The 126419-nt window shown below is 47.2% G+C and overlaps 1 protein-coding gene across 15 annotated transcripts; it reads right to left on the bottom strand.

The window, feature by feature from the left end:
* Nucleotides 1-10205: 10205 nt before the first annotated feature.
* On the bottom strand, nt 10206-121304 carry CAMK2G (calcium/calmodulin dependent protein kinase II gamma). Of its 15 annotated transcripts, none has more exons than XM_088526426.1 (23): nt 121162-121304; nt 119571-119665; nt 71920-71979; nt 60764-60818; nt 60135-60200; nt 57493-57565; nt 54520-54622; nt 53583-53666; nt 52637-52731; nt 49924-50046; nt 47520-47603; nt 46832-46874; nt 37443-37483; nt 29474-29506; nt 25602-25670; nt 24034-24078; nt 23339-23387; nt 21181-21294; nt 19422-19547; nt 17345-17420; nt 16748-16842; nt 15455-15700; nt 10206-13000 (listed from the first exon to the last, which is right to left on the bottom strand). In XM_088526426.1, exons 1-22 carry the CDS (start codon nt 121224-121226, stop codon nt 15468-15470), a joined length of 1827 nt encoding a protein of 608 aa, XP_088382552.1. In that variant the 5' UTR covers nt 121227-121304; the 3' UTR covers nt 10206-13000; nt 15455-15467. The 15 variants fall into 15 exon arrangements, with proteins under 15 accessions (XP_088382552.1, XP_088382567.1, XP_088382557.1 ...); XM_088526441.1 differs by having other exon boundaries at nt 15472-15700; XM_088526431.1 differs by lacking the exon at nt 19422-19547.
* Between the last annotated feature and the right edge of the window lie 5115 nt (nt 121305-126419).

Genomic DNA, 126419 nt, shown 5'->3' with positions numbered 1-126419 from the left:
CAGACTAGTACCATGGGTCAAGACCATCAGCGGTAGGGGGCTGGAAAGAGATGCTGAGGGAAGCAAAGAACCAGCATTTTTTTTTCCTTTTAAGTTACACCAAAAATAAAACCAAGAAGCTTCCTAGAAACATAAATAGCTTGCTGCTGCAACATGTCCCGTCCTTCTGGTAAGCTCCACTGAAATGCAAAGCTAACGCAGTGCTGCTCATCAGAGAGGCTGGAAAGTGCTGGAGAACAGCTCAAAAAATCCGTGCAGCACCTGTGACCTTTGCTCTGCTCTGCAACTTGATTAAAGTGACAGCTTTCCACTTTCCCAGGATGCATCTCCTCTAGAAATGACCATTGCTATAATTTCTTCAATCCTTCCCTTCACAGTAAATGACATAAAAAAAGATATAAGATGATACAAAAATCAGTTTTAATATCAGTTGCATTATCATTGTGCAATTACAAGCAGAAAAGAACGGGAGTCCATGAAGAGATGCAGTTGCTGTATCTCAATTTGCTGGGAGCACTGCTCGTCTGTCACCACGTTGCCCATTTCTGACATCCTTTTGGAGTTTGTTAGTACCACTCTTACTTAAGCCTAACCTAGATAAATTTCACATCTAAATACTTTGCTGGGCTGATTTAAAAAAAAAGGACTTTTCTTTCAATGACATCACGTGGAACTGCACCTTTATGGTGATCATTTAGCAGGCACCTGCATGAGCAGACCTCTCCTCTCCTCAAAAGGAGCAGCCCCAGCACCCCACCGACCGCCACGGCACTCCGTGCTGAGCCCTCACTCGCGTTTGGGCCCGCATGGGGCTCTACTGATTAACTGAAAAATAATCCTCCTTTTTCCCTGCAAAATTTAACATTAGTGTAGCGGGGAAAAAAAAGAAGTTTTTTCTGTTCCCTCTATTCTAATTTTCACATCTGCTTCTGCATCCTGCCTGCTGCGTGGCTGTGTAACTGCTGAGGAGAGCCAGGATGGGATGGGGTTGTTTTTCTCAGTGGTAAACACAAGCCAAGAGAAGTACGTTCGAAGGTCATCTTCACCCGTTCTCATTTAGCAATGGGAAAAAACTGATACACAAACAGGATAACTGTAAAATAGCTGTACAAGCTGCCAAAGAAGCAACTGTAAGAACCTTAAAGAAACATTATACTGACCGTGAACTGCAACTAGGACAAGTGCTGAGCATTACCTTGCTCCTAACCTCTCCACACACACAACACAAGACCAAAAGGGACCTGCAGCTCTGTTTGCACCGCAGGCACAGTGCCATTCGGTGTGCTTGCTGAGGAATTCGTGTCCAAAAGTAATGTCGGGAAAAGCAAACATCAGTATTTTGTCTGGGGCAAAACGTGTTTTCCTGCAGAGAGCTGGGTTTGGATGTCCACACGGACGCAGGCCACGGCAGCGGCCACGTTCCACGCACCACTACATGGTACTGACCTACAGCTGCTAACGCACGGCAGCGCCTCTTCCATGGCCTTGCCCTGGGAGGGAAATGTACTCAGAGCAGGTTTTGATACAAGTGTCCAGACCTGAAATAGGGCAAAAAAAACAAAAATGCCTGAGACCCTGTAGACAAAGCCCAAGTCAGGAGACAGTGACAGATCCCTGCTCGTATGGAAGATGAGTGTGAATCAGCCTGGGTAAAGCACTCGCAGTGTGAGCTGAAGTATCACTGACTGAATCCAAAACATTTAATTAAAAGCGGATAACAACAATGAAATTAAAAGTAACGTAAATCAAAATACATGATTTGTAACTAAAGTAGAGAAAAAGAGTAAGAGCTTAATATTTCTGGGAAGAAGTCTGGACAATAAATTAGAAATGGAGATGAGCCATTTATGCCAGGCCTCAATCTGGAATCAACCCGCCTCTTTGGAGCTTCTGGACTTGGCCAAGATACCACTTCATCCCACTGAAAAGGCAGATTTGATAATGCGGCAGCTCGCAGCGCTGTCCTGGGGGGCTCGGGAAGCGGATGGGGAAGCGCGCCAGCTCCCCGGCTCCCGGCAGCGCTCCTGCCCTCCCGGCACGGCTGCACCCTCACCCCGTGTGAAACCCGGGTCTGCCGCTCCTCGCCCGGCCCCAGCGCTGCCGCTCCCGAGCCGTCCCCACGGCTGCACCGCCGCGCAGGAGGAACGCGTCCAGCACGCAGGTGACAGCAACGCCTTGAGGAGTCAGCCAAGGCGCCAGCCCTTCCTCCAAGGAAACTTCTGCCTTTAATCAGAGGGTGGCACGGATTCCCAAGTCCTGTCGTGCCCCTGGTTCAACCTGGGCCATCAAGTGTTAAGAGGTACTCAACTTGCTATGAAATTACATTATTCCTCTCAAGCAGCCATCTAGAAACAACGCGCCACTAGACTGGTCCACTTAAGCCTGAACTCGTAATTCACTGGAAGATGAAATTTCCAGCTTGTGCAGTCCAAAGCCTGTCTCTTTCCAGGAGAAAGAAAGAAAAGAGATGTGGGACATTAATGGCCTTCCCAAGCCAACTGCCACCTCGACTTATAGGACTTTGACCCCAGCGAAGATCTGTTTATGACCTGGTCTGCGTTGTCTGATAAAAGCAGATGGGGCCAAGTCACAAATGGTCCTGGTTACCAAAAAGGCACAGGGGGACCTGACCACTGAACAATTCAGCCAAACAGCTAAGGGCAAAAAGGCTATCAAAGGTTGTGGAACATGACGTAATATTCAGATTTGCAAATCTCCTGGCCCAAAGAAGGGAAAGGTAGTTATGAGCAGCTGCTTACTCCAGAAGAGATAAATTCATGCAAGTCAGTTATCACTAAAGTTATTAAAAATACTAAAATGAAAGAGGGCCTGGACTAGATACAGATAAATATCACTTTGGGAGCTATTCAACTTACCCACTGTTAGACGTCTGCCCCATTTTCTGCGTTTCCCACATGGGAAATAAACACCACTGGCTTCCTTTATATCCAACGGAAAGGCAAAAAACTACTTCAAGAATGTGATTCTCCTCCCAAACACGGACGCCTGCTTCAGGAGGAGACGACCGTGCCCTGATGCCCCCTCGACGTCCAGGAACACGGAGTGACTACGTTAGATGTGGACACTTCCGCGGCAGACCTTTATGGTCAGTCACACGAGCCCAGCTCTCAAACACGACTGATTTAAACATCTTAAACCCTTTTTCTGTCATGGATTTTCCCATGCTTTCCACAGCACTGAACAGGGCCAGAGAGCTAATGTAAAGTCATTTGAATAAAGAGCTATTAAGACAAAAATAGACATTTATAAAATGTTCTGGGGTTCTTCTAACCTTTTGAAGCAAATATAAAAAAACTCCTCTGCTTTTCTAAATTGATCTCTGTTACTTGGAGTTTATCGCAGCTAGGGCCTGCCATCCCACTGTTTCCTTTGAGGAATTTAAATGAAAGTGATTGAAAATTTAAGAGGGAAGATCCATGCAAACTCTGATTTTACTTCAGAAGTACTGCCAAGCAAATTAGCATTAATTAGGGACAAGCTGAAAGACCACCAAAATATTAGGCTAATGGAATCATCTGGAACCACAAGACCAAAATGATCAAAGAACAGCAAGATGCTCAGTCATATAATCTAATGGCCCTGCCACATAAGCCTCCCAACATCAAGCGCTCTGAAGAACGCTGTATTCTTGGAGAGCTTCTCATGCAAATTCAATGAAGAACGCAGGAGTCTGGAGCAACAGCGAGGAACGGGCTCGGAGCGAGGGCTGCCAGTCTGAGAGCAGGGGGCAAAGCAGAACTGCAAAAAACAGACATTAAGGAAGGAGGGAAAACACTGTCATTTCACTGTCCTTCTTTCCTGCTAGGCCAGCTCCCAAGGTAAGTGCTGAGAAGGGAGGGAAATTACACACCAATAAATAAAAGCAGTATTTTTATTACATATATTATCTAACAATCCTGGTGAAAACCACAGCCTGACGGTATGTCATTTAACACATAGAGATTCATGTTGTGCCCCCTTCCCCACTGTGGAAAGCCCTGCCCTCCGAGGAGCCCTTGTCTTCTCCTGTGAGTGGGAATCCCAGGACACGGAGAGGACAGGAACGCTCTCTGGTGCCTCTCCTGCACAGGGAATGGCGAGGATAACCTTTTACTTAAACGCAGGTGATTCCAAAGGAAAAAGAAACTGGAATAAAGCACTAGAGTCGTGCGAGCAAAGCAAAGCCAAGACTAGCGCAGCGTGGCTGTGCTGTGACCCCAGCAAGCACCTAGACCACGCTGCCTCCTCCCCATCGCCCCAGGAGCCCGCGGACGCAGCGCGTTCCCGCGCACGCCGCAGCGGCCCCGCCAGCGCCGCCTCAGCCGCTGCGGACACCGCACGCGCGCAAGGCGCTCGGGAGGGCCGCTGCGGGGGCGCCGGGCAGCGCCCGCCAAGCCGCGCGCCGTCATTCCGCTCCGTCCTCCCTCCTCGCCACGTCCAAACGCAGGGACGCCGACCCCACCGCCTCCCTCCTTGTTCGCAGAGCAAACACAAGCAAACAGCAACTCCCGCTTCAGCGAAAACAGCTCTTGTGACGCTACCCAGAACAAGCTGTAAATATTTTGAGAGGGTCCAGGCTACACTTTACAAATCTATCAACCACCTCACGCTCGCTGGTAAATCAGTTACCTTGCTAGAAATATTAGAGCAGGGAAGAATGTGGTGGAAGATATCTTCCTGATGTAGAAGATTAATTCATCATTCACATCTAGAGACTTCCACTGCATTTTTAATAGGGCACATATGGATTGAGTCTAGTGATCTATATAATTTCCTTTCTGAATATTGGTTTATATTGAAAAACAGTCCCCAAACAGCCATTGCCAGAGGCCTGAGAACCTCAGATACTGCGAGGCAGAAGGTGCAGCTAGGCTCTGATCTATGTGCTACGCTGAACCTCCCAGGGGTGACTGCAACCGTAACCTGCGCCGTGGCTGCGCTGGGGCAGCTAATGCCGCTCTGCACCTTAAGCAAATAAGCTCCCAAGATGGGGCGTGCGCTAATTCTGCACTGCTCAGAGCGCCCCATCACAGACAACAGCAACTTGGGTGCATTTACACTCAACCTCGGAGCCTGGAGAGGTGGCTGAAAGGGGAAAGCCTGAGCTCAGAGCGCCTGGGTGCTGGCAATAGCTGCAAGAGCAGCAGGGACGGGAGCATCCACCCCGGCTACCTGCCGGACAGGGCCCAAGCGCCGCGGACCCGGCGAGGGCCTGGGCGCCGCTGCCGCTGCCTGCTGAGCTGGAAACGCGATACACCGCAAAGGCTGCTGACAGCCAGGGGCTGCTCCCTTGCCTATAAAATATCCTGTAATAAATTACATTACAGACTGGGGAAAAGGATTCAGAAGAGAGAGGATTAAAGCACAACCTTATGAGAGCTAAATGAGACCAATTAAAAGAGATTTGCTACAAGTGCTGAGGGATTTTGACCTGAGCTGTAATCAGGGATGGATACGCATTCCTTTAAAACAGGAAAACGAGGGAGAGATCATGTGTAAACAACTCTGCCAATTAAAAAGAAACAGATTATCTTATCAGCACCTCTCTGCGCAGCGGATCGCCGTATCTTCCAGATGTGCCACGGTGAGAGCCCAGAGCGGCTTTTAAAGCTCCGAACAAACAGGGCCCTGCGCAGGACAAGGGCCTCACCTGCCTTTAAATACTCGTTGCCTGTTTCTTCACAAATAATAGGATTATAAACGTCCACACAACACTGGGCTCAGGCTATATATGTATTTATTTTTAAACCAAGCCATCTATGTGGATGCCGATGGAGACCAGACCGCAGGCTGGGCATCATGACAGCAAAACGTGCCCAGCCCGAAAGCAGGGGAGCAGGCAGCATCGTCCCTGCACCACCGGCCGACCCGGGGTCCTCCCAGCCGCCGCGCTCCGGGGGCATCTCCCCTCGCCGGAGCGCGGCGACGCTCCCGCTCCCCACGCAGCCCCTTTGCCCCAGGGCCCTTCCCAGGCAGCACCGCCACTATCCGCCCCCAGGATCTGCTTGAGGATGAGCTTGAGACCCAACACGTAGCACCAGCAAAACCCCCTTCTGCGAGTGACGTGAGAAACCCGACGCGGACAAACGCGCCGCTACTCCTGCCCTGCGCCCTCACGTCCAGTTCATTCTCGCCCCCTTGCAAGTTTCCTGCGCTTCCTTGTTTGAAATTGTGTATGAACAACAAAAAACAAACAAACAAAGTCTTACAAGGGCTGAAATTACATCAAGGAGAAAGAAAAGACACAATAGAAGATTGCATTGCAGAACACCACAAAATACTCAGGCAGGGAGCAAAAAGTAAGAAGGAGGAGGAAGGAAAAAAAGAAAGGAATCTGGGAAGAGGGAGAAGATTAGAAAAACAAGCAGCAGCAACACGCGACACCACCGCCAAGAGCCGCGTACGGGTTCGCAGCTGCCACAGCGGAAAAGTTTCGGGGCATTCCGCGCCCTGTGCCGAGCTGCAGCGCGCAGCCCCCGGCACGGCCGCGCGCCGCCGACCCGCGCCCCCGGCCCGGCCGTCTCCGTAACGGGCTCCGCAGGCGCCTCCGCGCGGGGCCGGCGGGACGCGGCGCAGCCCCGCGGCTGCCTGGGAGCTGCGGCCGCCGCGCGAGGCCTCGCGGCCGGCGCTCCCGAGGCTGCACCTGCCCCGGGCTCCCCCTCGCCACGGCGCTCCCCGCGGCCAGGAACGGCCGGGCCGCCCGGCGCGAGCGCGGCCTCCCCCGCCGCGCAGCGGAGCCCCGGCCGCGCCGCCGCCGCTCACCTGCCGCAAGGGCCGCGCCGGGCGGGCTCGGAGCGGCGCGGCGGGCGGGCGGGCACGGCTCAGGCCGGCCGGGCCCCGCCGCCTCCCGGCCGCTGGGCGCCGCTCCCGCCGCTCCGGGGGGACCCGCCGCCGCCGCGCCGCCCGGCCGCCATCTTCAGGGGAGGAGCCGCGGAGGCCCCGCCCCCCGGCCCGCCCGCGCGGGGAGGCACCGCCCCGGCCCCGGCCCTGCGGGCGGCCTGAGGCGGCGCGAGGCGACGCGGCCGTTGGGAAAGGCCAGGAGACACTACGGGGAAAGGGCGGGGTTAATGATTTTTACTGATATTGCACGTGTCTATCAAACTTGCCCTTCTATGATGGTGACCAAAATAATTTCAGCATTGATACTACTTGGGGATGAACAAGAGCTGCCTACCATTTTTAAAAAGAAGCATTTAAGAATCTAGCTCAAGGTTTGGGGCTTTTCTAAGCAAGAAAAATATGATATCTAAGAAGAGGCGCTTAAACCAATATAGGTAGAACACGTCCTTCTTGTGCAAGTAGCTTTTCCAGGTTATTTTAAACTCTTAACCACATTATAAATAAATCATGAAAAAAAAAATGCCTTTTGGTCAAGAGTAACTGTGGAGCAGCAGTTGCGCGTGGGTGACTATGGGCACAAGGTTTAGGATGTTCCAAGGCAAACGAGGCCCCCAGGGACACCGCCTCAGCGCCCGTTTTGCAGCGGACCTCCCTTACCATGAGCACTGGGCACACACACAAACTGGTTGTGACAAGATGGTAATTCATCCCATACTGGCCAAAGCACAATTCCGTCAACATACAGTGGTGAGATGGCTTTACGGAATCATTTTGTGAATAAATATCATCCTTCCCCTCTGTTCATGGCTAACAATGCCGAACGAAGTTTTATGAACTGTCACCGATGAGAGGCAGCCACCTTCTTCCTCCTTACCCAATGCCTGTGTTTTAAAATACCCCTTTAATGATATAAGGGGATTTCTGAGTTAAGGTTTTCCTGACTTTATTTTTTAATTAAAAAAATTAAAAGCCTGCAGCCAGGTTGCCTTAAACTGCAGGCATATGCATTTTTATTTCCTAAGACTTGCTAAGGAAATGGTTCACTTATTTTTTTTATGCTACACACCTGGAAGTTTCCACTCTTTATAGGCAGGCAGGCATTCCTCCTGGCAAGGAGGTCTCCAGCACTAAGAATCTCCAAAGAAACTTCATAATCCTCCACTAAAGCCACTTTAACTGCGTCCAAGGACCACCTTTCCCACCTCTAAAATGAATTTCTCCCAAACCCAAACAAACAAGCATTCCAGATGCATTAGCGTGCACTCCCCAGCCTTTCGAACTCTCAGGGAACGCGGGAGCTCACCCAGCTACTCTGCATCACTGCTCAAGCGCCCGCCTTAGCCAGGGCCTCCCACACAGCGCTCAGCTTGGGTGCATGTGCTAGGGGGACAGGACAACTTAGAAAACCATGTTCAAACGCTTCCCTTACATGGGAGGATAGCAAAACGTGCAGCTCTATACACAAAACATCTGCTGAATTGTTAGAGCTTGAAGTAAAGAGCACTGGGTTATTCCAACTTGAAGTTTTTAGAGACGCTGCCCTCACTAGAGACACTGCAGTGGCAGAACCAGGCTCCCTCAGTACAACACCCCGCCAGCAAGGAAACTTGGTAGGGCAGTGACCACATGCAACGCAAGGAGGATGAGCAAGAACATACATTGAAAACACAAGGACAGTATTTGCTGCCCAAGAGAAGGGCTGGCAGGGAACAGAGCTAAGTGTTCATGTAATTCCTTCATTCTTAACCCAGCTTACAAGCAAAGCTCACCATAGCTTGAGACTCTATCTAATACCACAAGTATGAAGCTGCGGATCAGTGCCATTGCAGATCCCTGCTGGTAGCTCACACATAAGGAAACATAGCATGGAAACTCTTTCTGCGACATGTCATATCCCACCTGCACATATTTTGGAGGGTCTAATAGACCAACTACAAGTGGTAAAGGCACACACTTAAGAGAAACACCACCACCTTTTTACTAAACAGCAGACACACACTGGAAATCGCCAAAAGGCCCGACATGTGCAGCACACAAATGCTTTCAACGTAAGCATTAGTCTGCCTATGGTGCTTTCAGTAACAGTGCTTAAATTACTCTGGTTCTTGTGAAATCTTCACTTACTTTACAGGTATATTTTTCCTAGCGCATACTGGACTATATTGAAACATTTCTTCAGAAACCAAGACACAGTGCGCTGCCTCAGCAGAGAGCTTACCGGCTCGGCGACGCGGACCTGAGCACAGTGACACTAGCTAGCAGCACCTCTCTGCGGGGTTGGAACATCTCCAGTCCTTTGTAGGAAGGGCTGTAGACTCTACCTTCTCCCTCTACAGACTAAGGACGGTCTTACACTGGCTACACAGGGCAGGTGAAGCAAATCACCTTCTTAAGCAGCAGCAACTGACACCTATTTACGAGATAATTGCTGCATTTAGAGAGGATTAAGCACCTGAAGTCTCTTTCAGAGGCGAGGCAAAGGCCACCCCTCCCCATGGCCTTGCTTCTCAGGTGCACCAGGGCTCCCTTCAGACCTGCTGGAGGAGGAGGACAGGTACTGCCTGCCTCCTCGCAGACCCGCACCGTGACCAGGGCCCAGAGCAAGGCGCATCTCGGTGCCACAGGGACCCGTGGCCGTAGGAGAGCGGTGCGGGGAGCCACGCTGCAGCTCTGTCATGCACCACTTAAAAAGACAAAACATTCAAAGGCAGGGGAGGTCCCAAGGGGAACAACATTCACTCCAGGGAGCATAACTGGAATGTTAATGAAAACAGGCAGCATGGAAACAAGAAAGGTTAAATCCAACTAACTTCAACCTGTGTTTGGAAAACTATACATGGCTAGAACAGGCAAATTTGTGCAAATCAGTGTTTAGATTAGTGCTTCTGCAAGAGAATCCAGCCTAGAACACAGAACACACCTGCCAACAAATAAAGTAGCTGTCAAGCAACCTGTATTCAACACATTTAAAACAGACAAACCCTATGGAAGGACATTTTATCCCACAAAGCAGTTGAAAACCTGGCAAGGAAAACAAAGAGCACGAAAGGAAGCAACAACATTGCCCGTTTCAGATAGCCTAGCCTTTGGCAAGAAGCCACATTTCCCTATTATTCCCCAGTCCTGTCAGGAAAACACCAGAATGTTCATTTTAGGAACTTCTACTGTCCCTGTGTTGTTATTAACATGACTGTCTTTTCCACTGAGGTTTGCTACTGCTTGTCATCTTCTTTTTACACAAGTCTTTTTTTTTTTTAATCATGTCATCTACTGACACCAAAATAACTTTGTGTAATGACTTTATCCCTGTAGCGCCAACACCACATCATCCCATGGTTTAACAGAAAGAGCGAGACACTCAAATCTTTGCACTGTTTAAATGTTATTTTATTAAATATCTTCAGTTCAAGGTTTCATCGTAACAAAGCTATGAAGGTTCTACCAACATTCAGACCAAACAAACAAACACTAGCTAACTTTGTTTTAATTATTTCTATATCATGCAAAAAATTCTGCATCAAATGCCTTCCATTTCCTGTTTAAAATGTGATATTTATAATATATATTATATAGATGCTTATATTAGCCCCATAAGAGAACATTAAGAATGCTAAAGGTGTACAGCTGTGTTTGATAATGGCCATACCAAGCTAAGGTTCTCATTAACTTAAAAGGAAACAAAACAAACAAAAAACCCAAAGAGATTTTGTCTCCAAGACTGTGCAAAACCAAAAAAAAAAAAAGTTCTTTTGTCTTTTAAATTTACTCTTGAAATATGCAGATACTTAATACAGAGGGTTTTCTTTTTAATCAGGAATAATCATCAGGTAAAGAGACAAGGAAGATCAGACCTAAAGAAGGCATGCATAATGGTTTGTATTTATCTTTTGAAAACTGCATAATTGTAATCTCCTATTTGCTCTCTCTTCGTGGCTTTTTAAAAAATGTCAGGATAAAATAGCAAGGCCGTTTACTTTTCCACTTCACTTGCTGGCTTAGTGCAGTCTTAAAAATGTTTTGAAATAATAAAATCTAGAGTTTGCCCCCTATGGACTCAATCCCCACACTCCTCCCCGGGGTGGTAGAGGGAAGCAGAGAAGTATGAGTGTTCAGACAAACCCTGGGAAGCATGGATGGTCTTTTCCTTCATCTTGGGTTGGCTGCTCTAATCCTGGTGTGGGATAGCACCTCTCTACCAAAGGCAGCAGAGGGCTACAAGGCGCGAAGTGACAGCTCCACTTTGTGCAATAGCTTTTACTTTCTGCATTCTGTTAAATAAGGATTAAAATTCCAAATTAGCTTTCCTCTCTTCCACAGCCTGTAAAAAGGTTGCCTCACACTTGATATGCTGTCAGTGCAATCACTTCAAATCCTTGGAAAGATCCCAAAATGATTACGGGTAGAAAGAAATTCAGGTAAAAGCCCAACCCAACTTCTGTAAGTAATGAGTAAGCCTGTGCCTTCCCCTTTGGTCAAGATAAATCCTGTTACTAAAAGGGTCCATCAGAAAAGCCGTTTTCTTCTTGGGGCTAGGATCCACTTTTGGTAAGGTCAACAAAACAACTCCACATTCCCCAGCTAATGAACACAGGAAGCGGACTCCCTTTCCAGCATAGGATAGAAAGGAAGATGAATTGGCCCAAAGGACAAACATCAGATCATATGTGCTAATTCTCTTTACCCTCTGCTGAATCCGTGCGGTATCCTCTAACACTCAGAGGCAACACCAGGAGGTGGCCTGGAGTCCTTCCGCTACAGTTTGTTGAGGTTCTGATCTGATAATTTTCTGTGTTACAACATCACTGTAAAAAATAGAAAAATTACCCAAATAAACACTAGGAAACATGACACTTACAAACATCAGATGGGTTAGTGGGAGGGAGAAGCACCTGGCTGGGGTTGCTGGCTCCCACTGCTACTTTAATCAGAGATCAAACAAATCAAACAGGAGGCCAGTAAACCCCTTTAGTTCTATGGGTGCATATATTTCAGTATAAAAAACACACGCTATTTATGCCTCATATAGGAGTGTATGTGCAAGTCTTCATGAAGAACGTAACACTAAGTTTCTTGTCTGCTTCCTAAGGAACACGTGTTCTGCAGCACTGTGGATCCCAACTAAGCTACTAGAAAGAAGAAAAAAAAAAAAGGAAAAAAATAAATCCCATATATGTACCCTCTGCCTCAAAATTCTCTGCTCTTAGCGCAAGGCTTTTTTTTTTTTTTTTTTTTGTTAAATTAAATAAGCTGGCTTCAAACATCCATGTCTGGCCAGGTAGTGGCTGTTTCTAAAACCAGTATCTCTGAAGAGCAAGCTTCTATTTAAGTTATATTTACTTAAATCCATTTTTTATTTATCCCTACTTTCACCTTTACTTTTAAATCAACATCTCTCTCCATATTTTTTTTTTTTTTTTTTAAACACAAAGTCTGTTTTGGGATCCAGCAGCCGAGCAAACAGCTTTCCGTAGCGTTCTTGCTGCGCAGAAGAAATTCAGGCTGAAGTCAGTCAGTCTGCTGGGCAACAGGGAGAGAAGTGTCTTTACTCCCTCGTGAACCCCAAGCTTCACAGTGGCTCCCCTGGGGTCTCCTCGCCACCTCTCGCCGATCGGGTCACGGCACAGCCCGAATGCCACGTGAGCTTGCCCCGTGGCTCTGCGGAGCACAGGTCAGCAGTCCTGCTCAAGCCGCCTCCTTCTTGCTCTCCTTCTCTCTCTTTCTCTCTCCTTCACTTTTGCCTTCCCCTTCACTTCATTTCTGCAAGATGTTCCAGCTGCTGCCATTTTCTTAGCCCTGGGAGAGGGGAGCGTGTTGAATAATCTGTCGTTTATTTAGCATTACTCCTGTTTTTGTTATTTTATACAAACAACATGTCTTTTTTTTCTTTTTTTTTTCTTTTTCTTTTTTTTTTAAGATTTAAAAACACCTTCGTACAGCAGAAACAGACACGATGGATCCATGGAAAACAACAGAAAGGCAGCGCCCGGAGCATCAGATGCATGCAGGGTTTCGTGCATTTGGCTGCTGCCTGTTTGTAATTTGTATTTATTTACTTATTTTTTTAACGTCAAAACAGACATGACCATTTGCTGTCACTCAGGCACTCCAGAGCTGCTTGCTAAGAAGATATTGCCCTCCAGCTGAGTATCTCCACAAGTTGCTGCAGTCAGGAACACGTAGCATCCACCCAGAAAGGACAGGAGAAAACGGGATGAAATACGGAAGGAAATAAAGCCACAAGTTAGCTGTACACAATTAATAAAACAAGTTTTCCTACAGACTAATTATTGGGTGATGGGATAAGCACTTCCTAATGCCAAGCAGATCAGGGCTGGTCAGGACAGCCCCAAAGACAAGAGGTGCACGCTTCCCCTTCTGTGCACTGGCTCCATGTATCAGTGAAAACAAATTACGTGCTAAAACAAATTACTTGTTTGACTGGACCAGAGTGGGGTTTACTACCCAACAGGGTATGTCTCGGGAGTTGAAGTTTCCCAAAGGGTGATTGAAGAATCTGTCCCCAAGGAAGAGTCTGTCTCCCCCAGTTGGCTTTTGCCTTGATAAGGAGTATTTTTTTTTCCCTCTTTCCTCCTCTTTCCCCCTCTCTCTCTTTTTCTCTTTTTGAACGTATAAAGTTTGCATAAGTTCTTCTCTGGAAGTTCTCAGCAGCTCCATAGATACTGTATATTCTTCAGTTTTGCAAAGCTCCAAGAACAGTTTATACCAAAGGCCTCTCCTGACTAATTGTGTCAAATAACTGGGTTTATTTTGATCAGTTTCATACTATCATCTTCCCAGGTGAAAGAATAGCCAAGATCATCTGTTTAGTTTTCTACCATTTCTTAGGTTTTCACACAACCTAATCTTTTTTCACAAACTATCTTATCAGTCCTCTCTCTTCTCAATTCCTGCCACCTCTCTACAAAGAAGTTCTGTTTATTCTCAGACAGCTTGCATTTAAGGCTAGTTTCTTTTCAAAGTGACTTAAGCAAAACCGAACTCTGGTTCTAATTTAGTATCATCATCCATTTGATTCCTTCATCCTTATCCTTCTCTGCACTTGGACTGTTGCTCCAAAATGGCTGATGTGTTCAGATGGCTGACCCCGCTGATCACTCTGCTCCCACTTGTACTTGCACATAGTTAGTTTGACTTCCTTTGGAAGACAAAAATGCACATGAGCACTTCAATTTCGTTTACAGGTGTTAAAAATATTGTTTTAACCAATATTTTGTACTTTGGAAATGGTTCCTACACTGCAGCTTGCCGGAGCTCTCCAAAACCTCCTTTTGGAGGAGGGGCAACAGTCAAACAGCCAAGCCAAGGGAAGGTGCCTTTTCTCTAGCTGCTGAGGCTCCTCATTCCTAAGCGTCCTCAGAACTCCTAGGCACAGCCACTGACTCATACTGATCTTTAGCTTATTAATTTGTTCCGTATGTTTTTTGAGACTTCACAGTAGACTAAATCCAGGAGGGAAGTCTTTTGACATCTCTTTGATGCAAACTTGTACAAATAATTTCCCTCCCGCCACTGAAAGGGCTTTATCCGCCTCGCTCCTGCCTTTGCTCCCTGGAAATACTGCTGATTGACCAGCAGTAGTCAATCACAGTAGTACACAGATCTAAGACTCAAATAGTAACTATACTTGAATCATTTACAGTGAAATGACAATAAAATAAACTCAGGTGCACATTCCCCAGGTATATCAACACTAACAACCAATAAAAACTCTAAATTGTGGAAGATTCTGTGCTTGTTACTAAATAGATGACAAACAGTAAGAATGTCTTAAGATTAGAGAACTTAGATCTGTAAAAGTACTGCAACATAACACTTTGGCATACAACAAAAGGAGGCAGAAGGACTTGGTACATCTAAGAGAAACAAGTAAGGCAATAAACAAGCTAAAGTGCCTAAATAGCATTTGTAAATGGAACCAAACTGCTGTCCTTCAAGGAGAGGAAACGATTCTTTGCTCATGTCAAATTTTATGATTAAAGCTTCCTTTCATACTAAATGATGGCAAGCCACCTGGGGATATTTTAAATCCTCTGATATTATTTCATTAGGTTTCTTTTCCTGTATGTTTTCTCAATACTGCACATTGAATAGCATTAACTAATCGCAAAGTCGGTAGTAAAGTTTGTATGAATATTTATTCTTATGGCATAGCAATGATAGCATATAGATTTTATGATATGTTTTCTAGAGTTTGACATTCCCATAAACATATCTGTACTAATGGACTGGAGTAAATCCCTGAAACCTGGGAAACAGGAAGGGGGATGCCCCCTGAGGTACTCCTTGCCCCCTGCTTTGCAGGGCAATAATCAGCCCTCTGCCCAAGCCCCGAGCTGAGCATCTGTGAGGAAGCACTGGCGGGACAGGGGCAGCTACCCTCAGGCACAGCTGGCTCAGATTGTTAGGAATGGCAGATGATCCTATGCAATCCCTAAAACAGGGATGCAGGGAAAGGAACACTAGCTGATTAGTGGGATTTTTAGCCTTGTTAGCAGGGATTTTAGCAGGAACACTGTTTTCTCACAGGCAGCTAAAATGTTTCTGAGCTGCCCCCCACAGCAGCCTCAGCTGCTCCTTCCCTGCCAGCCCATACCCGTGCTGGATCCTCACTGGAGAGGCGCTGCGGGCGCTCCAGAGCAGTGATAGTGGACGTTCAGCCACTTGCCATCGCGGCGGTGCCACACGCGGGTCTCCTCCGACTGCGTGGTGCGGGGCCGGCCCTGGCCGTCGATGTACTGCGTCAGGCGGATGTAGGCGATGCAGGCAGCGTCCTCCCCGATGACATGCACGTGGGGGTTCAGGATGGTCGTGTGTATTGGCTTGCTGTTCTTTGACAGTACTGGCAGAACACGTAAAACCATTAGCTTCATTCCACCACTAAGAAAAAACACTTTCCCTTCCCCTCCAACATATTTGTATTCTACTCACCTCCAGCTGGATTCTGGGACACAACAAAAATCGCTCCTGCAATTTTCCAGGCAAAATCCAAGCAATTCTTTCCCCTACCTCCTGTCCTCCTCTTTCTCAACTGAGCCTTTATTATTCCCTGGAATCGCCTGGCCTCTTTGCTCACGCTTCTTCTCTATACATCAGTGGTGTTGTTTTCTCAGATATAGGAAAAGACCTTTTAATTAACAGAATATTGCTGCAAGAGTCAATAATCAGGAAACCTTTTAGCTAGACCTGCATTAAACATGAGCAGGCCCCAGAAAACGGAGAAGTCACTCCAGAACAGGTACTTGAGAGACACGATCTCTCTGCACACTGAGCACTAAGAATTGCCTGGTAAGGACCTTGAACTAACCCCTCCCAAATAAAACACATTAAACAGATCAGGATTTAACTTTCCAGTTATCTCATCCTGTGGAGACATCCAGAAAGGGAGGCAACTATGGAGTATGGAGTTACCCATATCCCTATAAGTGACAGCATTTCTCTCAACTCTCCTGTCCCCAGCTGCAAGGTGACCCTTGTATCCACATAAGGGGTTCATTAGGTGTTAGAGATCTGAACCAGTCCAGGGAAAACTGAAGGCTCTACTGTCTTTATGTGTGACTATATAGCATCCCTATGTCAAACATATAGACTGTTTCCATCAGTATACGTTCATTTTTCCATTTCCATATCAGCAGAAAATCCAGTCCCTCACTTTTTAAACCCCCTTTGCACCAGGCAAATTGGAACTCGGTAGTGAAGGTAACTGGGGCTTAGAAGTGAAACTGTTGCTAAAAAAGGCTTTAGAGGGAAAGCATGCTGGCTCTTGTGAACACCTCATCATCTACACAGTCTGCAAAAGCACTGCCAGTTTTTCCTCCAAATGCCAAAGTTATGGCATAAAAGATGATGTGAGAAAACGCTTTTGGTATCACCAAATCTAACCACTCACAGTTCTCAAAGTAAAACTTGTGGAAATCCATTCCCTCAACGAGGTTTCCCAGTGCTTCAGGTTCAAATGAGGTCAAACCAGGATCACAGATTTTCCTGAAAAACAGAAAAGCAAAACAAAAAACACACCACAGCCTTAGAACCTGCCCTGAACCCAAAGGTTATTTACACATTGAAGAACCTGTAAACGCTGCATCGCAACCTGCGTGCGCTTAGCAATATCCTTACTCCGAGGGTCACATCCTTGGAGGACTGAGGCCCACTGCAGCAACACAGAGCTGGTGCTGGTTAGTCTCACATAACACAGACCTCTCCCTTTCTGTCATAGAAACTGTTTTCATTTCTTCCCTCTCTGCCCACCTCACTGCTCTCCCCTCCCTTACAAAAGGATATTTTACTCTTGCTTTTTGATACCTGGCTACTACTTGAACTTCATATAAAGGAATCAACCACATCCCAACTACAGTTGATGGAGGCTAAAAAACATGATGCTTTCTATGGTGTATGGCCAAACGGCTGCCACCAGCACATCAGCACTTGTGCACAAACGGGTAAACAACCTGCCGGAGGCATCTACGCGCCAGCCAGCTGTACTTACGTATATGCCTCAAAGTCTCCATTGTTGATGGCTTCTATCAGCTGCTCCGTTATCTTAATGATCTCTTGCTTACGCACTGCGGACAAGAAGAAAGAGCAATTTAACGGTGCATAAGCCTTGAATGGGAAGATGGGGCTAAATGGGTGATTCCTACAAGCAATTTGCAGCACACCATTAGTCTGGATCTCATAGGATGCTGCTCCCTGCATTCTGGAGATGTGCAGTAATGACAGCCATCCATACAAGGGTAGGGGAACAGCGGTATGAAAAGGGAACGGTGATCCTATAATGCAGAGAGAGGGGGAAATAAAGATATCTATTCCTATTCAACTTATTCTAGAAAGGCCTGGCTCAGTATCAGGGCTGTATCCTAAATGACAGCTCTAGGTTCTTCTAGGAGTATGACCAATGAATGTCAGTAAACCTAACGACCTGAAACGCTTGTCTGGCAGCTGTAAGATAGGGAAAACTCTCCAGCACAGCAGCCATACAAGAATGGCGACTGCACAGATCACGCTGATTGTAAAGAGTCTCCCAAAATCTTGCCTGTCACCATCACCAGTACACCAGATATTCTGAGTGCTGCAAATAAGCATTTGGGACACAGAGGAATAACTTCTGCAAGCTAGAAAGACAATCAAAGCAGGATGGATGGCCAGACCAACAGGTACATAGTCTGCAACACATACACTGTAGGAGCACACACTGTTTTTCAGGCAACTAACTCTGCCAAGCCCTATAGCAGATCTTTTTAGCTCTTTCCTACAGCACTACATTAACTCAGCCTACATTAACTCATGGGCTCTGAGATGAACGAAGACTGCCCACTTTCTGGGCAGCACTCCTCAGCTTTCTTCTCTTTCCCACAGCTGATAATCCAGCTCCCAGTGAGGCTTCAATTCAGCTGCCCTAACTTTGGTAAAATCTGAAATGTAGGTGTCTCAAACAGAATTAGTTGCCCAACCATCTCTCCTTTCATCTCTGAAAAGTAGACACCTCTGGAAATCTCATCTGAGATATTTGATGCTTTTTTTCAGGGGAATGGTATTTAAATCCAACCTACCATCTTTTAAATGACAAGTCAGGGAAGATCAATTCTACACTAGATGCCAGATGCTAGTCTGACTACTGTTCCCCTTGAGCTTCATCCAGTACCTCAACCCAACAGTGAAGTACAGCTGAAGACTAGAAAGAAGATAACCTCACTGGCTATGAAAGGTATCCACATCCATTCTGGAAATCCACTAAGAGATTTATACTGCCCAGCTAGCCATAGAGAAAAAATGGCTTATGACAGTAAAGGAGGTTTTGCTGCTAGTGCTGTAATATCATATTTCTATATGTAGAATGATGTATGCAGGGAACAGATCAAGAAGACACAGTAGGTTTTGTCTATTATGAAAAGTGTTGTGACAAGCAAGTCACTTGATGTTGTTGCCCCTTAAAGCTGCATCCACACAGGGCTCTCCCACCCCACACGGAGGGCACATGGATGTGCAGAGCTCCAGGGAAAGGCAGGCCACAGCCACCACCACTAGCTCATCTCAAGGCGGCTGGCATCCCCTCCCCAAACGTCCCTACGCAGCAGCATTCACCCTGCACGTCTGCACAAGCCCATTCCTCCAACCTGCGCCTCTCACGTTCACTGCACGTCGCAAACGAGAGCCGCCTCGCATCAGGAGACCCATTTGTGCCAAGGGTGGGGACCCGCGGGACCTTGCCCGGCAGGCGCTGGCGCCTCTCGCTCCCGGTGCCCGTCCCGGGGCTCCCAGCCGAGGTGGCGGGAGCAGACGGCGGGGCAGCAACCCGCGTGCCCAGCGCCCGCCGCTCCTGCGCGCCCTTCCCGAGCTCCCCACGGGAGGGCCCCCCAGCGGCGCCTCCAACGGGGCCTCCCCGCGCCCGGGCGGCCCCGCGGCGCCCCCTGGCGGCCCCGCCGCGCGCCGCAGCCCCGCGGAGCGCGGGAAGGATGAGGCGGCAGCGAGCGGCGCCGCGCGGCGGCGCGGGCCGTGAGGGCGAGCGCGGGACGGGACTCGTGTTAGTGGCACTACCCGCTACTGCCAGCCAGCCGCTAACTTACGCGGAGCGCTGTTAAGGGCAAAGGGAACTACTGGAGTGAGCAAAGGCTCCGACCGAGCGCGCTCTAACTCCAATGTCTGCCCTGGGCTGTCCCAGGCAAGAAGCTTCTCTTCGCAAGACTGTGTAGCTGCAAAACAAACGTAAGCGTTAAAATAAACAAACAGAAAGCAAAACAAAAACCAGCAAAGAGGTACAAACATATACAGCCCCAACCAGAAAGCCAAACAAAAACCAGCAAAGAGGTACAAACACACACAGCACAAGCCCCCAGGCACACGGAGACATCCTGGCAACTCTGCCCACTTTGCGGCCTCTGGCACATCGGCTGTGCTGGGCACTGCTGAGTGGGCCACTGTGGCACCCGGACAAGAGACCCCTCACACACAGTAGGAATCACTGATGCTGCAGGCTGGGGACGACCTAAAGGGTTGGTCAGAGTGGTTGGGCAGAGCAGCACACGGGCAAGCACAAGATACAAGTGAAGGGGAAAGAAAGCAGCGCATCCGCATCACTGCAAATCTCGACTTGGAGAGGTGCAGGGAGGGGGTATGCTGCCCCACTTGGTGAATTGGTGATTTGGCACTCCTCAGGGTATCGCGGTAGGGCCTTTCTACAAGCAAGAGGCATAGGTTAATAAGAAAGCTGTGATGGGTATTTCACAGCAAAAAGGATTTAAGAGATCATATCCCTTCCAGTCTGCCTAGGCAAAACACCTTCCCCTTGCACCTCAAACTCAAGGGTTTGACATTTGTAGCACAGCTTCAAAAACAACAGAGAGGCTCTGCCTGCTGCTCCATAGGAGATAGTAGAGCTGTGTGCAGGAAACCAGGGAAAGAAGACACGAGGAGACAGAAGAGTGCATGCCTGATCCTTCATCATCATCATGATCTCGACAAATGAATCAAACTACATCAGCTCATGTTAGAGGGCTCTTTCCCTTGCATCTTTAAACAGTCAGAAAATGAGCGAGGTAGGGGGAAGCCTGGGAACTCCACCAAAGTCTTTTCCAACTTACAGCTTCTCCTTACCTTTTCTCAGTTTCTCAACCACAGCCTCCTCTACAGAGGCAGCCAATTCAGGAAGGAACTGGCAGAAGGACAGACAGACTAACCAAGGTCCCAAATAACTGAGACAGTGAGAGACACATGTAAGGTAAGGCACAGAGAAGCCCCTCAGATCCACCATTATCTAAAGATTTTCATTTGGAGCACCTAACTAGATCTAGAAATGCCAAGGGGTCTTCCAGCAGCCACATCCTCATTCTTAGAGCAACCCCAAAACCGCCTGCAAAAACTACTTGTCCTTCGTTCTGCACTTTCCGCGTCTGGGGAACTCAAAAGTTCTCCATCAAACAGACTGAATTCAGCCTCACAAATCCCTCCAAAGCAGATCTACACCACAGTTTTCCTTTCTGTAAATGTAGACAAAGAGATGCAGCGACCTGCCTGAGGCAACCCCAAAAGACAGTATCACTGCTAAGAACTGCATACCTTACCCAGAGGAAAGCAAGGGAATGGAATTAGCTAGGATGAGGTCTTTTCTTTTTTATTTTTTTGTTTTCTCCAAAATGGGAAGGAATATTTGGAGCATTTCAGTGTGCAAGGGGGGGATCTTGGAGGAAGGGAGATGATTTCTTTTAATTCTGGAGTACTGGAAATGAAAACAAAATCAACGTTCTGGAAGGAAGGGCAGGAGAAATGGGAAAGGTGGAAGGAGGGGTTGGAAAAAGATGCCGTGAAGCACTGCACCCCTGGACTTACTGGCTGAGAAACAGAGAGAAAGCTGGGACTGCATGGACTCAGTCTGTGTTTTGCTCTCACTGTGCCTCCGTCCTTCAAGCACTGAGCTGCCGTCCCCGGTGGAGAGCGGGGGAGCTAGCATGGCAGGGAATTAAAACACAAACAAAACACGCAAGTTCAGTAAATAAAAAAAGAGAAAGGAAATAGGAGAACATTAAAGAAACCACAATGCTGGGCACAAAACATGCAGGAGTATCCTCCAGCGCAAAGCCATGTAGACAGCTCGACAGCATGGTCCTGCTGTGCAATTTGTAAGGACATCGTGGGGGGGAAGCTGCTCCCTTTAGTCCCACAGCAGTGGAAGCAACACAGCCTTGAGGTGACTGTCACTAATGTATCAAGATGTCTCATGCTCCACAGCAGAGTAGATCTGCTTAACCTGCCTCTATTGAAAATAAAGGGTGAGAAGAACTGTACAAGCACTTCCCTGCTCCCAGCGTCATGGCTATGCAGAATGCTGATAACTCCAACACACCCAGAACTTTTGGCCTATTTAATTTTGCACTGAGTGTTTGCTTAGCTTAAAACATGGAGGGGCAGGAGTTGAATGGGAGGCATTTGGCAAATGCTGCTGTACTTAGAAGTAAAGCACTAAAACTATCCATTAGAGCTGGCCATAGCACAAATCATTACTGTGCAAGCTCCTTCCTTCTCAACCACAATTCAAATGCTACCTTCTATTGAAAATCTATTCTAACAGCTCTGCCAATAAATCTCTCTTGTGATCTGAAGCAATGCAGCCCTGTACAATTCTTCACTGCACCTAGATCTGGCGAACAGCCAGCTGCCCTCCTTCCCACCTCCCTTCCAGCCCAGTCCCAGCTTTCCTCTCTTCACAGCACTCATATTCCTGACTTGAATGGGTTTCATCTCGGGAAGTCTCCTGGACAGAAACTGTCAAAGTAGACAACTCTTTGGACAAATATCTGTTTTGGACTGACATCCAGTAGAGATTAGATAAATCCATTTCATTATCATATTATGAACACCATCCAGTTCCCTTGCTTCAAAGCTTGATTCTTAAACCATGCTTCCTCTTTGGAAGAAAAAAAAAACAAAAACCAAAAAGGTGAGAGGTAGAATGCTATTCTGTAATGAGGTCAGGTCTTATATGAAACAACCTGTCTTGCAGAGTTCATTTGGCCGCTGGCATGTGCTGCTGTTCCGGATGACTCCTAAGAGGAGCCAGCAGTTTATGGTAAGGCGCAGGAAAAGCTTTGGGAAGCATCCTAAGTGACTGAGGTAACATTACTGCATCCACCACCGTGAGCATCATGGGGCAAGCTTTGATTGTTCCCAGGCACCATAACTCTCATTGAGCACAGGGAGAACCAGAGCACCTCTACCTCAAAATGCAAACGGAATTTGTTCTTCTCGGGTCTACTTTTTCAGGAGAATTTATTTCCTTTCCTCCTTCTTACAAGAGTCAGACAATGGGCAGTTGCTCTAACAACATGAGCAAATATGGAACTGGGGAATGGTCAGAGCTCCTTTATCTAAGAGAGTTTTACAAGCACAGAATGCTTATGATAAGGTCACTGAAAACTGTGAAATTTCTCACTAGCATCTCCCTCTCCCAAAATCTCAGTAAGGGACAGGGGAAATCAACTCTGTTCATAGATAAAAAGCTGAGAATGATCTTCATCATAGAAACGGGCCCAAAAAGAGAGAGAGAGAGAAAAAATAAAGTGTGTGTGCATCACTGAAGAGATTCTCCAAAAGGGGTGAGAAGAGAAACTGTGCTTCTCTGGTGTGGGAGTGATAAGAGAGGTTTCAACTTTCTAGCCTGCGGGGAAGCACAGAAAACTAGATGCCAAACCTCAAGGGACCAGTAGGGATCTTCCTAGCCTAGAAATGAACTAGAGATGAATAGAATATGATATTTCCAAGGAAAGAATTTCCATTCAGAGACAAAAACAAAGTAGCTCATGGCAAACAGAGTTCATACACCTGAAAGGCTAAGTCAACTGGTTCCTGAGAGCATGGCCCCACTGCAGCAGGAATGGCACTCTTGACAAGTTCATGACTGAATCACACAAGCAAATCTGGGAAGTAGCTCCTGATCCAGGATTTTCTCCTTGCACTTAACAGTATTAGAGCTTACAGGCAAAACACCTACCTTTGAGATCCTCATCTTCGGTAGTGGTGTTACAGCTCTCTGTGGATCCCTGCATGGCAGAACAGAATGTTACCAGACATCAGCAGTCAGAAGCATTAGTAAGGGCTTTGATTTGTTTGTGGAAGAAGATGAGGAAGGTATAAAAATACAGGCAGGTATAGCACAGACTGAATAAAATGAAGAAGATTTCGATGTAAGTGAGCCAAATATCAAGCAAAGCTTAGCAGCATCTCTTCTAAATGCCTGCACGTTCAAGCAGTTCAGGCCCTCCACACAGACCTTTCACACAAACACAAATTAAACTCTATCAAGTGAGATCACTGCTTTTATTTGAAAGAATAGCCTCAGGAAGCTAAAAAGGGGGTTCTTAGGCTTTCTCAAAGGAACAGGTCTCCATTTCAGGAAGAAATAAGTGCATGAGTGCCTATATCTTCTCATCCTCCCTACATATACAAAAGAACGGTGCTTATACACCAAACTGGCAAGAGATTATCCTTTTCAAACAGCCATCCCTACTCAAGTCTCTTCTAGAGATCTACAGCTGTAGAACACAACGTTCCCACTTCTGCCCCCAGCAGCACTCAGGAGCATGCTACAAACCAGACACCAGAAAGGCAGACACTCCAGTCAGAAATACAAAGATGAGAATGACACGAGGGAGAAGAAGTCTCTCTGACCACACTCCCATCCCTTACCTTTATGCCATCTGTAGCATTATGGACAACAGTTGTTTGAGGCTCCTAGGAAAGGATGGAAGAACCCATTAAATTCTCATTCTACGGCATTATTTTCCCATATGCTTTCACTCCCCAGCAAGTGGAGAAAAGGTGACTGACATAAAAAAAAAGTCAAACCACACACTCCAAACAGCACACGTGCGCTTGCGTGCGTGCGCACACACTTCCTGCGCAGGTTTCCTGAGGAGAGAGACTGCACTAAAAGCTACCGACACTAGGAGACAAAGCCCCCCAGATTCCCTGCAATTCCCCCAGATTCCCAATTTGCTTCTCGAGAAGCACGCTGGCCCCAACACCAGGCAGAAACAGGAGTCACTCCCCAGTGTACAGGTTGCTCATGCAGTAATTGCCCCTCAGCAGCGTCTTTTCTAGAAATTGCTTCAGAAAGGGTAGAGATGAAGGGAAGTATAATGCTGGGTTGGGGCCTTTATCTCCTAGTTTTTGTCAAGTCTGCCAGGTATTTTACCCTGACAAGGGACATTCATAATTTCCACGAGAAGAAGGTTGGTAAGTCAGAGCACCCCAACGTTCCTCACTGAAGAGCCATTATGGGAACTGGGCTGTGAGAAAAGGTGCATTTTTCTAGAACAGGTCTCTAAAATGAGATCCAATTTCAAAAAGTTGTAGTAATAATAATAATAATTAATCAGAAAGGCCCCCTCAGCATAAAAATCCTAACAAACAAAGTCAGTGAAGGGAGAGCTGAAAATTATGAAGTGTCCCCAAAACCCTTCACGCTACCCTAAACAACAAGAACACCGAATCTCTCCCCCTACCCGCCGAGGCCGCCAAACCCCATGCCCTGGTGCACACCACAACGAGCAGCTACCAGGGCTGTGAGCGCACTCGTTCCCTCCTGACAGAGGCACGACCTCAGCATCCTGCACCACTTCTTCCTGCTGACATGGCTCTGGCGGGTGGCTCAGCGAGGCACCAGTGACCGTGGCGGTGCAGTGACCAACACTCACGCGTGTCCCCAGCACCCGTTTCAGCGCTGCCCGCTCCCCCTGGCGCACAGAGAGGGCCGCACTGCGCCGTGGCATTCGACATGCTCGTGCAGGGCGCCCTGCCGACCCCGCTGCGCACAGCCCGTCAGCGAGCTGCGGGGCGGCACCCGCGCGGGCCGCCAAGGCGTTCCTCGGAAAACTCGTCGCCCGCCCTTTCTCCTGGGCTGTCCTGAAGTCCATCCTCCATTTCCCAGGTGTGGGAGGGGGATGGAGTTGCCCACTCTCCTCTTCCAAACCAGCCTCCCCCCAGCCAGCAGGCACAGTTGACCAGGACACACAGAACTAGACAGGGAGGGCACAAGGGGAAGTCCAGGCAAGCTGCGCTCCAACCACTGCTCCGTGCAGCCCCCAGCCGGTGAGGCTGTGACGAGGCCCCACAGCACAGGGACACGCACAGAACGAAGCCAAAACACAAGCGGAAACAGAGCAGCACAAGCAGCACTCGGGGTGGGGGTAGAGAGGGGACAAAATCAAAATTAAACCGAACAGGAAAAAAAAAAATAGTGGTTGGGGAGATACCATGGACGTCTGCACTGGGGATGTTTCTTTTGCAGTGCTTACTATACTGGTTTTGTTGTTGCTCTGTGGCTGAGACAGAAAAACATCATTTTAGTTCCCCGGCTGGGCAGCAGAGGCAGCAAGAAAATGACAATTTTGCTCTTAATCCCAACCAAGGCACAGACCCTCCCCTCCCGCCAAACTCCCACCAAGAGGAGGCAGGAGGAAGGAACGTGCTTCCCCAGCTGCCGGGCACCATCCTTCCCTCAGGGGTGGCAGATGTGGCAAGGGAGGTACCAAAAACCCAAATGTGGAGGGACTGCTGGAGCTATAGGGAAGGAAAACAAAAGGAAAAACAAAACAAAAAAAAAGGTAGCAGTCCAAAGGGGTGGGGGAAACCCAGAACAAGAACCAGCAAAAAAATTGGGGGAAGAAGGATAAGAAATGGCAGCAGCAGCCTCAAGAGAAAGAGGCTGCAAAAGTGAGAGGGATGCAATAGTTATGGAACAGTCTCAAACAGGGGAGAAACGGGTTGTGATGGAGTAGTCCCGAAGTGTGCAGGTGTCATCCTAGGTTTGCGATGATGAGGAGGGTCCGAGAGAATCTGCTGATGGGGAAAAAAGCTGTGGTCAGCCCTAGAAAAGGTAGAGGAAAAAGTGAGGTATGGTGGGTTGGATCCCTGTTGTGACCCGAATTAAGAGACTTCAGGACCAAACTATGGAGGGGGTGGGCAAGGGGAGGAAAGGCTGCGAAGTTCCCCAAGCAGCAAGTCCTCCGGATGGTACCCAGTAGTTCTGCATCCTGTCTTACTTCAATCTCTTCTGTAGCTGTGACAGAAGCATGAAAAACTGTTTCCTGCATTCACCCAGCACAATAGGCAATCAGCAGCTTCCTGCAAGGAAATACCCCATGGCACCACACAGCAGTGAGCCACGTCTGCTTCTGCGGGATGATAAACCAGTGTCCACTAGTATGTATTTCTAGCCCACAAATCCAATCAGTTGTTGAAGTCTTGAAGTTTCCACTCCTTGATACCTGCATACCTGGTATATAGCTCTCTGTGTGACTCAAATGCAGCACTGCAGGAGACCGCCCGCGGTTTGCACACGATGATTCCCGGCATTGCTCTCGCTGCAGTCTGACCTCATCGCAGCTGCTCTTTATCCCACCCTCCCAGACGCGCACGCAAAACCCCAGGCCCTCGTCACGCAGTAGCCTGCACCGAGAACGCAGAGGCGACTGCCGCGCTGCCAAGTGTTTCATCGTGTCGGCTAGAAACAGACCCTGCGAGGCTGAGGCTTCACACGCACCCACTAGCGCTTTAGCTTCCCTTCGCAAGCAGGATGCTTTGGCTGAGCTACCCCTTTTGGAGACAGTAAAGAGAGGGTAAAGAAAAGAGGAAAGGCAGGGAGAGGAAGTGGAAGAGAGAAGCAGGAATGAATTCTTAAAACATCCATAGAAGAAAAGAATATATGACATGCTCGTCCCGAAGCTGAGAAAGGACAAATACACTTCACAAATTGCTGCTTACTGCCCTTCCCTATACAACCTCACATTGTCCCTGAGGCTTTGGCTTTCCAAGAGCCTTGACTCCTTCATGTATTTCCAGCCTGATGGCAGAAGAGTTGAGAGCGCACTATGGATGCAAGAGGGAACAGCAGCAAACTGGAAAGAAGGAGGAGAAAAAAAAAGGCAGATCCCAAGCTATTTTGTGGTAGAAATATAACAAAATTTCTGGCAATGTTGGATCCAGCCATCCATACAGCACTGAGGTTCCTGTACCTCTTAGGAAACAGTGATCCTAAGGCAAAGAGATCTATCTTCCAAATCTCTTCCAGTGAAAAGAGTACAGCTTATTTTTCTTAGTCTACTGGGTATGAAGATAAAGTTAGTATGAAAGCAGCTATACAAAAATTCTCCTGATTTTTTTTCACTCGGTACTTTAGATTTGCTTCCTAAAGGTTTACTTTCTGGAAGGCTTTATAATCAAAATCCAATGGAAAAATCACCCAGGAAAACACTGTGTTCTGAAAACAAGTCGACAGCAGTTTGTTAAGGTGTGGGATGTCACCTTACAAAGCATAAACCCACACCTACCCCAAACACACAGCCTCCTTTCCCAGCTGCATCCATCATACTCTTCCCCATCCAGTAGGCTGGAGCAGACTGAGTACCTATGCACTGGCTTTCCAGATTCATGGAATATTTAACTCTAGGACAGAGTCCCAAATAAACAGGAGGCGAAAGGCTCAGCCCATCTCGGCATGGCAGTCAGCAGATGCCCTGATTCTCCCCACACGCCCATGTCTCAAGGCCACCTATCCCAGTGTCCTTCCCTGAGCCCAAGTGCTCGGGACACTCTTACCCCCTTCCTTCCCCTCCCATTCCCAGGCACTGGACAGGCCATGATCCTTGGCAGTTCTCAGCTCAAGCTGAAAGAAGCCAATTCACCTAAAAAGGTGCCAGGCCCTTTTTAAGATTTAACACAATTAGTTTTGTTTTTGGCACAGCAGTTGGAAGTGCTTCCCGAGCTAGACGAGAGACAGACAGACAGGTACAAACAACACAGAGGGTGCAAGAGAAAGAAAACAGACCAGTGATCATATCGTTCAGGACACACACTTGTAGTCAGTAAAAAGCAAATAAGTACCATCATACGGGCTCTCTCTGCGTCTTTAGCCACCTTCATGGCCTCACTGTTTTCCGAGACTGACGCTTAATGGTTTACGTACCCCAGCTGCTTTAAAACAACACGCAGAGGGAACCTGAGTGGTGCTGGCAGTGGGCAGAAAAGACTGGCACGAAGCACTCCTGCCCTGGACTTTGGTATAGGCAGGTCTAGGGAAAAGCCAGTCTCGCACATCAGATTTTCCAAACCATACTCTGTGCTTTTTGTGCTTACATGGGCTTAAGATGTTACTGAAGGAGGAAGCAGGGGGGACATATTTTCCGGACTGTAATGCAGAAACATTTTTTCTCAGTACCATAATATTCCTATCTACCATACGGCAGAAATGTTTTAGCTTCTTTTTCTAACAGAGACAGGAGCCACAATGCTACTAGTGCACTTGTAGTTACTGTCCAGATCTTAGTGTCAGACATAGGCATTATCTGAGGGGCTGTACATGACTCCTTACAATATGGCACTGGCCAATTTTCTCTTTGCTCCCTTAAAACTGATTTGACTACTTTTCTGACACATTCTATGAATGTCAAACATCTGGATGGATGAAAAAAAGGAAATAAATAAGACAGGGAAGGCAGTTATCAGGTATTTGGTCATGCATTTGGGAGACACAGACGAGATTGGGACAAGTTTGGGATTGTAAAGGCTCTGACAAACTTTGCTAGGACAGAATGCTAAAACAGAAGGGAGCGGCAGCCCTGAGCCGCCCGGCGGTGCTGTGCCCGCTCCTCCCGTGTGAACAGTGCAGCCCCATCAGCCTCTGCCACTTTTGGAGCAACTCCAAGTTGGTTCTACACTGCAGGGCTCTCACGGCACCAACGCCAAGCAAAGCACCTGCTCCTCTTGTTGGCACCTCTACAACAGACCGACAAAGCCCCACACCCAGGCAGGGCGCACAGGTGCTCTGCTGGGCCCTGGAGAACCTCTGCCTCTGGGTTTCGCACTCAGATCAGACACTGGGAGCAGGCAACGGCAAACTGCGTTTGCAGCCGCTGGTTTTCTGTACAAACAGGAACCGTGCGGCTGGCTGGCAGGGCAGACAGTCCCAGGGCCCTTTTCGTGAGGACGTGGACCTTTCAGTGCGCGACGGTCCCCGCCACCGCCCCCCGCACAGACATGCTATGTAGGGTGATGAGCACAAGCCGAGCGTGCATGGCATGAGAATGGCGGACGCACGAATCGCAGGCAGCTTACGGGAGGTGCTCACCATCAAATGCACACTGGAGCTCGACTTCCTTTTCTGGACACACCATTGAGAGAGGGAAAGAGAAGGGAAGAGAGGAGATGAGAAGAAAAGCACAGAAACTATTCACACAACAGTGTGCCAGCAAGGGCCCCCCTGCTAATAACACTCCCCTAGGAATAAGCAGCAGCAGAAACGTGTGGACACGCAAAAAGGAGCGGAGAAAAGTTGCTCTTAAAGAACACCACCACGCCCAGGGGAAAGGGCAGCGTCAGAGATTCCCATCCATTCAAACATCAAAGCCAGAACATAGGTGCCAAACATACAGACAGAAAGAGGGAAGAGGGAAGAATATATATGCACGAGACGTGGGATGTGCGCTCTCCTACCTCGGAGCTAGGAGCAGTTTCTCCAGCCACATGGGGAGGTAGGCACAAAACTCCTCACATTTGGAGAAAGCAAATGTGTGTGTGCACGACACCATCATGAGAGGGTAGGGAGGAGGACATAGTAGCATTCCCAGGGCCAAAGAAAGATGGGGTGATTTATTGGATAATATGGGAAGAAGAAGGGCTCCCTTGCACAGAAATTGGGGCTGGCACAGGAGAGGAAAGATGCACCCACACTCTGAAGCACAGAAAAGGCAAGGAAAGCAAGGAGGTGCTCCACAATCGGCTCACCTTATGCTCTCAGAAACAGAGAGAAAACAGAGACCAATGTGCAAATGCTACCCATTTTTCTAGGACATGTCTTCTTGCCCAAACATAGCTTCAGCCACACTCCACGCTGAACTCCACTCTCCAGTAAGGCAGGCTCAACATGCATCCCTCTGATCTTCCTCTATTCTGATCAGTGCTGTCCTGCCCAGTCCAAGCTTGGCTGGTTTTCCTCCTTACAGCACTAGCTGTTCCCCAGCTACGTCTGCCAGCTTCTTCCACCTGCTCTTCTCCTTCGCTGTCCGCTCCTCAGGGGAGAGCGCTTCCCACCCCTGCTGCCCAGGGAGTCCTGCCTGCCAGCCTCGCGGGAGAGCTCACACACACGCACAGGCTGGCGGCTCTGTGAGCAGGGAGTGCCACACTCGCCCAGCACCACGTTCCGATTTACTCTCCATCTAAACCCCAGGATAAAGCGGACTGCGCAGGAGCAGTTTTCAACTAGTGAAGCTCCTGCTTCATCTGATGTTGAACTTCAATAGGGACCAATGCTGGTGCTACTAGATCTGTTCAGCATTTTGCTCACTGAGCTTCCATTTCACAGAGGCAATATGGGACTTGACTGGTTTACAAATATATGATTCCTCACATCATCTTCTTTGGACAATTTAATTTCTCCACATTTTTTTCCTCAAGTAAGAGCTAAAATGGAAAGGACTCCCAGTATGCTAATACAATGCTCAGACCAACAGTAACTCAGAGGAGTCCTTGTTACCAGCCACAGAGCAGGACTCTTCTCCAGGAAAACTGGAAATTCACACCTGATGAAAAATGACTCCAAAACAAGGTTTTATTTTTAGACCTTTATATTTAAACCTACAAGTTTATCCTACAGAAAGACAGCACACACAGATATGTCAGGGAAGCTTTTCCTTAGAGGAGATGGTCTCATTAGAAGTGCCTACTGATTTCTCAAGAGCTACAGATACAAGGGGGTTAGAAAAAGTTATCAGACAACCAAACAGTTTTATATCAAAGGAGAGGTAACCAAACCACACAGAACACAAACACACCACCCTCTCCCCATTTCTCTTTTCAGAAATTAGAGACACAAGAAACATTGATACAAGAGGAAATTGAGCCCTCTGCAGATCAGAATTTAATTAGAGCACAATCTAACTTTAAAACACTGTTGCTCTATTAACATGGCATGATGGATTCTGGAAACCCCAGAGAGTACATCATTACTGGCCAGTATAATAATAATAAAAAACAGATAGTTAAGTAATACAACATGGAGGAGGGAGGAGGGTCTGCATTAAGATCAGAGATTAAAAGACAGATGTTGACTGACAGTGAGTGCTCAAACATCAAAGCACAGTAACACCCAAGACAAAATATTGTCAAGGAAATCACTAACAACAGATCAGTCTCCCAACTCTCTCTAACAGAGACTTAAGTTGCCTATGGCACCTAAGACCACCACATGAGCGAGCAAAACTTTTTGTGTTATGTGGCTACAGCTAGTAAAAAAAAAAAAAAAAAAAAAAAAAGTAACAGAAGTTTGGTTATGACAGACCTTCCATAATGCAGCTACATCTCTGTATGCTGCTAGTATTTCTAGGCAGTGCAAAGACAATCCAGGGAATTGGAAAAAAAAGTGTTATAGACAACCAGCCTCTGGTAAAGAACCTCAACGATCACTGCAAAGATCTCCCCACATCTGAGACGCAACAAAACATTCTCCCAAAGCAGTACAGGCATTTTCCCCTCAACCCCACGGGTGAATCTTTGTTAATGCTCTGTATTTGTGTGAAATTCAGGTGTTCAAACTGCCTACACTGAAACCTGAGGGAAGAAAGAACTCTGCTTGGGTAACACCAAACAGTAGAGTGCACAGTGAGCAGCACACACATGTGCAAGTCACTGCCTTTCAGGACAGCAACAGTACTGGGAACACCCGGTGCAAATCACTGCCATCTCCCACAGAAAATACCACGCAGGCTAGAAGACGTCGTAAGAAGTAAAGAGTGAATCCAGTCAGGGTCCCAGTTACAGTTTTGGGCAGTCATTTATGTGATGCTGAGCAAGTCATTTCATCTTTGTGAACCCCTCTCTTCTCTCGTGCTTTGCCTGCTCATCTCTAGGTGTGAGCTGGGGGGCAGGGGTTTCCTACTTAGGCATCGGTGCGGCACTAAGCACATTGGACCTTCACCTCAGACGGAGCTTCTAAGCATTACAATGATACAAGCAAAAAAAAAAAAAGGCATCAAAGGTTAGTGGAACGTGTTATTGGATGTCAGCACTCCATTCAACCAGATCTGAAGTGCTCCCCAAGTATCCCGAATAAAACATTTCAGTATAAAACTGTTGTGTTCAGGTGAACTTGGGTCCTCCTCATTTATTCTCACCGCTCAATCTTTAAACATTATGTCTGAAAGATCATTACGAGACCACTTGTAGAAACAGGAGCATTAACTCCTGCACAGGTATTCTGCATTTCAAGAGGGCCGTTTTCTAAGAATTCCCTATGGGCTCACTTTGCCAGCCTGCCTTCTCTGTCACATGCTCCTCCACAAACTGCCCTCCCGGCAGCGATGCCAGCTTGCACAGCTCCTTTCCTGCCTCTTCCCCACCTTTTTGGGGATGCTTTTCCAGCAGAGAAAACTGGTACTACCAGGAATAAAAACTGTGCACTCTGCAATGTTTCTTATGAACAGCAAGCAAATAGCATTTGGTGCCTCTCTGCAGAGGGCAGGTTTTACCACATTAACCCCATCACGCTGAAACCCTAGATTTTTACTCTTTCAGCCCAGTTCTCATTTCAGCTATCCTGTTCAGCTTTTACTGGGTAATAAAACCATGTCTGTGCAGTAGAGTGACAAGGTACAAAGTCAACAAGTTTTGCAGAGCATTTCAAATGAATGCTGTTAAAAGCCTTTCACATCCTCTAGCTTTCTATACAAGTTACTAGCTAGAGAGTTACACTGAAAAACTCAGGAGAGTTACTCCTGAAAAATAGTGGTAACATTTTGTATTTCTTAATCAAAAACCAAAAAGCTCAAAACAAGCAAAAAAGGAAAACAACAAAGAAGAGCTAAGTTTAAAATGCTTATAATTATATACTTAACTGAAAATAGCACTTTGTGCATTAACATTTTCTGATTATGAAGATGAATCTGTCAGGCCATCTTAGATCTGGCAACAAATGCATTTTCTCCCACTAGTAATAAGGGAAATTCCCCTTTAGAAAAAAGGGAACACCAGTGTTTGAAGCACTGCCCAGAGACAAAATTGGCAGGAATACTGGAGCCCTAACGATAGGGAGCTCAGTTCCTGACAAAGTCGGAGAAAGGACATTCCTCACAAAGTGTCCTTAATCTTCATTCCCTTGTCTGCTCCAGTCGGTCCTTAACCCCTCTCACCAGCGGACGGCAAATCCAGATTACAAGTGGAAAGGGAAACAAGAAAACAAATAGGTTTGATATGAAACTATGGAAAGTAGATTTAAAAAATACAGTTGCATGTTGCTTCCAAATTTAGAATCTTTAAAAAACATATATACCTGGGACCTACAGTGGTGGCCACAAGATACGTGGTATGTTACATGGCTCTGCAATTCGTCAACCAGAATCTTCTAGTCTCACTTTCTGGATTTGAAAGTAGAAAGTTATGATCCTTGGCAATAAAACCTGGGCTTTCCTTGATGCTACTCCACCAGTCTGGAAAGAAATCCTGCCTGAAGAGAGCAAGTGCAGCACTACCAGTGAAGGTTTGGTGGGCAGGGACAATCTAAGACACAAGGCACTTTAAATCATTCATTATTTAAGATAATGGAAAAGTTCTCAGGTGCCAAGTTGATGGAACATCTACCAATTAGCAAAATTAGTACTTGAAATAGAAGCAGCAGTGCACAATGAAGGCCAGGAGTGTTTGAAATGGAAGAGAAAAAATTGGCTAGAGGAGGGGGTCACCTACGTGGAAATCTAGTAAAACAATGTCACTGTAGACACACCTATAATACATTAAAAATGTTTCCTATGTGTTCCCCCACTCCTGACTTAAGCTTTTTTCTCCCTCCTTCCAAAAGGAAGTAAAACACACGCATCCCCATTACCTCAGAATGTTAGGTTTGCTTCAATAAAGGATTAAAGCTAATTCCTATAGAGAGGAAAAAATGTGTTTCTTACAGCTAATAAATACCAGATGACTGCAAATTACACCAGATGGTTTTATCACTATGTATAATATACCATTCCTCTCTCATTTATGCTAAAGCAGTAACATCATTCATCAGGTATTCACCAATATACCTAGAACACATGGCATTCTAGAGAACAACCCAAGAGAAGCGTGTGGCCTTCGCTCAAACTTACCTATTACCATGTACTACAAATTCCTACAGTATCTGGAATACTGCAGGATCCTGGTGCGACTATAATCACACTTCTGAATCCTATCAAATAAACATCAACCTGGGGTGGGAAAAATACCTTCAATGTAAATTAAGCCAAACCAATTGTGCTTTTTCTTAATGGTCTTAAAGCCACTAATTTTTACAACAGTACAATCATCAGTCAGTGGCAGGAATAATCTTTCCATTCTAATCCTCTGCATGGCTATCTATGGCACAACGCGTTTCCCAAACACTCTTGGCACAATCGCCCTGGACTGGAAAAAACATAATGAAGACACTGAAACATTTCATCTCAAATCTCTGCAGATAAGTCATTTTAGGGGGTTATAGGAGGAAGAAGTCTTCATATTGGGAGGAAATATGACAGAAAGCTGAACTGTATGGTATGCAGTCAGTAGACTAGACCTGAAAATACACTCTGCAGTGCTTGTTCTGAACCTATATCTGATATAAAATTACTTATGTAGGAAGAGAGAGTGAAGAGGATATCACAAAGCTGAAGGTGTTTGGCACTCAAGTCACGGGATCTGTGCTCTGCACTGCTGCATAGGGAAAAGGATCATAGAGTCTGCAACCAGTAACACAAGAGCAGGCATCCTTAACTGAAGCCACTTGCCAAAGCTCTCTAGAAGAGAATCAGAGTGGCTAAATTACAAGTCTCCTGCATAAGCAGCAAGACATTAAACTGCTCACGACAGTAATGCCAACAATCAGACAGCGCCAGGCACAGAGACACACTCAGAACAACTACAGGGTGGTCAAGCAAGCTAGTCCTGCTCTGGTGAGCACATGGAAGTGGCAAAAGGCTCCATTTCCATGGATGCCTAATGGGAAGAATCAGCATACATACAAACTGCAGGGATGAAGAGGGAGAGCAGCACATAGCTGCAACAAACACATGGAGGAAGCAGTGCACACACACACACACACACAGAGCACGACCTGCTCGGCAGGAGGCAGGCGACCTGTACGCTGTTATAACCAGTCTGCTCTCTCAAGCAGGCTGGTAGGGCACAGTAGGACTGCTCTCACTCTGAGGAGGATGAAAATTGGATGCAGATGCTTGACAGGTCTCTAGAGTCACACAGAAGTAGGAAGCAGTTCCCAGAGGATAACCCCACTCACCACATACAGAAAATGCTGTGCAGGAGGCCAGACTGGTCCTGTTCTCATTCTATCCTCCACTTTGTCACAACTATTAATTTATATATGAAGAACATACAAACATAAGGAAGAGTTGAAAAATCCTTCAAAACTGGGCAGAAAAGCAAAATTCAGTTCTATTCTTCTTCAGAAAGGAAGAAAGACATCATGTTCTACTGGAAATGCACAGCGCACATCTTATAGAATGGAAGCCTCTTCCAAACACACAGGTCTCCCTGACGATGTGGCCAGGAAGCTTTGTCTCCTAAGCAGTGTGCATGCAATGTGACCATTTCTGCAACATTTTGACCCGAGTTGTAACACACACTGAGCCTGCTGGAAATCAAGAATTTTAAGAAAGCCACATGTTTCCTAGGTAGACAAAAAGCTATAGATAGATAGATACAAAAAGCATAGATATATTGCTGTATGTTGCTTTTCCAGTTATTTTTCTTCCTGACATGTAGGGATTCTGAAGCATGTGTCTGCTGGTTCTCAGTTCATTGACTCAGGGACCATCCATTCCTATTACACTGGGATTTTATTGTAGTGCCGTCTGCACTGACAGATGAGAGAACTCAGAGGTGCTTGCTGCATCATTACACAGGTCTGACACACACCTGTACAGAAGACGCAGGCATGGGCAAAGGTACAAAAGCTCACTCTTGCAGGCACATTTCAAAGATGTGTATTCTAGACAAACACTAGCAGTTCCACATATTATTTTGGGCAAAGAAATCCAGGCTTGGGTCTCATTCAGGCAGGACACAGCAGAACTGCAAGAATGCAGTATTTATTACAGCAATCACCAAAATAAAGACACCTCCCCTGAAAACATCTTTCAGCAATCTGCTTGCATTCTTTCTAGAAACAAAGGCTCACTGAAACGCAAAAAGGCCAAAAGAGCAGGAAAGAGCAGTGGACTGGTGCTTCAACACGCCTGTCAAAATCCACCAGCAGGGGGAGAGCGAAGGCTTCCACAGTGCCAAACCAGAAGATGAGGTATTTCACTTACAGTTGCAAAGAAAGGCTTGTGTTCAAATGGAAGTGCAAGCAAATAAAGTGAACACTCCCTTCCCAGCTGGAAGGCAGTCATCCTTTGGAAAAGTCAAGGAGAGATAGTCCTCAAGTCCCTAGCTGTTGCTACTCTAATCCTGGATGGCCAAGAGATGATGCCTGAATACTGAACAGTCTTGACCTCCAGAACTAGAAGATGACCATGTGCACCAAGAGTGCTGGGTAAGGGGGGAAAGAATGATTTCCCTCAGCAGGGAACCAGGGAGGGTATAGACATCAGGGATGCAGACTGAACTTGAATGTGAATTAAAGATCCTTTTCTGTCTGAGCAGTAACTCAGAAGGCTCCTCATTTCCCACTTCTTTTTGTGGCTCAACTTTCAGCATACGTGAAGGGGGTGAGACAAAGGGATCTCCTGGGGGTCTGCTGGTCATCCACCATCAACAACTGTTCTGTGCATTTTCTATACTCTCGAGCATTCTGCACAGAACAGAGTCAGTCTAATCAGATGTATGCGCCACACCAGAGCTGGATTTCTAATCCACAACTTTGGTCAGGTCTCCATGCTTCAGAGAAAAGAGGGAAAAGAAACCTCGTTGGTACAATGGTGCACCTAGACAGTTGTGCAACATGTAAGAAACATTGAGATCCCACCCAGGGCTGCATTACCGTACGTGGAACAGGACAGTGGTGTGGTTTTACCCTGGGAGGGGATCCTGTTCAGGTGGGGGTGGGACAGTGAGATGGGAGAGTGAGAACTTACCTTCACTCCATCTGACTTCTTGTTCAGCAGGCTTTTGGCAGCTGTGGAGAGAAACAGGAAAAACAGGTCAGATTTGGGGTTCAAGAGTCTTCTCTCTCTGCCCACTTTCCTCAAAACTATGTGAGACTTGAGAAGGACAGTCACCCAGCTAATTCTTCTTCCACAAGGAAAGGTGGAAGACAGGCCAGGTCAATCTTCAGATGCACTCAGGTAGCAGAGGATGGCCCATCTAGTCTACTGCGCATCAGATTAGGCAGAAATGCTCTCATGCTCACTGTCTCCAAAAGACTAGGTTTGAAAGTAAACTTTTCTTTTATTTCAATCTATTTCAACTCACAGTGACCCCTTCTAAAAGTGGAAGCACTTACAGGGGAAAAACTAAAGAAATCTGACACATCTCTGCAGCAGGATAAAGATTTTCCCTTTAAGTACAGCCACTTACATAACATACTTTGTTCATAAAGGGAGCACTGATAATGCAGAGGCCTCTTAATCACTGCCACAATCCACAATTACCCAGGGCAACATCTGGGATAGCAGAAAGCAGCAGACTGAAGAAGTGCAAAAGGCAATGCCTGACAGCTGTTTTTTTTTTTTTTTTTTTTTTTTTTTTTGAGAGAGAGAGAGCGGAGAGGTGGGAAAGAGGCTGAGCTCCCAGAGCTCAAGAGGCTGCGCTGCGCTCAGCTGAGCGGCGGCTCCAGCAACGCGCGTGAGAGCGCGACAAGCACGTGCAGAGTGGCCACAACAAGCGCCTGGCGGAAGGGCCCTTGGGACTGATGACCAAGGGGCTGCATCTCGTGTAGAAAAGGGACATGCAGAAAATGACCGTCAACAGTGAGGTGCCATCTGTGACCTCCACGGATACAAAACACAGTTTACCTATCCATGAAGGCTGCACCCTTTTGCTTGAACCTCTCCTGCAAAGAGCAAGCTGGAGACTGGCTGGACTGGCACAACGATGCCTCTCCTAAGCAGCTGCTGAGAAGCATTGGGTACTTGACCCGAATTTTAGCCCCAGCAGTGGGGAGGCCTAGAGCAAGGGAAGCTGTGAGGCAGTTCTTATACCGCTGCTGAAACCCTCCCCACCTGAGGACAAGCGAGCCACCCCAGGTATGCTGCTTGCTTCCTCTCCAGGAGCACCCGTACGGGAGGCACAGAGATGGCACAACAACACACTTATATAGTGGAATCCACATTTACGTTATCCAAGCAACTGTTCAAGTCTTCTGTAAAAAGTGTCTCCCATCCCACCCTCCATGCCATAGGGCCCTCTGAATAGGTATTACATAGACACTGCGCTGGTGCAGATGACAACAGCTTCTCCTCACAGTAAGAGGTGGCACCATATTTACACCTACTATCTTCACCTCTGAACCGGTCTTCCTAATTCTACTCCCTAATGCAGACATAATCCTGGATGAGGAATTTGTTTTAATTCCTGCCCTCAGAAACCACCCAAGGACACAGAATGAATTACTTGCAGGAATCTCCTGTGTGTGATGTGCCAAAACACAACACTCCAGTGTGCACACATTAAACTGGGTGGACCAAGTGTCCCAGGCAACTCATGTGTCCTGCATCAGCTTCCCTGCTGCATGTACACTTACTTGAACAGTGCAAGAGTGAACATGCAGTTGAACTCCTGCCACCTCAGGGCCCAATGAAGGAGACTAGCTTGATTCCACATGTATGTAAGAGGGAGATCGAGGAGATCATGGGGTCCAGCACTTATGCCACACATACATCACACCAGCTTACACAACTACTGTTGTGTGACAACAGTTGCTGCTGAAAATAGAAAGAAGTCTCTAGTCTTACAATACTGAGAAGAAGCAGAGGATTCTGCTACTTAGCAAATCATATATCCTGAGGAGGACCCAGACAGCTGGGAATCAACTTTTTCTGCTCTTTTTGGAGTTTCCCTTGAAGTTGTCATTTGTCTCTGTGAAAAGAAGGCATCTAAACACACATTCTGTGGAGTTACAGCAAATTCAGCCAAGAACCCCTCGTGCAGCTCAGGACCCTGCAGTGCTGACCCAGCGTTGCTGCCGACACCGCCCCCTGCCTAGCCCACCGCACCTCTGTGCCACAGCCCTGCTAGCGTCCTCACCCTGCACGAAGAAACTCAGCGTGTGCGATACGTAACTCATGCACCACATGGTGGTTTGCAAGGACAACGGGGAGCCCACAAAATGCACTTGCTCACGAAGATGACTGCAGAGACCTCACAGAAACAGAAGGCACATCCAAATATACCCACAGGTCAACTTGTGTCTGTTGTAAGACAGAAATCAAAGGCGATGCAAGAGTTTCTACAGCAAGTAATAGGCAAGATTCCCTATGACAAGGTGTACTTCAAAGGACACACACCATAATGCAACATTCAGTTTAGCAGAAGAGAAAACTGCTCCGGAAGAGCCCAAGGACATATAAAGCAAATCCTTTACTGCTGAGGAAATACTCTTGCACCCATGCTTTGCAGATTTCCAGGCAAGAGATACTAATATTTATTTTCCTCATTCTTCCCACTTTCTGTGCATTCAAAGGATTAAATGTCCCCTTCACAACAGAGTTACAATTCCTCTAGGATGAAGTAACACATATGCACAGATAGCTAACCCTGTAACTCAAAAGCACGGTTCTATTCCTGGTTTAACAAGACACCCTTCAGTTAATCTCTGACGAGAAGCTCAGAAGACCTCCCCCTCACATACACCATATCCCCCGCCCTCCTCCACAGAAAACAGACGGGGCTCTGGCCTTGCTCCTGGCACCGGCACAAATCCCTCATGCTCAACTCAGACAACCAAGAGGAGACACGCCGGATGTACCAGAGCCAAAGGAGGCAGAGAGGGGAATTTCCACAGGGGCCTAAAATACCATCCCTAAGTGAAAGGGCAAGGTGCTTCCCGCCGCCAGGCCAGCTCCCTGCTCTGCCTTGGCCCTGCCCTAGCCCCAGCTGTCAGGTCTCCACTTTGCACCTCAGTTGAGCTTCCAGATAATATTTTGGGGGATTCTGGGATGACACTGAAGTTGCATTTGCTAAGTCTGACTGAATTGCACTAGGGTAACATAGGACACAGGACAGAAAAGACCTTTCTTGCTTTCAGATTATGCTGCTGTACCCCAAAATTAGACACACACACGGAATGAGAAAAGAGACAAACCTTGTTACAGCCTCATTCTCAGTTCAAAGAAGCCACGTTAACAATTCTCAACTTGATGCCGGTTCTGGAACTCACCATACATCCATGCATCCAGCACAGCTTCAAGAATATTTACTTTCTACTCTTTGAACAAGATGCAGTTCTTGCTACAACTCCTCACGAGCAGGAGAGCTCCTGCCTCACCCCATGCCACCTTTCCCTCCACACGCAGACTTGGGCTCACACGTGCTAGCAGCACGCGTTAGTTAAGTACTGCCTCAAAACTGGCACAGCGGCCACCTCCACTGTGTGGCATAAGAGCTTTGCTTAAAAAAGTAACTCTGTAGGAACACAGTGAGGCCAAGAGGACTTTGAAATGTAGATTCTGGGGACCTTTCGTTCTTTAATCAAAGTCATTAACCTAGAATGCTAAAACTGTCTTTTTTAAGATAGGACATTTATAAGCATATGAGAGTGCTATGCAAACTGTCAAACCCATACCTATCTGACTCACGTGTAGGACTCAAGGAAGAGATTTCAACATCATGCTAGCCCTTTTACTTACAAGGTGCTGCACTGCTGAGAAAAGGAAAGAAAAAAAGCTGCCTGACTTCTAAATATGTGAGAGAGACAAAAGAGGGGATGCAGGAAGGAAGTTTCAGCCCAGTGCTGCATATTGTCGTTCCACCTCATGTCTGCATGACAATATTTAAGTAAATGCACACACACCAACCAGCTTTCACAGGCCTTCCTGGTGCAGATGCAAACAACAGAAAGCAATAAACTGCTCCAGACCAAAGTGCCATTAAATCCCCCTGTCAAGGAGCGTGGCGTACCCATAAATAAGCTAGGAACATGGTTAAGAAAGCGTTACTACTGAAGATAGTGTCAAGCAACCAACATACATATTCAAAACCCGCTTGGATGCGGTCCTGTGCCACATGCTCTAGGTGACCCTGTGTATGCAGGGGGATTGCACTAGATGATCTCTAGAGGTCCCTTCTAACCTTAAGAATTCTTTGATTTTCTTTAACTAAATATAACGAGAAAACCTTTCAAAGAAGTCGGTGTTTCTCTCAATTGATCGTGCACTAATGGAAGAGCCCATCGCCTCTGAAGGAGAGCTCTAAACCTTCACATGCTGATGACTGCAGTCCGAAGACCAAGGACTTCCATCAGCAAAATAACCTGTTCAGCTCTCTCATGACAGCTGGTAAGGCAAAAAATACACAGTGATTTCCAAGACCAGAGTGGAGTTTTTGTCTTGCATTCAATGTCCTGGTCCAAGCATTCTGGTTTCTGTCTCAACAACCTCTTCCCTCTTCGATTCTCTGCTGGCTTGTTATAGGAACTTGTTGCACTAGCGGAGGTCCCTGGCAAATGCCCAAGTATATTAAACACTAAGTAAGACTAATATGCAGACAATCAATTTGGATAGACCAACTGCCTGGCAAAAATTAAAGCATCAGCTCTTTTGATAACTGCTTTTTTTTTTTTAATGTGTGTATGTATATATAAATAGGGAAGCAGAATTAAAAATATAGGTCCCACTCACACAACTACAGCATTACACCAAAATATCCCTGTGCACTAGGCAAGCAGCAAGCTCTGATGGGAGAGTGCAAGCTCCATTTAACATTTCCCCATCCTCTGTCAGTCTTCCCTGAGGGCTTCTATTCTTCAACAAGGCTACAATGATTCTGTTCAAGGAACTATGACAGGGTAAAGAAAGGTTCACAGAAAGCCCTTGGTTATTTCTCAACACTCCGTTAAACAGGCAGAGCGGGAAGGCTGGAACCAGGAGGGAAAGCATTACTCTCACTGGAGAGCAAAGGAGAAATTGTACGAATAAATTTCTGTTTTTGTTTTGTTCTCCCTGCCTCAGAAAACCAAAGCATTTTCCATGAAGAAGACAGACACACAGACAGACAGAAAGACAGAGAGCCTGATAGTCTGTGATATTTCACTTGAGGTTTTCATACACCTTTCTATCATGGCAGAAATTTCACAACCTGACAGTCAGCCCCTTTGCAGGTACACACACACGTGCACACGAGGAGAGCTTTTACAGTTGGGACAGTCTGAACACCCATTCTAGACCTTTGGGACTGAATGTCCCAGTATGCGCCAAATTAAAGACTCCATAAAACAGCAAGAGCACCTAATTTGTAGTATTATAAAAACCTCCATTTCCTGCCAAACCAAGAAACGAAGGGGCGAAGGGCAAACACTATGAGAAAAAGCATTCAAAGAGTTCTCATGAACTTCACAGAAAGATAAAGTTTAAATGAAGAATTATCCTCGTTTAAATCCACTGCTTCTGATGATGCACTAGACTCTCATACATAGCAATAAATGCTTAAATGCAGTGCTAAAACCCATGAGATTCTGGGAAGTAAAAGGGAGGTTTACTTACCCATCAATGAAGTACATTAGTTCAGCAAGTCCGTGCTCTAGGAGCTGTACATCATTTCCCAAAATTCCTGACTGTTTCTTAAGCCATTTAATACACAGACAAACTACTTAATTTTTCATTAATTGTAATCTCATCTTCTGCTTGGGAAATATAGTTCCCGCTGATGATCTCATATTAATTTATTCAAAACTCTTTAGAAACTTCTTGGTAAATTCTCCCCTCTATTTTCACACTTCATTTCGCATCACGAAGTTAATATTTACATGAATCAGATGCAATTTCTTATCTTCAACGAATATCTACAGAGCAACACAGCAGATATCTCAAACATATCCTTTGCACAGTTTTAACTTTGCTCTGGTTAAAAGAAAGAACCTAAATTCCATTCTGTGTGTGCGTGCGTGTGTATATATATGTTCATAGACAGACACACACACATTCCAGCAAAAAATGCAGCCTCACAGGTACTTCTGGAATGTCATTTCAGCAGGATAGTAAAGCGCTTCAGTGCCACTTTATTATTCATAGTATTTCATTCTTTTTGCTCTTTAATCAGTTCAAGATCACCATGATACAGGTTACATGAGCCAGCTTTTAAGTAGTCAGAAAGCACTTACGTCCCCGAATCTTCCCCCAATCTCTCTCAACTTCGCCTAACTGTTTAAACAACTGAAAATTCACATTTATAAAAGTCAGTAAGGATCATGAGATGAATTCCAGCTACTGGCTAGCTCTCAGAAGGGGATTCAAGAGTTTCTTGAATCAACAGATTTACTTCAAAGTACGTCTATACGCAGTAAGTGGAAAGATAGATCAAATCAGCATTTGTTCATATATGGCTCAATGTTGAAAAGACCCAACATCTCAAGCATTGTATGTGTAGGCTGTTACAACCTCAAAGACCCCATATCAGGGTTTAGAGTGTAATGTTCTCTCCCAGCTGTGTAAATAGCTACCAGAGAGTGAACAAGCTCTTTATTAGGACCAGGTCTCAAACATTTCCTAACTTATGCTGAAGGAAGAACAACTGTGCTTGCTTTTAATATATAGTCTACAGTTGACTTAAGAGTCTTAAAAAAAAAAGTCAATATTACATTGCCAAATAAATTGTAACTGTGGAAAGGAGCCAGATCACATTTATTTATCTTCAGGAACTGATCTGGGACAAAAGAAACCTATAAAGAGATGTAAAGATTACTCGCAAATAATGGAAACTTTCTCCGTCCCTCCCCTGCCCCGACAAAAAAGAGATTTTTTATTTTAAACAGAAAAGAGTACCACTGCAGACCCTGTGTTTCATACTTTCAAGCATACAGTTGTCACAGCTAAAACTACTCTGCCAGATGAAGCAACTTCGCATTACAAAATGCTTGACAGGAGATAGTGATGACAAGAGGATAAAGAGGGCTTCTCATATTGCCCGCGTGTAGTACTATCACACGTAATTAAGTGATGCCAGGGTCACACGAGCTTTTATTTTCCTCTAGGTTAAAAAAAATCTGTGAAGAAACTGTTAGGAGATCTTGTCCCTGGACAGGAAGAAACCTTTCTTCTAAGAACCATAGGTTTCTGTCCATTAGAAATGGGACTTTTAGAAATCCAAAAAAAATAGGGTCACCCAATCAGAAAAATCTTTAGGGGATGAAACAAGTGGCATTTCAGGACATTTCAAGTGATATTACGTGACCTGTCACAACAGGAGAAGACTAAACTTTAAGCAAGTTTCCCAAAGGGCCTTCCTGCTTCTTTACTGGGAGTTAGAGTGCCCTTATTCCCCAGTTCCAGCAGGTTTTTTATTTAAACTGCACCAATTTAATAAAAAAAGGAAATTTAAGAATAATGATAATAAAAACAAGCCCATACCACCCATAGTTCACCAAACAAAAAGAAACATGGCTGTCTCTCCCCTTTCAAATGTCAAGAAAATATTAGGAAGAGCCACTAGTTACAGAGGCTATCAATACCTCACATCTAAATTCACAGCAGTTCCCTCTGGACGTTTTTTTCAGAGCGTCTCATTACCTGGGATCACAGCTCATATTTTAAACAGAGTTCAACAACACCAAGAGCTGCACACTCAGTACAGATCACCTAGGATTTCCTTCTCTTGAGCTGGTAACTGATCTGCATCCGGCAGCTTCAGCCCTCGAGATACAGAGAAGGAGCAGAGCAAGCCGTTCCCTTCCCGATTCCAGCTCGGGGAGAGAACGGATGCACAGGTCACACACCATTAAGAACTCTTCTCTCAGGCATTTCATGGACTCAACATCTAGGCCACAAGAGACTTTCTTACCCAAGCACTTCTGCATCTTCATTAGAAGTGACAACATTTGTAGACTAAAAATGAATCTAGACCTATTTAAAAATATAAGAAAATACCAACTATTTCAGAATCATCAATTAAGTGAAATAAAAGTAACTCTGTGAAGAGACCAAAGACTGTTCACACCAGCAGAGAGCAGAAAGCCCAAGAGAATATTAAATGTTTCCTACAGTTCTGCTGAAGCTCTGTACATGTGCTATAGCTCTTCAAACGGTTAAATTATTTCAGAATCATTCTCAGAAAACACTGCATAATTTTCAATATAAAACATAAGGCGATACTGGGACAACCAAATGGAGAAAAAGAGTCTGTTCCTTTAAGGCCAACTATCAGAAATGAAGTAAAGAAAAACTGCTACAGCAACACTTACTTGTTGTAGAGTTATAACATACTGGCACAGGTTCACTTTAAAACAAGAATCAAGAAGAAACAATTTGGTAGCTGTTATGGGTTATCCCTCATTAAATAAAAGTAAAAAATTTGAAATCAAGGTACAAAGACCACCACTAACACTATCCGAATCTATACAAAGGAACAAAATTCCTGTCTTGATTTCCCAGAATAATGTATACATGAATGTAAATTGAAATGAAAAGGTTTCACTGAGGCTTTCCTTTAAGCTAGAAGTTTACTGCATCACCACACAGAAGGTAAGCACTGCTGCTCATTGTTAAGTATGACCAGATTAAATGAATGTACTTCCTTTTCATTCATTATTGCTTCCAGTCCATATAACCCACGCTCACCTGAAAGTAGCTGCAGTCAAGTGCAAGAAAAATCAAATATGTGGATTCAGCAATTGTTCTACCAGTGTATTTTACAGGTGAAAAAAATGTCCAAGAGGGCAAAGAAATGAACAGCACTTGCAATAGATGCTTCCCATCCAAATGGCAGGAACACAGATGAGAGTGCATCGTGTCAATATGCTGAGCCAAGACAACCATCTTCCAAAAAGCACTGATTTGCATGGTTAGACTCTGTTTTCAGTAAGCGCACTACGTAATGCAGTTGGGTGGGAGCCAGCCTGCCATTTGTCAAGCTTGAGAGGATGAAAAAACACTTCTGAGATGCCAGGAAGGAAAACCCTAATAGCTAGATGTTTCAGATCCCTTTTTGTTGAGTCTAAGTAATACAATATCCTAATAGCTCCTCTCCCCATTCTCACTAGTATTGTTACTTGCCCTGGGCCCCTTCCTCAAAATGTCCCAAACATGAGCTGACAAAAAAAACAAAACAAAACAACAACAAAAAAAACACTAGGAGACTGTGGCAGCAGACTTTACCCCTACTTTGCACCAGACTGCAGTATATGTGCTTCCACCTAAACTATTCACTCTCATTTTCACAGTGGTCAACAGCTGAGATGAAGTTACCACTATTACACCATGGATTGTGAACACAGAGATTCATGCTATCCTGCTGACCTCCAGAAGGTTAAAACATACAGTGACTCACACACATATGAAACAAAACCAGGGAAGGGATGGGAATAGTGAAAACTTACCTGAAAAATTCCGAGACACAAGCATTGTTGTGAGGATTGCGCCCTGTGGGAAGAGAGAGCAGGGATAACAGAGCTCCACTCGCTGCAGAAAGGGGCTGCGCTGAGCCAGAGACATGGGAGGCCTTCACATGCCACAACAGAGGCATCCCAATGCTACCCCGAAAAGCCCTTGGGCACCCAGATCCCCACATGGGGCTGCTGAATCTCACGTGGGACCTCTGAGACACTCTTGCCTTTCTGGAGTGACAGCTAGGGACCAGGCAGGATGGCCTGGCACATGTAAAATGGCACTAGCAGTTATGTTTAGAGACACCGTTTCTTTCTGTCTTTTAAATAGCAAATAACGTCTCCATATGGGAGCCACAGGGTTCTCCCTAGGCAGCAGCAGGTATCATCTGATACCCTGCTTCTGGGAGGTAGGGACCATCAGAATTTAGCACTAGAACTTAAGAATTAATTTCTCTGAGAAACTTACTGCTTTGGAGAAAGAAGCTACAAAGCTTCTTCTTTTTATAAACTACTTTATTACCCTGTGCTGGAAGACCACATAAGGTACTTGACCAATGATAGTGAGCTAATTTTTTTTATTTTTATTTTTTTTAAATCAAAAAACTGTTTCCAGGAAGACACTAAGCTCAAACTCAGATAACTAAAATGCAAACAAGACTCCGAACTATCATACACTCACCTTTAGCTTCCTTCTAGCATTGAACTTTCTCAAGCATTCCACAGTCTCCTGTCTGTGCATCATTGAAGCAACAGTGGATCGTTGCTGAAAGACAAGAACAAGAAAAGGTCAGCAAATTATTTAAAGGAATCAGCAAGCAAAGTTCTCTCTACCTGATACAGCATGAATTGTAAATCAACATACATGGCTGAGCCATGTATGGCTGCAATGACTTTTGCATGGCTACAGGATGCTGCAGCCAGTTTATAACTTACAAACTTACCAATATAGGAAAAAAAGTTTTGTCAGGATGGCTATTATAGCTCAGTGCCTGAGACACTGTGACTGAGGGGAGGCACTACAGATAAGCTCTAGATTGTATTAGTAACAGCTCCAAAGCTAAACAGCCAGAAAAAAAAAAAAATACTAGTGAGGGGTGCCCTTTTGGCCATGGCAACTCACTGAATCTAAGGGCTTAACTAGCAGAGGGCTCAGCATCTTTGCAACAGTTTTGCAGTAACGGATTTTCAGTATGTAGCAGGGAGGATTCTATGGCTCTAATGTATCAATGCAAAACCCTGAGCATGACCTCTAGCTAGGGATGCACATCTGTCACCCTCGGCAGCCTGGGATCCCATCAGCTGCAAGAAGAGAACTTCCCAGAAGTGTTGGCAGTCATTTCGAGCACATGAGGAAACCAGAAACTGATGCTGCCCGTCATTTACAGCACATGAGAAAATCAGGGACCGATGCCAAAGTAGTTGTTGCTCTGTGTAGAGCTGCAAGCCTGAATTCCCTTTACAAGGACAGTGGGTGAATGACTAACTCGGCAGACTACAGTTTACAAATCCTCTCTTGGTTCTCTCCTGCTTGGAAAAAAATATTTAATAGCCAAGAGAACTGTAAACCACATCCAGATTCAGCTAGTTGCACAGGAAATATCTGCTTCAATCCTGCTTTCAAAGCTGATCACCTGCTGCAGAACGCAGTAGTTAGGTGGGCAGGGAGAGGTGGCTGCAAGGCCTTCCCCAAACCACCTTGATGGTCACTGCTCACGCAGCCTCCTTAGGCGTGAAAGCGACACCCAGATGTTCCCCTTGTCTTACAAGGTTCAGGACACCCATTTCAGTAGCTTACGGATGCTACGGCAGACAATGTCTCACATAGACACTCAGGACCTGCTACTGCATTTACTTCAGAGGAAAAACCCATTTCCAGAGAGAAAATGTATGTTGCATATATGGAATTCACAGGGAAAATACAAACAGCAGGCTCCAGAATAGGCAGCTTGGGTGAGAGACAGAAACGGCTATGAAACCAACCCAAGCCAAACCCCTTTTTAGGGACGAAAAAACTCTGTTCTTGTTAGGTTGCCATGGGGAGTGAGCTATAACAATACATATGGATTTGGTTTCATGCACTGGGGAAAAAAAATGGAAACTGCTATTGATCACAAGCTTGAGGTGGAGAGAGGGGAGAAAGGAGAAGAAAAAAGAAAAAGGAGAAAGGAGAAGAAAAAAGAAAAAGGAGAAAGGAGAAGAAAAAAGAAAAAGGAGAAAGGAGAAGAAAAAAGAAAAAGGAGAAAGGAGGAAAAAGAAAAAGGAGAAAGAAGAAGAAAAAAGAAAAAAAAGAGCCCGAAATCTGAGTTAATGCAAAATTCTGACTTACAAGGAACCGCATCACATGACAGCAGAAGCCACACTACTGTTACACAGATGTTCACAAATACAAATTTAAATTGCTAATTTGCTGTTTTACAGCAGAAGGAAAAACTAACAGTTTCTCAAGAACAAACGAGCTAAGCAGCACACTTTTAAAACAACCTAAAAAAGCAAATGTATGCTACAGTATTGCAAAAGCATCTGGTTAGACTTAGGAGGAGCCATTTCATCTTGCTGAGGGTGGATGGGGGGGGGAAGGCGTTACTCTGCGAACCCCGCTGCATTCCAGGATTTCCTCACCAGCTTTGCAAAAGATGCAAAATCCAGGCCAGTGAGAGGCCTGGAAAGACAGAAACTCCATGGAATAGCAAAAAAAAAGGTAATTGCTTACAGGTTTACAGCTATTTAGCTGTCACACTATAGAAATGTTCCAAAAATTACAAAGATGCAATACAATAGGCAGTAGAGGAGATGCAGAACAAAATAATCCTAAAATATTTTGTCTGATCCCAAACTCCATCTGACATTGGAAGATGATTTGTATTGGAAGTGGAGATGAGGGGAAAAACAGAAACTACAGACATTCAAGAAATTGTTCTAAGCAGTGATTTTTTTTTGTTCCTTACAGTGACAATAAAAGCACCACAAAATTACAAAGTTATCTTGCTACAGGAACAGCCTCTCAAAATCACAATTTAAGTATTTAAATATTCTGGCCTTAAGAGTAAGCCACAAACCAACCTGCAATAGAGGAACACACTTACGCAGACCCATGGATGTTTGAGAGCCTGGTCAGCTGTGATGCGCTTTGCTGGGTTTATCGTTAGCATTTGATTGATTAAATTCTTTGCTTCAGGAGTCACAGTGTCCCACTCGGGTGACGGGAACTGAAAGAAGAAGAAGAAAGAGATGGTAACTCAAAATATCTTTCCCTGGTAGCAGAAGGGATTTTCCCTCCCACACAGCTCAACTCCCAACTTTTCCCCTTTTGGTACCAGGACCAACATATTTGAACAACAGCAACAAAGTAAAACCCTGAACTGAATGAAAATTCTACAGAAAACAACTAGTGAGCAGAACCAGACAGCAGGACGTGCCTGTAGCATTCAGCAAATACAGGCAGGAAGATTACCAGCTTTAAAAGCCTTTAGGATTCAGTCAGCCCTTTGAATTTCATTCATACTCACCAGTCAAAAAAGTACAGTCACAGATCTTTTTAACTGAGTTGTAACACAAAAAACACAAGCATTCTTTTTTTTTTTTTTTTTTTTTAACTCATTTTCCTCTTTCTCCAGCATGTTAAAAAGCTATAACAGCGTATACAATAACACAAACACTCATCTACAGCCAAACTCTGTGAAAGCAACAGCAGCTAACACCCAGCAGCCCATCAGGCATGTTTTGCCCAGCATAAAGTGTACTGTAACGGAGCAACACCAGACACTTAGATGCCAGCAAGGCACTAGAAAGCTGTTAGCAAGTTCTACCACACCAGAAATCATTGCTTGCCAAGCAAGAGAGATGCAAGGGTGGATGGGAACACAGAAACACAGAGACAAAGAACAGAACATCAAGTCATTCAGTTGCTGATCATCCATGAGGGGTAACTGTGTTCCCTTCTACAGTTCCAGTAATGATAAAGAAGGGATATTTAAGCCATCCTCCAGCTGTGTGGATGTGCTACAGATGACAGCACGTTGAGACGAATTGCAGCATGTCTCTCCCCTAGGAACCCTACAGACGAACTTGGGAGATAAATCTGCTGTTGGGTTAAAAGTTCTCTGTTTTAAAGGCAGAAGGTAGGGAGGGGCGGGAGGAGGAGGAATAAAGGAAGACTGATCTGCATTGAGAGCATTTCCTACGGGTACCACAATACTTAGAGAAAGTTCATTCCAGCTCTCTTCTGCCTGTTGTGCTTTGCTCAGTTGGGTCATGAAAATACACTCATCATACTCAATTTGCATATAATCTTTCTTCTGCATTCCCAGGCATCAGCAAAGCATTATACAATTTGTTCTGCAAACATTGCAAGGGACTATTTAAAAATCATAATATCGAGCTTTCAGTCAGGACAGTATCCACCCTTCTGCTATCTCAAATATATTTCTGGTCACACCTTGCAAAATCCCTCCTGAACAAGAATGTCTGGTTCGTGGTTACCACTTCCTTGTGGGTTGAGAGATAACAGTCCAGCACATACAGAGCCCTGCAGGCTGAGGTAGGGACCCCAGGTGCATGCATGCCAGTAGGGCTTGAGCTGTTCTCTGCCAGGCACAACAAGGGAAGAATCCACTGGAACTTGTTTGTTATGTACAGGAATGCAAAAAACAGGAAGATGAACTACGGGAGGTGTCAGGATTAGGCACTTAACTCTCCATTACTTGCAAAAAGAGTCAGAGATTTAATCCCAAAGTACATTGAAAATCCGCATCTATATAATTAATGCAAAAACACTTAAAAAGAGAACAAGCAACACAGGAAGAACAGAGAAACGAGAGGCAGGAAGGCAAGAGAAGAACAAAAGTCCATTTAAGGCTATCAAAGACATGACTTTGCTCTCACTCAGGAAGCCACCGAGGCCGGACACAGGGCCAGGGGACATTAGTTCCCACCACACACACCACCCCACTGTTCTCGGGCACAGAAGCCGGCTGCAACCTGGGTTGCAGCAGAACCCCAGCTTTCTGCGCTGGGGCTGCCTGCAAAATGAGCTCCCCAACTTCCCACAGGTGCTAAACTACAAGTTCAGGAGTTTCTTCTTCCTCCCGAGCCTTCTCACATTATGCCAAGTGTCCACATTTCTGTATCCATCCAGACCAGCTTTTACCTCATCCTTGCTTCCAGTTCTAATCTCCTTGCTGTTCCTCTCCTCCAGAGGCTTCTTACACCTCACTTTGGCCATGCTCTGAGAACTGCCCTAGGACCTGCCTGGCTTCTTACTGGAGCCTCAAACTCACTCCGCTGATCCACACCACCAAACTATCCTGCCAAGGCCCTGGCCACTCAGCCTACTCACAGGGCTACACACTTTCCACAGCTGCAGAAAATTCTGCTGTGGAGCAGAGGACAGCCAAGGCTGTAAATTAAGCTCTTCTTTTTCCTTAGAATACTTCCTCACTTTCAGCGAGGCCTTGGTAAAGGCAGACTCTTTCATTCTACTCTGCTCTGCCTGAAAGTTAGCATTGGTAACATCACTGGGACTTGGCTATGGTAAATGCAGTAGAAGACACCCAAGATCTTCATTTCAGCTCTACTGCCCTAACGAGCAGCAGCATCTTGATGCCCACTACATATCCGTTCAGTAGCCCCAGGCAGTGGCAACAGCAAGGCCTACACACACACGCCAAACATCACCACTTTGCAGCGTAACTTGGGGCCTGCTGCTGGACACCGAGTAAGACAACAGCAAGTCTTGGATGGCCCAGGGGAACGGTGCTTCTCCACCCACGCAGGTAGGCAGCAAGGAAGGGCCCTTACGTCATAGGCTCCGGCTTTGATCTGCTGATAGAGCTTGTGCTGATCTTCATCCCAAAAGGGAGGGTACCCCACTAGTAATATGTACAGAATCACTCCTGGCAGGGAGAGACACAGATACACACTGTGGTTATGCAAACATGCCAATTACTCCTTCAGCCCCTCTTCCTCCCCTCTTCGACTCTCCCCAAGGCAACAACTGCTCAGCACTTCCATTTGCCACCCCGCTTGGTCTCAAGAGGTGTTGGAGGACAGTACCAATGTCTCCTTTGCTGAACCCTGCCCTGGCACTTCACGCTCAGCTCTTATCCCCTGCTGCCAGGGCAAGACTGCGGTGCAGGACTCCTCCCTACCCTCCTCCCTGCTACGGCCATTGTAGCTGCTGAGCCACAAGGACAACCCCAGCCACATCCCTGGGGAGTGCTGGCAGCAAGGAGCAGCTTTTACAAGTTTGTTGGCTGTGCTCTTGGGACAGAGAGCCGCTGACAAGACTAAAACTCCTGGCCTGCGGAGACACATTTAGTCCATGTCAGGCAACACTGATACCACACAGCTTTAAACTTATCAGTCCCAAATACATTTACACTTTGTTGTTAATTTCCTTTAAAAAAAAAATCAGCTCCCTTCAATATTTCATCTTCTACACAGTTCGTGTAATAGAAAATGGCTACAGATCTAAATAACTGACTCTTCACAGTCACAAATAGTTCTATCTCGAGACTCCAACATGCAATAGGTGGACTGAAAAAAGGATTAGGAGCCAAAAATCAAACTAATTCAGGCTCCAGTATTATTTTTGTCTACACAAAGTGCTTATTTTCAGTATACCTTCATCTACCCACAGGTCAAGAAGGAGCACCACATTCCCTCCCAGCAATAGATTTTAAGCAATTGCTCCTATAAACAAAAAGGTGTGGTGCAAGTGCAAAACGTTTTAATGGAATCTTACCACATGCCCATATATCCACTGGTTTTCCATACGGATCTTTTCTTAAGACTTCAGGGGAGAGGTAGCCTGGAGTGCCAGCAAACCCTGCCAGGAAATGGATGACATGAAGTACTTATAGTCCCCAAGCAGAAAAGATATGCTGTGATATTACAAAATCCACTAATGGCATCCAGTAAAGCTCAAAACCCATCCCCGTGCCCCATGCGTATCTGCTAGAGATACAGGTAGCTCCAGTAGGCCAGCAGAAATGGCAAAACATGGAGCAATCTATGCGTCGCTTAACAAGCCAAAATGGAAAAGAAATCTGTCATGCAGCTGAGCACAACCCCCTGTGCCAGAACTCAACCAGTGCTACGTGTACGACCTGAAATTCAAAACTACTGGACCTAGATAGGACACAACCCAGTGCCACGTGGTGGGCAAACCAGGAAGAGCAGCCATCCATCCAGAGTCTCCACAGCACTGCAGAACCTCAGAGCAGATGTTTATAGCCTGAGAAGGTCTCATTTCTAATTCTGTTTTACCTAAAGATAAAGCCAGATCCAAATGTGCCTGAGGAAGGCCAGGTCAAACTTATTTCTGTAAAATGACCAAACAATATTCCAGATCTCAAGACTCCTGAGCAGTAGGAAAATTTGGAACAGTGTCTAAACTTAGTAGCTGCTTTCATCGCTAACACTAGCATCTACTGAACATCGAGAATAAAAATAGAGAAATTAACAGCGAAAATCTCTGCCTGTCCTTATCATATTCTTTCTTCTATCACACCTGGACTTGTGCTTAAGGACCTAGTGGTTGGGATACTCGGAGAGGAAGTATCAATGCCAAATACATGCAAGCATGGTGCAAGAGCTCAGAGTAAATACTCGGCGAGACTGAAATTCAACAAGGCTCCAGAAGGAGGTGAGCAAAAGCAGGAACACCCAAACACTCTTACCAAACCAGGCCTGCTGTTCTCCCTGCACTTCTATGGCCAGTCCGAAGTCAGCCAGTTTGACAGCAGCACCCTTACATTTACTTGCCAGTAGCAGATTCTCAGGCTGGAGAGAAGAAAGAAGAAAGCGGGTAAGAATGAAAGGCTGATAATCCTCTTTAAAGCCTCCTGCCTCAGTGCTCACATCGTTTAAGTTGACTGAATTTAGCAGGCAGATAGTAAACTGTTTGGACTAAAGGAGAGCAACAGCAACGAACAGCCGTGATCTACCCCAGCAGAAAATTCTCATTTAACACAAGTTCTCCTCTCCCCCTCCTAAAACCATCTCCAAGAGGCAGAGCCTCTTTCCCAGCACTCCGTGTGCTGACACCAGAGGGCACTGGCAGTACAGTTCCTGCAGCAGAGCATCCCAAATTAGTTTCTGCTATCTCTGCAGAAAGCAGGGAGGAGAAGGAGATGCAGCAGATACCCTGCTGCAGACACAGTGATATTCCTCCCCACAAACATTACACTGTCCCCAAGGCACCGGGAAAGTAAATATGATGTTAATAAGGGCTGCCAGAGAGCTGTAATGTGGAAAGGCATCATCTAGATAGGCAGTAGCTTTCATCCCTTGCAGAAAAAGCCTCAGTCTCAAATTAGCATAAACAGCACAGCAATAAGTGGTCTTGTAAGCGCTTTTTCCAGGCTATGAATCCTCGTTTACAGCAGTGTAAAATATGTTGCTTTGTTACTGCCTCTCACCTACACCATGGACAGCCACGTCACTTCTCTCTGAGGCTCCAGAGTCTTTGGACATGGAAGCTACTACAGATCGACAGGAACCTCAACTTATAGACAGGGACAAGCCAGGACAGAGATGTTATCCTACCCCTTTCTGAAAATGTGGGCAATACATGTGTCAGTTGGAGTTTTTAACCTAGCAAAATACAAGTCTGGAAGAAACAGACGCAGGACTTGGTCACAGTTTCAGTTTTGGTGGAGCTCTTGTTTGCAGTCTCCTCACCATTTTCACCCCGCTGAGAAGCTCCCCCACTATTCTGCCTGAGAGGAATAGAGGCTTTCCTCATTCACCTGCCTTTGGGTGGGGGTCTGCTGGGCCTGTGCCTTGATTTTGCTTTGAACGAAGAGCAAACGGCTTTGCCCGTCCCAGTCCTTGCTGCAAGCAGCACGGGCAGAGGCGGATCAGTGCGTTTTACTGCCTCTGGCTCTCCACTACCCTGGAGGTGGAGGAGGCTGCGTTAATTAAGCTACAGAGATGGAAACTCACCAGCATAAACAAGCTCCTACACTAAACCGTCCCAAATCCAAACCACGTCTGGGCTTGGCTTGACTAAGTAACAGTGAAATTTAAGTCTGATTTATGCTAGCTAAGCCCTACTTGCCTCTAAAAGACATCTGCTACCACCTCATGGTGCTTATCTATGTGCATGTTCGCCAACTCAGGGGTTGTCTTAGGTTTTACCTACTCTTGGGTACAGATATGGATACATTCATGCCCCTATGGGCAGCTCGGTGTTTGAAGTTCTTTAATGGCATGTCAGCCAAAAGACTAACTAAGAATGAGGTGCAGAAGGCAAAACTTTGTATGAAGCAAGTTCTGCAGTTATTTAACGCTGATCCTGAAGGCTAAGGTTTTGGCAAAGAGCTAGAACATTAAAGAGCACAGCAATACTTACTGCTAAAAAGAACCTCAGGCCAGGCCAGTTTCAGCCAATCAACACAAGCAATAGAGGAAACACATTAACTGTGAAGGGAGAGTCTAACACCTGATAAGTTTTGAACAAGCTCACTATTTTAACAGAACTTGAGGAGCAAAACAAGTGATGTCTTTTTTGAGTGCACCCTCTTGCACACAGGATGCAAAGAAAATTCATACCCTCCTATTGCAGAAGACACCACTCATTTCCATGAGGACCTCCCTGGCAGGGCCCATGGAGGTTACTTTCCTCAAGAGCAGTGTCAGCTCTCATCCAGATCATCCTGGTTGCTCTACAGCAGACCACCTGCATCTTTTCACAGTGCTCTGAGTCAGAAGGCCAACAAAGTGTTGCAAGAGAATTTGCCAGAAACATTAAGGGCTGACAGATGCTCACTAGATCAAAACACTGGGGAAACATGGCCCCTGAACTTGCAACATGCATTTGCCACGCTCTCTGCAAAATATTTTTATACCTTTCTGTATGTGTTCTATGACAAACCATCACTAGGAGCAGGTGTCACCCTGCATTAATTTAACTGGAACACTGGTGGCCATCACCGTTCCCACTTTAGACAGAGAAGGCTGCAGGGCAGACCTTCCTGCACAAGGCTTTTCATTCTGGAGCCTGCCCAGCTCCCAGTACAAGGAACACTGTGTGGGAAGGGAGTTTCAGTAACTTCACTGAGGAGGTTCTGGGCCTATATACGTGTTAGAACGTGGCAAATGATTGATTCAACCAGTGTTTAACTGGCCAGCACTTTTGCTTTTAGATTAAATGCTTCTACTGATGAGGACGGATACGCATAGCTATTCTAGCCCAATGGCATGTGTTTGGCAATTCAAGTGCAGAATAAAAATATACATGTTCTGTGTAGACAAACTCATCTTGGCAGATTGAACAGAGAGTGCCCCGGGTCTCTAGATATCCCTTCAACAACAGACTAAAAAAAATCCGTCATTCTAATGAATCCTACCCAAATTTCCCTGAAAGCCTATCAGTCCCAAGGATCACCACTATCCTATGCTGAAGCTGCCTCAGAGAGACTGACGGCTGGCAAGGTTCACAAAGTTCAGACTCAAAACTTCCTTGGAGACCAGCATAACCTCTGGAAAAATCCAAAAGAGCAAGTTCAGGAACCTCTGAGCCCAGTTCAAATAAAAAGAAGAAAAAAGAAAATGAAAAAAGGGGCCGTGCCAGCTGGCAACACATTATTCCCCTTGCACTGATCCCCTGTCTTCTCTCCTCAGCCTCTGTGGCCCGGAGGAAACATTACCTTCAAGTCCCTGTGCACGATATCGTGCTGGTGAATGTGATTCACACTCTCCAGTATCTGATGAATACAGTGGCTGCAAGATAAAGGGAGACACACAGGGTTACCATTGCACGTACACTTGACATCTCATCCTAGAACTGTTTCCCTAACTTTTATATTCAGGAGCCCAGGCCAATGCCCTTTGTCCTGACCACTGGATGCCACTGTCACAGCCAGCCTGCCACCCTCCATCCAGCTGTGACAGGACCTCAAGGCCTTCGTTCTGCCCCCCATCACCACCTTCCTTTCTCCCTTCACACTACTTAACCCATTTGTTTTGACGGCCAATTTCTTCACATCGGAAAACTGAGACACCTGAGCACCTGCAAACTGGCAGAGACTGCTGGTTTACCTGCAAATTCGCAGCAGCTGAGATGGGGCAGACAGGGCCAAACCACCCCAGGAAACATTCAGTTGGGCTAGTCCAGAGCAAAGAACAAACTTTTGGAAAGCAGCAGCCCCAACAAACTCCTGGGTGCCTGCCAGGTTGCAAAGCTTTCAGAGCAGCATCTCAAGCACTTGCATACACAGTGCACACACATCCGCGTGCTGGGCGCCTTTTAAGTACAGATCCCACTTAAGGGGCTAGTGATCTGAAAGGCAGACTCATTCCCCACCGAGTGGCTGTGCTACATTCCCCCAACTCATAGAAAACTGACACCTCTGCTACTCTCCTTGCAGCAACCACATGGGGAAAAGACATATTATCAACACCTGTCATATAAGGACAGCACAACGTCCCCATGGGTAAGATTTCTGGTAGAAATCATCTGCTAAAACCTTCCTCAGCTCCCAAGCTAAAGCTGATAAAGCCTAAGTACATATGTGCATTAGTGATATCCTAACAAAACACAACTCGTAACACGGAAGGGAGCAGGGATTTTGACGGCTTGCACAGCTGGGCAGTAAGCAAGCAGATGTGGGCAATGCAGTCCGTGTCCTGTGACAATTCCCACTGCAGGAGCAGTGCTGAACGTCCTGAGCCTCGAGGGGAAAACATTGTGAAACAAGTGAAATGTGTCAGGGAAAGTAAATCTGCTACTGGAAAAGATGGGATGAGGGTGAGGGGAGGAAGAGGGGAGCATGTGCAGCACAGTGTAACTGTCACCCCCTACTTCCCAAGCTTGCAGTATAATCCTCAGGGTAGCAATCCATGAATATCTCCCCGCTCCCAAAACAAAAAATGTATAATTAGAACGGAGCTGAGTCTGAGCGAGAGACATTTTCTGGCCAAAAATGGCAAAAGTGTGAGGTGTCCCAGGCGAGCCAAGCGCGGCGGATTGGCACGGACCTCGCTCCCTCGCTCTCCCAGCCTGCTCTGGAATTCAGCTCGGCACAGGGAGAGAAAGGGAGGAGTTTCACTCAGTCGCCTTGTGGGCACTGCAAGGCCTGGCCAGCTGGAAGCGAGAGGGCTGAGCGCCCTTAGGAAAGCAACCACTCTTGTTCCCCTAACTAACCTATCCCAGTTCACTGGATCAGGGTCTCTCACTGCCAGCTCCTGAGCATCCCGGAGAACAGACACAGGCCAGAGAAGCAGACGAAAGGATGGCAATAACCCCAAAAGCGCCCAGCTTCAGGGCAAAACGCGTTCAGTGACTGTGCATGTGCAAGAGATCCTGTGCCAACAGCATCCATACAGCATGACCCTGCTGCAACACCCCCAGATCTCTGTGCTGGGAGCTCCCTTGCAGACAGTGGCCCCGCAGCCTGCCCTGCTGCAGACGCCACGCAGCACCGCTCGGCCGGAGCGTCGCTCCCTCCCGCTCTGCGCTCACAGCTCTCCCCGCTCCTGCTCCCACGGGGACGAGCATGGCACAGGCAGGCAGATGCAGAACAAGCAGAGGTAAAATGTCCCCGTGAGGCCGTTCCCAGGCCCTGCCAAAGCCAAGCAGAAGCTGCCTAACCCCAAGCTTGATTCCAAATGCTCCATGTCCAAAGGATGAGTTGGAGAGGCCAGAGCGCACCTCAGGCTACCGCTGCACCAGATGCCCACCCATCTAAACAGCACAGCCCATTACAGGGAACTCACAGCCAGTGAGGGAGGACCACTCCAGAAAGGAAGGGCAGAACTTTATACCTACTTAATAGTAAAATACAAAGGTCACTCCCAGACACGGCGCCCCTTCTCACTGCACCAGTGAGCTTACAGGCACAAAGGGCTCGCAGAAACATGGCCTCCCCCCAGGAAACTCTGACCTGGGCACAGGTAAAGTAACGGGGCCTGCCCAAAAGCCAGAGCACATCCCTGCAGCCCCAGCACGAGGGTCAGAGGCCCAGTGTGCAGCTCTGCCCGTGCTTGCAGAGGGCACCCTGTCATCACCCACCGGGAAGGCCAGGCACACAAAGCCACCAGCAACAGAGGTCCCAGGAAAGAGCCTGCTGCCACAGAGGCCTCCGCGAGGGGCAGCCGCTGGAGCTGTGGGAGTCAGGGCTGACCAGGGACAAGAGTTCAGGCTAACAGCAGAGAGAAGAATGGTTTGTTTCCAGGCAGGGAGCAAGACTTCCAGCACAAAGCCATGCACAGGAACAGCAAGCAGGAAATTCATTCCACTGTGTTGGCACACACAGGGCACACACACAGACGGGTCTGGAAACAGTCTTACCTGGCATCTGCTTCACTATAGTATTCTCTGGCAACAATATCTTCAAAGAGCTCCCCACCAGTAACCCTGAAATTTGGAATAACAAGGGAGGTTACAGAGCCTCTCCGCACGTAGCTGGGTACAGCACATATGGTGCCTCCCTGATCAGCCCCTTGCTCCCCAGGATCCCTCAGCAGCCTGCACTGAACAGCTTGTGCAGAGCTACTGTAGTACAGAGGACACGAGGAACATGCCACAGCTGTGGCCCAAGCAGTGCTACATCCACAAGAGCCCCTGGACTGCCATAACACCAGCAGGATTGTGGGCACCGCTGAAGTACTGGGCACAAACAGTCCGTGTTCCTCTCACAGCTTAGCATATGATAAGCTTGGGCAGAAGACCCATCCTCTGATCCCTGCAGACTCCCTCCCTAGACCCTCACCATCTTACATCTCCTGCCATGAGCCTTCCTGGTCCACCCCCTACCACATCATAAAAGGATTTTTATCAAGCGGACTAGAATCACGTAGTGGGCTCAACAGGGAAAGAGAGAATTAAAATAACACAGGTGCTTTTTATTCCATTCTTAGTCAACAATCCACATGTCTGCATCACTGATGAAGCTTCAAAGCCAAAACAGAGACACTTACAGATCAAAGACGAGGTAATGGAAACCTTCTTCTGAAATACTGTCATGGAGCCGCACTGCAAAAAAAAACACAATCAAGAAATGGGGATTTAGGTAGCATGTAGCAAATACGTCGCCTCATGGATCAGACCTACCCACAAAACCAAGTTCTCCCTACCACAATCAGTCTCTTAATTCCCCATGCCGTTTGCTTTTTGCACTCACCTAGTGACCTGTAACTCTTTTCCTTCCGTTATCTCAAAGGAATAGATAGATGTCCTTCACACACACCCAAACCCTATCCCATGTCAAAACAAACCCTAAATACCTTGGACCATTCTCCTACTTTAGTAGTTCTCTCTCCCCATACACTTAGATTGCACAAGATAAACTCTTCTCAGAATCTCAAAAAAAAAAAGTCCACCTACATGTCAGTAACCATCTAACCAACTCCAACTCAACAAATTCAGTTCCTTCCCTTCAACTTTAACTCACTCCACTACTACTTCCACCCCAAAATCCTCAAGAAAAAAATCATGTCAGCTTCCTGCCTCATTTTTCCAGATCCATTTGTTAGTACCATCACATCTGATAACCTTCCCCTTCACCAAAGTCTCATCCTTCTTCAGTTTCCATACCTATACTCCAGTAGTTCTGCTCTCGCTCTTCAGCTTTTCCCCTTTCTTGCTTCCTTTAACCACCAAAGTTGGATGCTGTCCCTTAGTATTCTTTTGTTTTCCTTCTGTCATGTTACCAATGGGCAACATATCATCTTTATGAAGCCAACACACAGGGACACATTTCTCCTTTAGTGCTCTAAGTCAAAAAAAAAAAAAAAAAAAAAAAAAGTCCAACCCTGAGAGAGAAACTAAGCTTTTCATTTCATCTCACATCCTCCTCTCTTTACCTCTCTTCTCCTCATGGGAAAGGTTCTCTATATTGCCTGCCAAAGTCACAACCTAGCAGTGCTGTTGGACTCAATTCCTAAGCTTTGATACTAGAACAGGGATGGGTCATCTTCTTTACATGAGTCTCTAGATAAGTCTCTCTAAAGTGCTTCTCCTCTTGATTCATCCAACTAAAGCAACTAACCCAGGCTGGATCCCAGTCATTGAAACCCTTTGTTATCTAGTGTTGAACAAAGTAACATTATAGTTCTTATCCCCAGAAGACAAAGATTGTTATTCTCCTCCATCCTTTTAATGATGCTTCTGCATCTCCTCACTGTGTTTGGTTCTATTCTGAATAAAATACAGGCGACCTGTCTTGACTTTCCCCGTAATAATGAGCATCTCTTTATCGGAACCAAGAGGTCAGTGTCCCCCTCCTACTGGCTCAGGACGTTGGCTGCCTCCACCGCCTCGGGGATGTTGCAGAGCAGCACTCGGCACACGCTCCCACCCCATATGGGCGGCTTTGGTAAACGTTCCCGGCGCTCTCCTCTAACCCTCCTCCGAGCTCTCCTTTGCTAGGCCACTGTTTCCCATGCATGCTATCATATCCACACACCCCAGCATAGCACGGAGGCAGCACCGAGGCCCCTACTTAACCTAAAAGCATTTCACTGTTTCCCCATTCCCTTGCCTGTCTGTACTTCCCTGCTTTCTTCCTGCCTTAACTTACAAGATCTTGAGCTGTTCCCTGAGCACCTTCCTTTACTAAATGTGCTTTGATTGCACCTAACTGAGGGGGCCTGGGAGGGCTATCGCGCACTTGACAAGGCTGCAGGGAAGCAATTACCACTGGTGGAAGAGGAGAGCAGGCGTTTCAGGTGAAACATGCTGTTGCTAAAGCATGTGAACAGAGACCTATCACCTTTAAGAATTAAGTTCCTAGAATCACTCTGCAAAAATATCTCCTCCAAGAGCTTTAGTTGGCTTTGTAGCAGTCTCTGTATACTACCACTTTGTGTTTATACAAAAAATGTACTTCAAACTTGCCTCCTGAGTACTTGGCAGGATCCAAGAGAGGTAGCATTACAAAAATGCAACAGAGAAGGATGGTGTACCCTAGCAGAAAAGACTTTCATTCAAGACCAGAAACAAGAGGGAGAATGGTAGAAACGGATCCTTGGGTTCCCAGCACAGGGCAGGTTTTCCCTCGTAAAACTGGACAAGTACATGCAAGAAATGGACACACAAACAGCTCCTAAACACTGATGAGTAGGTCACCCTCCAACCACCAGAAGAAGGGATGAGGCCTTGCAGGCAGGATGCAGGTGGTTAACTTTTAATGGAGCCATTTCCTTGCGACGACCAGAGAGATGCAGATCAAAATCTGTCTAGGATTCCACATGCTCAACAAAGCTCAGGGAGTAGAAGAGTAAAACCAACAAAAGCTAAAAACGACAAAAAGCAAAGATGAAAGCAGGCATGACTACTCTAGAGAGGAATAACTAGCAGCAGCTCAAAATATTAGATTTAAAGGTTAGAGGGGAGTGGGGCTGAGTAGAATCAAAAATGATTAGGAGGTCTGAATACACCAAAACTTTTGTGACTTTCACTTCTAGCCCACATCTGTTTCATATGATACTGGTGGGAAGAAATAAAAGTAATGTCCTTGGGTAAAGCAGAGAGGCACTAAGTAGTATTTCACCCATAAATAACTACTGCCTACCTACTTTATCACATTGCCACAAGAGCCAGCCCACGTGACTACAGAGGATCTAGAAAGGGTACTGCAATTAGGGGACTATGAAGCTAACTGTCTCTTCCAAAAGCCCTCAGCCACCCCACAAAGCAGCACATACTCAGAAGCAGCTCTACCACCCTTAGACTGTGTTGAGGGTAAAACCATTTAAAGAGTTTCTTAGCCTCCTCTCCACTTGGGTTCATCAAGGAAATCCACAGTATCATTCACACAGTAACATTCACCACAGAGATATATCAAAATACCATCTGACACGTCCACCTTCCAGAGAGCATATAAATAAAGTCTTTTTTTTTTTTTTTTTTTTTTTAAGTCCATGCTTTAAACATGTCCTGTGAGATTGCCCTGCACATGAGTAGCAGAAGGCAGTTTCTTGAATGCCCAGTTCCAGGAGTGGCTAACAGGAACCCAGAGGAGTGAGTGGTTCTGTTTCATACATTTTTTCCAGGAAAAGGAGATCCAATCTGTTCTACAGGCTGTTGGTGCTGACAGCCCCTCTAATTATTACCACTGCCCACTCACATGCACATAAGCTGTGGACACTATATGGGAAAGAGTAAAGTCATCTATAGATGCTAGAAGGTGAAGGAGTCAAAAATGGAACAACCAGGACAAGAAAAATGGGAGAAATAAAGTATTAATCTATCTCTGCTTTTCCTAAAAAAAAATTGCAGGTCCCTTTTCTGCTCTGCATAGGGCAGCAGTGATATTTATGCCTCATACAACAAGTGGCACAAATGCACACACTGCAAAAAGAGCATCAATCCCAGATGGAAGGAATTGGGACACAATGGAAACACAAGGTCTTCCATCCAACTAACTACAAGAAAGTCTAGGACTTGCCAAAGAAACCTGTTTTCACTCCCTATATTGCACCAGAAGATGAGGCATTTCTATTAATTGCTACCATGGCCCTGAAGAAGCAATTCAAACCATACTTCCTTCCATAGGCACAGGAAGTCCATCCCTGCCAACCCCACATACACTCAAGGTCACGGGATGACTCTTCCCATGCTAAAGAGCTCACTGATGTAAGAGCACTTGCTACAAAGTTAAGCAAGACCAGCCAAGGACAGGGGAATAAAAGAGAAGAAAACAGAAGTGAGGAACCAGGCAATAAGGCACTAAAGCTGTTACAGGATATGGTGAAAGAGCTTGCCTGATGTTTCAGAGTACAAACAGAAGTCCATCCACACCAAGAACACTGCGCTTGTACGTTCATAACAACATCTAATTTCACATGACTAAAAGTCTTACAGGTAACTTCAGAACTAATAAATCAAAATGAGGGCAGTAGCGAGCAGTAGCAGAACAACTACTAACCAAAGAGAACTTGTTGCAGACTGTCAGGCAGAGAGTTTTAGGCTGAGAGAAAGTCAGCAGGCATGGGAGACTGCTACCTCAAACTGCACCTGCAGCAGAGCCAGTGCAACCTGGCAGAAACGGCAATTCCGTTTGTCTCTTGTGTCCTGGTAATTACAACGCGGCAGCTCTTTCAGACAGCCTGAGCGATGCAATCTCACCAGCGCCCCGGGAGCGTGGGGATTGCAGGCTGCGATACGCAGGTCAGCTACTCATTAGCAAGAGCCGCAGCCTCGCTGCTGCACAGCTCCCGAGCAGACAGCACACAGCGCTCGCCTCTGTCGTGAGGAAAGGGAGGAAGAGAGAGACGCCGTGAGGGCTGTATTTGAGGAAATGGTGCATGCAAGAAGCAGCTGAATAAAACTGGGGACTAAAGCCCGCCCGACACTCTCTTCCCCTGCTCCAGGAGATGCACACATGGTGCACCCAAACACACACAGCCACCAGCCTGCAGAGCGAGCACGGTCGCCTGCGGCAGCGCAAGCGGTGAGCGAACGGGCACGGAGGGCTGCCACGCGCTCGGGGACCTGCCCCGGCACCGCAGGGACGCGCCAGCCCGCACCCGCCCCGAGCTGGGTGCTCTGCTCCAACCCCAGCTGTTTCTCTCATCATATTAAACACCAGAACTCAGCTGCAGCTGCTCAGTCTGCTTCCAAAAGGACTCTCCTTTTAATTAAAAATTTGCTATAAAAAAGTATTAAATCGTGTCATGCAAATAATTCTTTAGAAATCATCTGTTCCAGCAGCTAATGCCGACTTTGCTGGCGCAGTAACCGCTAGCAGCAGGACAGTGAGCTCGGAGGACGCACCCCGCTGCCTTCCCCCTGCCCTCGCACACGCAACCCGGAGCCGCTCGGGCCGCCCGGAGAGCCCCAAGCCCGAGCGCTGCCGGCCACCTGCCACCTCAACGCTCTGCCAAACGGGAGAGGAGCGCGGTAGCACTCGCCTCCCTCCAGGCAGAACCAAACTCCTGCTTGCTCTGCACGGAAAGACAAGGAAGAGCCCTAAGAGAGTATCAAAAGCCACACAATCATTTTTTTTCCAGCATTGTCCTCAGTGAAGCACTTTTAATGGCTCTAGCCCTAAAATGAGGTCAAGATAACACTCTTCCTGCTACAGCTTTTTTGTTTTATCCACTTTAGCACCAACCAGACTGTGTGTTTTAATTGTAATTTTGCTGCAACGTCTGTACAAATGCCTGAAGTTCAACACATGATAAATAACATCCAGTATGCCCTACTTACACATTACACAAGCCAGAAGAATGCACTAGCAGGACTATCCTCTACTTTCTTGAAAATATGCAATCGCGACCATCCAGAATTGTTAATAATTTCTGATCAGCCATGCATCAGAGCAGAAAAGTACCTCAACCCCGCAGGCAGGTGCTCTGCCCCATTCCCCTTGCTGCAAAAACCTGATTTTCACACCTCCTTTCTCACACTGCCCAGGAAAGCCCACCTGAAACTTCCCCTTCAAAGAGCAAGTTGTTGCCTGCACCAGTTCCCTGCTCTGTGGCTGCCCCTCGTCCTGCTTGATGCTCAGAGGTGGTGCAGAAACATCCCCCAGCAGCAGGCTGGGCCCTTGGCTACCCCACACAGGGGTTGCTGAAACCCTTGGGATCTGCTGGGGCACAAATATCGCCAAACTGTGGAAGAAATCTCTGCGTTTCAGCCGTTCTTTGCATGCAACATCTCTCCTGTGACAATTTGCAATGGCAGTCTGGATGCCTGCAGCCAAAAAAACAAGGAAATTTGCTGCTTACAGCAAAACACAGCCCACAGTTTCTCCTTGTTCACGATGGAAGCGATTCAAATCTCTTATAAAAGTTGATAGGAAAACACTCCAAGTGGCTGGAGGGGAAAAAAAAAAAGAAAAAAAAAAGAAAAAAAAAAAAGGAGAGTCTGCTTAACAATAATAATTTCCTAAAGTGATAAGTGAACGTTAGATTGTGTATCAAACCATGCAGGCAGCAAATCCAGTGAGGGGGCTGCAGATGTGGTCCAAGCAGCCTGTTTCCCACCCAGCCTAGTGACGTGTTGAGATGCTCTAACCGCACTGTATACAGAAGCACAAAATCCTTCTGGGGCTTTGCAGCAATTCACACCTTGGTCACCTGAATCACCACTTCAATGCGCACAGACCGGAGGTTTTATTTACCCATCTATTACAGTCATTCCCAGGAGTCGGGCAAAGATACCAGAGGAAAGACCATTTGTCAAAGGAAGTAAAACTGAACGAGGCCAGAAGAAATTCATCTAATCCACAGGAGATTTTTCTACATTTTTTTCCCCATTTTAAATAAGGACATGTCCAAAATTATGGCCCATTCTGAAACAAACTAAAAGATAGAGTTAAAACTCAAAATAATTAAGTGCAGGTGTATTTGGGAGAAAGTCAGAAGCAAGAAAACCTGAAAAAGCAATAATTCTGATAGATGCTGAGAACAGCAGTTTACAACTGCTGTAAATTCTCAAAGAAATTAATTTTGAAGCAGTGCAGCACAGGATATGAAAGCAGAAATCAAAAAAAGAATTTTGTTCCATCTCTTGGGCTACTAGCAGCCTCTCTTAATATAAGTATTTGTTTTATTGCAGATCTAAACGCAAGCAGTGAAGTTGCACAATAACAGGCTAGAAGAAGGTAAGAATAACTAAGCGATCACTGAAATAAAGACAAATATATTTAAGAACTACTTTTGCACAACATATCCTCAGTAATGGGAGCATTTGTTTTCCCATTAAAACAGGATGAAAGGGAACAGATCACTGACTCATCTCCATCCAGTTTTGCTGCACTGGGTGAGCATGGCTAGTAAAAGACTTCCCTGGGCCTGACACCTAAACACTCTAGAAAGCTGCCAGGAGCATCAAAACCACGGGCTGAAAGAGGGAAGGAAGCCCTTCCTCGGCTGAAGCGAGATCTGAGGTGATCAACCCAAATCAACAAGCTAGAGATGATGCATGGGTACAGGGAGCTGTGTACTGTGAAAATCAGAATGTTGCCTCCAGCTAAATGTCTCTGTCCAGAGACTGGAAAGCTTTCTGGATTGAGAGACAGCCATCCTACATACTAAGTTCGCAGAAGGATTGCTTCACTGTGATTACCTTGACCCTGTGGATCTCCATGTGCATCTGAGGACAAGCAAGATGTCCTACTACAAAGCACGGGCCTAAACTCAGGGCTGAGATTTCATGAAGGCACGTTAGGATAACTCAGAAAGCAGTCCTACCATAAAAATGACAATAAATGAAAATACCATAAAGTTTGATAAACACGATTGGCACTAGTTTGTATCCAATTTATCTTGTTTTTAACTAGTATGAGTAGCAGCATTATGGTCAATGTGTTGCTGTCTGGAATCCCCATCCCTAGAATCAACGGTCTTAGAGCAAATGGATAAAACCCATGAATTCAGCAACAGGCTCCCTCATATCCAGTATATAGACAGGAGAGATGAGCAGTCAACCCCCAGGGTTGCAGCTTCCTCCCTCCCTGCCCTCAACTCACTCAAGGTTCGGGTCACTGCAGAACGGCAGGACACACTGCAGCTCTCTCCAGCAAAACTTCATTTCTTCATTAAAGTAAGTGCAAAATATGCAGAGTTCTGCAATATTGGTGTAGAGTAGCTACACAACCCGCAGGGAAGCAACACATGCAGAAGAGGTTAAATACAGAACTCCACCAGCAGGATGATTACTAGATACCATATACATAAGTCAAGGGGGGGAAAAAAAAAAAACACCACTACCTCAAAAACAACATGGTTTCCTTCAGTCACAGAGTAAGAAGCCCTAGCAATATGGAAGAAACAATGTATTTATCATTTGGATTTCAGCAAAGCTTCCGAGACAATCTTACATTCTATTTTTTCATAAACAAGTTAGAAAAATGCATATACAAAACTAGCTTATAACGGCATATATAGGGAAAAAAACAAGCATACGCAAAATTGCTCACTATCAAAATGGAACAGTGCATCAAGTGATATCTTCAAGTGTTTGTCCAGAGTCCAACACAGTTTAGCATTTGTATTTATTATCTACATGATGTAATACATGGCACTTATTAAAGATTACATTACTGTGAGAGGAGCTGCAAGCATATTTTAATATCAGAAATCGAAATGGTCTTTACAGATTCAGAGGGAATCCATGCAGAGTGAATTTCTTCCCATTTATTTTAATGAGGACAAACGTAGAGTGCACTACTCAAGATGGAAAAATGACTTGCTTGCCAGCAGTTCTGCAGAGTGTGGCCTGGGGCAATAACGAATCAGAAAGCAAATGCGTACCAACAGCGTACTCAAAAAGCAAGTTTAACACGTTGACAGGAGAAACAAGAGCATCTTTAGTACGACAGGTGAGGCCACAACTTCCTCCTACAGTCAGCACCCGCATGGCCTCAGTTAGAGCCTTGGCATGTCCAGCTCTGGGCATCACATTTCTAGAAAAATGTGAAGAAACTGGAGAGAGGCCAGGGAACTGGAAGAGCAGGAAAAAAAACACTAGAGGTCTAGAAACATGACGTATGAGAAAAGATTCAAAGAACTGGGTTTGTTTAGTCTAAAGAAAAAAAAGACTGAAAGGAGACATGATAACAGTCTCCAAGTATGTAAAAGCCTGCTACAAGAAAGAAAAACTACTTTCTACATATACTCTGGATAAAACTAGAAATAACAGGCTAAGGCTAAGATAGCAGCAAAATATGTTTTTCTGATGTCTAACTGATAGAAGAATTAAACATTTTAGAACTGCCACTAGAGGCTGTGGGATCATTACAGGGCTTTGAGAACAAATATGCCTGGAAAGGGGCAGCTATCAAATGTTTGCACAGGACTACTGAACCGACTGTATGACTTCCTGAGGTGTTTTTCCAAGACTGCGTTGTAGGCATAAAATTTTATTCCTTTATTGCTATTTGAGATGCCTTAGAATTTAGAATGGCTAATCTCTGTATCTTAAAATAAAAACAGTTTTGTTCTAGAAAAAACAAGCAATACTCTGCAGAAAACACAAGAACCTGTGACCAGATGTATTCCTCACAAGAGCCTTTTCCAAAACATAATACATCAGGAGACAAGTCACTCACTGCAGATAAGGAACCAACTGCAGAGCTGAGCTAGGAATGTGATATGCTTGTTTACAGTGGAATTCACCTTTAATAAATGTTTTTCCTCTTGCATACAATGCTTAATTTTGAGATGCTTGACAATAAATGTTTTAAGAATTGAGAAAAGATAGATGATGGGAGTGAGAAATTCTAGCCAAAATAAAGAATAAAGCGACATTTAAGCGATGATAGTAACAAGACTTATGGGGCAAAAGCAGCTTGGTAGCTAACTCCTAGTGTGAGCTTTAGTCACTCTGTACACTGTCAAGCAATAAGTTTACAAACCTGTATATTCATCACTGCAAATTACTGTAGAAGGGAATCACTGTTCCTCTCCTCGTATCTCTACGACTGCACTTGGCTACAAGGAACAGAAAGCTCCTTCAGCTGAGGCTGCTACTTGAGTGCTCAGCATTTTGTGGGGCCCTGAGCTGATGGAAACGGCTCCTTCATAGCATGAGGAACAGGCTACAGATACTGGTCTGCACAGTGTGCTGTAAGGCACCCCTCCTCTCCCAGGTCTTCAGTGGACAAAACCAAAACCAATAGGAATCTGAAATTCAGGAGATCAGACAGATGCTGTGGGAAACAGCTGTCTCCACTGATGAATTTTTGAGGAAAACTTTCTGTTTTTTTGAGAAAAAAGCAAACAGAAACATGAAAAACCTAAGCATATCTGGAACTTGAAAAATTCATCCAAATGAACATCTCATTTTCATTCAGCAACACAATCATATCAGTCTCTTCGTTAATGCAATCAGAGGCCTCAGCCTAGATGGAGTTTGAAAATTCAGCCAGCTCTCCGCCACAGCCAGATTAAGTCTGATAGCGCTACAGCTGCTTCGGAGGAGATCGCAGCGCCACCGCCAAAGTTTTCCATGCTTTGGGAGAAGGAACTTCTAGCTCCACAACGACCAAAACTCTAGCATTTAAATTAATTTTTATTTTAAAAAGCACTTTTGTAGAACATATCTATCTAAATGGATTATAAAAAAAATGAAAGCAATGACACTGCATTACAGTTTTCCCAGAGAGAAATTAACAGCAGCTTCATCAAAGATAGCAGTTCGGTAGTTAGTGTTACTGTTAGTGTTTTCTCCAAGATATTACCCCAACCTTAACTAGGGTTTCTAGAGCCCTATTTATGTAAACTTCACACACACACACAAAAAAAAAAAAAAAAAAAAAAAAAAAAAAAAAGATGATACACGCTCCAAATCTCTTACTCAGAGTAACTTAGAGCCAACGATGTAAAGTTTCACCAATGAAAACCTTAAGGCAAACTTCTCTAGCACTTTGGAACAAAACAGATTGCACGTGCACTCTGTCCAGCTTAGTAAATAATTTTTTTTTGGAGTTATGCCTTATTATCCCCTCCCTTTTTATTTGAAGTCAGAGTTTTTCTCTGGACTCTATGGACTTCACTTCCCTCCCCCACCACCCCCACTGACAAAGTGGGCAATTCTTCCTTTCCCATCTGTTCCACTGGGGGCAAGCACAAAACAAACAAACAAACAAAAGGAATCTTGCATGCAGGATAACCATGGAAACAGTCACACTCAGCAAAAGATTAAAAACAAAACGACAAACGTATTTCAGGAGCAGACACAAATTATTGTCTCTTTTGTCTTGCGTGACCACTGGAATGAGAAGAGACAACCTACTAGTCCACCCTCCTTTAAATACGGAATCTCACTGAAAACAGCCTTTAAGTGGATACACAGAAGAGTGCCAAGAAGAGGCAGCAGAGAGGTGAGGGGAGAGAGCCCCACGGCAGCAGGCCAGGTGAGCAGCCGGTGCGGGGCGGGCGGCCGCACGGAGGAGCCGGCGGCGCAGAGCACAGCTCACCTGGGCGCACGCGGCCCACGCGGCGCCCTGACTGGCACGCGGCTGCTCGTGGGGTTTCTCAACAGGAGAAGCTACGGTGGTTTCAACAGGCACATTTGACTAGAGTTGTTGGGGACATTGGGAATGCTCTTGCTTTCCTCCTCAGTACAAGGAGGAGCCGTTTGACTCCTGTCTTGCCTCCCCATTCCTGAGCTCAGAGAGACTTACCGATATTTGGATGCTTTAAGAGCCGGCAGATTCGAGCTTCACGTTCCAGTTTCTGGTGATCTGAAAGAGAGAAAGAAACAAGACATTAAGCTGCACACAGCCCTGAACTAGGCTCTTGTTCACATTCAGGGAAGAAAGGAAAACAGTCGCCTCGAGGGCTGTGTGACACTGGCAACTGCATGAACATCTCCCCAGGCCTTCCAGCCATAGGGGACGAAGGCTGCATGGGCACCTGGAACCAAGGACTCCTCCCATGCCCCAGAGCTGGGGCTAAAGTTGTGTTTTCTGCTTCGTTTCCAAGCAAGCAGCACCACAGCAAACACATCACTTAAGTATAAAGTCAGTTTTGGCACCTGTTCTGAGATTTACCCCATTCTCTGAGGCTGGAGAGGGGAAGAAAGACCCTATGAAGACATAAGTTGCCTGAAACAGGAAAGGGCCTGCTGCTGCTCCAGAGAAGCCCTGGGGAAGAGCAGCAGGGCAGAAGGAGAAGTTCCCAGCGGCAGCTGGGGCCCAGCCGTGGCACGGAGTAAGGAAGCTGCCAGCTGCAGCCAGCCGCGAAGGTAACCAAACCTCGGCGCCCACGGACGCGCTTGCTGGACAAGTGCTGCTGAGCAAGCATTGCGACCTGCAGGCAAGCAGCGCTGCCTACATGCTAAATGTGCTTAGTCCAGCACAAAGGCAACATCAGCTTGAGCAGGATTGTCATCTGGATTAGAGAAAAAAAGTACATACATCAAGGAGAGCAGAAACGGTTTCTCCTTGCTGAAATTTAATGCATGTGGGGGCCAGGAAAGGTGAGGACACTACAGTAAAGCTGCCCCTTTCTGTCAGGAAGCAGGGAGCCTTTCTAGTCCCTGAAGCTCATGCAGAAAGGCAATTCTTTCCACAAGAGCAGTGTCTGATCCCTGACTTGCACTACAAAGCCCCCATCCTCTGGAGTGCAGTGCTCACATCAGACAAGCAGAGCTTCACTGAAAGGATCCAAGAGGAGCAAATCGTTCAGGCAGCCCTGGCAGTTACTGAACTCTAGGCCTCTAGGGAATGCGGATGCCTAGAAAGAGGCAAGAACAAGGACAGTCCTTCCTCCCAGCTCACCCATCAAAAGGGCAAAGAAAGGGGAACTGGCACCAGTCTCTGCTCCATCACAATCTTTCCTCTCTATCAGATCTTCAGCACGCCGGCTCAAAACCCTCTCTGCATCCCCAGCAACACGCAAGTCTTTTCCACGGGAATAGGCAGGACGCTGGGCTGGCTGGGCTACTCACTCAACAGCCACCGAGAGCACTGCAGCACCCTCCGATTTACAAGAGCCCACTGGAGACCAACTTCTAGCAAACCACACTGCACTGCTAAACCTAAGAGCCTGCGCAGCCCTGCAGCCGCTGCACAGCCTTCCCTTCCCATCAACAAGCTTTGGGCAACCATTCCTGTCCCCACAAGCAGAGGTGACACCGGACATGCTTCTGCTCAGAACCCCTCTCCCCTAGACTGCAAATAGCAGCTCAGGGCACTGCAGGATTTCTGTCTTCTTTCCCACTGCTGAACTGTAGAAAATGTCCCAATTAATATTTTATATGGGCTGAGATCTGCCTATATCCTCATTTGCTACTGTTCAGGGATGGGGGAAGGTAAATTACTCCTTTCATCTCCCCTTCCTTCTCAGTCCTGGAAATTATTGTTGCTGCTACATACATTTCACTGTTCTACACCAGAACCACTCCAATAAAGTAGCAGGCAGCAAGAAGGGCTGGAGCGGTTCCACGCTCCCGCATCTTGGTGTGGTGCAAGCGCTCCCTTGTCTGCATTGCTGGGCAGCTGGGGCAGGGTGCCGTGGCTCCCCTTTCAGCAGCACCTCTCACAAAACCTCTGCAAAGCACTTGGAAGGCATAGACCGCACTGCGCCCTCTGCACTCCGGCCACATCCCCATAGCGGGACCATATGCTGCTCACATGCCCAGGTCTTGCAAATTCCCTGCTTTCCTTCCCAGCTCTACTTGGAAGTGCTGCAAAAGGGGATCCTCCAGCCCCTCCGATCATGTTGCCCTTGGGCCCCGTTACACTTGCCGAGAATCTGTTCCCAAGCACAAGGACACCGGGAAGCAGACAGCAAAACAGCTGAGCAAAGGGGGAAGGAGAGGTAAGAGCTCACCACGTGCTACTCAGCCACCGAGCCCTGACAGCCAAGACAGACAGCTGACAGGAGCACAGGCTCAACCAAAATGACATAACCATTGAAATGCCACAGGACATGTAAATCAAGAGCAATTGCTCCCCTGAAACCCTAGACCCTCTTGCAGAGGGAGGGGAGCAGGCAGGGCAGCTAGCGAGCCCGGGCAGCGGGCACACCAGAACTTGTGACAAGAGGTCAGCACCCCACACGCCAGCCCTCCAGCACCACCGAGCCTGGCTGGCGACCAGAGGAGCAGCGCAGCACCGCGGTCACAAGGTACAAGAAACTATTTCTGGTCGGGGGGAAAGCATAACACACTGTTCTGTCACCAGGGCAACAAAACAGGCCAAGTCAAGCACATCTCGGGGAGAGAAAGCACACTCGCCAGCGCAGCAGCGCCGGCCGGGACGAGCCGGAGCATGGAAAGGTCAGGCTGCGCCAGGGCGCTGCCGCCGCCCGAGCGCTCCGGGAGGAGCGTGGAGCAGTGCCGGGCGGCACCGGAGCACAGCTCTGCTTGGGGCCGGAAAGGAGCCCCCAGCCCGGGCGAGAGCCCCTTTCAGCCTCCATCTCCAGGTAGCCTTTGGCAGTGTCCACAATTGCACTCCCATTCCCAGCGTCAGCAGCTGAGGCCGTATCACACTTGTGGGAAGCAACAAAGCATCTAGGTGTATAAGGAATAAACAGAATTGCAGCTTTTCTAGTTCTCTCCCTGGTCTAATGATGGTCATTTCCAGCAGGAAACAGAAAAACAACACGATTCTGTGATGTCAAAAGAGCAGCCAAAGGTCAGGGTATAAGACAGCTCATCTCATCTTACACAGGGGCTCACAGAATCTTAAAAACCCAAACTATTCACAAATACATTAGAGGAATGATGCAAAGAAGGTATGGGCTCAGATCCCTGCCTTATCAAGAGCTTGCAAAGCAAATAACTTCTCTTCCCTCCCACGAGATCAAACTTTTGCAAACCATCTGTTGGGTGAAGGTAGGTTCTTAATGCACAGCAGATGCCCAGCTTTAGCTAGCAAAATCAGCAACACATCCTGACCAAAGTTATACGGTCTGAGGCCTAGGGCATTAGGTCTATTTCCTGCTTTTCACAAGCTAAGAAATATTAACAAACAATTCTCATAGTGGCTAACACACACAGTGTCTTTTGAAAACATAAGCACTCACACTGAAGTGATGCATAAAGCCAGATACTCACTAAAGTTTCTCCAAATGTTAATTAAACTTGCTGTTAAAATTTTGCACTGTATTTCCAAGTCTGATTTCATTTAGCTTCTGTTCTCACATTCTGGGTTTCATTAAGCTTTCTCCCTGCTAAGCTACAGAGCTGTCTACTGCTGAGCAATTGCTAATGCTTAAAACTTAAGTACAGGATATTATGAACACTCATCTAATATTCATTGAATGTTTTCCTGGCTCTCTGCCCCGCCCTCCCCCCCCCCCCCAGAAAAAAAATCACTATTTGGACAATTCCTCTATCCACAGCAATGACTATCTACATGGATAGAAAAGTCCAGTCTACACAGGTTATTTGTAGCAAAATTTAAAATTCATATGTTTTAAGAGATAGAGCTTAAGGCTGGAAGATAAAGTCTTCTCAAACTCTTGGATGTTGAGCATGCAAACTAAGTTACAAATGTCTAGTTCTCTATCAGGCCTCTACACAGATAAAATATGCATTTTGGTTCAAAACTGAGACCACACTTAAGCAATGTCACCAGCATCACTGCTACGCAAGTGCTTCTCTAAGCATAGCTCTAGCAATGTAACACAAGATGTCTTTAGAATATCCCTACCTGATACCCAAAAAATTGGCAGTTCAATTTGTCTAGAGATTTTCTTTAATAGAAAATGAGACTGACTGTATTAGCACCATTTACAAAAGCTAAGGACTTGCAAAAATGAAACTGCTTCATTTAAAACATCAAGGCAGCCCATTTACCAAAACAGAAGCACTCGTGCTCAAGCAACGGGCAGAAGTGGTTGAGCTCTGGTAATAACGGTACAGGCAGAAGCCACCGAAAACACAGGCAATGCAGCCCAAGCAAAGAATATAACAGGCTAAAGCCAGGATAATTTGGCCTAAATACATCAAACACATCTGAAAAATAAGATAATGTGATGTAAAAGACAAGTACACCAAAGTGAGAAATAAAAAGCAAGATGCAGGCAGTTTTACTTCAGGAAAAGCCAACAAACCCCAGCGGGGGGAGGACACAGCCAGGTCTATCATGCTGTGCATTTCTAACTCTTCTGCCAGGAAGTCCTTCCATCTTCTGACCGCTCAACTCTGTTACCTAAAAGATGAACAAACTAAGACTCAACTCTGGGCACCCTCTTCCCTAAGGAATTGGTTTCCAGCTTCCTACTCTGGTCACGCCACGCACTTCAGCTTCTCCTTCTCCGGAGGTTTATCCCCTGCACTTCTCTTGCTGCAAGGGTCCCAGAAGCCAGCAGGAGGACGTTGGCAGGGCTGGGGACGGGGTGCAGGACCCCTGCAGGCTGCAGCAGTCTGGAGCTGTGAGGTGGGAGCGCTTGTAAAGCAACAGAGAGAAGGTGGCGGCTGTGGTGCCCAACCAGCCGCTTGGGAAGCGCTGGGAGGAGAAGGGGCTGCGCGGAGGGGAGAGCTGCTTGTGTGGAGCTGTGACACAGCTTTGGAAGGCAGAGCCGAGCTGTGGAAAGCGGCCCTCACCTGCCGTGAGGACGAGGTGTGAGCGAGGGCTGCATGAGCGGCCAGGAGGCATGAGCGGCCGGGTGCTGAGGCGACGCCATGTGGGCCCGGCGGCCACAGGCACCACGCAAGGCCCCGCCACTCTTGCTCTCCAGGGATGCGCCACAGGTCTCGTTTCAGCCATGGGCAGCTGCGATAAACAGCCTCTCCAACCAGCCAAAGACTCTGCCCAAGCTCTGCAAAGGGCCTGGGTCCCGGGAGATTGAAAGAGATGCGCCCTTCGTCTCCTGTTCTCCATCCACCGCCTGGGGAACACGGAGATTTATTGCTATGGGAAAGTCTCCAGCACCTATCTCGGGTAGTCACTTCTCGTGGCAAACAGTAGTACAAGATGGCACCGAAAAACAAAAACGGAAACAGTGGACGAAACAGTCATCCGATTAAATAAAAGCATTTAGTTAGCAGAGGAAGTGATTAATTCACACCTGCTAGGATCAGGTGGAAAACACCAGTTCTACCACACTTGCTCCAACAAGCACTAGAAACACCACACTGTTTTGAAACAGGTTCACAGATGAAGGAGTACACCCGCGGCAACACTTGTCCTGCGCCTGGCTCTCCTTGCCAGGCTGCGGTTATCTGAGGTGGTGGGGCCCTGGCTCGCTTTTTAGTTATGGCTCCTGCCTCAAAAAGGGCTTTCCTAGAGCTGGCTAAGAGCTCAATCACCCCAACGGGAGGACAGGTTCCTTCCTAAGGGCAGTAAAAAGAAGCAGCAACAAAACTGACTTGTAGGTATGAATCAATCCGTTTGGAAAAACAACAACAACAACAAAAAAAAAAAACAGGGCAATGGGGCTAGGAAACAACAAACAAACAAAAACTTGCTCCTCCCTTTACCCAATATATAATTTTCTTGCTCTCAACTGCAGTATCAGCATGAGCTGCTCACTGATACAGTCCACTTGCCTTCACCCTGCTCTGGAACTGTACTTTATTACTGCAGTTAGAGGAAGCCTGTATCCCCACAGGACTGGTGTCTTCATCCTAGATTACTTTTCTGAGAATGGGAAGAGTCCGGAAGAGGAATCAAACCCAAGGCAATAAATTCAGTTTGATTGCTGTCATCATGCCAATTCTGGGAGACAGTCAATTGATGCCAGCTGCTGAGATATCTTTTGAGTTGCTTCAAGACTGAAATCAAATTTGCATCAAATAGATTTTGCAGCATGAGCCTAGCCTGTGCCTTCAGGTCATTCATGCATTTCTTTGCTTGTTTAAATTTAAACTTCCTCTCCAAGACATTCCCAGCAATAAAGAGCTAGTTCCCTCACTCTGGGCTTCGAACCAGACTTCCCCCTATATTCTCCTATTTCTCGGACAACGCTGTGCTACAAAATGGCAGACACACCTTTAAGCGTTCGAAATGGGTCCGCATAGGGCAATATGCCACAACACGCCACCACTTTAAACAAATACCAGCATGTCTCAGTCACCACTATTTATTTTCTGTGGAACAGCAAAATTCACGGTAGGCCTTAGGAATGATCAGAGGTCCATCTAGATTCAGTACCCTGTTTCTGAGAATCTGCTAACAGCAGATGCCTAGAGAAGAAAATAGATCCAAGTATATAGCAATACTTCCCAAATGCTCTCCCTCCAGCCACTTGCAGCACAGAGATTCCTACCTTTTCCTAGCAGTATTTCTACATTCTCTTTTCAAAGACTAACCACAATTAATAAATCTGTAATGACATACTCCCCTTTTCTCACACAGGCAAAAGCTGGAGAAGCGAGACAGCAGCAGCGCCTCCGGCAGTCGCCTTCAGCTACTCGCACAGCAGTAGGCTCGAGTGCCTATAGGGCACCACAAGCAAACAGAAGACAGCCTTCAAGCATCGCTGCCAGGCACACTTTCTGACAAAGTCTTTCCTCTAACAAAAGCTGCTAAGGTTATTACCTTGCAGTAGTGTTTTCCCACCCGTTCCTAACCTTCCTAAAACAAACAATTCCCTCACAGAAGCAAGCACAACACTTCCCTCAAAGAACACAACATATGGATCTTAAAAAGAGCCAGGATGCTCATAGAGTTTGTAATAAGCTGTGCTTCCACACATGAGTATTTGTGAATCTCCTGGTATCACTGTACTGGGACATGTTTTTTAAAACAACAACAAAACAAACAAACAAACAACAACGACAACAACAAAAAAACCCACCAAGAACACCAAGATCTGAATAAATTTAGAGGGCCTTTTCCACCTTTTTTTTTCTTTTTTTTGGGGGGTGTGTGTGTGTGTGTGTGTGTGTCTAAGTAGCATGGAAATTAGACAACCAATATGACAGAGCAAATGCAGACACAATGCCTTAAACCATTCTGCCTTCTGCACCTGACTGGCTCCTTAAAGAGTGGGTCAGGAAAAATTATTTTCTTTTTCAATATTTCCTCATCTTGCAGTTATCTTCAATAGAGTAACTGAAGGCAGATAATGAAGATGTCTATCACAGCGGCAAAGGGGATGAAGGTACTAAAACTACTTAAAACAGATGGATCTTTGCAAAGATAGGATGTCTTAGCACATTTGGCATTGCTGTTTGTGTGCTCAGAGCAATTCAAAGCTGCTTTTCTTTTTCACATGCATATTTTTCAATTTGTCAGCAAAACTTGACCAGTATAATTCCTCTGGGTTACACAGCAGGTGGACTTGACATGGCAGGCAACACTCCTGCCCTCCTGTTTAGAGAAGAAAGCCTGAGTAACACATATTTCACACGCTACAAAGCAGAAGAAAAGGCCTGGTGTGCTGCAGCAGGAAGGGGAAGTTGCTGTCTTGAGCTTTCTGACACACAGTAACTTTCCAGGAACCCTGAGAAAAAGGATGTCACCGCACCAAAGCGGCGCAGAGTCACAGCCGGAGGCGAGAGTCACCTCGGCCATGATTAACGGTATTGACACACGGATGTCAAGCAGAGGCTGAAGCCTGCCATGCCGCTCCTCGCCTCCAAGGGCACGTATCTCCTATCCCTCGCTATGGTCTGAGCTGTGTCATTTGTCCCCTTCAATGTTTTTTTGTTGGTGGTGGTGGGTTTTTTTTTTTTTTTTTTTGGGGGGGGGGGGGGGAGTTGTTTGTTTTCTCTTTTTAGATGATTCTTCACACATGCTCTGGCCAGGGTTTTCAGGACACTACTGGGACACTCCAACCACAGAAAAGGTTTACAGCGCAATGGCCCACAGCATGGCCTGGCTCCTCAAAGTCACCTACGCCAGCAAGGGCTAGCACCCCAAGCAGGTCTCCAGAGGCTCCCCAATACCTTGGGCACTCCAGGCTCATGACCCTGGCTGCGGTACACAGTATAGAAAACACTCACTAGCTTCTGTGTGAGGAGTGAAACAAAGAACAAGCGAGGAGGTGGCACATCCATTCTCTAGAAATACATGAGTTTGTCTGGTTTGGGCAAGGTTGCATAAAACAACCTTGAACCAAACTTTGAGGGGCCCCAAGAGCACGTGCAGCACAAAACTCTCCCAGCAGTAGATCAAAAGGCACCTTTCCACTTTTTTCCAGGCTCCTCCAAAACTTCTGCATCACCTACTTAAGTCTCTAAATGGGGCACACATTGCAGAACACTAAAACAGCAGCAGCAGAGTAGCCTTGGCAAGGGAGCTCCTTCCAAGCTTGCTGCAGTGCTGGGGAGGATTTGTAAACCCCTCGACATGACAGCCCCAGCAGCTACTCCCGCCGGCCCCTCCGCTGTGGCTCCCGGCAGCCAGGCCGGTCCCTCACCGCCCCCTCAGAGCACAACACGTTCAGCTGCCTGGGCTGTTTCAACAGCTGTTTCCAGCCTTACTCAGTAAGCAGCAATGTGCGGGCAGAGCCCGGTAAATTCACAGCCTGAAAGTGTTAGTGCAACCACAGGACAATGAGACAGCAGTTTGAAAGTGTTGGGTGAACACTGGCTATCTGCCTACGAAACAACTAATACAGGCCAAAGAACCAAAGGCTCCAGCCAACAGTCTTCAGTAAGCTCTGACACACAGCATGCATGCCTTCCCCCACATGCAAGCTCTGCTTCCAAGTCCACACATTCCTTTAGGATATGCCCAATCCTCTTGCAGAGTTTTTTTTCACCTCCCTAGTCTTCCTTCCCCAAATCATCAGTGGGATACAAGAGACCTGCACTGACCTGACTACATTATCTCCTTTGCTTTTCCCATGAACTATTTGCTTCAGTTACTAAAACAACATAATTATTAAGCCTTTCCAAGTATCTCTGATCTGGATTTCATCTCCCTTCCTTTTTTTTTTTTTTTTTTTTTTTTTTTTTTTTTTTCTCGATAGCCAGTAGCTCACTTGGGTCACACCACTCTGGCGGAAGCAAGTCATTTAGGCAGCAGCTCTTCCCGATTCCGCAGTAAATATGTGGACGAGAAAGCATTTCACCACTGAGGTTACCTTCCAAACTCCATGCTGGGTGGTCAGCGGCAGCCTAAAGCTTGATACCTACAGTTGAATGCTATAAACAAGAGTTCACCTAATTTACCTTTAAAAATACCCACCAGTTCAACAACTCCACCTGCTCCACTGGCTATTGCAGAGAGTCATTTCTTGCTTTCACTAGGTTTGCCCTGCTCAGGCTGGATGAAACACATGGAAAGTCCATGCTACTGTGAAAAGTCCTAGGAACTGTTCTTGCAACAGCGCATCTTCGCAGCTTTCAGTAGCCGTCAACCCTCAGCTTGACAAAACAAAATGCGGCCACTTTCCTCCCAACTTGATGAAAAGGAGACCACAGACTTTATAGGCAGACAATTCCTAACCTTTACTGGGCTTTTATTTTATCTGTTTCATTTGCTGTGGCCAGAAGGCGTAGCTGCACCGGCCACGGTCCTGACACAGGAAGAAATACGGTGCAGTTGTGTTCACACGAAGAATGCGGCAGCTACCTGGCTCTCCAGCCTGGTGGGGTGTGTGTGTGACAGCCCCTTCCAGGCTTGTACTAAATGCAACTGCTTGTTTTAGATCTGCTTGGATATATTTGGTTAGTATAATTTTAAAAGCTTAAGAGATCCTCAGGAGACATGAATGTAACTAGCAGAAGAAAGAAGTCTGTGGACCAGGAGATGCTGAGCTAAACAGCTTAAATGGTCAAACCCTTTCCCACATCTTGTATCCAAACAGAGCAAAAATCAATAGGACGCTCTGCGACAGTCACCTCAGACCTTGCACCCTGCACAAAAGCCTCTCCATCGCACTGCGGGGCTGCTGTTTGGGGTTCCCTGGCCTTTTGCTTGTGCAGCTCACACTCTCCTCTGCTGCCCTATGTCCTGCAGCCCTGAGCTCCCCTCAGCTTCCTCTAACAGCCTCATGTGCCCCCTTCTTGCCCAGCAGCCCTCAGCCTCTAGATCTGCACAAGGCAGCTCAAGCTGAGCCCCCTACGCCTAGTTCCCCATCTGCAGTGGTGCAGTGGCACCATTTTTTGGCTGCATTTTACAAGTAAATCACGTGTTTAGCTGCTAGTTTGGGTGCTGAGCCAAGAAACACTCCAGTGCGTGGGGGAGGGGAGCTGATGTATTTTTTGTTTCGTGCGACTGCCTTACCAGCAACTTCACTGAGAGCAAGAGCAGAACCCCCGGCAGGCCCGTTCCCTGGGCACTGTCACCGCCTGGGTGCAGAGCGGATCTGCTGTGGGGCAGCCTGGTCTCTGCTGCGGCAGCAACCGCTCCCTGAAGCCAAGAAAGGATGGGGTGACCAGCCCTCCTTCCACCACTCCGATCCTTTGAAAGTTAGGTGGCAAAGACCTGACCTTTCCTATAAAAGAGGAACTGGCGGAGAGGCAGAAGAAGGGAAGCAGGCTCTGCTCCTCCACAGGGGTTGGGAGGTTCCTCCAACCTTGCCAGGAGCAGCACAGTACCCCAAGAAATGCTGCAGCACAGGCTGTGCCTCATGGCCTGGTGTGGTCACTTGAGATGGCATCTGCATCTTTCAACTATAGGTTTGGGGCAGCTTGTCACAGACAGCCTGCTGTGGCCTCACATGCATGAAAAAAAGGTAGTTGTGGGTTAAGGGATCAAGAGGTAGGAGGCTGCAGCTCTAACACTGATGTGCACACCCCCCTAACAGCACATTTTGGTTAGAAAGCTGCGTGGGGAGGAGGTGTTTCAGACCTAACAAGCAGCATTTGGAACACGCGTTTCAATAAACGGCATGCTTTTTGCAGAGAGTAAGAAAGGAAAAGTGATTCTGAAATAAACTAACAATCTTTTAATCCAAACCCTTGTTCCTCACACTTTCTGTGATAGGGTACACAGACAATGTAGAGGACAGGGGCTCTTAGCTTACACCAACTTCTGCAGTACTTGTTTCTTTGCTGTCTTTTGCATATGTCCCCCTCATCTCTAGACCTACAAGCAGAGATTCCAGGAAAATGAAATTCTGGGAAGTTTCTGAAACAGATACAGATATGAAAAGAAAAAATATATACATTAGAAAACAAAACAGAAGAACACAAAAGAACAACTAGTTCCATGACATCTTCCATCAGAGAATTTCTAGGTGAGTAAGCAACGTTTACTAAGTGACCTGACAAACCATGAAACTGTTTAACTGTTTAAACAGATGGAGGAAACAGAGGTACTGAAGCCAGAGACCACGTCAGTGACAGATCTGAGAAAAGAACCTCAGGTCTTTGGAATTTAAGTGTGTCACTACCAGAGCTGTCATCCTTCCTTGGAAAGAGAAATGTATAAAGAAACAATACTGTTTAGATCTAGCAGATTTTGAACAGCCTCGCAAAGTTAAAACTAATAAATGCTCATCCCAGCATTACACCAGCGCCGGGATATCTAATCACACCTCACCCCATGAAGCATGAAACTCTTCCTAGCGCCACACTGGAACCTAACAGGTCCTCATTATGATGCTCAGTGCTCAACAGAAGTGCAAAAGTCAGTGTTTAGTCTGTCTGGGTAAACTGCCTCCCAAGGAAGCAAGTGCTCTGCTCAGAAAGAGGCCAGCCTGCAAACAGCATGTGTGACATGGGAACTCCAGCCCTGCCTGGCCCCAAGGGCAGCACCCCAAGATGCTCAGCCCTTCACCATGCCCTTCTTTCAGGTCTCCAAGGAAAGATGAGTTTGTGTCCCTTCTTTTCCAAGAGGGGCAACTGTTATTCTACAGCTTTGATTTACTCTCAGGATAAATCTTCCCCACCCCCATTCTTTTTTGATTAATGTTTAATGCTTCTGGCTAGATCAGTTTGGATCTTGTTTGTCTGAAAGTATTTGATGCTACTACATTACCATAATAATGTATGTTTTGTGTGCATCTATTTGCTATCGCCTGGGTCTAAATTATGGGGTGCATCTTGGCATTGAATTCCAAGGCATCAGATCAAGATGACAGACACATGTCAAATTGCAAGAGCCACAAAAATCTGTGTTTAAGGGACAACTTACCTACAACAGAAATAAGCACTTCACTTAAGAAGGCAGCCCCATACACAGACTAACAAGGAAATGACTGACAGTGGCCTAGGAGATTAAGCCATAAGTGCTCATGTGAACTCAAAGCAGACCTGTAAATTGCTGCCTGTCCCTAGCACAAAATGAGAGGGTAAAAGGCAGGTGTGCCAGAAGAAGAAAGGAAAAGCAGCAGAACATTTATTGAAAGGGCTAACAGACAGCTACAAAGCAACTTTCGCTATTTACTTAAGTTTTAATTGCAGTGAGTCAAGCCAACAACAAAACCTTTTTTTTAGTTCTGCAGAACACACAAATGAGGAATAGGGGCAGAGAAAGCTTCTCCCTTGCTGCCCACCAGGCAGCCTCAGCTCTGACCTAAAGGGGTACTTCCAGCCTTGCTAGTAACGGTTACTCTGACCCTCCCAAGCGGAGTACGGAACCAAGAACAGCAAGTGGAGCCCAGCCTGCCCTGTGCGCAGCCTGAGGAGCATGCGGCAGCGCTGCACACACTCCGGCACCCATATCTCTGGATTCAAAAGGGCCTCCCAACAGCCAGCACTTCCAGCAAATGCTCTGGTAAAGGTTGCTTCCTCTTGGGGATTACTGTCCGGACAAGTGGCTCTGGAGCCAGATGAACCTTCTTCACCCCATTACCAAAACTGCCACCTCCAATTTTAAGGTGAATGCTGGCAAGAAACAATCCCTGCCTCTTCTTCAGCCTCTTTTCTCCAGATCTCCCACCAACGAACATAGCCAAATACTGCAGTCCTTTAGTCACCCTGTGCCCACAGCACAGCTCTGCACCCCAGTACAGAAGGGCACAGCTCACAGCGCACCAGGAAGGTGACAGACGCAGGAAGGCGGAAGGGCAGCCCTTCACCTCAGAAAATACCCACCTGCAACACAAGACTGATTTCTGCAGCAAGGAGTGATTCAAAGGGCCAATGACTGAGAAGGTATGGGGCGGTGGCTGGGCAGCCCACATTCTTCATGACTTAAGGACAGCAATTCCCCTGAGCTGCTTACAGCAGCATTGAATCTGAAGAGACAGCAGCCGGGGGCGGTGAGGATGAGGAAGCGCATCCCCAGGCCCTAGTAAATACAATTACAAAACATGGCTCTAAAAGAGAAGCATCCACAGCACCTGCAGCCAGGGATATGGACAGGAGGCTGGGAAAACTGAAGAGATGCTCAAAGCGAAGCCAAAGCCACGTGAAGAAGGACAGAGCATGGAAGGAGTGAACGGACCAGAAGGAGCAGCACAAGGAGAACAGGACAACACAGGGAGGAAGAGCCCAGCTCAGAGATGAGTTGCCCTGGCCAAGGGGAGAGATCTGCAGGGTGGGTGCCTGGGTAAGGTCATCAAGGCTGTAACCCTCAACAGCAGCCAGCAGCACCGCTGGCCACGTCACCCAGCAGCTCAGCAGAACGTAAGGCTGACCAGTTCACCAACAGCTGCTGTCACATGGGGTAACCAGTTTCCACCATTTAAAGAAGTTCCTGCACCTCCCTCTGCCCCCACATTCACTCTTCACCCCACCAGGGAACACGTTTCTCCCAGGTCGGCTAAGGCCAAGCCACCAGGCCCTCCGGCAGCACTGCTGAGGCAGAGCCCAGAGAGGACAACCCAGCCAGCAGCCACTGTCCCAAGCAGCAGCTCCACGCTGGCTCCGTGGCTTTGGGAAGCTCCTGTCGCCAGCCTGAGTGCTTGTTCTCACCTCCGCAGCTGAGTCCCGCACCACAGCAGCTGTTTGTGTGGCAGCACTATGAGTGGGAAGAAGAAAACACAGCCAGGAATGACAATTTTAAGTGTCTCCTTAAGTCAACTGCCTTGGAAGAGCAGCCGGTAAAATTAACAACCTTAACAGAAACTGCCCACTGCAAACAGCAACCAAATAAAGCTGCTAGATCCCAAATGGCTGATGACCAAGCCACAGCTGTGCCGGGGGGAGGAAGGGGGAGAGCGCGCGTGAATCCTTGAGTGAGTCACCACTCCCTGCGTCCCTGCTGGCCTAGATAAATGCTGCTGCCAGGCGGGGATGGGTGCTGCAACCAACTCCTAAGCCCACAGCATCCCTGCTGCTCATGTGGGGCGGCCACAGGGCCCACTGTGAGCACCGCAGCCTCCGCTGTGCAAGCCGGGCAAGCTCACGCAGCCATTTGGTCTGCGGGGCTCCATTATGGCTACTGGAGGCTTCTACATCTCTTCTTGTCCTTGGTCCTCTTTCCACAAGTTGCTCACAAGCGCTAGGATCTCAAGCAGGTGAGAATGTAATGCCAAGTACCCTTTTAGAAGGGCAGAAGATTGACAAAACACAAAAGCAAAGCAAAGCGATGAAGACTCGTCTCCCTGAGCTGGTATTAGTCAGTTTGCAACGGCTACTGCCCACTTAGACCATCAGAGCACAGGGTGCTGATGGGTCGCATCCAAACCGCTCCAGCCCAATGCTGAAGCTTAGGAAGAAGGCAGCAGTACGACTGCTAACTACCACAAAACACAAATATATCAGAAATATAAGCAAATCATGTGAAGCCTAAATCACAGGTATAAACTATCTCTGCTGAAGATGCACCAAGAACAGCGAACAGGTTTAGGTCTCAGCATCACAAAATAAAGCTTTGTGTCCTGTGATACTGAGGTACCATGCCTTCCAATCCAGAAGTAAAGCTGTTCAGTGCTGTAAGGATGGAAGATTTTAAGTGTAAAAGCTCACCCCCCTATGGGGGGGATCTATTAAAATTCTAACTATTCTCAACTATTTAATTTCATGTGATAGGCCTCTCCCTCATCCTTCATGAGTATATAAATGCACTAGAAGGAATGGGTTGTGGGGAGAGGAGAGACAGAGAACCCTGGAGTCCGTGTTTTCTCCATCCAGAACCCAGGCAGGCATATCGCGGAGCGTCTTGACTTAGTCAGAAAAAAGTTAGAAAAGTCCTAACTTTTCCAAACTGCACCACAAGTAGTTGGAGGTATGCAAAGAAATGAAAGAAACAACTTCTCCTTTCTCTAACCCACCTATTCCTTCAGGGCTTCTCTGGCCTTAGTGATGAAAATTCAGCTTATAGAGTATTCTTTCCACACTCTACCACAAAAACAAAACCCATTACTTAAGATTTAATGGCAAAGTCTCCTGGTCTTTAGCTTGTAAGAAGTCTGGGACAGAAGGATCACGCTGTGTTGTCACACGTAGTTAAAGGCGAGGAATACATACAGAGCCTGCTAACAGGAGACCCAACCTAACATACACAGGTGCAATAGCTTCATGAAGGGCCACTGATACAAAACATGGCAAAGGGTTCCAACAGGGAGGGAGAGGCTAGCCGCACAGGTAGAAAAGGTCGATGGTGAGGAATAACTTGTGTCATCTTTTGCAGCCCCCCAAACAGGCAGGATTGCACACATGCACATACACCAGTTTTCCCCAAGGTTTTAAACTGCAACCAAAACAAGTATATGTAAGACTTATTTACTGCAATACCAAAATGCCAAGAGAGAAGAGAAGCATTTCTGCAAGGTTCAGATCAATACACGTCACACTAGGAAACAGAACAAGACAATGAAAAAAAACAGCGAGTGGTCAGGAGATAATGTGCCACCTATCCTAGCTTAACATGGACAGCGTAAAAAGACGACGCTGGCCAAGAAAGCCGCCGTCACGCTCCGCGGAGAGGCTGAGCGTGCCCTGTCCCCATGAGGAAGAGGCTTCGGGCAAGCGCTCTCGGCTGGGCAGCGTCGCAGCACGCCAGGGCTCGCTGCCTGTCCGCTCCCAGGGCCAAGCGCTCCCGCCACAGCGTCCTCTGAGGCGGCCGTGCTGCTGCTGCTCCCCAGGCAAGCCCGAAAGCCAGGCCAGCCCCAGACACGAAGTATTCATGAGGTCTTCTCCTGAAATGTCGGTGCAAAGCTGCTCCACCTTGTAATGGCCAGTCCTACCTGCCTCTGAGAAACACAGCACATCTTGGCCAGAGAAAGTGCTCCTGGACTGAGAGAACTATGAACAGCCAGAGAGGAAAAGAGCTCCCAATTCTGCTGCACTCCAGAATACTACATGCAAACGCAGTAATGGACAAACCAAAGGAAATTAAGAAACCTGTGAAACGTTATTTCCTTCTATCAGTCAACTTGGTTCACTGCTTGGTCCCATTTTATTCAATCTCTGATCAACTTCCCTGAGCATCTGGCTCCTGAGCACAGGAGACACGACGCATGCCCTGGTATTTAAACATCTATGTCAAAGGCAGATTTATATCAACTGGCTCAGGTCCTACTTGTGCAATCGATCACTATTTGTCATATTTGAATGCGACATTTATTTAGCCAAACTCTGTGACCTGGGGCAAGGGATTCCTTGGTGAGTCACTTCAGAACACAAGACCTTAAAAATAAAAAGGCTCTGGGAGGAGGAAATCACTAGGATTGTTGTGCCTATATGGAATTGAGCAAGGGTCTAGGCTCTTAGGAGAGAGAAACATTTTTACAAGGAACAGCTTGATGCCTTCCTGCTACCAGCAATTTATGCTAGGTCCAAAATGGCAAGTATGTTTCATCTTTGTGAACAGTCTGATTTAATGTCTGATTCCTGCACTTCTTTCCTGAGGTCCAAGTTTCCCCTCTTACATCTCTAAAAATTTATACATTTCTTTTTCCCCTTACATTTTGACATAGTTTTTTGATTTTTTTTTAAACATCAAAAACAAATTACTTGGAAACAGATATAACACACTGCAAAGCCATTCAGAACAGAATGCTCCGGCTCTTCATTATGAAGTCTGCATGTAACTTACTTCAGAAGGTACCCAAAAGCCAGCTGAGGTGACAGCTGGTGACCTGTGTCAGGCAGACACAGCACACTTGGCTATCTCAACTTCTGCAAGCACCCAGGAGACTTAGGAGTGCAGGCGAGACCAAGCAGCCACCCTGCCACAGGAGTGAAACACAGGCCAGTGACAAGCTGGACAAAAGGGAGGGGGCTGCAGGGCAGAATTCAGGTCAGATCAGGACAGGAAGGGAGAGCGACTGGAAAGAGCAGGTCATGATGTGGCTTGGGGGACAGGTCATGGCCTGGGCTGCAGCGGAAGACAGGATGGTGACTACAGAGACTGCGAGGCACAGACAGAGGGCTCCAAAAAAAGCATGTGAACTAGTGCTAGAGCAGCCACCGCAATGTCAGACCATGGAAACAGGCTGCCTGGCACAAGCAGAGAAGGAGGAAGATGTGTTTGACAGCATTCTCCAAGGAAGACCTGCAGTAGCACTAAATGTTGCTCTCCTCTGATCCCCTCACATGCTTCACAAGCCAGGGCTGCAGAGACAGTGTTTGAAGGCAGTAAGACACCTGCCCCCATTGCCTTGAGAACAACAATATATCTGATGTGCAAAGAGGACTTCCTAAATCTACATGAGGCTTTGGGGGATTTCTTCTCAGAAAAGGCCAGTGTGATGAAGCCAATGAGGATTTACAGCATCTGCGGTTTAGCTGCTGCCCAGGAGCTGTTGCACTGAAGACCTTTAAGGGTCTATCTCAGATAGGGATTAGCCTTTGGGACCATGGAAACAATTCACAGAGCAGGGCCCAGAGAATTCCCATGTTACTTTTTTTCTTCCATGATATAAAGTTTCAGACCAATTTACCCATCCAAAACTACCAAATACATGAATAATACCTCCATACACACCTTGCTGAATGTTATTTCTAGTTCTTTTGGGCAACTCGGTAACACACTGAGTTTATACTGTGGGAGGGATAGACAGCATGGCAATAGAAACAAGACACCTTCCCCAGCAGCTCTTAGCAAATTCACAAGCTTCCTAACCTGCAAGCTGAAACCTGCTCATCAGCACAGAGAAAGAAAAAAGGGACATCCCCTCCTAAAGGACCACACACAACCAGGAGCAAGCATCCTAAGCACAGACTGAACCTGCAGGCCTAACACGGTGCTATGTCTACATCCAACAGAAAAAATAAAGTTAGTTTCAAACAGATCACACTAAGCGCATGCTGTGACCACAGCAAAATTTGTTTATCAATCAGAACAAAACTGATGTACAAATTATAGTCTGGAAGTTTCACATAAGAAAAAAGGGCATTAAGCTGCCTTTTGTAAAGTGTTTGGAGTGTTACACCACTGATAAGACTGAAATAAAACAAGAGGAAAGAGATTCCATCAGGATCCTTGCTCTGAGCAATGGCTTTTATTTTAGAGAGGCAGAAAAAAAAAAAAAAAAAAAAAAACAACCTTCATTAGTCACTGATAGGGTAAGTTGTATTTACAAGGAGTGCATTAGTCATCCACTGGTTTTGTTCCAGAGGGAGCCGAGGAGGGCTCTGCCTTCCTGGCTTTCACTGGACGAGGCCTTCACGCTCAGCAGCGCAGTCGCTGCTCTCTCTCGTTCCCAAGCGCGGGCAAAATCCCCACGTCCCTTCACCAAGGCCTCACCCCTGCTCTCGGGCAGAAACTGCCTCAGAAGGCGCAGCTGGAAAACAGCCCCTTACGACTAGCGCTGGCCTAAGCTGCCTCTCGGGGCTCAGTCTATTAAACTCAAATCAAAACTGACCTAGTAGCTGCCACTGTTCACAGGAAAACTCATCCGCAAAGGAAGTGGGACAAGTAATTCGGAAGCACTGCGAGGACTGCTGCTCCTCGTCTCCTCCCTAACTCGCAGGACGCTGCAGGGAGAGTCCAAAACACACCAAGGTGCTGCCCTACCCAGGATGGCTTGAAGAGCCTGGACTCCGCTGTCCTTTCACACTGTGAAGGTGCTGCAGGGTGCCTGCCCCAGCTCTAAATGCAACCTGACCCAGTGGCCTGACAGACCGTCCCTTCCTGCACACCTCCTTCCCCTCATGTGGGCTGCAGCCGGCTGCAACGCCTGAGGCGAGCAGGACTCGCTCCGCAGCGCGGACGGGGCGCGCACGAAACGCAGCAGCTTGCTCTCTACGGGCACCTGCGGAGAGGGCCACACACAGGACCGGGAAGGGAAGGCTCACACAGGTGACAGGGCAGGGAAGGGTCACACAGGCTGAGGAATGCAAACCTTGTCACAGAATAAATACACTGTCCCTTCAAGTACTGAGCTTTGTCATGGGCTTCAAGAGCTTCGGGCTTGTGAAGAACGTCTGCATTCAACTCAGACACCTCACAAATTCCAGGATATTCTCAAACCCCCGAGGAGAGGGCTGCCAAATTAGAGTGCATTTTATGTTTTGCGTCCTGCAAAACTATTCAGACTCATCTTAAAAACAAAGAAACAAGATCCTCATAACTACATTCATGTCTGCCCTTTTAGCAGTGATTTTGCTGCCTCTCCCCACCCCTGCAGCCACTCATTCATCTTCAGGCAAAACAGCAAAGGGATTATGCAGATGTGGCCTTGCCATCCTGACCTTCTTAACCTATGCCCATGTGTCCATCAGCAATGCTGTACCTTCGCTGTCCCTGAACCATACGTCAGCAACTAATTCCCTTCTGGCTGCAGTCCCACTCGGAAGCTGGGTGAGAAGGTCTCACCTGCTGCACAGCCCCACACGCACACGCAGGAGCCACCACAGCCTGTCCTGCATGGGTGGGAGGCTAGGCAGCACAGCTGAAGGGGGACAAGAGGGGCAGCACTCCCAGAACTGCAGCAACAGACACAGCAGGTACACGATGGAAAACTGAGTGCTCAGAGGAATGGTGTGCACTGAGGAGAGGGCAGAGCCTCTGCGGACATGTGCCTAAGTAAGCAGGAAGAGAAACCACACAGGCTGAGGGAGTGGATTTCCCTCTAGGATCTAGCACAAAAGGAAGCTCAAAAATGGGGCTGAAGCTGTGCCAAAGGAATCATGGAGGGTGGCTGGGTATTGAGTTGGCCTGTAAGCTGTTCTCTCTGCTCCTGCACAAGTCTCTAAGCCAGAGAGAGGCTGCACAAGTCAAAACAGGTCAGCGAGGATTCTCACTGTAATCACTTGGCCACACCATGGGCACAAGGAAGTCACATCCTAGCTAGAGAGGATAAGCTACTTTCACTGCCCATGGCCTTGCTTGGGAGAGCCAGGAATGGAGGTGCCCGAGGTAACAAGAAAAAGCCATGGTGATGTCCAGAGCACTAGAATCACAGTTCAGAATAACTGATGGGGAAACTGGGGAACCATCCAGCAAGGTAAGTTGTAAGGACTTACTGGGTGACCAAGGACAACTGCAGAAATAGCTGGAAAGGCCTACAGTTGGAGAGGTTCCTGTAGAGCAAGAGACTCTCAAACTTGCTCAGAAAATTGGAGGAAGTATCTAACACGCTCATGGGCAGGTGACAGGGTAAGGTCGCCAAGAGGGATGAGCATAGACATCACTGGGATGACCACAGCCACCACAGTTGTGTTAAAACCCCAACACCAGCCCAGTGCAGCTTCAGCACTGCCCTCTATCACACATTGCCCTCTATCTGTTACTTTGATTACAAGAACCAGCCCAAAATCTGTTTCAGGCTCAGTCCTGCTGCCCCCACCACTCCTCCATATCCTTTGCAGTGCTCCAGGACCTGCTCTGGGGAACCACAAGGCAGACACAATCACAGGGCAGAGCACTCTCACCCTCCCTTGAACAAGCTCTAGAGAAGCAGAGCCTCTTCAAACCAAAACCATGCAGACAAACTACAAATATTTCCAAAGATTTTCAAAGTGTGGTTAGGAATACATCTGCTACAGCTGTATTTGTTTCTTTGGCAGCAAATGCACGTGGAGGAGTTAAGCTAAGCATGCTACAGCACACATGGCTTCCCCCCCCCCCTTTTTTTTTTCTTTGTCACTTCCCTAGTTTTCAGATCCCTTTTTTACCCCTCAGAAGCATGGTAATTCCCTAGCCAGGGCACTAGAACAGCAGTGACTTTCCTGACCTCTGGAGACATTACAAACTCTAGCACTCTGCAGATAGGAAGCATTTAGCATAGACACAGGCTATCAAAATCCCAGACTTCCCTGTCTCTCTGCTCCTCTCCTCTGAAGGGTCAGATTTATGGCTCCCACCAGACTCTTCAAGGCACTTGTCGTCTCACAGCCACTAACAGAGAAGACAGAAATCACCCTTCCCTATGATCTGCTGAGGACATGTCAAGCCCTGCAGAGAAGCTGTTGCCTGTAACAACTCAAGTGGCCACACAGGTTTTTCTCCACCAGGTTATGGGCTGGAACATGGAACAGTTCCAGGAGGCTGGGCTTACGTGAACAAGACCCTGCGCAAGGGGACACCGCAAGCAGCTGTTCCCTGGGAAGCTAAGACCTTCACTTTGAAAGTGCAGCACTGGAGAGAAAGCTGGGGTAAAACTGAAGCAATAAGGAAACCACGTAACAATTTCCTCTGGATCTGGCACTCACAGGCAGGAGACAGACACCCAGCTTCTGATACTGTTCCTGCTGGGCACCTTCTGTCCTCACAAAAGAGCTCATAGCTCTATGGGTATGTCTACTCTGCAATCAAAGGTTTAATCACAGCACGTATAAACACATCCATATTAGTACTATGCTTGCTAGCAAGGGTGGTAATAGCAGGATTCATGGACGTTAATGCAGATTGCACAGGCCTGCTGGGGACTACATATGTGCCTAAGTTGCTAGCCCATACCGAAATCCACCACATCGCTGAGACTTCAGTGCTATTACCACTGCACTGTTGAGCACAGCGCTAGTGAAGTGTGTCCTTCATTCTGCAACTGCTCCTTCCCCTGCGCTGTCAGCAGGGACACAAAGCTCTCTGTTCGCCAGCCTCAGACACTCAATATGTCTACACAGACGAGAAGTGGGGCAAGAGGCAGGGAGAGAAAGAGGAAAGAAAAAACACAGACACGCTGTAATTATGCTCCCTTCAGCAGCTCCGGGGCAACTCCACTGCCCGCAGCCAACTCCAGCTTCAGAGCCATGACCATCTCCAGCTCAACTAGTGCAGACTTTGATAAATAAGCACACGGGAGTCTCCACCTCAGCATCTCCGGGTGCAAACTCCAGGCACGCACCCTGCACGTTGCCCTGCCGGCTCTGTCTTCGAAGCCGAGCCTGCAGCGGGAGGCAGCTCTGCACCAGCTTTCAAGACGGTTCTCTGCTGAAGGTCCACAAAAGGTCACTCGCGCAGGACTAATCACTCACACAGGACTAACCTGTCCTCACAGGACTGGGTCCCAACCTCAACATGCTGACAGCACTACAGCCACATCAGAAACAGCGGCCACCCCTTTCTGTTGCCTTTCTGCATCACCTCTTTGGACAGATGGGACAATATTTGGTAGCTACTTTGTTCAACTTATGGCTCAACAGGGCATGCTGTCCCTAGGTGGAGTTAATGCTGACTCAGATACAAAATCAGAAGTGCTTTCAGATTTTTGAGAGGGGTGGTTACCAAGAAAAACAGAAATCCTCAAACATATCAGACTCCATCTTCTCTTCTCTGAAAGGCAGATACCAGAAAGAGAAGATGCTTGCAAAAATCTGCCCAAATTCTAAAATATATTTATACATTTTTTTCCCTTGGGGGAAAAAGAGGGCATAAAAAAAACCCTTGGGACCAGGTAGGTCAGAGGATGTCACCAACTGAGCCACGGCTAACAGGACAGAGCTCCATACAATTCTGCGTGTATGGGCTGTATCACCAGCACATGGCCAGGAGCTCAGAAGGACCTGAGTCTTGTTCACATGACGAGCTACGGTTGCAGCTACCCGAGGCCACAGGGCCATGGGAATGGAGAAGCAGATCAGCTAAATCACACACTGCCACCAGCTTTGGACATGCAATTTCGGACTTCTGGAGCAAGGAGGTCCAGAGGTAACTGGGAAAAAGGGCATGAGAAAGAATGACGAGAAGAAAACATCCTACAAAGCCCACACTACTTTCCATACACTACTGGGAAAAAAAGCTCTCCCCAGTACTCCCTTATTCAATACCTTACTCCATCGGGAAAGCTTGTAGCAAAACCAAGCCTAAGAGCAAACACACAAATCGCTGTTAAAGATCCTACAATATAAATTGTAGGAATCTTTAAGATTTAAGAATTTAAGAATTTATAAGTGAGAGAGTCCTCCAATAGAAGCCTCTGACTAAATGCAACACAATGCTTATACTTCTAAGAGGGAAGACATCTGCAGTTAGTATGGGAAGCTACAAATAATTGTCCCATTAGGTCTGTTCAGGACACTTTCTGAAGCAACAGAGGGAAAGGCTGTGCAGTGACAACAGCAGATAGAAAGTGAGAATATTCCCTAAGAGCGCAGGCAGCAAGGGAGAAGTGGAGGGTAAGGATGGGCCTTGCAGAAGGAAGCACGCGGCCCCGGGCGCGCGTGCCCATGCGCGTGGCCAGCCGCTCCCGCCTCCCCGCTCCAGCACTTAGCGGCAAAAGGCTTGGAACGACATCCTGCCGGGGTAGGCAGGGGACACGGCCCTACTCGATCATTGAGGAAAAGCTACATCTCGAGATGCAGAGAGGAGCCGAGGCAGCAGCTGAGGGGGAAGGCCTAGGGAGATTAACGTGTTGATCTCCTCGCTTAAATCTCTTACTGGCCAATGGTTTCAGCCCGATGGCAGCAACAGGACTAAAAATAAGAACTCGGGCATTACCAGTGACTCACCGTGCGGGCAATGACACTGTGAGGGATCACAGAGAAACCCGCTCCTGTTCTGAGAGCCTTGCTATCAAATCGTAGGAGACGCCTTTCCAAAGGGGCAAGAGGATGGAGACACCAGAGATCTCTTCCTCCGAGCTGCTTCAATACTGTGTGACCTTCTCTTCAGCCCTGCAGCAGCACTAGAGAGCCAAACCATTCTCAGACCCAAATTTCAGTACCGCTACCTCCACCTCAGAGGGAGGCTGAGGCATGTAAAGGAAAGGGCAGAGGACAGACAAACCCAGTAGACCAAGTCCTCACTGTCAGACAAAAATGAACTGCTGGAGGCAGTAACTGCTAAATTAGGTCCTCATTTCAGTCTGGGGCATGTCTAACAGCAAATACTGTAAATACATTTCACAGTAATAGCTATGAAATAGCTATTTCCATAGGGAAAGGAGTATTAGAAGACTCCCTTCAGCACACAAGTGCCCCCCAGCAAAGCTAGTGCTAGAAAGACACCATTTTGTTCTGAGACCAAAGAACCTCCTCTTCCCTCCAAAACCTCACCACCCTTCAGAGGGTACTTTTAATAATTCAGCTGCACACAGATACAGTTACGGCTCTGACTCATTTACTGGGCTACTGAAATCAAGGATTTCAGTAATACAGTCGTGTGACCAAAAAACCCCATTCTGCCTCACCCTTCAACAGCATAGTCATGCTGGGAAAAAGCCCCCCAGGGTGAGCAGGGCATTGACCCCCCCTGCCCCAGTCCCCAAAGGGCCACAGATGATCTCTTAAAAATCTAGCTGTATCTCTAGGAAGAAAGAAATCACTTTTCGCATGGGCAGATTTATCCACCAGCAGGTACAAGAGGCTGCTTAGCTAAAACGCTGCTGATCACTGCAGTCCCGTCCTTCCCCTGCCTGCTTCCTAATGGCCCTGCATCCTCTCTGCTTCTGATGCTGGCGCAAGCACTTGCGCAGCAGCACGCTGAACTGGATAGCTGAACTGATCCATCATTAACCTGGTTCACAATGTAACTATATAAAGAATTTGTGCCGGTGCAAGGAAGGAACAAATGATCAGAAGCAAGGCTGTGTTTCAGCAGCAGCCCGCTGCTCGCACCGGCTGCAACTGCTCAGGAAGCTACAGATTATGTTTTCCCATTCTTTTTGCTGTGATACTCCAAGAATTAGCACTTACAAAAGGTTTATGTTAGTCTCTAGACCATATGATATTCTGTTCTTCTGCATGAATTAGCCTAGTCTCTAATTTCCAATCAATCAGAAGAGACAATTGCTCATCAGAGTTCCCTCAACCTTCTTCATAACTCCAGGCGCTAATATAAGTCGTCATCACTTTTATAAGCACAGAATGAACATCAATCTTTATCATCCCTTCATCACATATTGAAGAAAAACGGCCAGTTTTGCAGATTAACAAATGTAGAGTGAGAGTAAAGTGATTTCTTTGAGAATTGCAGGGAGTCAGCAGTATAACCAGGATTTTGACTCAACCAGCCCTAGATTCTGCACCTAAAAGAAGAAAAATACCCAATAACATAATACCAGGATGTCACATGGGATCTGGATTATCGTGAGGCAAATAAGACATTGCTATTGATAGAGCTTTGCTTTAGAAACAGGCTGTTCAGCAGCTAGTGAAACAGACTGATTTCCCAAGAAGCAATTATGCAGTTGGCTGCTTACAGTCAGAACCAAAGGCTTCTGCAGTGTGAAAAACAGTGCTTGGTACCTCTTGTCAGGGGGTCTCCTGCTACTCAAAGGGAATAGCAAAACAAGGGGACGCTGACTCACCAACCTGCCCTTAGCTCCTCTCCATTCAAGATACTAAACAGGTTGCAATGAGCAGCATCCCCTTCTGTAGCTCTGAGCATACAGCACAATTCACTTGAGCTCTCGCTGGCCAGGAAACTGGCAGGCTAGAGCCCTGGAGAATTAATCTGATCTGAAGTTTGGAATGGAGACTGCTAAGGCTCCCAGTTTGCCCTACAAGGACAGAATGGAGACCACACATCAAGAATGACTCGAGTATTACAACGATTCTACACTTGACCCAGTGACTAAAAGAAATGGAAGCTTTAAGGGTAGAATAATTTAGAGTAATAGATCTAGAATACCATATCACTTCCTGCTTCAGGAGAATCTTCTGTTTATTACAGCCTACACAACCGTGTGTGCACTCTAAGAGAAAAAAACTGCAGAGATGGCACCAGAGAAAGAAAGGAATTGAGGACAGGTCTGGGGAAAGTAGTTGTTTATTAAGATTGCTAGGGTAAATGGTAGGAGTTTCAGGAACAGAAACTAGAAGACAACACCAAGAACTGAGGCTGGCAGGATATACTCTATCAGCATCATGCTGTAGGTGACCTGCAGCAAAGTGGACTAAGACAAATCCATTTTGGCCTGTCTGTTCATCAGGACATTGAAGATGTTAGAACAAGTCACTCTAAGAGCAAAAGCAAACACATCACTGACAGAGACTGTTAACTAGAGTTTCACTCCTTTCCCCACCACACCTTTTACCCGTTTTTCCGCCCTCCTTGAACAAGCAGGTTCTCCATGCAGGACCAGATGGGACAAACCATTCTCGGAGTCAGAGGAGGAAGAAAGCAGCACACCTCAGAGTATCAAAAGCCTGGACCTTTATCATATTTTTGCAGTTTTCTCCGTTGCCTGCCAAGTTTAAGCCTGTTTTGCCCCATCTAAGGCAGCTATTTTGTCAGAGAGGCTCTCTGGGGACTCCTCCCTCCTTCATGATACCCAGACCTATCCTTGAGTTCCAACCATTGAGCAAAATCAGTTTGTAGTTCTGTGGTGACCATATGCTCTCCCAGAAATATGATTAGGACAAGAGAAACAACAAGGCATACTTCCGCAGAAATAAAATGTTCAGTATACACCAAGATACTTAGTTTCTATCTTCCTGCGTTCCCTAAAACACAGAAGACCTGGTTGCTTCCTTTTGTCCCTCACACTCTTACAGCGCAACAAAAAGACCCAAAAAGGTGTCATTGGTATTTCTTCTGATTTTATGCTGAAATTGCATATTCCCAACATGTTAATTGCCTTCATCAGAAGCTGCATTTGGGTTAATCAATAGGATCTTTCAGGTTCAGCTCCACTCTGAGATACAGCCTTGTTCTGCAGCTCCGCATGCCATGACTGCAGTTCAGTGAACCTCCTAGCACAGCTAGCTGGTGATGTACATTGAGATCCTTCAGCAAATGAGACTACAAAGAAAATAACCACTTCTGTTTTAGTTCATAATACGTTTTCGTTCTGCTTTCTAAAGCTTTAAGGGCATCATTAGACTATTTCTAATTATCTATCCCAGTAGAGATCAAAGTGACCCAAAACATGGTAGCATATTAGTAATTTCACCTGTAAGTTATAGGAAACACCCTACCACTTTGCATGTAAATTGTTAAAGTCACAATTTCAGCTCCCCTCTGTCACATTTAGAAAATACAAGACAACACACAGACAGGTCGTGACAAAACATCAAGAAGCACAATTTGAGGTGTCCTTCAAATAAAACACAAATTGTTTGCACTTACTGCAAAAAGAGAACACTTAGTGTTTCTGATATAACCCGTATTTTCAAGTGCTTTAAGCAGCAATTAATTTATCCTAATAGCATCAGTATAAAGAAAAGGAGAATTCAGTCTGCTTTGTGGATACATAAGCTAAGGCTCAAAGCAGTCTGTCTTTCAGATGCTGAGGCCCAATGTGACTCTGCTTTTGCACTGAAGCTGCCTAAACCAACGAACCCATTTGCTTTGAGTAGACCCCAGCCAGTCCTGAAGGAAGGATGGGAAAGGAGACAGACAGATGAGAGGAAAGAGGAGGGCATATTGGGTTTTCTGATGGAATTTAATATCGACATTGAACATATGCCTGAATGTAATGACTTGCTTGTCATCATAAGACTCTATGAGTAAACTAGGATCAGACTGCAGAAAACTCACCAGGTAATACCCTCTTTTTAAGGAAAAGGCCAATGCTGTCTCACATATACCCAGTTGTTACAGGCCCTTCCAACCTTCTTTTCAATGCCACCTACCTACACAGTAAACTTTGGCACACACATCTGAAATATAGACAGTGGCACCTGCTTGTTCACTCTTATTGACTCATTCAGTCAAATGACATTTCAGCCCCTCAAAGACCACAAGTGCATGTTGTCTCCCATGCATTCCTGTACATCTCTCAAAAGTCAGAGGAAAGAAGGAGAGGGATATGCGGCAGCAGCTACTTCCAAAGACATAATCTTCTAGAGAAGAATTCATAAACAGTACAAGTCTTCTCTCTACTAGTCAGCACAGCCAGCCCTGAAGCGTGAGTAATAAAAATCTGGACTTACTACTGAATGACCAAGCCAACCAAGTAGCAGAGAAAGAGGTTTAACTCTTACATTCCACACATGCACAGACACACAGTGTTGATAAAATACCTAGAAGTTTAAAAAGTGCCAGAATTAATATCATCTATGCAAATTGGTAATGACACTACAATGCAGCTGTGATTACAGAATTTGTGATTAGATATTGGATTGCAAGGGATACCTAAAACTTGATTTTAGATGATATTGAGTATTCCAAGATAAATTTGCTCAGCAGAAGCATGGATACTCTGTGCACCCGTCTGTAAAATGGACCAAAGAGAACAAATGCAAATTATGAAGGTCCAGGTTTTAGCACAGTCACTTCCCAACTGTGGTCAAAAGCTTGCACCAAGATGTCCAGTTTGGCAACTGCTTTTTGTTCTTTGTTAAGATTATGTTACAGTTTATTTAAGCCCAGGAGCATCTTCACAAATTGATTTTTCATTAAAGAAATCCCAGTCTTTTCAAATACAGTAGACCAGAAAGCAGGAGACAGGCACACCCTTGTGATTCTGGGTCAAACTCACAAATCTTGCTCGCCTACCGCGCACTGCCACCAGGCCAAGACGGGAAAGCCAAACCCCTCCAAACTGCGCACACAGAGCCTCGGCATCCCCGTGCGGCGCTGGCCGCGACGCTGCAAGGCGCTGTGCCCAAGCCGGGTCCCCCGGCGTGCCACGGTGCTGCTGCTGGCCCTGGAGCCACCTCGGCCTTGTGCGCTCGGTGCTTCCTGTGGCCGGGGAGGCTGCAGCTCCGCACGCGGCCCCTCGTGCACAGGTGCTGCCGCTGGCACAGCTGTGGGCCCTGGGCGTCCACCAGTTCTCAACATCCATGTGCACACTGCTTTACCACAAGGCTGTTCAAGCTCTTTTCAGGCAGTTGTGCCTCTCTTGCAGATGGCCCCGCAGCCCCGAAGACGCAGCTGGAGTCCTCGGTGGCAAATGCCCCTGTCCCCATCTTGCACCATGGGTGAGCATGGAAGCATACAGCACATCCTGGAAAGCCAGGTCACCCCAAGCTCCCCTATCTCGTCAGGCAAGGGGCAACAGCCAGAGAAGAGCTGGGGGGTGAAACACTTTCACCGCAGGGCAGGACTCATGGCGGAGCTGCCGCTGCCGCCCTTCTGCCTCACACCTGAGAAGGGGCATGGGAAGCGGCGTGGGGGTAACCACCCAGCCAGTAGCATAGGCCACCAAGCGCGTGGTCCTGTCATTTTTAGGGAGGACATGGCACAAGCAGAGGAGTAAGAAGGCAAGAAGAGAAATCCTTCCCAGGGAGGACAGACAAGCTGGTCCCACACTAGGAGAAGTTATTCCAAAACTATCCTCTGCCGAGAGGAAAGCATCAGAATGGATGAGAGGGCACAGCAGAGAGTGGAGGAGACTTTCCCCATCCTGCCTTCTACTTCGTGTGGACAGACAGCATCCATTCAATGTTCTCACATCAGCTCCTAGGTGGAACTTTTTCCCTCCATGTTTTAAATGCAATATAGTAGCTGCCAATCCATTCCTTTCCTTAAGCAGAACTATTCATATACTGAAAAGCAATGCATATTCTTCCCAACCAAAATAGCACATGATGTGGAGGTGGCAACACTAACACACAGTCAGAGGAATAACTACGTAAAAACACCACTATCTTACTCCACACGAGCGCTCCGTGCTGCCCAGACTGACCTGCTCGCTCCAGCTGACAGAGCCAGGTTTACTCCTGCTAGCTCTGCTGAGATACTCGAGGGCACCAGAAGGCCCCAGTCCCAAAAGCCCCCAGCAGGAACTGCAGACCACAGGCATAGTTTGGGAGTCAAGCCTCTGCTCCTCCTCCACCCTGTAAATTAAATAAGGCAAGAGAGTGTCTGCAGCCTCCACTGTTATTCTTGGAGAATCATTTTTCTGACTAGGTCTGCAGTTTAAGCTTGCCATTTTTCATTATTGTTAATAGGCCTCATTAACAAGAAGCTCTTAAGCACAAGACCATTACACCAAAGGCAGTTTGCACTGCACAAAAGCAATGCCCTTATTGTGTCAAGGGCAGGAGGAAAAGAAACAAAGTTTGCCCTTCCATAAACACTGATAATTCAAAAGCAAGTGCTATTTGCCCTTCATTTTTGTTCACAGCTGTTCAAAATGAATTGTTAGCTTTCAAGAGAGGGACGGCTCGCAATTAAGGTCTACTATATGGCTTAAAAACTAATATAACTACAGTATGCCGTGTAGGGATGAAACCCTTTTTACTTATCATGACAAGCAGTGAAGAGTTTTTCAGTGCTTATTATGCTCAAGGCTTTATAAAGATCCTCACCTGCGATAGGCAGCCACAAGCCTTACCTGCAGCCACGCCAGTAAGAGGAAGGGGGTGCCCCGCGGGCAGGCGGCAGCCTCCAGGCAGCAGAGCCTCGCTGCGGTGAGGCTGATGCGCCGGGTGCTCTTGGTCGGGGCTCTGCAGGAGGAGGCTGCACAAGCCGCGCACACCCAGGAGGCTGCACAGGTGCCCGACTTGCTTCTTACTGGAATGGCCCCCCAGAATTAAGAGAATTACCTGCCCAATTTCTTCCCATGTGTAGGGGAAACTGTAGAATCACAAGGGTTTTAAGTTTTTAATATAGTCGATATCCTTGAGACTTATGCACTTAATTGATTGATAGCTTTTAATATCATTTTCCACAGAGAAGAGTCGAGATTGAATTTTACATGCTTTAGATGCAAATATTGATCAAAAGCTTCGTTTGGAGGCTACCAGCATAACATCCATAGAGAGCACAACTACAATGACAATCGCAATGTGGAAAGTTACTTCCAATGACTTGTCACCTCCACGCAAGTCCACAAGACTTTCCTAGGAAGAGCTCACTGCAGGGCCTCCTTCCCAGTGCTAACATCATTTCTCACGCTGGGAGGAAACTGAAAGCAATTGGTTGCCAAGTGTCTCTTATGTAGATTTGCACAAGTGAAACCACTAATTCTTTTTGTCTTCCATTCCACAGCCAACAGCAACTGAAACCCATTAACTCAGGTAAAATATATATACATATATACATTTATCAACTGATGAGGACAGCTGGATGGCAGAGGGACCAGACCGAAAAAGGATGCTTGCTGGGTGTCCTATTACATCACGTTGCAGGATGGGTCACTCTTGATGCTGGAGTCAAACTCCCACCCCTTTCCTCAACTTCCACCCTCCTGCCGTGGGGCTAGGAAAAGCGGTAGAGGCAAGTTTGAGATGGGAGGAATTTTGTATTCTCTGAACACAGGGAGAAAAGAACTGCCAATAGAAGAAAAGACACGGATCTTCATTTCAGAACTTTCCCAGTCACAGTGTATAAAGGGTAAAAGGGATTCATTTCCTGGTGCCAAATGCACATAACCTGAAGAAACAAGTCTGTGAGCCCTTTACTTAAAATAAAAGTCACTCCATATATGCTGATTTTAATTACACACAAGTTTCTCATCCTCTTTTTTTCAATCTATGATATTTGTCTCAAGGCAGCAAGTTTGAAATGAATTATTGAAAAGATAAATTTTCAATTCATTACATAACCAAATACAGCTCTTATTACAGAAAGGGCACACAAGAACATCCAACCAGTTTTCACAGTACACTTTAATTAACCTTTATCACATTCCACCTCTCCCTCACATTTTCCTTTTGCCTCAGCTCCCCACTTCACATGGACACTCCTTCCAAAACCTCTGTACCATGGTGTTTAACTGTCCGCTAAAGAAAATTTGAATGGCACAAACTAAAATGAGAACAGTATCCCTGGCATATACATTACCAAGCACAGAACAGCTTTTCTGGTCATTCCCTCATGTTTTTTATTCCCTACCTGGACCAAATTTCAATTATTGAGACATCTTCAGCTCTGTTCTATATAACTTTAATTATTCTTTCTGACCAGCTAACAGCAATCTTCTTAAACACATTAAGGATTTTACTCCTCCCTGGGTAGCAAAGGATGTTCTACTCTTAAAGACATCATACTAGTTCAACATTATCATATGATCAAAGCGGCTTGTAGCAGCATAACTTGTACATCTACAACAGTTTCCTTTGGAAAGATTTCAAATACCTTAACTATACATTAACATAAATGTTTACAAATTCCCCACGAGATAGGAAACCATTGCACAGAGTGATTAGTTAGCCAAAGAGATAGAGTAAGTAAGGAGCAGGAACAGTTCCTGACAGTATCCCATAATCTGTATTTTTACAACTGACTCCATTACTTACTCAGATCCTGGAATGCAGCCAAATTTCACATTTATCTGAATTCTTATCATAAGATAGCTCTTATTTGCACTCGCAGGTACAGTTGCTGATCTTAGTTACAAATTATACATTCATTGGCAGTTCAGCTGTCTCACATCCTACAGATCTAAGTTTTCACTTTTGCCATTTCCCTTTTATCTGCTTCTGAGAATAACCCCTTGCAAATGTTACTGTCTCAGTTCCTGCAGTCACAACTGATGCAAGAAAACATTTATAGCCAAGTCATCTCCTTTGCTTTTTCTGATTAGTCTTCACAAATACGCACACTCATGTATTGTTTACTGTCATCAGCATAAGAGCCTGTGGTACCAATACCAATTAACTCTAGTTTTCAAATTGTGTCTTATCACCTAGAAAAATAATAATGTGCTGGAGAGTCCAAAGGCTCACGCCTATAAGGCCTCCCAGACATAACGCGTTTCAGAGCTGTGTTTCACAAACAATAAGCTAATCAGAGGGAAAAAAGCAGTAGGAAGAACACGCCAAAATCTTCCTCCTTTACCCAGCAAATAGACTACAAGGCCTCTTAACATTACACTCTTTGGCCCACGTTATTTTTCTGCCAAATGCCCACAGTCTTTCTACCTTTTTCTATACTTTTCTTATCACTGTTAGAGCAAAGAACACAATTTGGATTCTTTTCCTAACTCTTCATGGCTTCCTGCCAAGCATTCTGCAAAGCACTTAAACTGTGCCTCTCAGTAGTTCCAGGTGTAAAACAGGGCTAACACTTGCCTGCCCCGTAACAGTACTGGAGGATAAAGGATGCTTAATGAAAGCTGTCGATGTATTTAGTAGTCACTGGGGGGAGGGGGAAGGGCTCAAAGCAGAACTGAGCAGTACGTGGCTAAAAAAAGGCTGCCAGGACCTCTTCCTTACCTTAGGAAAAGAATCCTGCACAGAACAGGAGATTCCAGACACTATGAGGCTTCTTTCCCAAAGCATGAAAGGAAGCCATGGGGCTGTCCCATGCAGGAGAGGCTACGCAGGCTCCTTTTCACGCAACCTGACGCATTTAAATCGAGAAGCCATCGTCTGCCCAACCCGCAGCCTGCAGATCTGTTGCATTCAGGCCCCACTTTTCAACCAACAGATGCTTATGTGTCATCGGTCCTTGAATAAAACATTATACCATAATGCAATCATGGGTCATCAAATGGGTGGATTTCTTTTGAGTGAAACAAGCAAATTACGTCCAAATCCAAATGTAGAAGGGTTGTAAGAGAAACAAAACCACAGAACTTCTTATTCCTAATACTGCCATTAAGCAGAATGCCACTCTTTGCTGTATGAGACATGCTGCAGGACTGCTTCCACCCAACAGCAAACATCACTTCTCTTCCAGCAATCCCAATGAGCTGGGAAAGAGCAAGATACTGGAAATGCTGCCTTGTTTTGCTGTTTGAGGGATGGCAGCTGAAAGAGTAAAGCAAATAGAAAATCTTCCTGAGAGCACAGGCAAAGAGTTCTGCACCAAAGTGCTGAATAACTGCTCCAGAAACTATCAGACATCTCCTGAAATACATTTTCCTGACAATGAGAGTCTCAGGGGATTAGAGCAATTAAAGATTGGCCAAACATATCAATTTTAAGACTAAGCTCCCCTAGTGATACTGGAATAACTTTAAATTAAGCAGATAAAGCTGTAAATACAGAACAAGCTCCCATAAAATTTGAGAGAAGACTGAAAACGCAAGTTATATTCTACGTCACATATCACCTGTATCAGACCTACCAAAATACCTCTATATGAAAGAACAAATTGCATCACGGAGCAGCCCAGTCAGCCAAGGACACGGGGGGCTGCCTCCTGCTCCCGAGCAGCCCCGAGGCTCAACCCGACACGCAGCTCTGCGGATGACGGGCTCATTTTCCCCCGCCGCCCCCACCCAACGCTGCTCGGGTCTCTGCTCCCCTGTCCCAGGGCTGCAACGCCGCTGGCAAGGGTTGTCCCGGGCTGCGTGGGCACCTTGCTCTGCTTCCCCACAGGCCCCCTCAAGTTGTGCCCAAGCAACCTTTTTCATGGCCACTCTGAGAAACCTATCCCCACCACTTAAATATCTCCCTTCTGAAGCTTTTTTTCTGAGCTTAGTTTCTGGATCTAAGAGAAGAAAAAGGAAAAGAAACGGCACCTGCTGCAATACAGAGAAGGGGAACAAACAACCCAAGAGAAAGAGGCAGGTGCTCCCAAAGCCAGCCCTGGCACCAGGGACCACATGTGGTCAACCCCTGGCTCCATTCACTTGGGCTTTGCAATTTGCCTGCATTACAAACATGCTTTGCTGGCTAGAGATAGCTGCCATAAAGATCAACTGCAACCATCTGTAGGTGTTGCAAGTTGCTGATCACAGCGGGGGGAGGAGGGGCAGATTTTTTTTGCCCTGTTTTCAGTGTTCAAAATAAAAGTAAGTTACTCCCCTATTGTAGGGCAGGCCTTTGGCAGCAAAGACACATGCCATAGAAGGAGCAAACTGCCTGTTAGGGAGAGCCCTGTGTACCAGGCGCACAGCTCTGCAGCACTGACATTCCCCACGGACAAAAAAAAGGAGAAGGGCAGAGACAAGCTGCTGGGGAAGGGAGGCAACCTGCCCTCCTGCCGCCCCCGAAGCCAGGCCCGCGGCCTCCCTGCTCGCAGGTGATGCGGCGGGACGGGATGCAGCCCCCCGGGAGCGGCGGAGCACCAGAAGCAGCAGGCACGCTAGCAATGAGCTGGGAGTCCTTTATGCGTCGCAGTGACATTTTCATCACCATAACTGGCCACGGGTAGAATATCCCAGGAAGCAAACCCTAAAAATAACTTCTTACAACGAGTCAGCCAGTCCCCCGGCACAAGGGGAGGGAACGCTGCTTAAACATGGTTAGTGCAATTCAGTTATGGCCAGAGGACAACGGATGCCCAGGCAAACAGAGACACAGAGAGGAAGCGGAGAGGAGGAAAAGCAGGTGGCGAGTTACAAAACATTTTCCTGTATCAACAATGACTGTCAATAGGAGCTGCTTTTGGAAGTAGAAATAAAGGAACTGGAGGAAAATCCCCCAAAGTCTCCCCAGCAGTGTTTTAAATGCAGGAAAAGAAGGTAGGACAAAAGCTGGGGAGCGCCACATGCCCGGCGCCACAGTGGGACGCGCATGTGCCCTCTCCCAGCTGCTGCCTCCTTGATGAGGGGCCTGCCGGGCACTGCAGCTCTCCACAAGTCTGTGTGCAGGTAGCAAGTGTTCCAGCCACTTCACTGCAGAGACCACGGAGCACTTTCTTCAGCTGGAAATCCCCAGCAACTCTGGGCCAGGAAACCCGCAGATCATCCTGGAGGTGCTTCCAGGGCGGGCAGAGCCCCGGGCAGTGTGTCAAAGGCCTCCTCCCCGGTGGGCGCAGCACCCCGACCGAGCCCCGCTGTGGGCTCCCTGCCGGCCCTCGCTCGGCCCGTGGCGCGCCGCAGAGCCAGTTTGCAAACGCGCTGTTTCCGAGTCGCGTGCAGGAGCTCACGAGCACTTCATTGGAACAGGACATCCGGGGTAAGCGGCAGCAACGACATCCTGACAGCAGCAGCCCTGAGCAAACACCTGGCGGAGGAGTTGGGGGCGGGGGGGGAAAGCACTGAGAGGATTTTCCAGTTCAAGGGCTGCTGCCTGCTGCACTTTTTCACACCTTCTGCAGCCCCAGTGCAGACAGGGAAAGGAGGGGCTCCTGCGGGCTGTGCCGCCACCCCCTCCCCGCGAGGACCCTCTGAACAAGGCTTCCTGCGCTGTGAGGAGGACCCAGCCATGACTGCGGACACCGGGCTTGCTTGCGCTCCCTCCCTCTTGATTTACAGAACTTCCCGCTAACAGCTGCATTGCAGATGAACCCTCTTAAAGTGGACACGCAGCAGGCGAGGCGGCAGGCCGAGCTCCCACAGAGCGGGCGGCCACGCGCCCGGGGCTACCTTGGCTCCCCAGGGCCCCTGCACGATCCCACGGCGCAGCGCGCAGGTCTGGCAGCGCACGGGCAGACAGAGAGGCCCCAGGGCGCTCGCCTGCAGCCACAGCTCACTTTGCCCCCACACCCAGCCACCCTCTGGGGACACCCTCAGTGCGTTTGGCTGAGCAGACTACATCAGTACCAGCCCTGGCGGGCTGGCAGCCCCGCTAACTGCGTGGCCGGGAGCAGGGCTCAGCAGTGCCAAGTCACTGCAATGCAGGATCGAGGAATTCAGAGGCGCAGAAGGAAGAACACAAGTTCCCTTGGCTCAGTGGAGCTGCCTGCTGCCTCCTCCCCACACCCACCCCAGTCCTGCTCTGAGGAGCAAATTTCATGGGGTAGATGAGAGTTCTGCTTCCAATACAGGGAAGAAGGTTTCCTGTTTCCCCCCCAAACAAGAAAAACTTCCGTAAGCATTTCATATTTCAGGGAGATGGGGAGGCTGAAAAAGCAATAAGAAGGCTGAGGAACTTCCTCATCACTTGTGAGGAGGTAGGAGGGAAAGCTCTAACCCCGCGTTGGGATGGCCAAGAAGCAAGTGCAGAGAGCCCCAAAGAGTTAAAGAGACACAAGGTGCTTCCCGAGCGCTGGGTGGCCAGCTCTGCGGCAGCGCAGACGGCCAAGAGCAGCCACGCTCACCTGGTTGTCAGCAGTATTTGATAATGGTTATCAAAAACGCAAACTATCTTGTTCCTCTTTTTCCCCATCTCTGGTGTTGAACTGGGCTCTCTGGAGGAGACAGCCAAGTGGGTTACGAGAGCTTCATTCCTAGTCTACTGCTAAAGACGTGCTCCACACGAAGGATGAGCCAATCAGCACTTCCACCCTTTCCAAGATTCATCTTAAAGGCAAGACCACTTCAAATGCAGCCAGAGAGGATGGTGGACCATTGCTCAGTATCAAGCAACATGAAAATTTTCAATGTGGACAACTTTATAACAAGCAGCAGACTCAACACCGTATCCCAGGATGCAGAGTGGGCAGATTCTAGGCCAGAGGAAATACAAATCAAACAAGAATGAGCGGAATTGGAAGTCACTTTTCAATCCTGCAGCTCCCGTATCAGGAATATTGAAATACAAGAACTATGAATCACTATCTTACCTCGTGCTGCAGCAATACATCTTGCACGAGTTCTGTCTCTGCACTGGCTACAAACTAAAGCTGCACACAACTCTTCTAATCTTTCCAACACAATCTCAACAGAGGGCATTCGATATCCAAAGCTTGCATTCAGAGGCCCCAAGGCAGCCAAAACTCAACTTAACAGCACACCAACTCTTTGGGCAACACCAGACTCCCTGTTTGGGATCACCAGGCTGTACTCAATGTCAGCCTCAAAGAACAACCTTCCTCCAAGCCCCGGGTCTTACAGGGGGCACTGAAGACAACTTTCTTTCATGTCTACTTATCCCTAACCACCCTGGGCAATTCCTTGGCCCATCACCCGTGAAATGTTATATGCTTGGACACGGGGCGGGGGGAGATGCACAGGCACACTTTGAGAATGGCAGCTGCTCCACTACAGTAGAAATGCTAGATGAATTTGGCAAGCTGTGGAGACCAACACAAGAAGAGATTTAACAAGTTGTTTTCTCAGCAAGAGCTTCCAGGGCACCCATGCTATTTGAAGCGTGCACCTAATACGTGTGTCCCAGAGCAGGCACTGGACAGCTATCCCTCTGAAATCATATTTCATTCTTCAAGTCAGGTGCATGACGTCAAGTCTCTAGCAGCAAGCACGCCAGCAGGTTCAGCACACACATCATCTCCGTAGCAGCAGGCAGCTATACACACTGGCTATAATCTGCTGCGCAGACATGGAGATCCCTCAGTCAGCAGCAATGCTGCCAACTGCAAACCTCTCTGGAATGGAAGGAGCATTCGGAACAAAAAAAGCCGTTCCAGGAAATAATTTCCTTCAAGAGAAATCAGGGGTAAAACTCACCTTCTTGAGCTACACTTTGCTCAGTGCCACCTGTAAAAGGAAAAGGGCTCAGAGGAAGGAAAAAAAACAACAACAAAAAAGAGAGGATGAATTCAAGCTGAAAGATTGCCAGCTCTTCTCCCAGGTCTGATACTGCAGAGACCTGACTGCAGTATCAGACCTCTTCTCCTTCTCTCACTGAGAAAACCCTCTCTCCTTCAAAGGAGAGCTACATGCATCATCAAGAAACAGCATGTCCCTCTTCACAGCTATCACCACCATCCACACTAGTACAACAAAAGATAAAGCACCTCCAAATATCGAATTACACAACTGGACATGCTACTGCCTACACTAGACAACTCCCATGGCCTTAAAGAGAAGCTGAAGTCCAAAACAAGAAGGGATTTAACACAGGGAGAGGTGAGGGAAAGCTTTCCACAAGCTTTCAGAACATGTTTTTGGAGCTTTAACATTCTTGTTCCCATCTACAACCCTTACTCACAAAGGCTTAAAAAGCCCACTGGCATCTGGGCTGGTGGGAAAGACCATTCAGTTCCGTAGATAGGATTTTCTCATTTTATAAATAAATGTTTTGGTATAAGTTGGGCATATCCTTCTAGAATGGAGCTGCAGACTGTAGAAAGGTATCCTGGCTCCACCAGGGTATCAGCTCCAATACAGAGGCACCACTCAAGCTCTGGGAAGTGAAGGGTAAAGACAGCACCCAAGGTCAAGACTAGCATCAGTCCTAACAACGTTAACATGGTTTTAGATCAGCCATTTTCACTGTCAGAAGCCTTTGCTACCAATATCACTGGTGAAGGCTTGTTAGCTCCATATTCAGTGATCTGAAACCTGGAGGTAACACTGAAACTCCATTATTTGTACCTCTCTGAGGGGAAAAAGTTCAAAAAAATAAATAAAAAAAACATATAAAAAAGCTGATAGGATCTCCATATCTTCTTACTTTCCATGTGCCCAAAGCAGAGCACTCATGCTGTCCCCACAGCAGCGTTACCCAGAGCATCCCCAGGCACAGCCTGGGGGAACGTCAGTCCGTTCCAGTGGCTGAAGGGCAGCGAGCCTGGTGTTTCTCACTGGGATGCTGCCCTTCCTTAAAAGATCATCATGCTGCCCTCGACGCCCTCCTCCTCCCCTCCTCTCCCTCCTATGAGAAGGTTTAATCCTGTGGCTAACATGCATCTGGTAAATTTTCCCGTGCCTGTTTGCCACGGTCATCACGGCAACAGCCCCCGGAGCTGGCCCAGCAGCTCTGCCAGGGCAGGCGGGCACTGCCCGCAGGCTCCCCAGCCCATGGAGCCGTGCCCGCTCCCAGCATCAGCTCTGCTGGCACCTTCCTTCCCCACAGATGTATTTGGATCATTTTTGCTTTTCTCTTAATTTAACTAGGTCTTCATTCCCACAATGCCTCGTCTCTTCTCCAAGACAGCTCTCGGCTCTATTTTGAGGACCCTGCAACAGAATCATGCTAACAACAACATTTCAAAAAGGGATGCTACCTTTGCCAACCCTGAAAAGGGACCTTGTTTTTAACAGCCAAGCTACCTGGGCCTTTTAGCAAAGGGAAAGGGCTTGCTATCTCTTTTCTCAGAAGCAGGACCCTAACCTGGACTTGTCCCCATGTCACTGCTCTGCAGACTCCAGCCACAGGACAGACGAGCCAGCCCGGTGCTGCAGCTGCTTGCAAGTGGCCTCACCCTACATGGCAGCTCTGAACCGAAGGCCAGAATGGCAGGTCACCACCGAGAGACATGCAGCGCTCTCAGGAACATAACAGGAAAGTGCTGAGAGTGCAGTATCACATCTATACGCACCCGCGCGCAGCATTCTCTCAAAGGTCATCGTATTTACTCAAGTCGCATCTCAGAGACGGGGAATTCTCCTTCCGACTCTGCCAGAACCGAGCTAGGCAGATTCTGACACAAGAAGCCAAGCCCCGGTTATCTCCTATCTTCCTGACCCCGTCATATAAAAACACAAAATACAACTTGAACCAGTTCTCCTTGCATTCCTAAATTATTTTCAGGTTTGTCAGGAATTAGCTACTAGCACCAACAACCAGCTTTCCTAGTCTGCTCACCTACAAGGTGAAAGCTAGAGGAGTTCTTCAATATTCTCTAGGAGGAGGAGGAGGAAGAGGAGAAAGATAAACCAGCATCACTAAAACAGTGTTTTAAATCAAAGCATTACAGATTACTAAAATTCCTAGTTAAAACACAGAGAACCAAACACTCAAAATAAACTCAACATTGAAATGGGAGAAAAAGAGCGCCTGGGAGAACAGGTGGGAAAAAACTATGCGGTAACAAAATTTGATGGCTATTATGGCCTCAGAAAACTAAATTCATGCCCCACTGATCCTTATTTACCTTCTGTGTCCAAAATGCTGATTTTTAAGATACTGCCAGCCTATTCCTTCTGAGGTTTTCTGCTACAGTTCTCCAGAAAGTGTGCAAGCAGAACTACCACAGTACTTGGGGAGCCGTAACAGGAGCATAGAGTGATATTTAGAGAGAGGTTAAATTGAAGAGGCATGGAAGAAAATCTGAGGTCACCCTAATCCAACAAGATCTTGCATTAAGCTTATTGTAATAATAACCAGCAGGAACAACCATTGTTTAAGTCACAGGCTGACATTTCCTCTATACTTCATAAATAAACAAAATGCAAGTTGCTGATCAGATACTGATCATCCCGGCTATACCTCTGCTCTCTCCACCCCAGGATTACCATGCTGAACAGTTTGCACTGACATCAGTTCTGCTGCAGGCACAGGCCAGAGCAAGGTGACATACTCCAAATTTCTTTTTACCATGTTCAAGTCTTCTTTCCTAAGCTAGTGATGCTGGCTACTACCTAATACTGCCCCTTTCCCCTCAAAGGCAATAGTTCACTCTGCAGTCAAGCCCTGGTAAATTAAGACCTTTGGTAAGCTCAATCATTCTGGTAAAGTCTTGGAGATTTCAAATAGAAAAGAAGAAAAAAAAATCCTGAAACTTCAAAACAGGCGCTGACCAGGAATTAATGAAAAGATGATGCCTCTGGTTGAGGGGTTGATGGTTGAGAGGCAGATGGTGCTCACAGGTGACAGTAGAGATTAATTTTTATGTTAGCATGCTCTTCACTCACACACTGGCCTATAGACCCATGGAGCTGACGCTTTAATTCCGCAATCTGCAAGGGTCAGAAAGACTAAAATCCTTCCTGGGAGTGGCAAGGTTGTCGTGGTCCTGTCTTGGGAACAGCTGTGATAATAACCTGCCATTTTGTGCAAAGGGCAAAAAATGCTCTCTGGAAATATCCTTATGATCCACGGATAAGACTCCTCGCTGGCAGGGATGGTTTTAGCACTATCCAGAGAAGGATTAAACCCAGAGGCAGGGAAGTTTCCACACTCCGCTCCAGAAAGCAACATAACTGCAGTTTTGCACTGCACCCTCACTAGCAGGGATGAAAGCAGCTCTCCTTTCCGCAGGTGCCCTCCACAGGCCTGCGCTGCTCTTGAGGGGCACCCGGAGATACTTCAGCCACGGCTCGTTCACCAGGGTCAATGCTGCAGGGCCAGGGCCTTCGGGACACGTGCAGGAATCAGGGTAATCACTTCTCCACTACGCACAAATCCAGTTCTTACTGGGAAAAGAGAAACCTGACTCTTGCCAAGGCCCCTTCTCCAAGCTCCTGCTGAGGCTCCAGGAGCTCCTGCCCAATCTGTGTGCCCCTCGCCCCCCCCTTATTGTTAAGGCTGGTAATTTAATATCCGGTGTGACCACAGAGAAGCCAGGCACGAGCTGAAATCCTGCCTGCTGTGTTCCAGCTCCTTTATAAAATATACAGCGTAAACTGAGAGGCAACCTGGGGTAACCCCAACCATCACCGCCATCCACGGAGCAAAAGCAGCAGCCCCGGCGCCCTCGTCCCGCCCTCCGCGCTGGCACTCGCTCCACAGCAGGGCACAGTGACGGGGCAATAAGACGCCACGGCTGGCCCCCTGCATCCCCTCACCCACTACCAAGGCTCCTAGATCTGCAGGGGCTCTCTCCCTGCTCCCCTCCCCTTTTTTTTTTTTTTTAATATTTCCACAGCCAGCTCTGCAGGCGCCACCTCTCTGCTTCAGCAGCGTGCGGAGCCCATGCCCTCCCTGCAGGGCAGCGTGGCGGGACGGAGGCAGAGGAGGTGGGAGGAAGGCTGCAGCTCGTGACATCAGCGTGCGAGCCCCGCGCCGCACGCATGCCCGCTGCGCTCGCAGCGGCCCCGCACGCCGCTGCCGCCCTTGTCCCCGCAAGCCAGAGGGCCTCTCAAAACGTGCCCGGGGAGCGCTGCAGCTCCTCTCCCACACGGCCCCTAGCCACAGCATCTCTACGACTCCAACACACAGGAGCACAGGGGCCGGGCAAGCAGCACAGCGCTTCACCTGGGGCCTGGCCTGCAGGAAGGGCAGCCGCTCTCCCACACCAAATGAGCGGACCCGATTTGGCAGCTCCGCCAGCGCAGCTGAGCACACATGGCTTGATCTGCTGTCTCTGCAAGAAAGGACACTCATGCCCAGCCCGCAGACACCACAGGACACTGCTCATCGCCCAGAGCCCGTGCAGCAGCCAAGCGGGGCTGTCCTTGCCTGCACAAGGCTGCGGGGCACCACTGCTGCCTCGCTGTCGTCCACAGGGCACTGGAGAGCTGGCAGCCACAAGAACAGTCAAGAGCCCAACTCAGCCGTGGGCTAAGAACATACACACAAAGCTACCACAGCAGAGGGCAGGGCTGGATGCGGCTAAACATACCTGGAAGCATTCGAGCTCAAGGCTCCAGCACGGGGGTAACCACTATGGACTTCCCGTGAAAAACACTATAACCCAATTGGCAGCAGCTAAGGAGCCAGTCGCCGGGGCGAGTGAGCCACAGGAGGGAAGCTGAGCTGGAGAGATGTTTGGTATCAGCATTTGGTACAGAGCAGCAATTCCCTGCTCCGCCCGCAATCCACATAATCTCCTGCAGGAGCAAAGTCAACCAGGGAGACTGCAAATTGAGATCTCTTTTTTAAGTTCGTTTCTGAGCAAGACTGAGAACAGGGAGAGAACCCACTCCCCTCACCCCCTCCCCCCTGCCCCGTTCTGGGGCAAGAGGGGGAAAGGAGGGGAGGGGCCAACATGCAAGACGCTGCTCTTTGTTTTTTCCACAAGGGACTTGTCACTTGTTCAAGGACACAGATTTTCAGCAGCAGGCAAATTTAGCAACAGATGTGATGCACATACATTCCCCAAAAACATGAGAACCAAAGTTCCCCAAACCTGGTAGTAGGATTGTTATACACTATGCGGCTGCATGATATGAACAATATCCTAAGAACTATCACAGGAAGGATCTCTGCCTATTTCTTTCCAATACAGGACTATCTTCTAAAACATATTTGGGACAGCGAATCTTAAAATAAGAGATAACTGGGGCTTCCATCACCACCCTCAAGAAACTTTCTCCCAACCAAAGACACTCTATTATTGGAAAGTCAAATCCTGGAAAATTCTCTGAAAGTCTATTGCTTCTCTTTTAATTTGAATATACTAATTGCTTTTCATGATCCAAAATTCATCACTGCCCTGGAATCAAAGCATTACTTTCTATGAATTTTCATAGTTAAACAGTAATCTGAGGGCACCCACAAGAAAACTTCCCACAAATTACAGTTATTACTTCCCTCTGCCCACAGCCCTGGTGAATGTCTGCATGTTCAATCCCATAGGAATTCCAGATGACTGGGGCATTGTATTTCCCACATGTGTAATAACCACTGCTCTTGCATGTCAGCTGAAAGCTGACTAAGGCAAAGACTGCTTTTCTCCCCTTTCCACATGCATTTGACCCCAACTTAACATTAAACATCTTGATATACTCTTCACTGGGCAGTCCTATGCATTTACACAACACAAACTATATTATATAGTTCTTTAAAGCCCAAATGTGAATTTTAACCTAGTCAAACTTGACATATACTTTTTAAAAAAACAGAAGAGAGAAAATAGGCATTTTAAAGACAAACTTGAAACAGAGACTCTCCTCTCAACATCTCACTTACTGTTCTTCAGAAGATGAAGCTGACTGGACTGAAGTTGTGAGGACTGCTCTTCACAACCAGCAACACTACATTGATTCTCCCTGCTTTCAGGGACCAGCCCTGTAAGGGCACCAAGCCTCTTCAGCTGGCTACTGCTTTGAAAAACTGGTTTGATAAACATACCAAGCAAGAAAGAAGGGTTTAAACACATACAATTTGCCCTCCAGTGTTCCTCTTTCTCCTTTTCAGTTAGGCGTATCAGTCTATTCAGCATTTCCCCATCAGCTACGTACTACTTGTTTATGAAAGGTCTTGAAAAACATGGGTAACGAAGTATTTGTGGAAGGAGAGCAACACTTTGTTACAGCTTCCCCAGACACAGTCAAGGGAAGCTCTACAGCAGGCCAAGCTCACATGAAGCAGTGAGGGGCTGCACTCCTTGCTGGCAGCCTGCGGCTTGTTGGCAAAGCAGCTCTTACTTCTTGGGGGAGCTGTAGGTTCCAACTGTGCTGCAGAAGGTGCACGACATTCAGTTCAACAGTGCTTAAGCGCGAGCGGGAAGGATGTCCCATACTCGAAGGAATCTTCTTCTGGAGCTACACGAAGCCTGAACCCCAACCGAGAGCGTGGAAGGCAGGCGCAGAGCCGCAGCAGAGGGACACCCCGGCAGCGCAGGGACATCCAGCGCACACTGCCAGCCAGGCAGACACGCGGCCTCAATGCAGAGAAGCGCTACCTCAGGGAAAGGAGGCATCGGGCAAAGCATAACCAGGATACCACCAAATTAATACCATGGCTCCCTGCTGCGCAAGACAGCTTTCTAAAATGCCATTGTCCAAATCTTGCATTTCCAGGTTGCTGGATCCAATCTCCCTAATCTCCGATTTACAGCTGCAATGAATGAACAGCATTTATTTTTCCCTCAGTGCTTTAAAGAGCCATTTCAAGGTGAATTCGCTAAGTTCCTATATCAATGCTGGCACCTGGTGCTTGGTCCCCTCTCACACTAACTGCTTGAGCTATCAGGAAGCACAGCTGGAATTACTGATGAACCTACATATTCAGCTGAAGTCAGCCCCACACACACACTTTTCAATTTAAATGCTGATTTCTTAGTTCTCAGACTTCAAGAAAACCTAGTCACTGACTACTACTTGTTTCTGGTATTTCTCTGTTTTAGCACAAACACACTTTTCATTTCTTGGCTCATCCCAAACTTGCCCTCTACCTAAGCCGTACCTTTGCGGGTAAAGCATCTCCAGCTCCCTCAAGCTCAGCACCTGTCATCAACTTAGTATCCCAAATATATTTACCAATGGACAGGCATGAGATACAGAAGTAGTACATCAGAACATAGACAGTATTCACCCACGGTTACTTCTCCTACTTCATGGTTGACAAAACTGTCACCACCTTAATATGAAAAAGCAATTAAAATCCATATATTGCTCCCTCTGTAACTCACTAGCTGCCCAAACACTTCAAATTTGACACAATCACATTTTCTACTTCTTTCAGATATGTGATATGCCTCTGAATTTTGTTACGACTCTATTAGTCCTGCAGTGTTTCTCATTTCTCTTATCGCTACCACAGTTAATTTCAACACCATCCCTTCTGTGAGAAAATGGTTTCTCATTTGCAAGGACTTTATTGAGCTAACCTCTCCCTTCCCTAAGCAGGCATGTGTCTACCTCCACCTAAGAGGGTGGCTCTCCCGAACATTAGTCCCAGCTAACGGGGACTATGGTCGGGGAACACTGCCGGGAGAACACGGCATAATGGCTGTCAGCAAAGCAAAACAGCCCTTTGGGCCTCTCCCATATCAAATTGAACTAATTTTGAACTGAAGAGATTGGGTGTCCCACCTACTGCAGTGGGCACTGTCACCTGACCGCGGAGGAGAGGCCAATTCACACAGGCTCTGCAGGCGCCTCCTTTTCCCAACCCATCCAAGGCACCACTGTTTGGTTCCCAGCATGACTTCACACTTTACTCAGGCTAGAGACTACAAAAAAAAAAAAAAAAGAAAAAATCACATACACTTAAGCTCCAGAATTCTGAAAATCATCCTCCTTCACATCACTGACACCCTCTTCACTTGTGTTACTACTTCTCCATGTAAACTACAGTAAATGGAAATTATTTGTCACACTTCAAGTCATCTTCTTATCATCACATTTCATATTCTGGCACAAGAGAAACAGTGTATCATACTTTTAGGGGATCAGTGATTATTCTTCACTTCTAAATCTTTATTATCAAAATCACGTGCCTCCTCCTCCTGCTTATGTTTCACTTCATCAGCCCCCTAACTGTCTAAGCCATCCACTCAACTAATAAGAAAACAAAGCACCTAACATGCAAATTTTGTCAAACCTGAAGGATCTCTGTACATACTCCCTACATACTGAAAGATTCACTACACTTTCTGCATACATATATATATATATATGGGTATATATATGTCCCTAGAAAAGTTGTAAGAACACAGTTCATATCGTCTGTGTTTTCTTAAACCATGTGCCTGGGCTCAGGTTTTTGAAAACTTTGGAAGCTGAGGCAAGCAAGAAGTATTACAACTAACCTGCTGAAAAACAAAATTTACAAGATTTCTCCATCCAACCTACTTCTGTCTTTAAAGAGAAATTTGATTTAAAAACAAACAAACAAACAAAAACAAACCAAACCAACCAACCAAAAAAAAAACCACTACCATGCTCAGCTACAATCTGAAAGGAGTAAGACCTACAGCAACTATCCTTCAAGAGCACTTTTCTTCTGACAAAACAGATCTCCCAAGTAGAAAAGTCATTCAGCAAAATCAATCTGCAACAATTATATGAGCAATTGGTGCACACATCTCTAGACAAGTCTTTCAGCTCATCTCTCAAAGGAAATATATCAAAAAGAAAAAAAGATAACCGTGTTTCAGAAAGCGCCCATTTCCAGATACAGAGGTGCTTCCATCATTCTACGCTGCCTCCTTTCTATCTCCTATTTGACATGCAGGTCAATTATTTTGTAACATATAAATAATGACCAAGACAACCAACTCCAAATCCCTTAAAGTAAGTACAACTTAGTTCCAGTCAAATGCCTCCCATTAATACAAGAAAGCAGGCAGAACAGGACACTAACCTCTGGCTGACAGTTTTTTGGTGTTGATGATTTTTGCAGCATACTCCTGTGAAGAACTTTTCTTTACACATCTGCGGACCACAGAGAAGGCTCCCCTAGAAGAAAAGGGGTAGAAGCTGTGAAACTGGAAATAAAAACGCCCTGGTAGCAATTCCTACCCCGAGTGGGCTTGACTAAAGACAGCAGAGAACACAAACAGGAGGGGGAAACAACGCACGAGAATCAGATGAGCACCCTGAACACAACGTCTGATCAGAGAATAAAGCCGAGGCCGCCTGGCACTCGGCATCCATCGGCAGCCCCCTCAAGCCCCCTAGCAGACCAGGGAGTAAGCACAGCACGCGGGACAGGGCAAAGGGGACTGTATGATCACAGAAACATAACATGAAAGGAGTGACGAATGAAAGACGAGCAGCCCAGGATGACGCTGAGAGCACCAGTCGGGAAGTCCATCTCCCAGAGACAGCATCCCAGCAGTTACATCAGACAACAAGGCTCATCTCTCCCGTGTTCACAAACCCACTGGCCACAGAATCACTGCAACGCTTGGCAGAAGTTACTGTTTCTCTTATGTCTGTCTACCCACCTGCAAAACGGGGATAAGCATGTACCTATTAATGAAGTGAGTAGGAAGCTACGGGGCTTCATACATTTTCTCAAGCTGGAACTATTGATATTATTACAACTATTCCAAAGAGCCACTCGGAGAAGAGGTCTGAGAGAGAGGGAAGAAGGATTTCTGTGAGGAAAAAAAGAGATAATACAACAGAGACCAACGTGAAAAGATAGGGACCCAAAATCTACTGGAGCACACAGAGGAGAGCCTGAAAGCAGTCTCTTCTTTAAAAAAAAAAAAAAAACTATAAAATAAAGACAGGTTGGGGAGAGAATAACAGCTGGCTTTAGAGAAAAGATTTGAAAAGGGGAAAAGGCCAAATAAGAGAAAGTTGACAGAAAAGCCCAAGTCCTTCTGCACAGGAGTGCGTCCCCAGGTGCACAAACACATGTACATACTGCAACCGGAACAAATGGCAACAGAAGCTACACGAGGGCCCCACAGCACCACTAGCCTTAGAGAGAGCTGAAAACAGCTGGACCCCCGATCCAGGCGGGCCCTGCTTTTCGCTCCCCTTCCCCTGCCTCTCCCTAGGAAGCACTAGGCAGCTCGGGAGCGCTGTCCCTGGGGCCTGGGCTTGGTGACAGAGCTGCAGCAGCGCGAGCGGGGATGGGGACGCAGGCGCCGCAGCAGAGCCCGCGGCTGGTGCAGGGACGCAGGGAGGGGGCAGCGACAGCCCCGGGGAAAGCTCGTGCCCGGGGCCCGTCCTGCTCGGGCGGCGGCACCTGCTCCCCGCGCGGGGACGGCGCCGCGTCCCGGGGCGGGCGCGAGCAAGGGCGGCGGGCGCAGCGGGGAGGCGAGCGCGAAGAAGGGGAGGGGAGGAAGCGCGGGCAGCGCACGGTGAGGCGGGCGAGGGGAACGAGGCGGCTGCGGCCACGCGTGCCCGCCCGGCAGCGCTGCCGCCGGGGCGCGGGCGGAGGCTAACGCCGCGCTCCGCTGCCGGGCTGCGGGCGGCGCGGCGCGGGGGCTCCGTACTTGCCAAGCTCCTCGTAGAGCTGGTACTCGTCGGTGAAGCGGGTGCACGGTGCCGTGGTGGCCATGTTCGCGGGGCGGGAGGCTCAGCGCCGCTGGCGCACGGGGCGGCGCGCCCGGCCGCGCCGGGACGGGACGGGCGCTGCTCGGCGGCCTCGCTGCGGGCGCGGCGGGCGGCGCGGGCTCCCCCCCGCCCGGCTCGGCGCTCCCGCTCCGCCGTGCACAGTCACCGCTCGCCGGGGAGGGGAAGGAGGCTGAGCCTGGCCAGCACCGCGAGAACTGGCTGGGAGACACCCCGCGCCGGCCCCCGCCCCCCCGCCCCCCCGCCGGCCCCGGCCCCGGCCCCGGCCCCGGCCCGGCCCGGCCCGACGCGGGGTGTGGCCGCCGGGGGCGCCCGCAGCGCCGGCCGCAGCGGGGCCGCCGCCCGCAGCGGGGCCGCCACCCGCAGCGGGGCCGCCACCCGCGCGGGCCGCCCGGGCTGCGGCGGCTCCCGCTGCGCTGCGCGCCGGGGCGCGGGGAGGGCGGCTGCGCCCGGCCAGCCCCTTCCCGTCCCTCGCCTCTCCCTGCCCCTGCCCGCCGGCAGCGCGGGGCTGCTGGGGGTGATGTCCCCCCGGGAGCCGGGCCGGGAGCGCAGCGCCCGCGGCGGGGAGCGCTGCGGCCGGATAAACTTCCTGCACGCGGCGGGAGGGAGCGGGGGCCGCCCGCGCGCACGGAAGCGCCGCGGGAAGGGAGGGAGGAAGCGGCGGCGCCCCCCGGCCTGCGGAGCCCGGGCCGCGGCCGGGCAGGAGGGGCCGAGAGGCCGCCCTGGCTCACGGACCTGGGCAGCTGCCGCCGGTCTCCAGCACCGCCCGGCAGTGCTGGCCGCAGCGCCGCGGGCAGGGCGCCTTTCACCCCTGCTTTAAGGGAGTCTGTCTCGGTCTCACCAATTGCCAGATCTGCTTAATGCGCAGGTTTATATAGGGCAGTCACTGATCCAGGCAGGGAGGGAAGGGCCGCTCTGGCCTCTCCTGCGTGACTGGCAGAGAAAGCCGGGCTGCGAACATCCAGCGAGACAGATGAGCCTCCCATAAGCCAGGAACAGTATTAAACTGATCTGAAAATGGAAAGTACTATGTAAGTACCACGCATTACTGCTCTGTGACCGGCCTAAGGAATCATCGGGTTATTCAACCTGGTGAAAAGCGTGGGCCCAGCAGCACCAGCAAGTGCCCCCTCTGTCTGCAGGTTAAATAGGGCCAGCCTGGTGCAGTATCTGCCCCTAAGCGATGCAGCCCCAGCAATGCAACCAGACAGTGGGTATAACAGTGAAGCTCCACCAAAACACACCTTCCACAGGGTGCTTAGGAAACAGCAGCTTTCAAACCGCCCCCAACCCACAGAACAGTGCAGGGAAACACCAGCTGACCCAGCGAGCAGGCGCCAGCGGCTCTGCCTCACGCAGCTCTGTGCTGGGCTAGTGCTGCTCCAGCGGCCTTGTGCAGTTGCCTGCGAGTTTCCCCAGCAGCTGGATGAGTCGCAGAGGAGCAGGAAAGCAGTCGGACAACTTGGACCTCTCTCCTCATCAGAGGAAACTGCTGATAACACAGAAACCACATGGCAGACTCCAGATGTGCTGGGGCACAGCATCGCTGGTGCACAGCCTCCCAATTAAATGACATGTTCTCAGTGCAGGAGAGGCAATGGGTGCTGTGGTTGCACAAGGTCATGTAGTGAAGGGGTACCCAACCCTGTCGGCTGTGCTGGAGCATAGAGAGGCAGCTGGAGCTGCAACCAATGCTGCTCTTGGAGCATCCCTTGACACCAAAATGTAGTGTGGATGTTTAAGGCTGGATTTTAGCGCACTGTGCTGTGTGAGCAGTCCCAAGGAGAGGATCTGAGCTTTTGTGCATTCACCAGCTACACACCTTCCTACACACCAAAAGAAAGGCGATGCAGATAAAAAAGGGCACATGCCACCAGAAATAGCTACAGCAACAGGCAATGTTTACCCAAAGCAATGCATTAAACTGTGAGTGAGATGCTGCCCATCTGCACACAGGCTCCCAGCAGTGCCAGTAATAGGAAGGAAGTGAGGGAGAAGCTCATCACTAGAAAGGGCTGCACTTTCTTGTGTCCTTGTGATGAAGGAGATGTATGGAAGCAGGGAAACTTCTAATTCTTAGAATTTAACTGGGACCTGGAGAAGGAAGAGGTAGAGGACGCAGTTACAGTAGGAGAAAATAGTAGTAGAAGAAAAATAACAAAAACACAAAGCAAAAGCATCAGTGGCATACAGAAGCAGAGAAATGCAAAGAATTACTTAAAAAAAAGGAAGTATTTCTTTTATGTTACAAAAATCACTTTGTTTCATAAAGTTTTTAATGCCATACACTCAAGGACTTTCAAGAAGCTTCAATATGTTGCTATGTATGCACTTCACCAAGCACCCAGGTAAAGGCAGTTCCTGCCCTGGAGAAGTCCTTAGATAGGATTTTGCTCTTAACTTGTTGAAAACTGATTAACTAGAGCCCGGGACTGTTCTGCACAACAGTTAAAATGCAAAGCACCCCATGATGTTGCAGAAGCCCTGATTTGCAGCGGTCTCATAAAAATATGTGAAAAACATTTGAAAAATGAGATCTGGAAATAAGAAAGGGAGAAAGCAGAGAAGCAAACGTAGAAATGATAGCTAAACATGTGTCACCCATAGCAAGTGCTATAGGAACAGATTGCTAGCTGAGAAACTTGTGTTAGGAGAGAAGTGGGATATAAATTGAGTGACAGACTTGATTAAACCAAGTACTGAGTGGGAGACTAAATTATGGGGGTAGAGTTTTCAAAAGGAACATAGGCAAAATGAAGCAGGAGGAGGGGTGGCAATATGGATAAGAAAGTATTGTGTCAACAGAAAGAAATATTGATGTTCTGGCTGACATAGCAGTCTACTTGTACCAAGAGTAAAACTGCAAACAGAGGTGAATATTGAATGGTGTCTGGGCAGAATAATGTTGTAGGGACTAGAAAATATTTGTGCAGATAAAAAAAATGTTTTGAGAGAGCCAGTGCACTACTAAAGGGAAGCTCAGCTGGAGAATTGTAAGACAGGTGCTGGCCTCAGTTCTGCAGGAATGAAACCTGGGAGTAATGCCTTGCTTTTGGCAGACCAGCTTCAGATGTCACAGTAGTGCAGCAGCAGAGTTTGGGTCTCTGTCTTTGGATGTAGCACAGGTTGGCTTATACAGTACACTGAGCTGTCAGGGATCTATCAGAGATTAATCTGACTTTCATAACTGGAACTGAGTAAGAAGCACTACTTAAAATAGAAAGAAAATACGTACAATACAAAGGATTTAATGCAAGGCCTATGGACATAAATGGGCATTTCCCCTGATGTTAATGGATTTTGGATCAGGCCCCATCTAGCCATGGAGCCTAAGGTCAAGTTTGGCATGTTGAAGAATGTCTGTGGGAAGGCAGCAGCACAAAAGCGTTGGTCTTTAGGGAAGGGGAGTGAAGGGCTACAAAATGAGCTCACAGAAATTATCTGGAATTCAACCCGCTGCAGAAAATGAGAAGTACGACACTGAACTGCTGGAGAGGCTGCACGCCAGAGCCCTTCCGTAACTCCAGACAGGCCGAAGGGAAGCACGTACCGGTGAGCGGAGCAGCAGGGAGAGAGGGGGGTAGCGAAAATAGAGCACCTGGGAAGGGCGGGAATGGGTGGAGCTGGGAAGCAGCTGGGGAGGGGGAAGGCAAGAAATAAAAAGGTAAAAGCAATATGCGGAATGAGTAAACATATTTTTGGGTATACCTTCTGGGGTTTTGTCTCCTTAATTTAGGGTCCCACAAGAATTAGGTCACTTTTCTCTCTCTGCCCCTGCTGTCCAAACCGTCCATCTAGACTGAGTAATTCCAAGGTGGGTCCAGTCACTCCTCATGATATCTAGGGTATTCAACTCAGCCTGCCCTGCTCTCACACAGGACATCCAATATCCTACTCCAATTCTGTAACAAACAATTAAAAAACAAACAAACCCAAACTCACTGATTTTATAAAATACAGCATCATCTTAAAATAGGGGCTTTTTTTGTTGGGTACAAGGAAGAAGAGTGTTAAAATTCTTAATAAATATTTTGCTTCTGATTCCACAGAGAAAAAAAAATGAAGAACTACCAAAATCAAACACCATTTTATCATGACTTGCAACTACTGCACTGTCACATATACAGAAGAAAACTGCAGCAATTAGCTTGTTTTCATAGGTGACTAGTCATGTTGGCTATACAGTGTAAGGGCTCCCAGGAAAAGCTTGACCAAAGCACTTGTTGGGCATCTACTGGAGGAAAAAAAAAAAAAAACAACAGGTTCCAATAATATGTCTGGTTGTTTTGTTCCTCCCCTCAAACTGAGGTACACTTGATATCTCTAAAAAATCATGGTTCAAATAAGGCCAAGTAGAATTATAGGTGTAGCTGCTAAACAGAACAAGTAGCACACATAAAAGGAGGCATGGAAGAGAGGAACTTTTAAGCAAGCGAATATAAAATTTATATATGAAATAAACATTAGATTTTAGAGTTCTGGAAAGATGCAAACATATAAATTACCCTATTAGTACAGACTATTTAGCCATCCATTTAGTTTAGTGTCTTGTCTTCAGCAGTGACCTATTCCAGACGATAAATGTGAGGGAGGAGGAACTGCAGAGGACGAGAGGAAGCAGGCGATGAGCAGGGGAAGGAATCAAAACAAGCCAATGTAGAGATCCCTACGAAGCACCTGCACGCTCTGCAGTACTCAGCTAGAGGATGGCTTTCTTCCTGACCCCAGGCTGACAATCAAAATATGCCCTGAAGCATGAGGATTGGTAGCCCTTGTAATTTTGATCCTAGCTTGTGTCAGTACATGTGCTATTCTGTTTCATGTCAGTGCCTAATCCCTTTTGATTCTTACTAAGCTATTTAAGTCAATAATATCCCACGGCTCTGAGTGTCGCATGTTAATTATATGGCTCATAAAACATATAACCTGATATCGCCACAAATTTGTTCTATTTTAATGTCAGCGAGTGCGCTCCCCTGCTATGAGACAAGAGTCCACAGGTACATGCAAAGGGCCCCGCTTGCTCTCCTCCCCTCTGCTCTGCCATCCCTGCAGCGGGAGATCGGACGCAGCCCACGGGTGCACCCAGCTCTGCTTCACCAGCTCTCCGGCAGCGGGCAGGGACACGGGCCTTTTCCCAGGCCTTTGCAAGCCAACTGGATGAAAGGCATTTTCCTCT

Source organism: Tinamus guttatus, unplaced genomic scaffold, assembly GCF_059628265.1.
Source record: "Tinamus guttatus ecotype Peru unplaced genomic scaffold, ASM5962826v1 Tinamus_guttatus_pri_ptg000246l, whole genome shotgun sequence".
NCBI classification, from domain to species: domain Eukaryota; kingdom Metazoa; phylum Chordata; class Aves; order Tinamiformes; family Tinamidae; genus Tinamus; species Tinamus guttatus.
This window is presented reverse-complemented; position numbering and strand designations above follow the sequence as displayed.

What these genes read in the sequence shown, in the direction of transcription:
- CAMK2G (XM_088526441.1), bottom strand. Translation starts at nt 121,226, where the DNA reads ATGGCCACCACGGCACCGTGCACCCGCTTCACCGACGAGTACCAGCTC. An exon ending in CATTACCTCGTCTTTGATCT is followed by an intron (nt 60,201 to 60,763) that starts GTAAGTGTCTCT and finishes TCCAAATTTCAG; the next exon opens with GGTTACTGGTGGGGAGCTCT. An exon ending in TGCCCTTAACAGCGCTCCGC is followed by an intron (nt 17,421 to 19,421) that starts GTAAGTTAGCGG and finishes TCTTGTCCGCAG; the next exon opens with TGCGTAAGCAAGAGATCATT.